The sequence below is a fragment of the Parasteatoda tepidariorum genome, chromosome 5, assembly GCF_982258835.1.
Source record: "Parasteatoda tepidariorum strain Cologne lab strain chromosome 5, Ptep-v5.0, whole genome shotgun sequence".
Taxonomy (NCBI): domain Eukaryota; kingdom Metazoa; phylum Arthropoda; class Arachnida; order Araneae; family Theridiidae; genus Parasteatoda; species Parasteatoda tepidariorum.
In genome coordinates, this window is record NC_141759.1 from 53,343,519 (window position 1) to 53,449,283 (window position 105,765).

At 28.5% G+C, this 105,765-nt stretch overlaps 3 protein-coding genes across 3 annotated transcripts; 2 read left to right on the forward strand and 1 right to left on the reverse strand.

The window, feature by feature from the left end:
• Positions 1-360: 360 nt before the first annotated feature.
• On the reverse strand, positions 361-15,796 carry LOC107452840 (protein O-glucosyltransferase 1). Its single transcript, XM_016069454.5, has 9 exons — positions 15,294-15,796; positions 15,112-15,208; positions 11,929-12,069; positions 11,182-11,314; positions 9,801-9,919; positions 8,370-8,529; positions 2,485-2,711; positions 2,334-2,390; positions 361-1,363 (listed from the first exon to the last, which is right to left on the reverse strand). The coding sequence occupies exons 1-9, from the start codon at positions 15,427-15,429 to the stop codon at positions 1,225-1,227; spliced, it is 1,209 nt and encodes a 402-aa protein (XP_015924940.4). The 5' UTR covers positions 15,430-15,796; the 3' UTR covers positions 361-1,224.
• A 7,530-nt stretch (positions 15,797-23,326) lies between these two features.
• On the forward strand, positions 23,327-54,453 carry LOC107452805 (tubulin polyglutamylase TTLL6). Its single transcript, XM_087162780.1, has 10 exons — positions 23,327-23,421; positions 28,816-28,856; positions 31,976-32,094; positions 33,819-33,949; positions 34,877-35,036; positions 36,694-36,837; positions 40,923-41,011; positions 43,063-43,288; positions 46,460-46,632; positions 54,239-54,453. Exons 1-10 carry the CDS (start codon positions 23,327-23,329, stop codon positions 54,384-54,386), a joined length of 1,326 nt encoding a protein of 441 aa, XP_087018906.1. The 3' UTR covers positions 54,387-54,453.
• A 1,825-nt stretch (positions 54,454-56,278) lies between these two features.
• Positions 56,279-103,162, forward strand: LOC107438454 (inhibin beta chain). Its single transcript, XM_087163937.1, has 2 exons — positions 56,279-56,656; positions 99,686-103,162. The coding sequence occupies exons 1-2, from the start codon at positions 56,338-56,340 to the stop codon at positions 100,540-100,542; spliced, it is 1,176 nt and encodes a 391-aa protein (XP_087020063.1). The 5' UTR covers positions 56,279-56,337; the 3' UTR covers positions 100,543-103,162.
• Positions 103,163-105,765: the final 2,603 nt, after the last annotated feature.

A 105,765-nucleotide genomic window follows, 5' to 3' on the forward strand; every position in this document is an offset into this window, starting at 1 on the left:
CTAAAAACCTTATTGATGATTTTTATATTATTTTTTTTTACTAAGAATATGAAATCTTAATAACATGTTCAATATAGGATAGCAACAATTTTGTTAATGATTTTTTATACTTAATTTTTGTTATACAGAAAAATATTTGCACACTAATTACTTCATTTAATTACTGTGATCCTTCATCCACAATTTTAAATTGTAATTTCCAATTATAAGTATGTATGTAATAATATGTATGTTAGTATTAGGCAATTTGTTTTATTTCCATTTATGAACAAAACTATCAGGAATAATGTTAATTAATTTTATCAAGCATTTTAGTAATAATATTAATTTTAGCAAAAAGTTAAAAAAAACATACATATCTTAGTTATTCAAAAGATTTTGTTTTTTAATTGCCACCTTTACACATACACACAAACCAAATACAATGGAGATTGATAATACCTAGTTTACATGAATAACTTGATGAACATAAAACTGTGTTTAAAAACTTTTAATGGAATGTAAAATTACCAAAGAATGTTTCTCAATTTCAATAAAACCATGCTTTGTAAGACAGAAAATCACACTTTTTAACATACATATACATGCATGGAATTCATATTTTCCCCGTACAAATGAGTTGGTTCAGCAACAATAATTCAATATATTAATGAAGTGAATTTTGGCAAAAATTAGCCCAAAATATTATAATATCACAATCATAGTGCTTAGTGATGCACTTAGAAGCACAATAAATAATAGTACACTGTCTAAAGTAAGAACTCTCCTAGCCCCATGGCGGTGACTATGGTTATGAGGTATAACTATTTCAAGTAGGGGTGTGAGGTCACTGTTTAGGACAAGTTTTTGCTCGGTAATGTACAGAAAAGGCGAGAGAATAGTAATCTTTTTCTCCGGTCTATTGTGTTGGTAGCCCCAGATTGAAGAGAAGCTACCCTCGAAATTCTTGTTTCCATAGCAGCAGATGGTCTCAGACTTTGTGACAGGGAGAGTTCTTACCGTAGACAAACTATAGTTTTATTTTATGAAAACATAGACTCAATTTGACTGTGTGCATCAAATGAAGTAATTAAAATAATAAATAAATAAAGCTTTCCAAGGATGAAAATGTTCTATACACTTTGGTCCATTTGACATAACTAGCAATGAATAGAAGTTACATAAATATGGTATGATGAAATCTAGATATGTCACACTTTAAATCATTTATTAATTTAAAATAATTCACCTAGATTTTATTTTGATGAGTTGAGGATTTCTCTTTGGCTTGTATCGTAACAACTTGGCATATTCTAGCAACAAGTTTTCCCAATAACAAAGAATGTCTTCCATTTTTAAATGATTCCATATGAAATTGAAACCCCTAAAACCACAAAGAACAAACAGTGAAATTACATAGAAGCATTAAATAAATTTTAAATAATAAAGCAAGCATAACTAAAAATCTTGAACTATGTTTTCAATCACTTACTAAACTTATTTTAAAAGAAAATTAAAAATTCTTATAAAAATCAACTAGCTCATTAATTGTTGCAGTTTTTTAATCAATAAAATTTGATGCTCAAAATTGCCAGATTATTATGGATATTGCAGGCTTGGAAATGTATAAAAAAGGTAAGAAAAAGTGTGTTTGAGCAAAAGATTTACGATTTAAAAACTTATCAAGTAATAAACAAGAAAACATCAAACTTGTTGCACTTGAAAACTACACATGTACTTACACAATTTGATTATATATATGCAGACCAGTTTAGATTTATCAGGGAGTGTAGCCAGATTTTTCTACAAAAAATAAGCACCTTTTAAGTACTTTTTAAGCACTCAAAAAATATTTTTAATCACTTTCCAAAAAAAAAATTCATAATTAGGATCTGTGCAGTTATAAGATTAATTTTTTCTATTGTTCAAAATTCTTAATTTATAAACATTAAATGAATGAAATTTAAAATCGTTTTCAAAAAAAAGTAATAAGAATTATTTTTTTTCTATTGTTTGAAATTCTTAATTTACAATTAAATGAATGAAATTTAAAATCGTTTTCAAAAACTTTACATAGCTAGTTTCTGATAAATATTGCAGAGAAAATTGTGAAAATCGTACATTTCTTGCAATTTAAAACAGCAATCGCAAAAAGTCTCTTTTTAAAAGATAGAAAATCAAGCACTTTTTACAAACCCTGAATAAAAAAAACACCTTTAAGGGCTTTTTAAAAAAGTAAATCAAAATAAGCACCTTTAAGCACTTTTTAAAAATGCTATGCACCCTGTTTATATATATATATATATATATATATAATATAAAAATTTATAACAATGAATGTGTTATTTACTAACCTTTCTGCAATTGACTTCGCAATTCCGTCATTTTCAGTTGCAAAGTTTAATAAATCACTGAAAGTGTAGAGAAAAAACAGCAATATAAATACTAAAATATTCATTCTCAATTTTTATACATTTTTAACAGTTAAAATACTTTTTAACATACCTAACACTTGATAAGTCTGTTCCAAGAGGAATGTAATGAACCCATGGTTTCATTTCTTCATAGAAGAATTCCAACCATTCATCACCTACATGGAAGACTAGAGATCTACATAAAAACAAATGCTTGAGCCTGAAACTTGCTGCCACTCCTCTGAAGTTAAAAAGATATTTGTAAAGGCAATGATCTTCTAGAGAGATTTCAGAAGCTGGTGGTGCACCAAGTGTATCCTAGGTATAAAAAAAGGTAAATTTTGAGTAAATAACATTTAGAAGAATCATTTGACTTATTGTATTCTTTATGTCAAAAAGGGAAAGCTTTCACTCAGCTTCAGATTGATAAGTATCGGTTTTGACAAGGAAGTAAAAGTCAGCATGCACACAAAGTTGATCATATTGCCACAATCATGCTGTGAGTCATAAAATTATGGAGCCTCAACCTTGATGACCCTCCTGACCTACAATAGGCTTTTGCATGAATGCTTTACTAAATAGGAAAATAATAGTTAAATGGCACTGTGAATATTCTGTGTTTACAGTCTGCATTTGAAAGAAATCAGGATTGCTAATTTTTGCTGACAAACTAATGGATTTCCAGTTATATTTATGTATAAATAAATAAATAATAATAATACCAGACAACACTGCAAGTTAAAAATTTATTTTTCTGTATGTTTTGTTGCCAAGCATGGGAGAAAGGGAGGTCAAATATATATATATATATATATATATATATATATATATACACAAGGGGTGATCAAATGAAAAGGTACGAAACGACACGGTGGGTACAAATGTAGACTTTATTCAAAATATACACCATAGGCCTGTGCACAGCGATCCCACTGATGAACAAGCCGCAGGATTCCTTGCTCCCAGAATTCCTGTGGTCTTGACGAGACCCAGTCCTTCACAGCGTCCTTGAGTATGTCGTCCGAGTTGAAGAGCTTCCCTTTCAGGTGGACCAAACACATGGAAATCGCAGGGCGACTAGTCCGGATTGTAGGGCGGATGGTCCAATGTCTCCCACTTGAACTTGGCCAGTTCCATGTGTGTGAGTCTGGAGACGTGTGGACGCACTTTATCATGGAGCAGAACCACACCCTCCGTGAGCAACCCCGGTCTTTTGTTCTTGATGGACCTGCGTAGGAGTCAGAGTGTCTCACAGTACACATCGGAGTTAATGGTTTTTCTGTGTTCGAGGAAATCGGATAACACCTCGCTGCTCCTCAATCGTCGAATTTTGCAACGCGAACGCCATCCAGTCCTCATACGGACTGACGCATCATTTGGACGCCGCTTTTGATAAGAGCCTCTGCTCTCTCCTGCTCATGCGGGCACCAGCGCATGCTCCGATCCCAGTCAGAGACTCCAATCACATCCCGAGATGTCTCTCTACGTTCTCCCATAGCGGAATATGCTAATATTTAACTGTTACGTATTTACGTCGTTTCGTACCTTTTCATTTGATCACCCCTTGTATATATATATAATAACAGGGCTACATCCCTGGTATCATTGTTGTATTCAGCTTCAATAATTCAGTCCTAAGCCATAATACTTTATCAAAAGGTTTATTTAAAGGTAGGCTGGTGGTTATGACAGTTCACATCCCCACTCCACAAGGGAGGGGGTGTGGACAAAATTCCGGATGGTTCTGGCAGATTTTTTATGGAACTCGTTATTCAGCAAGAGACATGTAAAACAATCGCTCCCGCATTAAATACAAACAGAGAATGATGTAAACAGGCTCAAGTCGTACACATGAGGAGTACCTTTGTAACTCGATGCATTATGAAAAATCATTTAATGCTTCCTAATATGGAAGTGAAAGAGGAACAAGATTCTAAAAATAACTCCTCCTTTGAAACATAAATCTAATTACGATTCAATGGTATGTTTTCAGCCTTGAAGTCCCAAAATAGAATTTCTACACCTATTCTTTACCAAAGACATTTTATGAAAACGAAAGAGTTTTAATGTTTTATTAATACAAAAGTATTTATAATTTTTTGTATTACATATATGCATATATATATATTAAATATACATATTTTTTTCTTTTTTTCCCCCCTTGATCTCCCTTTCTTCCATGCTTGGCAGCAAAAACACACAGAAAAATAAATTTTCAACCTGCAGTGTTACCTGGTATTATTATTATTTATATATAAATCTAAAAAGTGCCCCAACATCATAATAGAATATATTAAGCACTGTTTCAGCAACAATATTTTGCATTCTCTTTCTTGAACCACTACAGTACAATGTAGATAACACTAGAAAAAAAAAAATTTGCATGAGATTTTTAAACAGATCTGAGATACTTTTGTATTGCTGATTTTAAATCTGCAGTCAGCTTCTTGCTCCAAGCTGCAGTTTTTTTTTAATTACACTTTTAGTCCATTTTTTGTTGAAATATATGAGTATAAAAACTTTATATATAACGGGGGAGGTCACGTAAATATTGCAACAAGCTCCTTCCTAGGAGTTAGTGTGTATCATCAGTATTAAAATTGCATAGGAACCCATGCCCAAAATTGTCCCCATATGCTGCTGAGAGTGCTTCCCTATTATGAACTATTTCTTTATGTGCCTTTAAACAGTTCATAATAGGGAAATGTCCCTAGTCATGCACAATATTTCTGGGCATGGATTTCTATTAAATTTTAATCTTGATGATATTCTGTAACTCCCCCAGAAGTTTGTCATAACATTAAACATGAACTCCTGCTATATGTAACGTAATTAAACTTGTACATTTTGACAAAAAAGAGACTAAAAATGTCATTAAAAAAAAATCTGTAGCATTAGGAGTAAAACTAATTTCAGATTAAAAAAAATGTGTGTGTCTGCGCTTTTATAACAGTCATATGCGAAAAAGTTAAGCCTTTTTTTTCTGCTACAGTAGACGCCGCTTAATGTGATCACATCGGGACGAACATGATTTGATAACAATAACCGATTGATTACAATAAACAAAAAAAAATTTAAGCTAAAAAATGATTTTTTTACATACGTATTAAAATAAAAATTCTTTTAAATTAGGAGTTGTTGCTGTAAGACTCTAAAGTATTTAATAGAAATTAATGTACACTAAAGAAAAAGAATTAGTATACTTACATATTTAATGATGAACTGCAGAAAACAATACAAAATACAAAAGGTTAATTATTAACTGAAAAAGAAATCATCAATTGTCGATTGTTTAGCATTCTTTCGAAGCAAGTCATTTACGAATCGCTCATAATCATAATGTTTATGAAAGTGTTCTGCGTTGGCTTTGTTTTGCACACCTAGCCGTAAGACTCGAAGTGCCTCCCTCATCTGAGCAGGCGTCGGAATTTTGTCCTCGATAGCACTTTCAGGTTCATCATCGGCACCAGAACCTTGTGACGAAGCTGGATCTTTGACACATACGGCTTCGCAAATGTCCTCATCAGTTAACGAAGTAGAAGTCTCAACCTTCTCGTCGATCTCCATCCATGCTTCAAAATCCTCAGCATTCATATCGGGCGGGGGATTGAAAACGTCTTCCATTTCTTTCATAACAGCAGCATTGTTGTCCTCTGGTTGACAAAATCCTCCATGACTAAAACAATTTCGAATTGTTTTTTCCGAGACATTATTCCATGACATTGTTAACAAATGTATGGCATCCAAAACATTTGTTTTTTTTGGCTAGAGCGTTCGCATTAAGATCTTCAGCGTCTTGGTCTTCCATATTTTCTAAGATCCTTGAACGCATTTCCTTTCTGTAATATGCCTTCAAGGTGCGGATAATTCCCTGGTCACACGGTTGAATTGAAGAAGTGGTGTTTGGTGGTAAGAACACGATATTTATCTTCCTTAATGAAACAGTTACATCATGCGCACTGCAGTTGTCTATGAGCAGGAGTATGTTCCGTTTTAGTCGCTTGTCCCATTTCAACAGCCATCCGTTAAAGATGGTGGTAGTCATCCACGCCGTTTTGTTGGCAAAATAATCGACGGGCAGATTTTTCACACCTTTGAAACAGCGGGGCTTCTTACTTTTTCCAATCACTAAAAGTTTTTCTTTAGTGCCGGTCATACTAGCGCAACATAGCACAGTTAGGCGTTCCTTGGAGGTTTCCTTCTGAAACATGAAGGTGTGTTCAGGCAACGCACGAAAATATAGGCCAGGTTCATCAGCGTTATATACATCTTCATGTGAATATATGGCAATAAGTTTAGGCCATTCTTCTTTAATCCACTGATCTGCGGCTACATTATCGGCATCTTTTTGTTCACCATGTGTCCTTCGGAAGAGTATGTTCTGCCTGTTTTTCCAGCTGTGGAACCATCCTTCTGTGGCTACGAAGTTTCCTTTACCCAATTTTGCAGCTAAATCTTCAGCTTTTTGGCGCAAAATTGGACAATTAACACGAGCGTCCCTCTCACGAACGTTTGTGAACCAGAGTTTTAATGCAGATTCAACCTCTTTGTCTTTTCCATCTCGATTTCTTTAACAATTCAGATTTTCGTTCAAAGTGCACTTTTTTTCGATATCTTCACGATTATTTAAAATTTTGCACAAAAGCGGCTGCGAAACTTTCAATTGAACAGCAGCATTCCTTTGGCTCATTTTTGGCAATTTATCGTAACGATTTAAAATGTCAACCTTTTCTTTCACAGTAAGATCTCTCCGTTTCCTTTCCATTATAAAAAACAAATCAGGTTACAAACCGTATGAACTATGGTAAAGTGAAAATTTATGCTGATCTTCTTTCGTATTCGTCTTTTAAACACTTAGGTATGGCAGTTCCTCTATCCCCCCCCCCAATTTTATTGTTTGACCAATAGTGACTCGGTAAGCGACCTGCCAATAGCGACCTACCAAGATCAAATGGCATACCCGAAACAATGTTCTCTTTTGAAGGTTACCCCTTAAACCCTTCCCATAGTGGCTGGGACACATCATCTGTCACATTGTTTAGTTCTTCTAAAAAGGGGCTCGTGACAAACATTGACTCGTTACTGGCAGGTCTTCTTTTCTCTTTATTTAGGATTTCCGGGAATTTGAAATCGCACAGTGCTACGAAATTTTACAATGCTTGACCGAAAATGGCAAAATACCCCCCTCGCTCATAATAACAGGTGTTTAAAAGATAATATACGAGCCCCGTTTGGACTTTTGGTAAGTTTCAGGAAACACTTCACAAAACACAAAAAAAAAGTTTTCCTTCTTGTTTTTATTGATTTCAGGAAAATAAAATTTACCTATAAACTGATAACAATAAACGAACATTTGATTACAATAAACGAGGATTTTTCAATGTATTTTGATCTAAGCGGACGGGACTAAGCGATTTTGATAACATTAAACGTTTGATAACATTAACCGTGATCACATTAAGCGGCGTCTACTGTATGTTCTTCACATGGTGCACACGTAATCAAATTTGCCAAAGAAATTAAAGACGAAAATAATTTGAGTAATAAAAAACTATAGTAATAAAAAATAATGAATTAAAATAGATTTTACTATAGCAACATTTAAATAAAATAATTCACATCTGCACTGTTTGGCTCTTATAAGCCAGTGTATATAATACAAAAAATTGTAGTTGGCAATGAGAAGTAAGGTTAATAATTTCAAGACAAACAGCTTGAATGATGATGATGTGGTCATCATTAAATACTGGTCACCTTTGCTTATAATACTACCTGGTACTACCTATCAATCTGAAACTAGGTGGACTTTAAAATGCCATTAAAGACAGAGCCCTGGTCATTTTACGATGAAACACTGCCATCATGGCCATAAAAATTATGTAATTATCTTATAACTAAATTACATGTAAATTTTAAAAAAAATCAATAATAAATACTGTCAATATTTTTAATGAATATTTAAAATAAAATAAATACTTCATCTGATTTCCAAGCTTGATTTTTTGTGTATTGAGCATCAATGAAATCTGGATTTTTACGAGACATGAGAATCAGTTTGTCTCTTTCTGCACTGGTACGAGATCCCCGAAAAAATGCAACAGTTTTTTTCTTGTGCCACGGCCATTTCTCGACTGTCCTAATTAATATAAATACTAATTTATATTAGAGTTTGCATGAAATGCAGCGTAAATTATTAAGTACTAAATTATGTTAAATACAATGCATACCAAACGACTAGTTTAGATGACTAACAAATAAAATAAGACCTTAGAAAAACAAGCAAATGAATAAATGAAGAAGAAAAATGTTTATATAAGTACAGAAACATAGTAAAAATTGCAAGATATATAATATTTTTTCTAATAAAATAAAGTATTATATTTAATAATTTAAAATATATAATATTTTTTTCTAATTGTTCATTTAATGACAGGCAAATAAAAATGAGACATTACAAAAATAAAAAAATACAAATATTTATATCAGAACTCCAATAGATTCAGAATTCATTTATATAATAAAGAAATTGTTGATCTTAAAATCATTTATCTTTTGACATGACACACAGTTAAAAATTTGGCTGGAAAAAAATGCCTAATATACAACTTAATATAGGTATATAGTATATTGAGACCTACTATTATCAAGGGTCTGTCCAGACATTTTGTAAAAGGTCCGTTTTTGTAAAATTGTGAAAAAAAATTACTCATAATTTGTGAATATAGAATAAACGTTAAGTCACATTCTTTCAACCAGGGTCCGCTTTTGTGAATTTGTGCAAATAGGGTCCGTTATTGCAACAAAAAAAAATTTCAAGGAGTTTTTAAATTGTAAAGACATACAAGATTATGCTCAACACTGTAAAATTATAATTAAAAGAATAATTATAGAAATTTAAAAAATAAACAGCAATTGCAGCTACTAAATTAGCGATGCAACATACAAATAATTGGTATTTACCCTATACTGCTGAACGCAGAATGTTCATTTCGGACGAATGAAGAAAGAAGCGTCTGCCGAAGACAAAATTTAGTTCGTTTACATCTGTCTTTCTCCCCCCTTCCTCCTGGGAAGGGTTTATTCGATTAACAAAACAATAATGAAGATAAACAAATTTGTGAAAGGTCCGATTAAAAGATAAATTATTTAGTGAAGGGTCCGTTTTTAAGTTAAAATATTTTGTGAAGGGTCCGATTTTACGAAAAGATATTTTGTGAAGGGTCCGTTAACGGACCCAAATTTCTTCTAAACAGAACCCTGATTATGTACTTAAGCACTATGAATGACATCATATTAAAGAAGTTTTTATGAGCTAAAAACTAGTTTGGTTTATTATTTAAGTCAAAATATACATTAAAAAACTTCGAAAATTCAGAAAATTGTTCAGAACAAGGCGAAAGTAAAAACCTGTTTATGGTTTTTCTTTGTAGATCCCATCTTCCAATTCCTGTAGGATAAAGGCTTATGGCAGGTCCACCTTCCCAAAATGTCCATGCAGGATACATTATATCCCAATACTGATTAGTCTACAGCCAGAAATAATAGAATACAGTTGAATTTAAAAAATAGTTTAAAGAAATTATAAAACATCACTATCAAAAACAATTTTTTAACAAATGAAGGCAATGATTACCAAATTTCTCTTAATTCTCAAATGAGAATAATAAAAAAAAATTCCCCTCGAAAGAGGCATCTTTTGATTATAATTCTGCAGAAGAAAAAAATCTTTCCAAAATTTTTGCAGAAAAGAAAACCTAATTTTTTTTTTTACTTCCCAAAGGAAAAAATCTTTCTGCAAGAACTTCGTAACGTTCTGCGACAATGTTCCCATGATTCTGCCATGGGACATGTATTCATCAGCCAAGGAGGTTGATTAGTTTTTGATTGATTTTTGTTGATTAATTTTTGTGACTTTCAATTTAAAAAAATACATTTACAGATGTAAAATGGGGAAATAATAAACTTTCACACTATTTTAAACTTAAATTACACAATAAGTTACTAAATAATAATTTTATAATACATTTTAAACAATGCATGTTACTTACTCAAATTGCTGAATTATTTGTCAAAAGCAGTCCTATTGCTTGTGAGTTTATTTTTCCCTCCCCCCTATCGCTACAATCTTATAATATTTTCATACAGAATAAAAATTGAAAATTTCATGACTGAACTGCATTGATTCATATTAAACAAGAGGCTTCATGCGGCCTGGATAGCCCGCTTGGCAGTGCGCTGGACTCATGTTCATGAGAACGGGAGTTCGAATCCAGCTGGACGAAGACTCCCCGTGTGGTAAATGGTGACTGATGCACGTTAAATCTGTCGGGTCACCAAGTCTTCAATGTCTCCATAACAAATCAATACCTCTGGGGGTACTGAATTGAAGATTGATTGTTCTCTCGTTCAATTCAAACTTATGATCTGTGGACAAATGAATGAATGTATAAATCTGTTCGTCCTATAAATGGATGTGTCTTATTGGGTGTAGCAGAGGTCGAATTCTTGAAAACAAGATTATTCCATTCGATCCCCTTAGCCTTAATGGCCGACAACAACAAGAGGCTTCATGCAGCCTGCAGACTGGGTAGGCCAGATCTTGAAGTTGAATTACGTAAAATAGGTATGGTCTCAATTAATCAATCAGCATAAGTAGAGTTTACAATATTTCAAAATCAAAATAGAAAAATCGTTGAAAAGAACTTCCTATTGAAAGCAAAACAAATTAATAATTTTACTTAGTATAATATCAATTTAATAAGTGGTATTTTCTTTTCTTTTTACAAACCTTACTAAATGAGAATACTGGTAATGGTTTTCCATATCTGATGACTTGAGGATAATCTCTGGTATTGAGAATCAATTCCATGTCAGGAAGTTTAGTTAGCAACTTGAGAATGAAATGCTCAACACCACTGCATCTAATAAGTAATCAAAATAAGTTTGATAAAAATTTCTCTGCTAAACAAATAAAACAGAACTTTGCAATGATTGAGAAAAATTGATTCAATGAGATATTTTTATAAATAAATAACTATTAATAATTCAAATAAAATACTTTAAAGTAAAAAAATAATTTTAATTTCTCGAAGATTTTCCTTAGCAAGTCACAAATGCATCAAACATTATCAAAATTATTATTATTACTGGTTAAAAATATGATTAATGACACCTTTTTCAAGCACTATTTAAATTTTTTCATCCTTTTTTCTTTTGTTTGTACAGTTTTACTTTTTACAAACATTTTTTAAACACATGAATGATAAACAGCTTTTTTTTGGCTTTTTAGTGATATGGAATTCACCAGGTGAGACAACCGAGTGGTTGAGTTGTTTGGATTTTTTTTTAAAAATTGTGCTATCCAGCACTTTGCTGGCAGGAAAAACTAACTGCTTAGCAATTAGGAAGCCACAGTGAAGTAAATAAAAGTTAATTTTACGAAACTAAAAATGCAATCCTCAATAGCTTTTTTCAATAATTTTGTTACAAACAACAAAAGTATTTTTGTCTCTGCATGAATAATTTTTATACTTACCTAAATGGAAACATGCAGTCCTTATCACGATATAACGTATGGTTTATAATTTGATAATGAGTTCCTTTCTGTTTGCTTTCTAACATATCTTCTTCTGTGATGCCAGTTAGATGCCACGGGTTTAAATCTTTGTTCACAGCGCTGTGAAAAAAAGTTTTTATTTTTCATTTGAGACAAATCAAAAATGATGTTATTAACAATATGAAATAAAAATCCCTCTAAAGAAAGATTATTCAAGATGTTTCTAAAATTATGATGTTTAAATTATGACCACAAGTAAGAAGGTAAATAAAATAAGTCATTTTTAGACTAAGCCAGTTGTCTATGAAACACAAACTGTAACTTTCTAAGGATGGTTGACAAAATATTAACAAGTTTCCTAAATCCAGAACAGGCTATAAAAAACTTTTGGAGTACCCATCCATTGATGTTATGCTTACGAGGTAAAGTGTGAGTAGGCTTCATATTTTTTAAAGTTTCGATCGTTACTTTTTTTTTTTATCCAACATCGTCGTTCATAAGATTTTTCCAAGTTCTATAGCCTTAATCAGATCAGGAGTTTTAAGTTGAACTAAAATTATCAGAAACAATGAAAAAATAAAATGACTGAATTGCTGTCTTTTGAGAAATAACATTAGAGGCTAATTATTTTCTTCAACATTGAACTGTTTTCTTATGTCCCCCTATTATCTTTTCTATTTGATATCCTTTTAGTTTTTAAAAAAGTGAAGCAAACTATCAAACCATTGAGAAAAGAAGAAATTTTAATGAACTATCCAAAGTTTCTTTCAAATAAAATTTCTAAAAAAAAAACACAAATTGAAGAAAAAGTAGCAGTAATAATAGTGTTTGCTTTAGAGTTACAACACACATAAATGATTCTAAAAGAATCACTCCTTTTTGCCATATTGACAAATTAAAAAATCTACCTTTTCTTTTTTTTCTTTCTTTTTATAGGCATCATTCATTATTAAAATAGCAGTTTATAGTAAAAGAAATATGATACAATAAGTAAACAAATGGCACAATAAATAAAACAGTAAAACCTACAAAAACAATACATTTTTCTAACAGATCAGTATTTTTTTTAACAAAAAAAAAAATAAATAAATAAAAGAGACTTTTCTGTTGAGTAAAATTAATTTTTTAAAAATTAATATTTAAGATTGTTCAGAGGCAACATCATGAAATTTTGGGACCACTTTTGGCTGACGACCACAGGTTGTGCACCTCAGGTCTTAGATATGAGCACAGCTTAATCTTTATATCCCACATAAATATAAGATAGCGGTAGCGCTTCGCGCTGTCGTGCCACAGGTCCCTGGTTTGATTCTCGGGCCGGGCAAGGTTGACTCAGCCTTTCATACCTTTAGTGGGTCGATATATGAGTACCAAGCATGCTTGGGAACTAAACACTGGGGGTTCCGCGTTCGGCTGACCACCTGACCGGAACATCTGCTCCTGCACTCCAGAGCCCAAGGTCAAGAAAACTGAGATGGGCACAGTAGGCCTTGGCCCTCTTGGGCTGTCGGGCCGCTGAGTTTAGAGTTTTAAATATAAGATAAATGATTAGAATTTTCTTTTACAGAAATTCAATGTTTTTCTGTAAATTGCTTGACAGATTTCAAGTAGTTAATTCATTTTTAATATTGTTTTAAAAACACAATTGTAGGTGAATAATGTACCTTTCAGAGAAATGGTATTAGTAGTACTTTATTTATGGCTGCACAGTGGGGTATTGGCCCCAAGAGAAACATCCCTCATGATGATTCAAAGAAAATTTCAATTCTCTGCCAGATTAGATGGCATTACAGCTTTAGTAGCCGACGACCACCTGCATGCAAAGTTAAGTTCTTCATGATATAACAGTTAAACGAGGACTGATATTGTACACCCTCAGGCATACAGTCATCAAAGTGGTCAATCACCTGCTCAATGACTGCTGCCAGTGATGCTGGAAACTTACTGAAAAGCTTGATTTTAGAATCAGTCCTATATGGGACCTCACAAAAGTTGTATGATAGATGTTGGTATTGTTCTGTTAGATAGGCTCTATAAACATTGTAAAGTAGTGATGAAGAAATTCAGGATCACAAAAGCAAGTATAGGAAGCAATGGCACTTAACCTTAAAAAAATCAGTGTTGGGTATACTGGGCGAACATATACTGGGTAGTGGCATTTAACCTTAATATACCAGGCAATGTAGGGTAAACTGGACAATGACACTCACATCCTTTGATTAATCAGATTAATAAAAGCAATACACAACAATTATTATAATAGGTGTTTGTTAGGTGAAAAATTTTAACCATCACCAATCGCCCCCATTAACTTAAAAGTTCCTAGATGTTTTCCTAAAAATATTTTATCAGCAAAAATAAGCAGACCTTGAATCTTTCTGCAAATGCTTACTTTCAATTACCCTTAACTGAACAAAACTATACACGAAACATAAAATAAACTATAATTCAAGACAACGAAAAATAGCAGGGGTCTGTCTAGGTTTTTCTTAGAGGTACCTATTTTGTGAAAATTTAGACATAATTTACATAATTTAAAAATTTTTTTAAAAAATCAAAGCAAAAATATGGTAAAATAAGTAAATATTTTCAAAAATATGTTAAAAGTATTTTGTGAAACTACCATTTTTCTTAAAATTGAATTTGTGAAACTACTGTTTTTCCAAAAATTGAATTTGTGAAACTACCGCTTAACGGCAGTAAATTTGCCCTGGACAGACCCCTGAATAGGGAAATAAACTATTATTATATTTTAACACACTATATATGTTATTGCCTATAGCAATACTCATGTGGGTTCTAATGTAAAACTTGCTGAAAATTAAATATAAATGCATATATATCCTAGTGCTTTGGATATTTACCTATTGTGATTTGTTGCAACAACTATAATTGCCAAGGAGAAAAATCCATTTTTAACTTTCAAAATTAAACAAAAAAAAAACATGTGGAAGTTTGCACGGGCGCGGATTCAAGTTATACTCTTTGAGTTGACCCCCGTTCTGAAATATTGTTTCTTAGTTTCTCGAGGGCAGCTGCCCGTAAGTTGAGAAGACTCGTAACTTGAGAAGTTTATTCTGCCACAAATCTCGATACAAAAATATTCCCTAGTAGTTTCTCATTATTAGTACAAACAAACATTATTTTGAAAATATTACTAACTTCTGATAACAGGAGCAATTGTTAAAACTGCAGTCTTCATATCGTGAATTTGCATCATCAATGAGGCGCATTATCCTATTCCATTTTTCAGAATAAACTGCAAAAAAAAATATATATATTTGTTAATTCAATATATTAAAAATAATGCATAACAAAAAGAGTGGGAAGTAAATGATACCAACTAGACTTATGCGGAGAATCATCCCTTGATTCATCACATCCATTTCCTAATGAGCCACAAACATTACTATTACAATTAACTAGTTTCAAACAAAACAAACAAAAAAATATGATATAATTCAAGCACAAAATATCCATTTTGACAGTTAAAATACGGAATTTAAAAGAGAAGTATGAAGAAATGACACAAAGAGAAAGAAAAAAAACGGAGTTGGTGTGAAAATTTGATAGATTGATTGTTTACTAGTTGATATGATGTATACTGGCATATAGTCACTTATGAACCATGTAATTACTGAGGGGAATAAGGGAGTATTCTCACTGCATGTAATTTGCATTGGCGATCGCACACGAATAGCAATCGAATGGCTTCTGAAGGACCAATCTCACTGGATGAGAGTGGCAGTTGCACGCAATCGAAGTCTGGTTGACATTTTCCACCAATCATATTCTCGCTCGCTGAGATTAATATCAAAGTTCTCACTCGCACTTAAAAATTAATAAATTAATGAAGTGTCCCCGAGTTCAACCTTTAAATGCAGCAACTAATAATATTATGTAAAATTGAAAATGCTCCAACTTATCATTGGCCAGGAGCATAATTTCCTAATTTGCCTTATATACATACAGTGCAGGGCCGTAACTACGCCGGGGCACCGCCCCGGGGCCCCGACGGTCAAGGGGGCCCCATATGAAGGGACCACGCGAAATTTTTTAAAATAGTTTATATATATATATATATATATATATATATATATATATATATATATATATATATATATATATATATATATATATATATATATATATATATATATAAAAGAGATTGTGTGAAGATTTGCTAAAATCTTCTTTTTCGTAGTTACATATCGACTTTAACATAGGGTGAAAGACTTTTTCCGAGAATTATATCCCTTCCTCAAAAGAACAAAAACGCTTCACAGAAAAGAGGAAAGGCATTTTTGAAGCTATACCCCTAATAAGAAACTTTATGTTGTTCTGAAATTAACTTGAATGGGCAAATAAGGTGCCTTTTGAAATTTGGGAAAGTAAAGTGAAAGAAAGTGGAAAAATATCTTAATTTTCACTCTATTTATTGAGCGTCGAAAACTTTATTTTGTTTCAAAATTGTAAAGGAGTGCTTCACCCCTTCTGAAATTTAGACATTCTCAAAAGTAAGTTCTAGTAGAATTAGTAAATTCAGAAAGAGAAAAAAGCTATTTTTTTCAACATTTAAGTTATTTTCCAAATAGAAAACTTAATTTTCATCCAAATAAAAAAAGAGAAATCTGCTTAAATTTTTTTTAAAGGAAAAGCAAATTTAAAGATATTTTCCTCTTAAATTAAAACGAGGGAGCTAAGAAAGTACTTTGCTTCTTCTGTAATTCAGACATTCACGAAAATAAAGTAAAATTAGTATTTAACTCATTTTTTTCTACTTTTAAGCTATTTTTCAAGTAGCAATATTTATTTTCCTCGTAAATTTAATTAATGAGCGTCATTCCTTCTGAAACATTGACATTCACTACAATAAAGTAATTTTTGCTTATAAAATAGAATTAGCAATTTCAGAAAAAGAAACTACTATTTTTTTCACCTTTTGACGCCATTTTTCAAATAAAAAAAAAATAAAATAAAACTCCCCCCTCCCCAACCGAGACAAATACGTCTGTTTTGTTTGAATTTTCTTCTACATATGACAATTTCTAATTTATTAAGAAAAAATTTTAAAATTTAAATTTAACCAAAAGAAGAGCTCAGCATAAAAAAATAAAACAAGTGTTTAGTAAACTAAAATAATTGCCTCTCTTTTCCCCTTCCCTGGTGTAATAAAATGCATCTTTCACTGACATATATTTTAAAGCATTCCTTGACTCTCAACACCTTCAGATCACCAATCGAGGCAGTTATCTGACCCCTCAAAATATAGCCATCTCCTTTTACACCATGGGAAAATGTCCTTCCTTTGACTTCTTTAAATTGCCCTGGGCTTTACGACCCTAGGCTTTTTGTCCTAAAATATATATTTCCAGAACCATGCATTTGTCGGTTAGTCACAGTTGTCTTAAACAAGCAATTATCTAGATGTTCTAGGAAAACAGATGCAAGATTTTAAGGGATCGAAGGGGATTACTTTTGTTGACATATTTTTTCTGAAAGAAACGCGGGAATCACTCCCTGTTGAACTTTTTAGCTCCTTTAATTGCTTTATTTAAATTAACTATTTTTTATTCAAATATAGATTTTTTGTTAACTTTTATTTTGCTCAATCTTTCAAATTAAAATGTAACTTTAATTGATACTAATTAAAATTATTTGCAACTTTTTTTTAAATATAAATGTCATTATTTTGGATTACAACAAAACGAAAAGGAAATTGATTTCTAAGGAGGTAAGCAATTGTTTACATTAAATTATTTAATACATTCAAAACTGCGTATTAATGTACTGTTGGAATTTTGCTATAATTTATTATATAATTTTTATTAATTGATAATGGATTAGCAAATTTAGTGGACTGTGTTTCAAATTATGGATGGATTTATATTTTGTATAATAATTATAAATATAAATTTTATGACTTTTTTTATTTTATAAATTTTTTTTTCTTTACACCTATTTAAAAAAAATTTATTACTATGAAATCTATTTTACAATTTACTTTAAATATTTTTCAAAAACTGAAACTAATCTAAAATTTTAAATATGAAATCTTTATTCTAGACATTTATTTTAATGCAAACTGATGTATAATCAACAAACTTAAGTGTATAAATCTATCTACCTAGAACCATTAAATACATTTAAAATCTGTATTTAGTATGTGTTTTGTAATTATTTTTAGATGTCTTATTTGTGTTTTGTAATTAAAAATTAATTTTTTTAAATACAACATTTTACACTCTAGTGTTAAATTTACAACTTGCAATATTTTGTAATCCCATTTCTATGTGAACAAGTGACTTATTTTCATGAATATATTAATCAACATAATACATAAGTAGCTAAAATGACGTTTAGAGATGGAGTACACAAAGTTTTACAAAGGGCCCCGGCAAAAATTTGAGCCCCAGGGCCCCGAAGGGTGAAGTTACGGCACTGATACAGTAGGTGGACAAAATAATGGAAACACTTCTATACTAATAAATTCTATACTAATTTTTTTCATATTTCTCAAGAAATGCTTAAAGAATCATTTTATAACTTCAGAAGTGTTTAGATCATGCGATTTCTCATACTAATAATGAAGTTCAAAGTATGGACAAGAATACGACATATTATCAATGAATTTGAGGGACTGACAATAAATTACAAACGGGAAATAGTGTTTTTGTATAACCAATGCTGAAAAATATAACAATAGGTTTGTAACCTGTTAAGTTTTTTTGGTTATTATATACAATAATTGCACAAAGCTTCTTTGTAAGCCTAGCTTAAATATTTATGAAAATAAGTACATTTGTATAAAAAAAAATCTAATTTTTTTGTCTTACGATTTTTTGCTATAAATATAAAAATTTTCAATGAAACGAAACATATTTTCTAGAGCAATTTAAACTTAATTATAAAATTTTTGCTCTAAAATTTGAAAAAAAATCGATGAAAACTGTGCAATATATAAGTAATTAAAGTAGTTCTTACATGCTGCACAAGAGCGGAAAAATTAAAAAAAGTTCTTTTTTCATAATTTTGTAGTAAATCGTGTTTGACAACTAATAAAAATAATCCGATTTAAATATCTTAAAAATTCAAAAAGTTTTAAGAAATTTTCTAAGTAGTTTTTATATTTTTTAAAAGAAAACTATAAAGATAAGGGGTATTCAACAAATATTATTTTGCATTAAGACAAAATTTAATAACAAATGAATATACCTTATAATAACGTTCGTACACTAAAATGTGATTGAATAAGGTAGGAAAATACTCAAAAGAAGAAATACTTTTTATGGAGGGATAATCCCCAACAATGCCGGTACCATTTTTAATAAATCTTGCTTAATAGTGGAAAATAAAATTTGAGGAAAAACCCATATTATTCTGAGCTTTCCTTTTAAAAGTACGAAAACTACTTTTTGCTTGAAACTTTTTAAATTTATAAGATACTGAAATAGGGCTTTTTTATCAATTGCCAAATGCGATTCACTTCAAAATTAAGAAGAAAAAAATTTAATTTTTTCCCGCGCATGAACAGTATAACAGAACTACTTTAATTACTCATATCTTGCACAGTTTTAAACGAATTTTAGTCCGGAATATCTTGATTGGTAGGGCGTTGGGTCCATGTCCTAGAGGTCATGAGTTCGATTTCCGCCCGTCGAAGGTAAGTAAATGATGACTGGTGCATCTGTTGGGTCACAAAGCGCTCCATGTTCCCATAACAAATTATACCTCTGGAGGTACTGGATTAGAGATCGATCGTTCTCTGATTCAGGTCAAAATTACGATCTGTGGATGAATGGATGTATGAATAGGTTCGTCTTATAAACGGGCTGTGATGAGTGCGTGGCTGAAGTCATTTTCTTAGTCATAGATGAAGCCTCTGAAAAACAAGGAATGCACCATCTGCCTAAAATTCGCTTGGTTTCACTTAACAGGCTTGCTGATATTGGACAGTTGCGTTAGAAACAACAATAAACGAATTTTTCTCAGATTTTAAACCAGTATTTTTTTAAATAATTTTAAATTGCTAAAAAAAAAAGAAAGACAAGATTAGTTTAAAAAAAAAAATCATAACATAAAATTCATAACTAGGTTTACGAAATTTTATGCAATAACTGCTCAAAATCACTAAAATAACTGTCACAAGTTACAAATCTATTGTTACATTTTTGGCATTGAATGTTCAAAAGCACTATTTTCCTTTTGTAATTTATTTTTGGTCCCTCAAATCTCTAAAATCTTTAAATTTCATTGTTATGAATGATAAATCGCATAACCTAAACACTTCTAAATTTATAAAATGATTTTCTAAGTATTTTTTGAAGGAAAAAAAAATCAAAAAATGTGTTAGTATAGAAGTGTTTCCAATATTTTGTCCAACCACTGTACTTTCCAGTATGGTATGAGAGTTATAAGTAGCTAAAAGTTTTTTCATTTTTTCATATTTTTGAAACTCAAAGTTGTAATTTTTTTTCTTCTTGTGATTTGTAATTGGGTATAATATAGCCTACGTCACAGGTTGTGTTGTTCCTACTAAATTTAACCCATGAACGGCATTTTCTGCGAGCCTAACTTCAAGCCACAAATAAACAAACGAAGTGTTCGATCGTTTAAATAGCTACTCGCCAGATTTTATTGCATTATAAAGAAAAGTTATTGAAACTAAATACAACTAAATAAACAACAGCAACTAAAACAAATAACAACAACTACTAATAACAATAACTAAATAAACAACAACTAAATTCCATTCGTTTAGCATTGCGTCATATGTTGTTCCTACTAAATCGAAGTAGTTGTGTTTTTTTCATATTATACCCAATTGGGTATAATATAATCTACGTCACAGGTTGTGTTGTTCCTACTAAATTTAACCCATGAACAGCATTTTCTGCGAGCTTAACTTCAAGCCACAAATAAAGAAACGAAGTGTTCGATCGTTTAAATAGCTGCTCGCCAGATTTTATTGCATTATAAAGAAAAGTTATTGAAACTAAATACAACTAAATAAACAACAACAACTAAAACAAATAACAACAACTACTAATAAGAATAACTAAATAAACAACAACTAAATTCCATTCGTTTAGCATTGCGTCATATGTTGTTCCTACTAAATCGAAGTAGTTGTGTTTTTTTCATATTATACCCAATTGCTTTACAAAAAAAGAGATTATTTATTTACTAAAAAGCTCGTTAAAACTGGTTATCATAAGCAAATAAATATAAGTCCTCTATATACTTATTTAGTGTTTAAAATAAATTTAAAAACATAAGTAAGAGGTTACAATATATATTTCAAGAAAATCATTAAGTTTTGAATTATGATCTGAAATTTAAATTGTTATTTTAGATTTAAGTGTGAATTTTTATGAATCGATAAATGCTAAATTAAGTGTATTTCTAGGATTAATTATTTATTTATGGCGCGTTGCGAATTTCCAGAAACTAGAAATACGAATTCAAGTAAGCTAAATATTTGATTTACACATTTAGATTTTACTCATTTATTTATTATTGTTTTTGTTAAATGGGTACTTGGGATATCCTTTAAAATATAAAACAATAAATTTGCAATTTGTATTGCAAATAAAAGTAAATGTTGATAATTAAAACTGTTGAATCTGTTGTTACCAAAAGATTCATTTTTTTTCTTATTAATATTATATGTTGAAACTTTGAATACTTTATTAATTTCTAAAGTACATATATTAGTATGCCAAGCAACTATATTTGTATATTAAGTTACCATATTTGTGTATTAAGTATAGTATATTCTTGTTTTATTTTATAACCATCGTTGAACATCCGACCCAATTGTTTAGTTTATGACTTCAAATGCTGAACTCCGTAGCATTATAATTTTAAACCAGATTCAGAAGACAAGGGAACTCTTGGATCAAGACCTGGAACAAAGTGACCTCAGGGGTGAGGACTATTTGTTGGAACTATTCTGCATTTGAACACCTGAAGGTGAAAACTCCGAAAAACTCCTTTGACTAGCCCGACGACAAGGGGTCTCTAACCCATGATCCGTCTACCACTAACGATATTCTACATCAGCACTGTGGTTAGTGCCAGCCAAATTTATATTGCCCCGTCATTACTGGAATTCGAACCTGGGTTACCTCATTGGGAGGTGAGCCCAATAATAATTAGTGTTGGGAGGAGAGCCTAATAATAATAACTAAATAGTTATTACCACATTACCCGTAGTATCTATTACCACAATACCAATAGTAGGAAGTCCTCGGCGAAAGGAAATTTCTCCCTATACTTGATCCAGGAGTTCCCTTGTCTTCTTGATTTGGTTCAAAATTACAAGGCTATGCAGTTGAACATTGGTAGTCGTAAACTCAAATTTGGGTCGACTGTTCAACGTCGATTATTAATTAAATAAAACAAAATATCTACAAGTATAATAGAGCCTTGGTGGCTCAGGATGACTCAGGCGTTCGCCTTTCAATGAGGTGAACCAGGTTCGAAACCCAGCAATTTCTGGTCAATTTGAATTCCACATCGGCTCGCACCAACCACAGGGCTAACGTAAAAATATCCTCAGAGGTAGATGGATCAAGGGTTAGAGTCCCCTTGCTAAAACATTCTAAAGAAATTAATAAATGGAAGATCTATATTTTCTTTTCCTAAAAAAATAGCACTATTATAGTCAGTTAAATGAAATAAAATTAGCAGCATTCAAAATTGTCTGAGTAATTTGTGCCAGAAGTTCGATTATAAAATTAACACTAGTTGCGTGAAACAAAATGAAAAGTAGCTTCATTTTAATGCTCCTCATGAAATGATATATAAAGTTTGATTCCTCGACTATATTCTACACTGCATGCTTGATAAAACATACTAATTAAAAAATAATAAGTGGAGGAACTATAATTTCTTTTCTTAATTAGCACTATTATAGTAAGTTCAATGAAATAAAAGTGGTCGCATTCATATCGATTCACAATTGTCTGAGTAATTTGCGCCAGAAGTTCGATTATAAAATTAACACTAGCTGCGTGAAACAAAATGAAAAGTAGCTTCCTTAATGCACTTCACGAAATAATATATAAAATTTGATTTCTCAACTATCTTCTACACTGCATGCTAGTTAAAACATATTAAAGAAATTAATAAATGGGAGAACTATGTACATTTTTTTAATAAATAGCACTATTATAGTCAGTCCAAGGAAATAAATCAAATCCACCTGCACACACGTGTACTCTCATGTATTTGATGTACAAGATTTGCATTTTTGTCTAGAAGCAGGTGGTTCTAGGATTATGATTACATTCAGTTCAGTTCTTTTCATGAAATTCGATAAAATATGAAAATTCTCTTAATTTATTTGACCAGTGTATATAGAAATTATATTATGATAATTATTTTAGTATCTATTGAAAGTCACTCAACTGTCAAAGACCTCTTATTAATTCAACTTCAATCACCTGAATTGAAGAGGAAGAAAAGGTTAGTCATGAAATTCTTACTTATAATTTAGAGAATAATAAAAAGAATTGACTAAAAAATATGTATACACAATGAGTAAGAAAAAAGAATGTTATAAAATAAAATTAGACAGAAAAATAATTATTATTAATATTTTATTCATTTATTTATTTTTTATTTTCTTAAATGTCCAATCGTAATGATTCAAATAGTGCAAATGACATAAACTGGTACAGTACAATAGACAAGCATAAACAGTAAAATAGTTGATAATTTTTTGACATGACTTTAAAAACGACATGATAAAATCATTTTTGAATTTCAATGCTTTAATATGTGCAAATTGTAGAAAATTGTTTACATTTTGACAAAAATAAGAAAATTTTAATTTTTGAATAGTTTTAAAAGCGGTAAAAACGTATCTTGCGAAAGTTTTTGGTTTTCAGAATGATTCAAATTTTAAAATATTTTTAAAGTTATTTCATAATTGTTAATTATCCTTGGACTACATAATTATAAAATATGTATCACCTTTTAGAATTTATATTAAGGAGTTTTTTGGTTTAAAAAAAAATCACGTGTAAAAGGCTCATTATTCATTACTTATTGACTAGTATAAAAATAAAGCATTCCCACAACAGCCCTTTGCGTGTCTGGGGGTTCATGAAGGTTAAGGATCCACAATGTGATAATCACTGATTACTGCAATGTTGTCAGCATTGCGCACAGACAGCCTTTACTTCTCAGACAAACCGATACCCATCGATCTGAAACTGGGAGGGCTTCAAGCCCCTACTGGGGATCAAACCCCGGTTCTTCACAACAGTTCACTAATTAACCCATCGCAGTTCACGGAATAGATTAATTAAATATGAAGTCGTTTAATCAGCAATATATATTGGTGGAAAAAATTTACATATTGTGAAAGTATTAGCAACAAAATAATTTTTTTTTATTGAAGCTAATGAATTTAATACTTATTAACGATTCAATCATGAATTTAATACTTATTAACGATCAAATTCGAGATTTCATTTGGCTAAACATATAAGTTCAAGGAGCTCCTGAGAACTTTCTAAAAGTTTATTTATATAATGAATAAAACATTTGTAATTCTAAATAGTGATAAATTAACTTACCTGTTGAATGTATAAGATCCTCTTTTAACAAATTTTTTGTGCCAATAAATGCGGCATAATAAATCAATATATTTTAAAATTTCTGGATTTATAATTTCAGCATGGAATTTCTTCCATTGAAATAATAAGGGAGAAACAAAGGTTGCAAATACTCTCTCTCGATTCACTCAACAGTAACGTTGTTATTATAAGGACAAAAATTATCATTATTTTGCGAACTCTAATTTATTTAAACTCTATGATTTCAACGGATTAATCTATAACAACGTTCAACTATTTATGTTCATTTATCATTTACCTGCCAATTACGCGTCATTTAAATAAGGGATTAGTTTAAGCGCTCTAGTTTAAACAAAATCGTTTTTTTTTTATTATTTTATTTTTTTATGTATCTGGATCTGAGTTTTTCAGAGAAATGAAAAATTTTAATTGTGCTCTTATTTCGAGGAATGGAAAAATCTGTCATCTAAAAACTTATAATACGACTAAAAAGAGTTTTAAACTAATTGCTTACTTGGATTGAATTTCAATAAATATACTTGTCTTTTAAAGTTAATTTTTAAGTTCTTTGGATCCATTATATTTTATTTATTGCTTTAACGAATAGTTTTCTTAAAAAATATAAAATACTATTGCGTTTTATCATTAACCATATTAAAATATTTGTTGATTAAAGAAGATAAATTTGCCATCGAATAATACAATAGCCCTTTTGTAAAGAGACGGAAAATTTTATGACGGGAATCTCTACATCTATATATATAAAAGAAAGTCGTGTTAGTTACTTCACTTATAACTCAAGAACGGCTGAACCGATTTAGCTGAAAATTGGCAGGGAGGTAGTTTAGAGCCAGGAGAAGGACATAGGATACTTTTTATCCCGTGCGATAAACCGTTCCAGCGATATCAGTGAAAGTCGAAATGGAATTTTCTGATTGGTTAAAAGCTAGCCATTGTTTTAAATTTTGCTATAAACGATTCAATTTTCAAATATCTTGAAGATAACAACAGTGATATTTTCTATCTTATAACTCTATTCATTTAGAAAAGTAAATTAAAGTAAATTGCATATACTTTAATTTTTAATTCGCGCTTTTCTTTATGTCAGGTGAGCACAAGCAAGTAAAATCAACGAGAATAGATTTCTTAATTGTTGGTCGTATCACGGATTCAGTACTGTGAAAACTGTTTAATAAATATAAAGACAAGACAAAAGCAAATTTCATTCAAATTGCACGTTTTCAGAAATATTTATATTTAGTACGTAATTTTAGGTTAGCAAAATTAAATATACTTTTCGAAGATTTCAGTGCTGTGACAGTTGTCATTTGAAAACTATTAGTTTGTTTGTTTATTTATGCAAAGTTTTCGAATTCATCCATTTTATTTCTTTCATTTATAAAATTGATTTTTGTTTTAAATCTTATAATTTTCATATTTCTTATTCATCTCATTTTTATTGCTCTTTTTATTATTTAAAATATGTATGTGATATTTCGATTTAGCAAATTTGCGACCACTGCCAACTTTTACATTTCTTTTTCGTTGTCAGAAAGAATATTTGCAAAAATATGCCGCCTAAGCAAATCGCTCTTAGTCGGTCGACATCTCAAGCGCGCAAAAAGAGAACTACCCGTGTTTCAGAAACATCGGAGCAACGGGAAAAAGACTTGAAACTAATCGAGAACAGAATGCTTTTGCCCGTTCCTTAGAAACGTCTGAGCAACAGGAAAGAAGACTGTCAACAAATCAACTACGAACTACACAAGCCCGTTCGTCGGAAACATCAGAGCAACGGGAAGCAAGAATGAAAACCGACCGAGAACGCATTTCGCTATTCAGACGCTGCCAATACTCTGATTTGAATTTCAGTGCATTTCACTATGATCCGACAACAAACTATAGTCTTCCCCCAAGTGTCATCATCGGAGAAATATATCAATTATGTATGTTTTGTAATGCTCTCAAATTTAAAAATGAAACAGCTGAAATTTGCTGTTCTAGAAGCATACAGAAACTACAAGATTTTACGTCGCCTGCCGAGACATTATCAACCTTCGTATCAGGTCAAACAAACCAATCGAAACATTTTTTGGCGCATATACGCAGGTACAATTCGTGTTTCTAAATGACTTTATTCGGTGCTACACGTATCCTGAACGAGAATTACATCCCAACATTCAAAGTGCAAGGCCAAATTTATCATCGTGCAAGGATCACTTCTTTCAATGCCTAACGCAGATCATAAATTTCTACAAATTTATTTCATGGATAACACAAATGATCAAGTCAATCAACGTTGTCAGGTAAACAATGGCACTAAACGAAAAATTGTTACCGTATTACAAAAATTTTTCGATCAACATAATCAGTTAATTAGGCTGTTCACAATTGCCCTAGACTAAATGTCATCCGATATTTACAAAGTTGTTATTAGAGCTGAAAAAACACCTGTAGGCCACCACAAAGAAAAATACAATGCGCCAACATTGGATGAAGTGGCTATTGTTATAGTTGGCGAAGAATTTACCTCCCGCGATACAGTTCTTCATCGCAGAAATCGTGACGTTCAAAGAGTTCTCAGAAACGTATCGATCATATGATGCATTGCAATATCCTATTTTATTTTGGTGAGGAGAGGAGGGATATTATTTTAACATAAAATTAAGAAGTCCGCAAACAGGCGAGAAAACCAATAAGAAAGCAAGTGCAATAAGTTTTTATGCATATAGATTAATGATTGCCAAAACGCTGATAATCATACTTTAAAATGTCGACAATTAGTTCATCAATACATTGTCGATATGTATGCGAAAATTGAAACTGAACGCCTACTGTATATTAAATTAAATCAAACCAAATTACGTTCAGAAGAATGCATTCATTTACGGGATGCAATAATTAATGATGGTAACGTTAATCCTAATGATGTGGGGAAAATGATTATATTGCCGACTACATTTGCAGGGAGAAAAACTTGGACTCCCTGCAAATGTAGTATTCATACATGTCTGAGTATTCATACATGTGCCTTGGACTCCAAGGCACATGTATGAATACTCACAGGATGCAATGACATATGTTCTCGCATATGGGCTCCTAGATTTATTTATTACATTTACGTGCAATTCTGCTTGGGTTGAAATTAGAGATATTTTGTTACCAGGACAATCATCATCGGATCGTCATGATATTACAGCACGTGTGTTCAAACAAAAATGATAATCTTTACTTGATTTCATTGTGAAGCGTCATGTTTTTAGAGAGACACGGTGTTGGGTGTACTCTATTGAATGGCAAAAACGAGGATTGCCTCAGGCACACATTCTAATTTGGCTTATTGAAAAAAAACCACCTTCTAAAACTGATCAGATATCAGCAGAAATTCTTGATGTCACCATAGATCCAGTCTTATTTCAGATCATTGTCCAAAATATGTTTCATGCTCCGTGTGCATCACCATACATGTCTGTTGGAAAATGCACTAATGATATCCTAGAGAATTAACTGCTTTTTTTCACCATTAAATAAAATTTGCATTTCAAATCATAATCGCAAATGTCATTTACACACTTAAATACAAAATTCAAATTCAAATTGAAAGCGTTGCAACGCACGCAGGGTACAGCTAGTATGCTAATAAATTGTGCACGATATAGGAAGCAAAATAAAGCAGATAGAGCAAAATAAACGGTCGACAAATAAGCATTTAACAATTTAATTCAAAAATAAACATTTAACTATATCTAAAGAAGTAGTTCCCAATTTTTTTTTTCAGATGTGGAACCCTAAAAGATCAACCTTCTTTTAGCGGAACCTCCAGGATTTAATAATTCAATTTCATTAGTAAATGTGAGCATAGACTCGTAAATATATTAATCACTTAAAACTATTAATCATTTGAGAAGAAACCAATTAATCATTTTGAAAAGAATTGACAGGAAAAAAGATAGAAATTTTATTAATTATTTTGAAAACATTTAGTGAAGGAATGAAGAATATATATATATTTTTTTTTTTGAAGAATAAAATATCGTTTAATCAATAGTCTTAAAATTGTATTTTATGTCAAACAGTGGAATTCACAGATCTTGAGCGTCATCTGGTCTAGTTCTTAGTTTGATTTTCTTGTCTGGATCTTAATTTGATGAAAAATGAAATATGGTGTCAGTGCTATAACTTATTCTGTGTTTTGTCGTGTAGATTTAGGGATTCATAAAGATTGATATATTCTAATTTTTACGTGTTTGAACTTATGTAATATATTTTTTTATAGAAGATTTAAGACTTTTCTAAAAGAATGTCGATTTAATCTAGGTGAGCATACTTCATTTCAAGTTCTAGAAACCTTTTTTTTTTTCCGTTTAAGTTTACTTTCCAGCTCTCAAAAGTGTAACTGCAATATTGTACAAAAACTGAGTTCCATAAAAAAAAAATCTTTTTTTTTAAATTTTACTTATTCTCTACTATACTTATTCTCTACTACAGAATTACGTATCTTTGAAAGAATGCGTAGGAGACGTGCAGTCATACATATTGTTTTTATAAAAGCGTACTTATTTTTTTGTTTCAGCAAGTTTTTCTTTATTACATGTAATTTATTTTAATTTAAAAGGTTTTATTCCGTTAACTTGTTTTTGACTAAAAAATTTGATTTTTTAGAGCGGAATAAGTTTTAAAAATTTTAATATTTGATTTTAATTTTCAAGATATCACGCTTGATCACATTTCAGAAGGAAGAACACATTTACTCTAGAACACATTTTAACTTAGTAGCGAGCGAGGCAAGCGTACTATGCATTGAAGAGTAAATCATATAAGATTGCATAGCAATCTTCAAACATGCTGTGCTTTGAAAGGCAAACATGCTATGCTTTGAGAAGCAAATCATATAAGATTGCATAATGCATAGCAATCTTCAGGGGTTCGGGGTTTCAACGAACAGGTGGCAGAGCCCACAAATATTTGATGAGATTCTTGAGAGTAAGCCAAGATTATTTTAATACACATGTCGATTAAGACCCAATGTACTACTTCAAAAAAATAAATTTATTTTTTAGCTTACTGTGCGACGATATGCAAAGATATAGATAGAAAATTTGAAATTACAATTTAAAAATATAAAATCTAACTCTTTTATTTCTTTTTCTTAATTTTAATGTCAACGCACAGTTAAATAAGTAGTTGAAGAGGCGTTACCGTCGTCATTCATTGATGATTTAACTCTTTATAATCATCGAGCATTTTTTATTTTGTATAAATTTACAATTAATTTTCATTTTATTTTTCATTCATTTTCATTACTATTATTTTACTACTAATTTTCCTTTACTATTAATTTTCCTTAACTATTAATTCTTATTTCGAAAAAGAGTGATTTTATATTATAATAAAAAGAGAAATTTCATAACCAAACCAGTGTATAAGGCGAGATGAGATAGAGCCATTGTGTTCCATGTGTAGATAATCGATTAAAGACCCAAATTAATTGAAAATTTAAAAAAAAAAACCTTAAAAAATCATTTTATGTATGTAGTAAGTATTTAAATTTCATATGAGTTTAATGTTTTTGCAGAAGAATGTACGGTTTCAAAGATTGAAAAAAAAAACGAAACTTTTTAAATACTTCAAAAATGCTTAAGAATCACTGAAATAAAAAATTAGAAATTAAACTCTATGTAAAGGAAAGTGCTAAAAGTGTTCTTCGTGAAAGGGCTGAATATAAAAACATTTTTTTTTTTTATTATTATTATTATTTTTTTTATAAATAACTTGGTACAATTTTCACTTTGACTGAATCGTTTTCCTTTTGCGTATCCTTAAAAGTTTCCTTAAAAGTTTATCCCTTTGGAGGGCAGAAAATTGTAATCGAAAAATTTTGTCAAGAAAAGCCGTAAGAATTATGGTCATTTTATGATATTAACACAAAGAAGTTATTTGCTTTATCTTAACAAATTTCAAAACAAAAAGTAGTTGATTAAAAATCGTATTGTATAAGAGATAAAAACTATTACGATTTTAGTGGTTCATATTCCTTACCAAAAATAAGTGTGAAAGTGGGACAGAGTTTATCCTACCGCCCCTGAAAGAGTCTTAGCATTCCACAGACGAAAAACATTGCCGGTTGTAAAAAGTTTACTATACTTTAATTCTTTCCCACTTTATCGGATTTTACCATATTCTTATAGTTTTGACAATACTTTTATCTCAGTGTACCAAGATTTGTACCTGAAAACGGAGAGGAGCATTGTTAGCTACGACTCTTTTTAATCAGTAACTTCAATATTTGTGTTTTAAAAGGCTGAAACTGAAAGATAAAAGTTAACAGTAAATTTTTTTAAAAAAAAACTGCATATTTTTTAGTTTTATAGGTATTTTTTTACAGCAATTTATTTGCTAAATTAAAGGACTAGCGAGAATTCGTTTAAAATTAATTTCTGTTCGTTTAAAACTAATTAGTATTCGTTATTCAGCATTAGTGGAAATTTTCTGCAACTTTTCGCAAATCCCTCCCCCCAAAAAACTTGCATTTTCAATAATTTTTAATCAAAGCGAAATAGCAGTATTTTTCTCGGTATTATTTTCTGACCAAAAATTTAAATATGTGTAAGACATCAGCTTAATTGCAATATATATATATATATATATATATATATATATATATATATATATATATATATATATATATATATATATATATATATATATATATATATATATATATATATATATATATATATATATATATATATATATATATATATATATATATATATATATTAAAAGATTAAAAAAAATTAAATAAAGAAAAAATTTCCTAAAGATCATACGCATAGGACACGAAGAGCATAATGTTATTTAAAAAGCTTCAAAGCTGTATACAAGTGTATAAACGCGTAAAATAAAATCTTGTTTTATGTTTTGCTTACTTACTTGTTTATTTAGAAATGATTTCATTTATTTGAATTATTATTTTTTATACCCTATAAATTATTTCTTATTCATGAGTTAAGTGAAACAGCATCTAGCAATGCCTTTTGAATAATTTTGATGGTTAAGACAAACAGATCGCTGACTGCGGCAGTTTCAAACAAGTCGTTATAATAACGGTAGAGTTTTGACACTAAAATATATTCACTCTTAGTTTTTAGTTTTTTTTTAAATAAATCTTTTAAACACGAATGCTTCAAAACTAAGAGTTAAATGACTTAAGAACATATTTAAAAAATGTGAGTTCAAAAAACATTGCTGAATCACGTAGTTGTGTCTACTTAATTTAAGTGATTTACGCAAAGCTTTACTTCATCCAATAGAGCATTCATTTCTATAATTATATAATTCTTTTATTTAAGGAATTACAGTTATTTTACTTTTTAAATTTGAATTACAAGCTTTTTTTAAAGATAGTTACACTAACACCCATCCACAATTTATAGTAAAAGACATTTTTCTCGAGTATGGTGCAAAAGATGTGAATATTACAGATGACTGGATTTTATCATGGACCGATGGAACTTTAGCTTTAAAAGATTATTCAGCACTCAAATCGTATCAGGTTTGTAAAATTAAAATCAATTCAAGATTTCAAATTTATTAACATTTTTAATTATTCATAAATGATTCGCTCAAAAAAGGTGGTATTTAATGTAAGTATCGTAAATATTATGGCAGGTCTTCACAATAGTTACATAGCTGAATAAAGTTAACCAATACGAGTAAAACACAAGTAATAGTTCTAAAAAATTAAAAAAAATGATAATAACTTTTCCACGATTTTGCATGAAAATGTAAGACAATTTGTGCTTTTTTTCATGAGTTGCAACCTATACCCTTTCTTTATTGCTCATAAAGCATTAAAATGTTGCTACATTTTTTAAATGTCGCGACATTTTTTAAATGTCGAATGAAAGCACGAAAAATATAAGCAATTAAAATGAAGTTTATAAGATTAAAAAGTACTTTCCACGTCTTTCTTTAATTATTAAACATATTAATTTAAAGGGAGAGAAGTCAGGCACATTTTTTTAACAAATCATAACATATATGGAGTATTTTTGAAATCTTTTTGTAATTTATAATAGTATGTTTTTATTTTTAAATTAAATTGTTTTGGAAGTTATAAAATATCTTACAAACTGATTCTAAATTATGCAACATCATAAGTCTATTTTAACATACAAAAATGTGAAGCTGAAGTTTGTTTATAATTAAACTTAAAAGTAAAACTCCCTCATTAATAAAATGTATTAAAATGCAGAACTTTATGATAAATAGTTAAGGAATTTAAGGTATGATTTTTTAAAACAATGGCAAATAATTTGAGCTATGCACCATTTTGAGACATTTTATTTACTGACTATATATATATATATATATATATATATATATATATATATATATATATATATATATATATATATATATATATATATATATATATATATATATATATATATATATATATATATATATATATATATATATATATATATATATATATATATATATATATATATATATATTTGAAAGCAAATAAATAATGGGTCTTTCTTACTTTATCAAGTTTAAAATTTTTTTAGTTAAGTAATATAAAATATGTTAAAACATTCGTTAATTTACAAATTATTCTATAACACTGGAGCACAAAATGTTATAAAATGTTAAAGTGATTTTCCCTATTATGATGAAAAATAAATTAAATATTTTTCTTTTTAATTTTTTAAGATTTTTAACATGTTTTATTTAATTTTTGTCACATTATCAAACTTATTGGGCATGAAAAATGTAAGCATCTATATTAATATGTAAAATATTGACTCAAATTAAGCATGTTCTTCTTTTTAATGAGTATTATTTTGTCTCCTAATGTTGCATCTTAAATTTACTTAAATATTTATACTTAATATTTTACATATTTATACTTAATATCTTAAATATTTATACTTAATATCTTAAATATTTATACTTAATATCTTGAATATTTATACTTTATATCTTAAATATTTATACTTATTATCTTAAATTTTCATATTTAATATCTTAAATATTTATACATACTTAACATCTTAAATATTAATACTTAATATCTTGAAAATTTATACTTAATATCGTAAATATTTACACCACGATTATTCATAATGGTTGTATCTATATATTTGCATTTAAAACTAAATTAAACTTTAACAATAATAAAAGGAAAAGGAGTGAATAGAATTTCGAATATTAAATTCGCTGCATATAAGCGTTATATTATACTAACACATTATTATTATTTTGTAGAAAATAAATCATTTTCCTGGTATGAGTATGATCTGTCAGAAAGATTTGTTGTCACGTCACTTGAAGTTAATGAAGCGGAATCTTCCCCGAGATTACAATTTCTTTCCACTGACATTTTGTCTTCCAGAAGAGTATGTATATATATATATATATTTTAATAGAAGGAAAAACATAGTTAGCTTCTAAAATAATTCACCAGTAATATTTAAAAAAATTATAAATAGATAGAGGAAGAAACAGATAAAATTTAATAGACGTAATTAGAATTTTAATATCAAATTTTAATTTTAAATTCTATTTTTAATTTAAAAATTTACTTTAATTTTAAATTTTATTTTTAATTTTTGAATCCATTTTTTTAAAATTTATTTTTAATTTAAAATTTTGTTTTAACTATCTGTCAAACCAAAGGTCACTAATGAAATGAGCATGATATTTTAGTAAAATTCGATGGTTTTCTTGCATTACGTTGGAAGGATTTCACACCCGCGTGAGTAAACTATTTTAATTAGCTGAAAAATGAAGTTTTCGTACGGAATAAAAATAGTGGTAAATAATCAATAAATCCATATAATTTAACACTCTTCCGTCATGCATAAAAAAACTGTAACATTATACAGTACATTATACATTAACATTATTGCAGATACTGTAACATTAATTTAATAATTTTTTCATTGTTATTTGCTCCCCTTCTGGGTGACTTCACATTTTTAAATTTATCAAAACGCTTTAAATTGTATCAATAATAATTCTAAAAAAGAATAGATTAATTATAAAATGACACGTTTTTACACAGTATTATGTGTAAATTCATTCCCATTTCAATAAAATGACTGTTGGAAATCTTCATTTTAAAATGTTTTAAAAATTTACTGCTGATAATGTTTAGATAATAATAAAAACTCTCATAATGTTATGTTTGTTAAATACTAAATTTTTAATTTTAAAAATATGACATTTTTGTAATAATTTTGAAAACAATATGGTAAGAAATAAATTTAAAATTGTTGAAATACGTTTACATTTTACAATGATGTTTCCAATTAACGGTTTAGATTGAGGAATTTAACTGACTATTGTGAACGCAGAAAGTATCAAGATGTCTTCATTATAAAGCCAGACGCCAACAGCCAAGGCGTTGGAATAGAAGTGATTAAAGATGTAAAAAACTTTAAGAAGTATCGGAATGTTATTTGCCAAAAGTATGTGCGTAAGGTAAGTTGGAAATTTCTGTTATGTCTACATAATGCTATGCATAATTGCAAGTTATTTCAGTTAATACGTAATTTTATTTCTCTCTCCAGTACTTTATCTCACTTTCAAACTTGAACTTTTATACATACGTTATCCATTTATCGACTTCAGAGTAATTTTGAACCAAAATTTCGAGGAAAACACATTTAAAATTTGAAAAATGTTAATATTTTTTAAGAACATCAGGAAACATTTTAAAGAACATATAGAAACTATTGTAAATACTTCAAAAAAAATTTAAAATATTTCAAAAGCGGTTTTTACTCATGTCCATTAAACAAATAACTGTTGACTCATCGACGCCAGCCATGTTATTTATACCAATAAATATAGATCTAAGTACACAAAAAGTTAAGCTTATCGTTAAAAGTAATAGTAGTAATTTTGAATTATTAAGCAAATATAATTTTATATATATTTTGAAACTTGAAGTCGATCAGATAAGTTTTAGAGTCTTCATAAAACATTTCTGCCATATAAAAGCCATATCTGTAAAAGACATATTTGCAAAAAACGAATAAATTAATAAATAGTTTTAATTGACCAATATTAACCCATAAATACATATTTTAATAAAATGGATGATAAACAATACCATGACTAAAAAAACTTGATGCGCTTGTAGCATTTTGAATTTGAAAAAACACAGTTTGCAAAACAGTTTTAAAGGGATATCCAATTACAATTGATTTAATTAGCGGATTTTTTTTGTATATTTCCTAAATTTTACTTAAAAAAATTTTTTTTCCATCAAAAATTTCTTTTTTTTTTTTAAACGAAAAATATTCCTGAAAAAAAAACATGAACATGAAACCCTTTCTGAAAAAAATCTAAATGATTCCTGCGACTCGGTTACTTTTTATGTTTCTTTATAATTTTATTTGCCACAACGTACACGGAGAAATAAAATATTGGAAAATTATCGCAGTATATGGTATTGACATTTCTGATTTTAACATATACATTTACACATCTTATACATAATTCTGGTTACTAAAACCGAAATATATGGCATGTTTCATTTGGTAATTTTTTCATATGGCAACGGTCTATCGGAAATCCTGATTTTCGAAATTATAGCTCTTTTTACCACTTATTAAGTAAAAAAAAGTACAGAACTGAAGAGTAAATTTAACCGAATAAATGCTTTTAATGCCATTTTCTAAGGTATCATGATAAAATTACCAACGCTACCACATTTAGCAAAATTTTATCATGTATTTTAAAATCTTCTTGTTAATTTTATCAAAATCATTGCCAAAGCGTTTCGGTAAAAACTACCGAGCTTTTTTGTGTTCGCATAAAGCCAGAAACACCGTACATTTTACCATAGTCTGATAGTTTTGACCATATTTTTTTCTCAGTGTATTAGCAAGTCTTTTGGTTTATAAAGTTCTTATTTTTATAATAAAATATTTTTGCTGTGGTTTTATTAAAAAAAATATATACTGACACCCAAAAAAATTCGATTTAAGGCAATTATAATGCAAATTGTTAATTTTTTTAAAAAGTTTTACTGATTTGAGAATCATCGAGTTTATTAATAATGTATGAAGTTTACGTAACGATTTTAAACGTAAATCGAAGAAAGTGTTTACATGTTCGATTTTTTTAACAGCCATTTTTAATAGATGGTTTCAAAATGGATCTTCGTTTGTATGTGCTAATTACATCTGTCACACCATTGCGAATATACTTATATAAAGAAGGATTGATTCGGTTGGCGACTATATTGTATAAGAAACCTAGTTTTACCAATTTAGTAAGTAGAAAATTTATTTGTTTTAACCTTTTCATAAGTTTTTAAGTTGCACTTTTAGGAATTTATCCTGGAAGTAAATGCTTACATTATTTATTACATAATATGTGCAAAGATTAACTGTTTAGTGCATGAAACAGAATTGATTATTGAATAACCTATTCTGCATGAAACGAAACGTAGCAATATCCTATTAGCAATATTTATGTAGAAATTTGAAGTACCATTTCTGAGACAAAATACAGTTCCGATTATCCGAGTTTCCGCTTTAACCGAGCTATCAAATATTTCAAGGATTTTTTTTGTTCTAATTTATTTTTTAATTTTAAAACTACCGCTGAAAAAAAATTCTGAATTTCATCTTCCAAACACTCAGGAAAACGAAATCAAACAACTTGACCCGATGAAATGATCGTTAATATCGTCAATAATAAAAATAAATCTAACGAAGATGATGAAGACAGTGACGATGAAAATCAACATGTAAAAATCTCGCATACAAATGAACTAAAAGCTATCGAAAGTGCTTTTGATTATATAGAACAACAAAAAGAGGCGACACCAGCCTTCCTGTTATCCCTAAAATAATGGCAAAATATTGCCGCAAAAAAGCGCCAAAGTAATGTAAAATAAAAAAAACGATGAAAGTAAAAACTTTTAAGTAAAAACTCTTTCGTTCTCGTAAAGTATGCTCTTCGAGTGTTTTCGAGTAAGTTTTTTAATTATAATATGAATTATATGTGGTGTACTCGTAGAAATTTTGTACATTTGTTAAGTATAATGCATTTATACCTACTCTTTTTCTTTCCTTTCTAAAACTCTTCGCTTCAACCGAGTTTTTCAGTTATTCGAGTTAATCGTGGTCCACATTAACTAAGATAATCGGAGCCCTACTGTATATACTTTGGAAAGGAAGCTCAAACGTCTTTAGTTAAGTAGTAATACACTAAATAGTCAAAATGAATATCAATAAAAAGTATTGTTAAAATAAATAAAGATACTTGCAATTTAAATAACAAAAAAACGCTATCTATCTTATTCGTTCGTTTAAAAAATGAATTTAGAACAAAAGAAATTTTCGAGATTACAAACAATATTAGGCTGATATTTTGCTATTTCAACTGACACATGTAAAATGTCAGAAATTAAAATTCAGGACACAGGGCAAAATGAATGGATTTTGTCAATAAATCTATACTAAATATCAGCTTGATACTAATGATTTGCACTTGCCGTTTATTCCCAAGCTTTTTTTTTTTCGTAAATATTACTTGTTGAGTATGCAAATATTTTCACATTTTAAACTGGTAAAGTTCCGAATAAAAAAAATATGCTTCTTTTTTTACTTTTTAATTTAAAATATAAGTTTTAAACTAAATATTGAATGTTATAAGAAATATGACCCGTCTATACTACTCGATAATTACATATATATTTCGATTATATATATTTCAACTATATATATTTCAATTGCCTGTAATTTCCTTGGTTGCTGTTTGAATAAAAGGTAAAAATATTACAATCCATTTAAATTTTTAAAAAAATTATTCAAATATTGTCGAAAAGTGCTGAGCACTAAATTATTCTTTCATCCCGTGATTTAATCTTTGATCTTTATTCATGGAATGATTATTGCATAGTGCTTTTATTTTTGAGTGATCCAAATTTTCGTTCATTAAAGAAAAGGTGCCATTGCTGTTGCCAACGAAAAGGAACAAATTAAGCCCTTTTACTGGGGTTACACTTGACATTTATACACAGTCATTCAGAAACGAGATCAAACGAGATTTTCCAAAAATTTTAATTTATAGAAAAGAATTGAGTTTGTATTCTAAAAGTATGAATTGTGAAAAAAAATTTCTCATTTTTTTCTGAGTAATTAATGATTAAGTGTTAGTTAAAATCCCAACTGTTATTTTTTTTACTCAATGGGGGCAAGGTTGATGCCATAACTCTAAGTGTCTCTTATTGTTATTCTCATTCATAATTTTAATTACTATATAACAGAGTCTTCAGATTTGCAGTGATTGGGCATATACTAAAGTGACCACATTTTCATTGAGACAAAGCGGGACAAATGGGATGAAATGAGAATTACAATTTAGTTATATATATTTTATTGTATGCATTCGTATACTTGTATAAAAATGTACTTATTATTAATTATAGGTAACTATAAAAATATTTGTAAAAAATAATAATTTGAACATCATGATTTTTAATCAAATTAAATTTTTTATTAAAAAAAAATTATGATTTTCTTTCACAGTCATATTTTTGATCTGAGTGAATACTTAGCAATAGATTCGGATCATTTATTAAAATGTCGTGAAATATTTCACATGAATTTGTCAAATTATATTTTACACTTAAAATAGATTTTTAAAGTTTTAATGTTCAACCGCGTTTTTTCAGTTGTCCATATTTTATTGATACTAGAAAAAACACGTTCTGTTGCTACATTTGTTCCTGGAAGGGAGAGCGCGAATTCTACAATTTTCAAAATATTTTGATAAGGAATATTATTCTGTTTAAAATGAAGTCCTCGGTCCATTTTTTGTCTGTTTCCACATTTGCAGATAACCAACATTAAATTTTTTCATCTGTAACATTTCATATGTTCAAATTATTCTTTTTTAAAATAGTACTTACTGAATCAAAAATTATTTGTGAAGTTTCACTCGGCAATGAAACAAAATCTAATATTCTATATTTAATTCCTGTTTCTGGATCAAAAAATCTAACAATTGTGGGAAATAATTTTAAATCTTTGTGGTTGGAAGCATCAGAATTCATGGATATAAATGAGCATTTTCCTAATTCTTTCTGCACGAAATGAAAACGAATATGGTGAAAAAATATTACAAATAATTATTCGGTTTTTGTCCTTGCACATGCATATTTTTTGTCGTATAATGTTTTGATCATTTGCGACGTAGAATTCATTGATATGAAACTTTGATTTCGAGATCAAGGTTTATGGTGTGGAAAGCAAATAGCCCTTCCGCTAATGCTAGCTGTTTTTCCGTGTTGCCAAAGCTAGCAGTGCGAAAAAACTGTTCCATTTCAGACGAAGAAGCAGCATTATTCAAAAATCTTTTGTGCCTCTTTGTCGCTAGATGTTTAATAATATCGTTTTTTCCACCATGTGAGACCAAAAATTCAGCATTGCATTTATCACACCGTACCATATAGTCTATTTTGGTTTTTTTAATAAATTGAAATTCTCTGTTTAGCTCTTCATTAAATTTGCATTCTCTTTTTTTACTCATCTTTTATTCTGTGGGTAAATACTAGAAATGAATAAAAAATTTACTACAAAGGCTAAAAAAGAGTATTAAATTTTGCCTTATTGACCGTTACGTTGTGGCGACTATTGCTCTTCGTCAATCAATATCATTCTTCGTCTTCATTATCTTCGTCAATCAAATAATGAGACAAACCGAACGTCAAATTGAAAACAACGAACTGCACTGTCTGCACTTATCTGAATTAAGTCGAGACGTAACGACAATGATCGAACACCACCGAGTAAATCTAACTCGGTACATTGCCTAATTTAGTTTACTCTGCATGCATTTTACGTGCTTTTTTAAATGTATTTTTTATTTCTTTATATTCACCATAATACTTAATAAATAATAGGTAATATATTTTTACAGTACATTTAAAATAAGAAATGCAGATATTTTCTAAAAAGCAGGACATTTTTAAAAATCGGTGGGACGCGGGACAGTCCACTAAAAAGCGGGACTGTCCCGCCAAAATCGGGACGTGTGGTCACTTTAGCATATACGCAAGATTTTGCGACTATGCTTTTCTTTTTTTCTCATATTTTGATTATTAAAAACTTACTAAAGAAGATAGACTATATGAACGGTAAAAACTGCTTCAAAAACAAAGATCAACTTGCGTTTCTTTTCATTTCTTTTTTTTTTTCAATTACTAAGAAAGTTCAAATTTAAAATAAAGATTAAAAATGATTTAAATATTTGTTGAGCGTTCAATTTCCAATTTAAAGATTTTTAAAATGTAAAAAGCGATACACTGAAATATTAAACATGCTAATTTATTCTTTTTGTTTACAGAATGAAAAGCGAATGCATTTAACTAATTATGCTATCAACAGGAATTCAGAAAAAAGTTTCCATGAAAAACCAGCAGAAAATTGCAAAAAGTAGCATAGATATTTTTTCTTAATTTTGCAAAATTATTTAAATTTAAATCAGTATTTTTGAAACACAAAAGTTATGCTAATTAATCTTATAGTACGTAGTTTTAAGATTTTAAAATATTTAATACAATTATTTAACATTTTAAAATCTTAAAGTAAAGTTGTGGCGATATAAACTGATATTATCTCAAATATCCCGAAAAATTTCAAAGAGATATCAGGAGAAGTTTCTTAGAAAAGGTACATCGAAAAAGGTTAGTTTTAGTATTATCTATATTATATAAAACGCTAATACGTACGTATGTATGTATGTATGTATCAATAAAACCGATGATATTTCTTTTCTCGCGCTGGCAACAGTTTTCATTTTTAATTGATTGGATTCGGCGCGCAAGAGCACGTAGTGAGCAACCAGATAACAATAACCAGAGTGAGCATTATCAGGTTGTTCAATTCAGATTCATGCACTAAAAACATGAAAATATTTAATTTAAACTCACTTAGGAATTAATTAATTAATTGAAGTGAGAATGCTTTAAAAGGCAGCTGTTGAATTGATATTTTTCTACTGGGAGCTACCTAAACGTCTAAAAAACGTTTAAGTGTTTGTATTGAATGCATTGAATTTTTTTTATATTTCGCGTTTATTTATGCATTGAATTTTCACGCTTTAAAATGTAGAATATTAGTGAAGCAATATTTGATAATTTATTTTGCTAATATGTTTCTTATTTAGCTAATGTTTTGATTTTTTCACCATGTACAATCTAAATAGCTAATATACTTTTTTAAAAGCCAATAAGAACATTGGTAGAATTCTTCTACATAAGTACAATACTGTGTCTTTGATGATAAAATACTATGTCTTTGATGATAATATATTATGTCTTTGTGCTAGAACATTGTGTTCATTGGCGAGCGAGCGCAGCGAGCCATGGTTCACGGCGTGAACCACATAGGATTGCGTAGCAATTCTCGGGGGTTGGCGAGCGTTAGCGAGCAGGGGGCGGAGCCTCCTAGTTGATATATATTCTACCAATTCCACTTAAAATCTTTTAATTGTATTTTTTCATACAAGTTTGTTTTGTATTATTCAAAATGCTGAGTTATAATATGAAAAATAAAGAACTATTAACTAGCTTTTTTATGTACCAGTTTATCTGAAAATAATTCATATGAACACTCTAAAACTGAAAAGTAGCTCCAAAGTATGTTATAATAATGTATTTAATATTGAGTTCAATGCAAAATCTTATAAATAGTCCATATGATAAACATCAGATCGATTAACACCAGATCATCGGGAAGTAAAGACGGTCGGTGCACAATACTGATCCCATTATAGCATCGTGATGGCTCAGGGGATAGAGCGTTCGCCTCCCAATGAGGTGTACTGGGTTCGAATTCCAGCGATGGCTGCTCGATACGAATTTCGCACCCGGCTCTCATCGATCAAAGTTCTGACGTGAAATATCCTCAGTGGTAGATGGATCATGGGTTAGAGTTCCCTTGCCGTGAGAAGTTCGCGTGGTCTTCCTCTCCATGTAACTCAAATGCGGGTTAGTTCCATCAAAAAAGTCCACGAAGGCAAATTTCTCTCAGCCCAGGAGTTCCCTTGTCTTCTGGATTGGGTTCAAAATTACAAGGCTACGGAGTTGGAACATTAGTAGTCGTCAACCCAAAATTGGGTCGTCTGTGTAACGATGGTTATAAATATATAAATAAATAAATAGCATCATGCCTGAACAAATTAATACCGAAATTGTGAAGCATTAATCCACATAACATGCTTGTCGGACAACTGGCTGTATTGAAAGTGCTTTACTCTTATATAAGGAGATGCTATTTTCAAAATACCATTTTAAATGAAATTCTTCGCCACATTATAGTTGACTTATAACCAAATTACAGTCTTTGTTTTTGCAGAATTAAAACTTTTCTAATATTCAAAAGTAATTAAACGTGCTCCATTATTTTATATGCATATCTTAAAACTTACTCTTACTTATTATTTCTGCTTTTTAACATTCATTTTTGTTTCGTCACACGACCAGATTATTGTCCGATTTAGAAAATTATTTTAGTGGCATGGGGCTATCAGTATCTGACACGTGGTTAGTTATTGAAGAGATTATTGTGAAGACAATCTTGTCAGTTATTCCAGAACTTCAACACATCTACAGGACAACTTTTCCCTGCACATCGGCTATTTCTTCCTGCTACGAAGTCTTGGGTTTTGATATACTTCTGGACGACAAAACAAAGCCCTATCTTTTAGAAGTAAGTCACTAGTGCAATAGAATAAAATACTATTTTTGAATGCAATGATTTATATTAACACGAAGCCATTTGCCATATTCTTATTGTATATGCGAAATTTTTCTTAAACTTTTAGTTCGACAATTTGCTTATTTTCAAAGACTGTTGGTGTTTAAGAATATGTTTATAATTTTATTACTACATTCATTATTAATTAGCATAAACCACCCAATATTGTTTAAATATTTAAGTTATGCGAAAAAAAAGAAAAACATATAATTAAATTAAACGAGACTGATCATTACAAAATTAAAAACGTTTGAGGATAAATTTAGCTCACCTGTTTTAAGATCAGATTTCAAATAACGTCTTAACATTTTTTTCTCCATTACAATTCTATTTTTGGTAAGAATAAATAAGCAAATAATAATTTTAAAAAGTTTAATGGATAAAAAATATTAAATTTCCGTGGAATTTACTTAAGTTTTCTTGCGTGTACTTAAAATTTTAATTAAACAAAGCAACCTATCCCATATATGCTTAATTTTTAAATAATCAACTACAATAATTGTTTAAAAAAGCCATTTTATAAAGAATTTTGTTTTTAAGAAAATGAAATTCGTACAGTTACGTCAAAATTACGAAAATTATCTTCAAATATCATTTTTGAAATCTTCAGCGAGTAGTTCATAAACAAGCACATAATAGAAATGAAATTTATAGTTTTTGATCATCAGTCATGTCTAATTATTTGTTCTACAAAATGCAACAACTACAAGAGCTATGTCCGGTAAATCTTGAGGATCGTGTTTTTCTCCCTATTGTTTAAAAAAGCCATTTTATAAAGAATTTCGTTTTCAAAAAAAAAAAAAAAAAAAAAAAAAAAAAAAAAAAATATATATATATATATATATATATATATATGTGTGTGTGTGTGTGTTATATTCGTGTACAGTTACGTCTAAATTACGAAAATTATCTTCAAATATCATATTTTAAATCTTCAGCGAGTAGTTCATAAACAAGCATATAATAGAAATGAAATTTATAGTTCTTGATCATCAGTCATGTTTAATTATTTGTTCTACAAAATGCAACAAGTACAAGAGCTATTTCCGGTAAATCTTGAGAATCGTGTTTTTCTCCCTTAACAGTTTCAGAAACATTCTTAAAACTATTTAGAAATGGATTGCATACTGTTACGAAATGTTCCTTAGACATCTATAAAATGAGCTTTATCTCATATATCGTGTATTCCTCCATTAAGGTTTATCTCTCAGACAGAAATAATGTTCTAAAATCTACCATAAACAAATAACATGTTGTTTACCAATGTAAATCTCCCAATGACCTGGAGATCTTACTAACCATCTACCGTAATTCTTCAAATTTGCTTTTAAGAAAACGAGCCTAAAATATAAATGTATGCAATAGGATCTATTTTTTACCAAAACCACAAACACGTCTGCGATTGTGGTTAAGATATAAAATAAAAACAATTTCAATGTAGATCTTAGTCAGAAAACTTTTAAGGCAAGGGAAAAAGGGTGTAAATTTAACTTATTAACGTTTCCTATAAGTCAAGGTTAAAATATTTATTTACGTTGTCTTATATTTTCATTTATGACGAAGATTTTTGAAAAATAAGAATTTTTGTTGGCAACGGCGGCTAATTGTCGCGACATAGCACTTGTTTTCTTCCCCTTTTACAACCTCACCATCGTCTTTCTTGTTAGTTTTCTCAGCAAAATGACAGAGCCTAACGCGTTCAGTTATTGTTTAATTAAATTGCTTTTGGGAAAGTGCAATTAATCATCTTGGAAGCCCACGCCTAACTGCATAAATTTCGATGTCTTCATTAGACTAAAAGCTCAAAAGTTCTCTCTCTCTTTTTTAGGATATTTTATTTTATACAGAAAAAATTTAATTTCACTCGGCAAGCTAGTACAGCGCATGTTTTTCTTTTGCTATTTTATGACATGTATTTGATTATTGATTGCGATATTGTTCACATAAATTTGGAACTTGACAATTTCATCATGGAAGAACATTATAATAAATTCGATTTAGGATATTTTTTTAAATTCGTAATTTCCATTACGATAACTAACCATTTCTGCTGATGAAATTGGAACTGGAATGATTCATTATAGGAAAAAAAACATTGTAAAGAGTTAATTAAAAATAATTTAATTAGCAGAGTTATTTAATTTAAAAAATGTACGGATAAAGTTTGGACTTGGAATTTTGTCTTGCAAGAACATTTTTGAAGACCATATAAAAATTCATTTAAAGCTGATATTAAACTGATTTATTTAATTCATAATTTCCATCGCAATAATTTTTGAAGGCTTCAAAACCATAAAGTTTTAATAAATAATTATATTCAATGATTTAGAAGAGTGCACATTTTAGGCAGAGTTATTGGGTTGACCCCAATAAATCTTTAAAAAAAAAAAAAAAAAAAAAAAAACACTTGAAAATCATGCAATATTGTTCATATTCATATTTTTTCAATATATATATATATATATATTAGTTATAAAACTGCTATGGTAAAAGATTTTATGACAAATTAGCAATTTTTAAAGTAGGATTTCTTTCAAAATAAAGCCTTTTCTGTAAATGAAATCTGTTGTGAATGTTAAACTTTGTTTTCATAATTTAATTGATTATAATTTTTCATTGTAGAAATATTTTTATTCACTATCATCATTTTTTATAGTAGAAATTTTCACGCTGCAAGTTGAATGGGATCTTTATTAAAGAATTTTTAAAAAATCGAATTTTTAAGGACGTATAAATTATTTTTATTAAAAAATATGGTTGAAATTTTGTTCCTTTATAAAACTTATCGTATTCAAAAATGTTGTTTACAACTTTTATACATAATAATTTAATATATATTTTATAAAGGAATGACACAAAAGTTATGTGCCTATAGGTAAAACTATATAAATTTATACACTAATAAATTTGACTACTGAATGATAAATTGTAATATTTTTTGAAAAAATCCAAATTATTTCTGAAAAATCTGAATTTTACTGAATAGCAGTTTCATCCCGAAATTTTTTAGGGTTTTTTTTTGAAAAAGAGAAACGGTTGAGGGATGAAATTTTTTTTTAAAAAATCTGATTTTACACCGATTTTTTAAAATTGAAGAACTTAGTAATACCTTCTAATTTGCAGGTTAACCGCACTCCTAGCTTTGGTGCTTCTACGGCAGTTGATCGAGAATTGAAAGAAAATTTAATAAGAAACGTGCTGGACATGATTCTTCTCACACCGAAGCAAATCAAATTTATTAAAGATGAAGAACGCCTAAAATCTTTTCGAAGACTCACTAACTTAAATATGATAAGGTAACATGCTTTAAAAACATGTTTTTGTTTCAATTCAAATCATTCATTTCCTTCTTCAATCAACTTTTAAATTTAAAAAAATTGTGATTTGTTTAGAACCATATATTTTGATAAGTTTCGGGTAGAGAATAATTTTTTCAATTTCATAAAAGAATTTTGTTTGCAAAACATTTATAAGAGAGTAAATAATAAAATTTAAAAGAATTACATCAAAAAATTTAACAACTAATAAAAGAAATGTCATTCCTTTTACTATAAAACCTTTTCATTATTATCAGTTGTTGAAAAGTATTAAAAACTATATTTTCATCCATTATATTAGAAGCATAATGTTTATACAGGGTGTCTCAGTTAAGCGTTTCAGAACTTCTAAGAGGGGTAGGGGGTATCCTGACGACTCGAAATCATATAGCAATGTGGGGTCGGAAATGCTTTCCTGAAGCGGTGACGTACACAGAAGCACCATAACGAAAGGAGACCCGTAAGTGAAAAATCGCTATTGTAATACATTGAAAAAATTATATGGCCTCCTCGGTCACCCGACCTATCATGTTTTGACTTCTGGTGTCATATGAAAACACTGGTTTATGACACCCCTGTTGATAATGCTGGTTGCAAGAATCGCAGTAGCTGCCTGCGAGATATGCCTGGAGTATTGCAGAATGTTCAAATGTCCATGCGCCGGAGATGTGAGGTGTACATTGTAGCCGGGGGCAGAAACTTCGAACACTTACTTTGGCCCATGTACCATATAATTTTTTCAATGTATTATTATAGCGATTTTTTACTTACGGTCTCTTTTTTTATGGTGCGTCTGTGTACGTCACCGCTTCAGGAAAGCATTTCCGACCCCACATTGCTATATGATTTCGAGTCGTCAGGATGCCCCCTACCCCTCTTAGAAGTTCTGAAACGCTTAACAGAGACACCCTGTATTAGAGGCACATTTTGAAAATTTTTTAAATTTTTTAAATTGGTCTTCAATAAATTATAAAAATTTTATAAACTGCAAACTGCTGTGGTTAGTCTAAAAAATTATGAGTGTAAGAAATACATTTGATAGCGTTTTATACACAAGATCTACAACTCATAGTATAAAATTTTTTCACCATAACTTTTCCTTTAAAGAAACGTTTTCATTATCTCTGTTTCTGTGTTTTGAAAATAAGATATATTACATATTTTCCACATTTTCTCTTTTACATAGTTCTTGTTGTTATTCTCTTAGTTAAGATATTATTTAATAGTTTAGAAACGTTTCATTAAAAAAATAGGAAATCAAATCGCTCATAAGACTAAGTTTCTATATGCCAAATATAAATAATACTTCATATACTTTCTCTCATTAATTAAGGATATTCTATATAGTGGTAGTATTTCATTCTTCCAACTATGTTAAAAATGCTAAACGTAAAAGTAAAAAATATTCCATATTTGTTTGCCTTCTGATAAATAAATAAATACTATTTCCGATTTACAATTATTCACGAAAATTATTGTATGTGTAGATGTTTAAAATTTTTTAAGAAGAACTACAAATTCGTTTTACTAAACGACTTACGAATCTAACGAAATGTTTAGGGAGAAATATTTTTAGAAATTACATAATTAAATCACTACAATTAAGGATAATTCGAAAAGTAATTCATTAAAAGACTACAATCATAGTAATTTTTTGACATACGAATGTATTAATTTTTAAAAATAACTTGGCTTTCAACAGTCAAAATGTTAAAATAATTAAAATTTTATATTTTAGATTCAATATTTAAGGAAGTTTAAAATTATATCAAAATTTATGTACAGTGGGTGGCCAAAATAATGAAGACACTTCTATACTAATACATTTTTTTGGTATTTCTCAGGAAATAGTTAAAAAATCCTTTTATAACTTCAAAAGTGTTTAGATCATGCGATTACTTATACATATGAATGAAGTTTAAAGCTTTTAGAGGTTTGAGAGATCGACAATAAATTACAAACGGAAAATAGAGTTTTTGAACATCCGATACAAAACAAAAGTAGCAATCAATTTGTAACTTGTAGCAATAATTTTTGTTATTATATGCAATAATTGCACAAATTTTTATAAGACTAGTTTAAATATTTATGAAGATATAGACATTTTTTAATAAGAAACTAATTTTTTTATCTTTCTTTTTTTGCTATAACTTTGAAAATATTCATTAAAATAAAACAAAATTTTGAGAGCAATTTAAAATTAATTTCAAAATTTGAGCTCTAAAATTTGAAAACAATTCGTGGAAAACTGTGCAATATATAAATAATTAAAGTAGTTCTTTCATACTGCGCATGTGCGGAAAAAATTTAAATTTTTTTCTTCTTAATTTTGTAGTGAATCGTATTTAGAAACTAATGAAAAAAACCGATGTGATTATTTTAGAAATTTAAAAATTTTCGAACAATTTTCTAAACAGTTTTTGTACTTTCTAATAGAAACTCAAAATGATAAGGGGTTTTCTACAAATACTATTTTGTATCATAAGACAAAATTAAATAACAAAGGACGATACCTCACGATAATCATTCATGCACCGAAATATGTATAAGGAATATATGTATAAGGAGCAAAAACATGCAAAATGGAAGATACTTTTAGAGGAGATGATCCCCAACAATGCCAGTGACATTTTTGATAAATCTTGTATAATTGTATAAAATGAAATTTGTGGAAAATCCCTTATTTTGATCATTTTTATTAAAAACCACGAAAACTACTTAGAAAACTGTTTGAAACTTCTTAAATTTTAAAGATATTCAAATCGAATTTTTTTAATTAGTGGACAAATACGATTCACTACAAAATTTTAAAGAAGCATTTTTTTAAACTTTTTCCCGTGCAAGCGTATTATGAAACAACAACTTTAATTACTCATATCTTGTTCAGTTTTAAACAAATTTTTCTTCAATTTTAAAGCAATAATTTTGTTATTAATTTTGAACTGCTCCAGAAATTTTGTTTAATTTTATTTAATATTTTGAAAGATAACAAAAAAAAAACATAAGATTAAAAAATTAGTTTTTTTTGTAAAAATGTTCATATTTTCACAAATATTTAAGCTAGATTTATGAAATTTGATGCTACTATCGGATATAACAACTAAAATAATTGTTACAAGTTAAACGTTTATTGCTACATGTCTTGGCATAGAGTGTTCAAAAGCACTAATTTTCGTTTGCACTTTATAGCCGTTCCTCAAAGCTCTAAAAGCTTTAAATTTCATTGATAAGTATTAGGAAACGCATGACCTAAACATTTCTACACTTATAAAATTATTCTCAAAGTAATTTCTGAGAAAGATCAAAAAAAGTGTTTGCATAGAAGTGTTTCCATAATTTTGTCTAGCCCCGGTAAATGTATAGCATAATTGGCTATAACAGCTTTTTCTTGTTCACACAAATATTAATTTACCTTATGTTGCTGCTATAAATTAATAATCTAAGAATGAAATTGGTATTTCAAGAATCTCCTTATTTCTATATTTTATACTATTAATTAATTATTCAAGGTTTGTATAAACTAATGTAGATTGTTATACCTACGTTAGTCGAAGGAAAGAAAATATGGATTAAAGCTATTTAAAACAGTCATCTTTGTCTTATATTTTAATATCGCATCTTTATAGAAAACGTTTCTAGAAATGATTCTTGCTTAGCTAAAGAAAAAAAAACAAGAAATGAAAGGAAGGGAATCAATGAATCATCAAGTCAAAAATTGGCTAATGGGTGAAACAGCAAATAAGAGAATCAACTTGTTAGTAAATAAAAAGCATATAAACCTTAAAAACTATAATTAGTGATATAACAGACGACAATGATTTGTGTAAGCATTTACATACCCTGACTTACAAGTTGGTTATAGATATTTGTACATAATTTTGAGTTTGAACAAATTAACATACTTCGAATCTGCTTTTAAAAAAAGTTGCAGCCGCAAATAAAGAGTGACTTGATCCTAATTATTATGTACTAATATATCCAATATATTTTAATAAATTTTTCCAATTCAGTTAAAAGATGTTATTGTTCTCAAAGACAACCTAACTCAATTTCAATCAAATTTTAACTGAAAACCTAAATTAATCGTTGCAATCGAATGTTTCACTTCAATTTAACTCCATAAAATACTAAGAAGAAACAGCTTTTATACGTTTCAAAAATTTCATTAATGAACCTTTTAATAAAATGTTTTATCAGTAAGTGATTTTAATCTTTATTATTTCTAAGTATATTATAAAAGTAACAAGTTATGACTTAACAAAAAGCTTTGATACTGAAATAAGTAAAATATTTCAAAAAGTGGAGAAAATCGATTAGTGCAGTGAATTGTTCTGTTCATTGCCCATAAATATAATTATTTAACAACATACTATTTGTGGATCTACAATACTTATAAAACTAATGCCTGCATTGTTTAGTTTAATAATTATTTTTATTGTAGTTCAGTTATTAAAAATTTATTAATTTAAAAACTATTAGTTTAATAATGACAATTTATGTAGTTTAATACAAGACAGTGATTTTTAAATTCTACATACCATTCCAAAATTGATATTTCATTGCTTTCAATTATTCACAGACTGTTACAAATGCAATGTTCTTTTATTTATTATGTTATAAATATTTTGTTTCTATATTCATTATATCGCATTCATTATCTAAATGATTCATAGTCGTAAAAAGAAATGTTATTTCTGAAAACATACATCAAAAGTATTGTTAATATACCTCATTTATACAACAAACAAATATTTCAAGTTAGATGACTGCCAATTTTTCTTTCAAAAAAGTTTTTCTTCCCTGTTAAGTTTGGAAATTTGATTTCATTTCTGAGAAATTTCCCAAAAACTCATTTTATTTATTTATTTTCTTATTATTTTTACATAATTTGACAGTACGTACATTTGAAAACACTCAGTAAGGGTCCTGCAAGCACTAATAGTCTTTCGATGATATTTTAATATACTGCGGAATTTTCTTAATGAGTTTAAAATAATATTTTCATAAGAAGATGAAAGAAGCCGAAGAATGACTATTACTTCAGATGATAAGGGCAAGAAGAAGGGCAAAAATGACTAAAGCATATAAAAAAAAGAATAATGAATTAGTCTGTTTGATATTTTATTAACACCGAAATAATAAAACAGTAAACATATTAATACGGTTCAAAACTCCACTAAGTACAAGTTGACATATCAGCTTTTGAAAGATACTTAGAAATGGCAATTTTTCATATTTTTACTACTTTATTTAATCTAAAATAATCTCTAACTTCAGATTAAGTATGAACTGATATTTAAAATGTAAGTAGTAAAATCTCTTCCCCTCTGTTATAAGTATGTTTATCATAGTACAATTTTGTCTGTTTCAAGCTGTAATAAAATCTCTAAAATAAACTGATTATAATCTAATTTTATTTCAAGTTTTATCAAATACCAGCATGGAAGAAATCATTAAATTTAGTAACATACGCTAAAATTAAATTCGATCTTCCTCCTGATAATGAATTTATTTCACTTTATCATATAATGTGTGGCCTCTTGTATTTCTCGATTGATGCACAGACTTAAAGATAACTTTTCGCACATTCTGATATTTATAAGAAAAAAACTGTGCATATTTATAAGACAGTTCACTAGTTTCAACTAATTTAACTAGTATTTTAACAGCATGTATAAAACTAATATAGTTCCCGTTAGACGCAAAATATAATTGAGTTTTTTCATTAAAAAATGATTAGCTCTCGAGATGTGCATTAGCTCAATAATTAGATTTTTATCATTTAATTATCCAAAAACTTTCAAAAAATTCCATAGAATTTACATCTGTAATGTATACTGTTAAAGTTCAAATCAAATCAATTGAAAATTAAAGAAGTCGTGTCTTGAGAGAATGTGAAAAATGTTATTTTAAGAAAAGAATCAGTAAAGTTTTCGTATTTAGCCTACACACGCGTCAATTTAATACAAAATCAATTGCATTTTTTTCATTTATGCGTTTCAACATTTTGCATTTAGGACAATGTGCAGCAAACTATCAAATTATGCATAAATGAAAAAATATGCTTCATTTTTTTAAGACTTTATTTATTTATTTTCTTAATTTTACAATGGCTTCCCATTAACATCGTTATTGTCGTATTGAATATAACAGATAACACTTTTATATTCTAAGCACAAATAATTACAAAAAAAAGCAACTCAAGTATTTAATTTTTCTTTTACGTTTTGAAACATCTAAATAATTCAAAAAGTTTCAGAAACTTTTCATCATATGATTATAATTATTTATGTAAACCTTTAAAATATTTGGTAAAAATGAAAGGTTTTCTTTGAGGGAAATTGAGTTGATGACATTCGTCAAGAATCCTGCTTGAAAAATATCGAATCTTAAGAATGTGGTTCCATTATAAGAGCAGTGGAATGCTTCGTTTCCTGCCTGTTATCGCTCACAAAACCCCCCAGAAATCTTTTCACTAATACGAATCTGTTAGTGGGTCTGTTAGTAAATCCGATGTTTATTGCTAATGTTTTCTTACTATGTAATTTTCAACTCTAAGTGTTCCATTTTTTAGATAAATACGAGCCTCACGTTTCAAAGGTTTCGTGTAGTTAAAAACCTTTTTTCAATTCCTACTATTAATTCACACTCTCCTATATATATTTATATATCTTGTTCAAATTTTCAATTCTTAATAAAATACTTTTTATTCATCCACCCAAGTTCAAATACATTTTTTTAAACTCGTAGTGGATGACACTTGATGTTAATACAGTTTTTTCCAAATATTAATTCATTGATTAAATTTAATTGATTAATTTTAGTTTCATACGGGAGGAAAAAAATTTCTCTTATATAAGATATTTCGCAGGATATAAATTTAGGAATAAATACCGTCAGTGGTGATGCGTGCAGATCGTTGGAAAAAAAATTTCTTTTCCAGATTCTTTTTTCATTCTGGGTTCTCGTTTGAGTCAAGGATGGGACAAAATGAAACATGTGAACAAATTATGTTACTATGCACTACAATAATCATGGGCATCAATAGTACGTAAGATGCAAGGTAGCACTGTAGATTATGCAGAAATATATCTAGGACCCAAACTCTTCGCAGCAGGTCAAGCAAATGTCGCCTTGAGTCGTGGTGTTAAATCATTAGATGGACTATTATTTGAAGAACTGGACTGCTCGAAATGAGAGATGGGTAGAATGAGAAATTTTTGACCACCATCATCTTCATAAATTAGAAACAGAAAAAAAAAATAGAAAGCGATTAAATAGTACTAACAAACAAAAATAGTAGTCCAACACCATATATAGAAAGGAAAATGGAAAATTGCAAGAAATTAGCTTTCTATTTTGCTACTTAACATTGTGGTTCTGTCATATGTATATACATACTTATATTAATTGTAATTATTTAATAAAAAATAACTAAAATAAAATTTTTCTTTGTTCACCTAAATAGGAATTGACTTTAAAAAATATTTTATATTACTTTTTTTAAAGAAATATATACACAGATTTTTTAAAACTTCCTCATAACTTGTTCATCGATAAATTAAATTATTTTTCAATTTTCCAGGAGTCTAACACCCAAAGAACAAGCATTGTATGAGTATCAAGAGCGTAAAGAGAATCGGATGTGTGGTAACTTCAAGAAGATTTATCCAGTGCAAGACAGAAAATATGATAATATATATGAAACTGCATTCAGAGTTTCAAAGTATTAAGGCAGAGAAACATATGTCTTAAGTTTTGAAAACTGTTTAAAATAAAATAAAATCATTGACAATTGAAGTGCTTAATTTGTGCGAAATAAAATAAAATCATTGACAATTGAAGTGCTTAATTTGTGAGAAATAAAATAAAATCATTGACAATTGAAGTACTTAATTCGCGAGAAATAAAAAAAGGAATCGCGAATTAAGTACACTTATGTTAGTATGACAATCGAAAAAAAAAATTTAGGACAAAACAATCGATTAAAAAAATACAAAATATTTCAAAATCTTAATTTTTTTTTAAAAATTATTTAAGATTTTACAGTGAAATAAACTGAAAGTTTACTAAATTATTATTGTCTATGATGCTTTTTTAAGAGTAAAATACTATGAAAAACGAACTTTGAAAAAGCGATTCTATAAAATTCTATTCCATAAAATAATTCTAGAAAAAAGGGAAATTATTATCTCTTATTTATATCAGAGTTCGAGTACAAACGAAATTACCCAGAAGGTTTCAATTTTAAAATTTATTTAACTGTACCCTCAATAATATTAGCTCTTTAATGGTAAACTATTTCATCAAACGCTTTTTCTGAAAATAATGCACAAATATAAAGAAGAAGAGTCTATCTATAATATTTTTGTTAGTTAGACACTAGTAAAATGTATGCTACTGAGGTGTATTATAGAAAAAGATTTTTCAAATTTCATCAAATTTCAAAAAGAAGGGAAAAGAAAAAGATGTCACTGTTTAATTTGACTGAAATTTAATTTAATTAAAAATATTTTTTGTAAATATGTGACCAGAGTGACTGTTTATCAATTTGAAATTTTGCATTTGAAATTTTTTTTCTTCCAATTAACCTTACAAACTTAAAAATATTTTACATTTACCAGACTGTTCATACTGAATATTAACTAACAGACTATTTACTAAGAGTTTAAACTAATTTTAGTGATAGGGAAGAAGTTTTAAGTTTAAAAAAAGGTTTTCTTTGTTTGTTAAATAAAAGAAATAGGGCACAATATTAGTAAGTGAATAAAATCTAAAGCAACACTGATTTTTTGTAAAAGAACTTGTTTGCTAGTTAACTTGAAGTAATTAACACCAAAAGTTCTGGTTATCAAACACATAATTCAATTCAAAAAGTTCGAATACAAATATTTAGGCTCTAATATTTTGGTAAAACTAAGTTTCAGTTTGAATGTTTGATGTATTTTATATAAAATATTGAGAAATCGCATTTTAAAAGAAATTGTTGTGATGTGCATAATTACGAAGTGTATAATGTATTAAAAAAATTAAGGCTTATCTTCAATTCAATTTTCGCATTAACCGGTATTTAAAAGGCGTGATTTACGTAATAAAACTTGTTTCTTACATTATACTGCAGTGCCGTGTCTTTTTAAGAAAAGCAGAAAATATTAAAATGCATGTATTTGTCTGTTACTATAATATAAATGTTATAAATATGATACTGTAGTTGCTGTTGATATTTATCGTTTCAGCAACAGCTACTATACACTGAATAAATTTTTACTAAGGAGGATATAGAGCATACCAGAACAATAAGTATTTATTTATTTATTTATTATGATTCATTCCATAATCATACAGAAAATTTATGATTCTGAAGTAAAGAGGAAAGAAAAAAAATAAGATGAGGGGAAATATTTTTTTATGCTTTTTATCTTATCGACATTTTTCATTATCATTGTCACTTTCATAACTAATGAATGCTTAAAAATGTTTCCCACCGACATGGTGACATAGTTTTTAAAAGCAATTAAAGGTTTTTGTCGATAAGGCGGGCGGAGTTTTAGGCAATAGAAACACCCTATAATTTATTCTAACGCCGCCAGCTGGTGCGGCGATCGCAAGAGCCGGAGAAAATCTCATATAATAGAGATGATCCTCCTCTCTAAAGATTCATGAAACACGTCCAGTACGTCCGCGATGATTCTCGCTTTCATAATCATGTTTCTCATGTGGCGAAGAATACTGACCACATGTCCAGAGTGCGCGGTGAATGACCAGCAACAGGCAGCGAGATTGAAATTAGAAGCTATCAAACAACAAATATTATCAAAACTGCATTTGCAAGAGAAACCTAATATTACGACCCCCCTTGCGAGGGAGGTTGCTTTGGAGGCTTTGAGAAGGACACAAGGTGGGATACCGGACGAGGCCGGACGTCCTCCGGAGGAAAACGAAACCGGCATCAGGGACGATTATTACGCCCGCACCTCCGAAATCATCGCTTTCGCAGAGCCTGGTGAGTAGATAATTGAATCTTCTCCCCACGTGGCTTTATAGTGATGCAATACTTTTAATTACATACGTGAATTTTAAATGACTGTATTGTGTGCTCATTAGGAAGTCCGAGGAACTGTAAAAATAGTTCAGGTAAGTAAAACAATTTTAAGGTTTTATAGAATCATTTATTTTTGGTCTGATAAAATTAAATCGAAATTAATGGCAACTGCATGGATTTTAAGTAAATAAAAATATTTTTTACAAAGGAAAAAAGAATAGGTTATTTGGATAATTTCACCATTTGTGTGTACAGCGCATAATGAGTGCAAATTATTTTATATTGTCGTCAAATATCATTTTGAGTGAAATTTCTTTATACCAAGTGTGTATAAAAATAGCATTATTGATAATTATAATATAGCATACAACAAATAAATTTGTAATTCTAAAAATTAATAATTATAATTAAATATAATTCCTAAATGTCTTACATGTGAATTGCCTGTAATCACAATTGTTCAAAAGTAGGATCACAGATAAAATGTAAAGAGATCAAAATTAAAAAGCGATTACCTTGAATAACTTGTAATTTAATGGGCAAATTTTCACAAACTAGTGATTCGAGAGCCTAACTTTAAACTTGCGAATTTATTTGTGTAGAGGGAAAAGTTAACGAAATCAAACACAAAAACGTACTTTTTCTAAATTTTTCGACCTTTTTCTTAAATCCCTTTTCTTTATTTCGTTTAGATAGAGACTATTACCATTTTGAAACATCTCATTAAGTTTCTAGACAGAAACCTATTTTGAAAAAAGATTTTTAAAAAACTTTTGATAAATAACGTTTCGTAAATGTATAAAGAAAAATTTTGATTGTGTCTTAAAATTGTTAACGTTATATATAAATTCTTTGGGGCAATATAGTGATATGCCACACTTTTTAAGAAGGTGACCTTTTTGCATAATACTGTTTTCTAGTTCTAGTAACGCACTTTACAAGTTTTAGGAATTTCTCCAAAATAATAGCACAATACACAGAAAAATAATTATTTCTAAGAAGAATTTACAATGCTAGTTAAAAAGTAGAATGCATTTATTAAAAGTATCTATTCAAATTGTTTTTTTATTTAGATTTGTCAATTTTTTAACTGCTTCTGTTTAAAAAATACAAAGTGAAAGCATTTTGAATGCAAAAGCGTAGCGTCGTTAATAATTTTAAAAGAGATCATTGAAGAAATAGTAAAGATGTAAAACTCTTATCAGTTAGCAACTGTGAAAATTGTTCTTGAATCCTCAAAAAATTAAGAATAAGAACTAAAAAATTAACGACAGAAATCCTCTCATTTAAGAAGATTAAGAAATTTCGAAGGATATCACACAAAAATAAATTGCATGCAAATTTTTAAAAACTTCAATTTTGAGATAATATCAATTGCATGTTTAAATATCATTTGCATAGTTTTACTAGTTAATTTTTTTCAGTAAATTAAACTATATCTAAAAATCATCTGAAACTTCAAATCGTAAAATAAAATTTTAAATTTAATCAATTCATTAACTTAACTTTTGTGATTCAGAATAAGTTTGCTAAAATGCACAAGAGTGATTTGAATTTTTATTTTTGAACTTCTATTTTTAAATTTCCAAGGTAAATCTTTAAGTTTTATGTGGGATAAATTTAAAAATTTAACTATGTGATGGTAATATAGTCCAGATTAAAAATTTAAACATTTAACAGTCAGTTTACTCATAATTTGTTAAACATTAATTTACGCACATAAATGATTCGAAGGTAAAAATAATCAGCTAAATATTTATAAATATTATTTGTCTATTGATAACAAGATGCCGGGATAAATCAAACTGATTAAAAGTGAAATCTTTAACGTTCCCAAAGTTAGAACATAATAATTCCAAATCAGTAAATATCTTCATTTCTGTAAAACTATCAAAAATTTAAATTCTTGACGCATTAAAGATATAAAATAACGCTAAGTAAGTTAACGACCTCGAAGCCAAACGCAAGTATGCAACGCACAATAACTACAGTTTTTAGTCCCAATAATCTAAATTATTTGTCACTGAAAAATATAAAAGATCTTAATTTGACCACATTTGAGAGTTTTTCAAAATGCAACAAAGATCAATAAATAGCAAATCGTACAATAGCTATTATGGTGTTATTTGATTCTTAATTTTTTATTTTGTACCAACATTTACATTACCATTTTACTTTATATAAACACATTTATTAAAGTTTAAATTTAAATCAATTCAAATATCTTTGTTCAGAGAATGTGCTTACAAGGAGCTCGTATTTAACTATTTAAAAACCTTTACTGATTTTAAAACGTTCGTTTCCTTTTTTTTTAACACTCCTGGGAGTTTTCATTATTAATACATAATTAAATATTGAAGGAGAAGATGCCAAGAAGAAAATTTCTAAATAATTGTCGTTAAATTCTTTCTCATTATATTTACCTGCTCTACAACACTATTATCTTGGCTGATTTAACTTCTAAAGCGATTCTTTCATTGTTTTTTGGCAGAATCAACGGGTATCTCTTTCATAAATAGCAAAGACTTTTTTTTTGTCAAGTAATAAATCGATTTTTTGAAACCTTAATTAACTCTTTTTTTTCATTGCCTTTTTAATTTTGAGTTATGAAATACAGAAACATTTAGACAAATTGTAAATGCAAGGTTGTCTTTTTGGGGGGCATTTTTCTGGATTTTTCATCATTAATTCATAATTTTAATTTTGAGAAGAGATGTTTTGACAAAACATCATTAGTTCATGTTTTTCATTCATAGAAAATAGATTTAAACAAAATTTATAGTATATCATAAACAGTGTACGAACGCTAAAAAACGGACTACCCTTAACTTTTGATCTAATGATCGTATCTTCACTTCCTCGAACTCCTTCTTAATGGATTTTAAATCACGAAATTAGACACAAAAATGTACTTTCTCTGAATAAACATAATTTTTTTTCAAGGGATTTAGATTTCTGACCCCCAAAATATAACGAGTAGCGTCAATCAAGGAAATATGGTCCCCATAGTTTAGTTTGGAGAGTGATCCAAAGCTTGAACCCCTTATTTAAATAATTGTTCATTTTACTTTTTGTCTATTTCGCCATATCTCGAAAAAATTTTAAGCGAATGGAAAAATTTTACACCCAGATATAAAATTCGTTCCATGCAAAAAATTTATTTTAGTAAATATTTATTATTTTTTATTATTTTATTTAATAACAGTCGAAAAGATTTTGAATCATAAGGTATACAATTTTTTACTTCGTTTTAAAGTATGTCGTAAGGTACATGGTAAAATACAAAATTGAAGCAAAATCGAGCAAATAGTTCTTGAGAAATCAAATTCTAAGGAAATCGTGTATTTGAAATTTTATTTCTCAGAAATTACTCAACCGATTCATGTAGAATTACATACTTTGAAACAATGTAAAAAATTGTGTACCTTACAGTTCAAAAAGTTTTCGACTGTTATTAAATAAAATAATAAATATTTACTGAAATAAATTTTTTCCAAGGAATTTTATCATTGGGTGCAAAATTTTTTAATTCGCGTAAAAAACTCTCGAGATATGGAGATATACGCAAAAAGTAAAATTAACGTTAAGGGATCCAAACTTTGGAATGCTCTTCTGACCAAACTATGGGCATCACATTTTCCAGATTACGGCTACTCCTTATATTTTGGGGGTTAGAAATCCAAATCCGTTGAAAAAAAAAGGTATGTTTTTCCAGAGAAAGTGTAGTTTTTTTGCCTAATTTCTTAACTAAAAATACAATCTGAATTCAATAATTTGAGGTCACCTACTCTAACTATTACGGAATGAATCCTAGAACATGAAGATCCAATCACTAGATCAAAAGTTATTCAGAGTTGTCAGTTTTTTTTTTATTTGCATCCTGTACATTTAAAAAACATTATTTTTTTAAAAGGAAAATAGCATTCCTTGCTTTGAAACATCAGGTGAGCACTGACAGCTGAAAAATTACTAAAATCAAATCACGTAATTTTCGCTCATTGGTATTTTCAGGTGTTTTTAAAATCCAGCAATAAAGTAAACAGGCTAGGAAAACATTCAAAAACGATTTTTTTTTTTATGTATAAATAGCTTCCCGCAGTGAAATCAATTTAAATTTATTATTACTTTTTTTAATTCTCATAAATTATTTCAAATGTCAATATATTGGAGAGAAATTTTCATATAATACCAATATTTTTTTCCCAATGCCCGCCTGGGAAATGACCTTTCGTCATACAGGCACCTGAAGGGCAGATTTGTTGGCCACTTTTGCTCCCGCAGTAAGGACAGACAGTACAGAGAATGAAAGAACATCCATGGCTTGCTCGGGATTTGAACCCAGAACCTTTCTAATGCAAGGCCAGTTCCCTGACCCCTAGACGTGCCGGTTGGCTAATACCAATATGATAAGGCACAGAGCATTGTCGTTAGACAAATCGAATTATCTGAAATTGAGTGGACATGCAAAAATTTGTACAGATTTTCTTATAGTCCTTAATTACGAAGAAAACCTAATTTCAGATTATTCAATTAGATACAGATTTTATTCATATTATCAAAACTCGAAATATAGTCACTGTGTCCAAAGAGGCTGTTGTGTACCAGTGTTCCGTATTATTTAAACGAAGAAATACACAGAGAATTTCATAGCTGAAAATTTTGTAAAATCTTACATCCTTGATGATATTTGAATGAGAATTTTTGAACTAGATAGTGATAACTAATAGTTAGCATTTAACATTAGCATTTGATATTTTTTCAATATTTAATCAATCACCAAACAAAATGAAGAAATTCGTTCAAAAAAATATTTTGAATGTAATGAAAATAAAAGAATGAGGTTCCTTAAACAATTTTGGATGAATTCGCCCGAACTTTGCTATTTAACCTTAAGAATACGTACTGCATCTTGGGAAATAGATTATAATAAGCATTTTCCCAGCTAACTTTTTATTGTCATTGAGACTGAAGATTATTTTGGATCAAAATATATAAAACCTTCATATGATAAGAAATGTGATTTTGATTACTGTTACTTAAAAATTAATTAAAGACGGTCTAATGAAATCTGTGTTTTTTATATTCTTTTGATTATATGTGATTGATAAATAGAGTTTATTTTCTAAACATTATAAGTTTTATAAATAAAATTAAAGTGGCGTGGAGAAGGGCGTTTGTACAGTCCACAGAAAGATAGCAAATAATGAATAATCATAAAATCTTCTTACATGGACAAGTTTTATTTTTGATGTCATTTTTTTAAATTTTATTTATAAGCCTCGCTAATTTCGAAGATTAACAGTACGAGGCTTAAACTTTAGACAGCTCTCTTGCCTTAACTATTGGGATAATATTTTCTAGATAGCGGCTATTCCCTCCCTATTTTGAGGATCAAGAATCGAAAAAAGAGTAAAAAAAAATTGTTTATCCAGAGAAAGTACATTTTTATATCGTCTTCACTAATTAATTATCAAATTTAATATTAAGACCTCGAAATCAATTTTAAGATTGAGTTCCAGTACGTGGAAATTCGATCATTAGATCGAAAGTTATTCAAACTGTTCGGGTTTTTTTTTACTATATCTAATTAGAAACATGTTGTTGTCACACTTGTTATGACGCGTTGTCATGGTGTTGTCACACCTGTTGTCGCATGAAAAATAATATCAGAAGGTATTGATACCAATAGTACCATCAAATCTTAGATTCGAATCTTCTCAATGCTAAAGCAACAAAATACCTATACTTTGTGATATCATTACAATTAGCTGCATTTCTAATACAATTGTATAAATAATCATAATAATTATTATTAAAGCAATCGTGCATATTGATATTAGTTATTAGTTCTATATGTAATAAAAATAGTTTCATATTGTATTCAGACCGTTTCGTAGATTTGAAAATCACATGATGGGATCCAATTTTCTTCAGCTTACATATTTTTATGATTTTATCAAAATAAAATTAACAAAAATATTATTTTTTTACAAGATATTTTGTATCCCTAATTCAAAGGTAATACCTATAATATTTATTTTGTTAATTTTACTCTGCTGTCATTAAGTTTTTGATTTTGATTGTTTTCTAAATTAAGAGTTTAAAACTAAATAAGTTACTTTTTACGTAATTCTATGACATTACCTTATTACGCTACATTTTAAGATAAACTTACTTGAATTGGTGTTAAAATTTATTAATCGTTTTACAACTGTTGTTATTTTTTAATTAAATTACATTAATTTGGTAATATATAATATAGCTGACGAATTCGTTAATGATTTAGAACTTAGCTGAGCTTCATGGAAAATGTGATGATGCAAGCATAGTTGCAGTTAATATATCAGCCTGTTTGGTAAGCAAAAATATTAAGTAACGGATATGAACTAACCAAATTTTTTACAACAATAAACCTTTAATTTTAAATATTATTTTTTAAAAATGATTAATGAGCAAAATTATGTTCAATGTAACCAGAATTACTGACAGTAAGAAATAACAATTATTGTGAAGCAATCATGGGTTTGTTGAGCGGCAGTGAACAGTAGTGTCTCAACCCCGGATTATTTATGTTCACTAATAGATCTTAATAGAATCCTAAGGAAAATGTCTGGACTTAAAAACCGTAAGCAAACACAATTCTATTTAGTACATAAATACAAGCTTCAACTTTCGCAGAAAAACTATTTTACGCCTACACTGTAAAAGATTCCGGATAAAATTGCGATACAATAATTTATTGCGAAGCAAAGAAAAATCATTGAATAGCAATTATTGGGGGTTGAAGAATGATAGTGAGCAGTGGGCTTCTAGTCAGTATATATTAATGTATTTTGTTTTAGGTTTTTTCTTTACCGCTTGTAACCGCAATTAATCACTTGTATGCAAATAAGCATAGTTCATGTTCATTACATAATTAAATAATATGAATTATAAGTTTCATACGGGCAGTGACGTGTGTGTTGCTGAAGTCATAGTCTTAGCCATAGATGGCGCCACAGAAAAACAAGAAACGCCCCCTATGTCTTAAATTCGCAAACTGACATGTTTGACGCAAGTGACATTAGAAACAACAAACATAAGTTTCATTATTACAATTTTTTTTAAAATTTAACTATCAGTTATTTCGTAAAAAAAAAAATTAATTTTCTTAAGATGGGCAAAACGATATAAAGACACTTAATAATGATAAAATAAATTTTATAAGCATTTTTCAAAATATCATTTTTCAAAATCAGTAGCAAGTAAAACTCAAAAACTTATCGTTTAATATGATGTTACGCTGTAAGGATAGTTGAAGAGATTTGATGTTAGATTCTGAGATATGCGAACCTGATTCGAAATCCTGCAATGGCTGGTTGATTCTTATTTATATTTCATAACACTGTGCTAGAGATTTTCTCCAGTTGTATCGTAAATTACAGTCTCATGTCATTGTAATGGAACTAAGCGAAAACTAAGCGATTACCTATAAATTATATTTTATATTTTTAGTTTATCTTTGGATAACAGGGTTTTTGTATTTGGTTCGAATTTTTTTTAAAAAACTAATGTGAATTTAGGGTATGATTTATTCACGGGATGCATACTAAATTTTTTTTTTTTCATTTTGCTGTGAAAAAGGAGTTGGGCTGATTTTTCCACTGAGTATAACCAAAAATATCGTAAGTTTCTCAATTGTTAAGTAAAAATGAAGGGAAAAGTTATCAAAAGTTTTTTAGTATTTAACATTATTATTTGAGAAGAATTATCTACTAAATTTGAAGTACCCCAACCCGTGTCTTAATTTTCCCCAAAAATTTTCAGTTCACTGAAATCTTATCAATCTTTGAAAAGAACGATCAACGTTTAGTTACAAACTTCTATTAATTCATTCATTTTAGTGAAAAGTACAAACAGTAATAATAATAATACATTCTCAGAAAAATCAGTTCAACGTGGAACCAAAATATTAATACCTCCAACTAAAATACTGCGTAATCTTGCTGAAATCCAAATAAGGCGTTAAATTTAACCATAATTTCGTTGAAGTTAATCAACATATAGTGTAATCAAGTTTTGAGAAAATCAAAACTTTCTAACAGTTTAATATGATAACAACTCAAGTTATCGGTAGCATAAATATAAATATTATTTTTTGACGAAAAAGTTTTTAGCTGCACATACGTAGATGGAGTATAGTTTAAATTTAATGCATTCACACAAAAAATTTTTGAACTTTAAAACAAAAATGTCAGTTATTTCTATAATTTTGATGATTTGCAAACATAAAAATAAGATTTGCGTAGCGTAAATCTACTTAAATAGTAGTAAACTTCAAATAATATGAGCAATAAAAATTTATTGAAAATTTTAATTGAAAAAATTAATTTTAATAAATTAATAAATCTGTTTGATGTTATCGAAAAACTATAAATACCACTAAAAAGAAACTTCAGTGCCATTGTACAGAAGTATCTATTAATAATGGGTTGGAAACTAAGCAAAATAGAAATTAATAAAATTACAATAGTATTGATATTTTTTGTGTGTCACTACACCTAATATGAAATCATTGTAATGACAGAATAGTAGTAGATGAAAAAATACAATATTTTAGGTTAAATGATCAACAAATTAACCGCTGCATTTGGCGAAAAACTTAATTGCTCTTTCATCACATCGAACACGCGAGCTTTACCAATACCTCCTAGAAAAGAGAAGGCCTCACCACCACTGCGCAGCTTAGTAGCCCGATCGTAGTGACATCTTTCTTATTTTTATCCACTGTGCAGTTCGTTACGTCGAACTACTAAATTGATTCGTGTTGGCTTTAAAAGGCAATTTGAATCAGTTTATGAGTCACTTTAAGTTTCAATTATTTATTTATTTAAAAAAAATCTATAACGATACTGCGCATTTGTGTGCGTGTTTCTTTCCTACAACGCCAGAACCATTTTTATTAGAGCCCTAAAATTCAGGCAAAGTGCAAGTTTAGTTCCCTGTTCTAAAAAGTTTTCAAACATTTTTGTTCATTCGTGGGGAAAAACATGTTTACACATTAAACGACTAGCATTGCACTTTGAAAAAAAATTTATGTTTGCAAAATAAACTTCAGATTAATATGTTGTTTTAATTAATTTAACGAAAATAGCACTGATGTATGCTAGCTCACAGTTCTATTCAATCAAAAACAAGTTTCACCAGGATATAACACATTTTTTAATAATTATTCATTTTTGATTTGTTAAGTAAGGAATGTTCACGTAAAATCAGAGTGAATTGAATTGAGATGGCGTAGTCACTAAACTAGTATTTTTAAAAAGTAATTTGAAATCACGTGTTTCTTTTTATTATAATTTCGGTTGTGAAAAGAGTTTCTGTAAATCTAGTATATTTAAATAATGTAAAGTCAACGATAATTGAAGCAAAAAGAAATTGATTTATGTACTAAAGTGGGAACTCTCCAAGAAAATTGCTTGATTGCGGGACATTGTAACTATCATGAGTTTGTCGTGAATTATCAATTTCGTAACCGGATGATACTGAGTATAGCTAATATTTATTTTGATGAGTTGAACGTCTAAAAACGTGTTATGCTAAATCTAATGACGTAAAGTCACAGAAAAAGCAACAAATAATAATAAAAAAATTGAAATTATTTCAACTTCCTAAATTGTGTCAAGCCTTACATTAAGAAAAAAAATTGTGATCAATACAACCCGAAAAAAGTAAAATTCATCGTATTTTCTGGGTCTCAAGTAACTTTTACCATGTAACTTTGGTAATAACTTTATTGTAAAATTACCTATTTGAAAAATAATTTCGAAATAATAAGTGAAACATCCTTGCAAAAAAACTATGATAACAACTAGTTCAAACACCTTAGTCTTCAGCATCTAAGCCTATCTCGGTAACTAACCCGTCACGCGATATGTATTGTCAATGCCAGAGAGTTTCCACTAAACACTATTACGAGCTCTTCGGAAACGCTTTCATTGCGGAAACTGTTTTTGTTATTTTACCCATTTTCGAATTATTTCTACCAACTACTTTCAAACACGTGGAAACTAGATCCCGTGAGCTATATCTGGTACAAATATCTCTCGCATTAATTCAAGGTGAGTAGTGTTCTGTAGGTGACCGAAGTGATCGCTGAAGATTCCACATTTTACATATTTCTTCACTTCAGTGAAAGGAATTAAAATATATCTATATGTATTGAAACTACTTATAATGCTCAACTAATGTGATGGAAGAAAGCCTTTCTTTCATTTTTTTGAAATAGTAAGAAGTTTTCAGTAATGTTTAAGAAATTTTCATAACTTTGAAGTTAGCATAATAAACTGAAAATGACATTTCTTCAAATGCCAATATTTATTGCCCTTTCCAGCAATTTAAAAATTTTTCTATCCTTGTTAACAGAAATACCGTTCAGTTCATTTTTATCAATATTTGTACAGTGACATGTTTATGTTAATTAGATATACCACATTTATCTCATATAAATTTATTTCAATATTTTCTTAAAATAAGCATAAATCTTTTATATTTTATTAGTTTCATACAAATTAAATCTTTAATAAGAATGGTTGCGTTTCAGAATTTTAGGTAAATTGAAACTAATAGATCCTTCACAATGTTTAGTAAATGTGCAATGAGCAAAAAAAAAATTAACACCCTGAATAACATTTGATCTAATGATCGAATTTTCACTTACAAAGATTCAATCTTAATGTTTCGGGTGCCTAACCTTATATCTGATGTTTAATTGGTGTAGCTGATGTTTTAAGTTACGAAATCAGACACAGTAGATCTTTCTCTGCACAATCATAATTTTTTAAAACAGATTCGGTTTCCTTATCTCTCAAAACATGAGGGGTAGCCGCAATCTGCAAAATATGGTCCCAATAATTTTGTCCAGAAAGAGGTCGTGAGCTTGGACTCCTTAGTTTAAATTTTACTTTTTGCATATTTCGCCCTATCTCGTTTACTTTTTAATCGAAACGAAAGATTTTTGCGTACAATTATAAAGTTTGTAAAACCAAAGAAAATTCCACGCAAAAAAATTTCGAATGATCATTTATTATTTTATTTAATAATAGTAAAAAAATTACTTGTAAGTTTTAAATATTTTAAACTTCTTTTAACTAATGTAGTTTTAAATGGCAAAATACATAATTTAAACAAAATCGATCGAGTAGTTCTTGGATAATTAAATTTTAACAAAACAACTTTTTTGAAAATTTGATTATTTAGAAACTATTTAATCAATTTTGTTAAAATTTTGTATTTTACCACTTGAAATTACATTACTTAAAATGATAAAAGTATTTGTATACCTTACAATTCATTTCCTTCATTATTAAGTAAACTAACAAATGATTATTAAAAATTATTTTTTTGTATGGAATTTTCTTCGTGTGAACTAATTTTATAATTGTGTGCAAAAAGCTTTCCATTCTCTTAAAAAAATGTACGAGATAAGGCGAAATACGTAATAAGTAAAATTATCATCAAGGGGTCTAAACTTTAGACTGCTTTCTTGCTTAAATTACTAGACCAAATTTATTGGATAGCGACTAAACATTTAGAGGTTCAAAGAATCAGAATCCGAATCAGTTGAAACAAAGTTTTTTTTTCTCACGATTCTGATTTTGCACTAATGAATGAACATATTTTGGAAAACATACTTTATGTATATTTCTTATTAAGAACAGCATATGAAGCATATTTTATACATATTTCAAGTGAACATATTTTATCCTTTAAACCATTAAGATTGATTCCTGAACGTGAAAATACGACCATTAGATCAAAAGTTATTTAGTGTCTTCACTTTTTTTCATTTGCGCACTGTACTCTTTTACTTTTGAAAAAAATATTTCTAGCAGCTTAGATTGGACAATTTTCTGTTATAAATTATAAAATATTATAAATTCACCAACAAGAAGTTCTTTAATTATTAAACTAATTAAACATTTCACTGTTTTGCATTTTGAGGCAGGTGAATCTATCATCGCCTCAAATTTCAAAGTTGCAAAATAAACACATCCATTGATTAAATCAAAAAATATGCAATAAAAACTTGATACGAACAAATAAAATAAACAGAAGTAATTAACTATCAAATATAAAATAGTTAAAACATTACTAAAAATAAACATAAACTTTGATATTGTCGTTGAATTAAGTTCTGAAGAATCTAACTTGTAGTTAGATTCTTCAGAACTTAATTCAAAATCTTAAATCTTAATAACAAACTACAAGTCTGAATAACTTGTAGTTTGTTATTAAGATTTTAAGCGAATTATATTATCCATAGTTTTTTTCACTTAATAAATTAGCTGATTGAAGTTTGTTAAGGGAAATATAACCATCTTTTAATTTTTATTATTGAGTCAATGAAGTGCCATTTCATTACAGAATGTAGTTCTGACCGTAAGCCGAAGACTTGTATCGATTAAGTTTATTTAGATGAACAAAAAAGCGCGCCTTAAATTTTATTTTGTGCGCAAATTTTAAAATTCAAAAACTGCACATTATTCTTAGAACAGTATGAATTTTCTAATCGGTCGTGTTACTTCAGTGGCTTTTTATCTTATACTCGTTTGACCATTTCTTAAATATGGAAATGTCAACTCTTGTGAGATAAATCAAACGCATTTCCTCTTGAAAATATCTGTACCATTTTGTTCTTATAATCAAACATATCAAATTTTTTTCACTTCGATTCACAAAACATTTATTTCAAAAATAAGATTTTATAGACTATAAACACATTTATAACAAGATGTCCATTTCTATTCAAGTATTAAATGCTTAAACTCTACCAGATAAATTTAATTAAAAACTATATATTAGACTTCTGACAGAAGATCTGTAAAATAGCTTGATTTACCAACTAGGGCTCAATCTTAATGGTTTAAAGGGGTGACCTCAAATATGCTAATTAATTCGTGCAGACAATATTTTAAGTTCCGAAATTAGGCATAAAAATGAACTTTTCTCTGAATAAACATACCTTTTTATGGCGGATTTGGATTCTGCACCATCAAAATAAGGGGTCGACATAATCTCTGCTCCAATAGTTAAGTCAGGAGAGCGGTCAAAAGCTTGGACCCCTTAATGTTAATTTTGCTCTTTGCGTATTTCGTCATATCTCAAGAACTTTTAAAGCGAATCAAAAAAATTTTGCACACAATAATAAAATGTGTTTATCGAAAGATAATGCCCTATAAAATATATTTTTTTAAAGTTATGCATTGCATTTTATTTAATAGCAGTAAAAAAATGAATAGTAAGGTCGACAAGTTTTTACATCAATTGAAAGCATTTAATTTTCAAAGACAAATTCAAAATTTGTACAAAATTGGTCTAATAGTTCCTAAGAAATTAAATTTTAAGTATGAACTTATTTAAAATTTTATAACTCAGAAACTGAGTATGGTTACTTACCCACCTGAAACTGTGATTACGTACCCATTTACGTACCAACTTCTTTTAATTAATCATCATCATTCATTTTTGTAGCGCCAATATTTTTTTCATAAATATTCATTCCTAATATTTTTTTCAATAATATTCATAAATATTTCATATATACATTTTTTTCATATGATATGTAATAAATATTACATATAATTTATACTTTAATATTAAATCTTCATTAAAAATAATTGTGTATAAAAATTTAACACGCAAAAGACTTAAACAATATTTTTTTCAATAGACAATTTTGATATTTTTTTGTGCGTGTATTACTTTAATATAAAATTACAATGTCTCATAAGCCTAATTAATAAGCTTTTCGTAATCATTAAAAAGTCTGTATGTGTTATGGATTAATCAAACCTAAGAGTGAGTAGTTAAAAAAAGTCCTCAAAGTGGGTGTCGACGGTGTTAGTGTTCATCTATACAAGCTCATCACTTATAAAGCACTGAGCTCATTTCTGTCTTCATAGAGGATAAAACTATTAAAAAAGTTAAACAAAAATGCTTATCTAACAAATAAGTACATTTGAAACAGAACATAATAGAGAAATTTTATCAAACTCCTTTAGTTAAGAAACTGCGAAAATAATGATACATATTTTTAATTAAAACAGCAGTTGCTTCATTGGTATGCAGACAGAGTGAGAAAAGTTCTCCATGACATCAGGGTGTGTGTGGTCAGACAAAAGCGGCTAACTTTTTAACTTCCCGGGTGGTGGGCAATTTATACGGAAGTGAGAATCGGAATTTTCGGCACTATCGGGTGTGGCCTGATATTTTTCCTTTATACAGTTTTTCGTTTCTTCAATAAATTATCAATGTCTAAACATATATTTCATTTTCTATTATGAAATTGAAAGAAAAGAGAGTTTAACAGATGGTTAACTTTAATAATTTATTATTCCGATGTTCAAGGATTCTTTTGATTTTATAGTTCGATTTCGAAATCATTTTTGATACAAGTAATTTTATATACTTTGTAAAAGGATAACTCCGTTTAAAGGTAGAACACTACGTTTCTTTTCTAAGAAAAGCATATTTTTATCAGATAATTTTAAGCTTGCATACGGCGTAACAAATAAGAACATGGTTCGGTGAATCTTGAGCAAGTATGACAATCAAGAACTGTAAAACATGATTAATGAAGCATTTCTTTAAAATTATCAGTGATTAATAATATTAATCTATGCGCTTTTTGCTATCATGAAACATACTTCGGAGATAAATTAACACTTTGAATTATTGAGTCAATTAGAGCAAAGAAAAGTGTCTCAACTATCCCCTATAGATTTTCTTTTGATTGTATATTGGATAAATTACTTAAATACTTTCGGCAATGAAAAAACACTCAGCATATATTTTATTTTATGGTAGTTAATTTCAAAATATTCAAACATTCAAAATATTAGCACAAAAATGGCTTTTTCTGATTGACTATTTGAAATACTGTAACAAAATTTTACAACTCAAGCTGAAAAATCACTTATTTTAAAAATTTTATTAATTCATTTTATATATAATTCATACCATATTTTACATATTATATGCAGGAATTTTTCGCAAAATTTAAATGTGTTTCATACATAATAAATATGCTTTTAAATTTTTTTACTTTTCTATGATCAAGAGACAGTTAAGGGACAGGAGTAAAAATTAACTCAAACATCAACTAAATTTAACACATTTTGCCGGTTTCAGTTACACTACACATTAACGAAACAAAGTAAATTTTTATTTTCATAAAACAAATTGCCGTAATTGTTTCAAATTAGTCTATTTTTAAATGCCTAGTTGAGGCTGAGCTTGGTGATGCAATAAGTTTACATAAAACTTCCCTTCCAGGCATCTTTCGTTTGTCTGGATGAAATTAACTACCATAAAATAAAATATTGCGTTTTTCAATCTCTCTCCCATTCATTGCTTATTTACTCCTCAAATGTAAAGTTTTATTGATTTGAATTTACATTTTACAAAATGGTTTATATTTTGATTTGAAGTTTTCTATGAGAAAAAATGTATCATATAAAATTGTTAAGATTTGCTTTTGGCTAAGACTTCTGAAATTCGGCTAATACTTTTGATATTTAATATATTGGTTAATAACTACTGGTCCTCAGCACAGGCTCAGCATATACATACATAATTATGCATACATTCTTTATACAGCAAACTAAGTGTATTGGTTAAAGATCTAAGTATATAAGTAAATAAATTGCTCGACAATTTTACTGATTTCTTATTTATGTTATAGTTAAAAAGCATTTTTTTCAAAAACATCAGTAAAACTTTTCAATTAGTGCTTTGAAAAGATAAATTTAAAAACTAAGTTTTTATTAATTATCTCTCTATTCTAAAAAAAAGTTTTTGCAGTTAATTTTGTCCCCTGAAAAACTTTTTAACTACGTGATGAAAATCTAAGATTAAGGAATCAATTCATTCAGAATCTTTCAGGGAAGACATTTAGGGCATTCAAATCTTTTACATAATTTTAAATTTTTATTTATTTTAATTTTAAAGCACGATTTTGCAGTTAATAATGAAGAATAACCGCCGTTCACAACAGCCAATCACATGTCTGAAAACGGCAAGCTTAAAAAAGCGATTTACAAGTCTGAATTTTCTTTTTCAGAAATGCAACCAATCACAAAATAGTTAGAATTTCATTCTTCAGTTTTACAACATCTCAACTTATTTCGTATTGATATATTGATTAATCTGATTATTTGTTTTCTAAAATGTTAATTCGTAAGTTTAATCTGGTTTTAAATCTTAATTCGATTTGTTTATTTACAAGTAATGCCTAAAAAGAAAAGACCTAACATTACTAAAATGTCGCAACTTAATTCCGCAAAATTAATGTTTTCATTTATAGTTATTTTGCTGAATATTATTAAAATATTTTTTTAAAAATTACCCTGTTCTTAACAATATTGCTTATTAAAAAATATTATAGTGTTTGCATATATATATATATATATATATATATATATATATATATATATATATATATATATATATATATATATATATATATATATATATATATATATATATATATATATATATATATATATATATATATATATATATATATATATATATATATATATTGAATTAAATGTGTTCAAAATATATTCATTTCTTTGGGACAAAGTCTGTATTATTGTGATTATCATTTTTTTTAAACAAGTTTCATATTAAGATTATATCTGCACATTGATGTTAATTTCTGACAATTTTGGCTCATTTAGAGAACAAATAGGACATAGAAGGAACTGTAGTCAACGAAAAAAAGTGACATTGATATTGACACACTGCTTATTCTGCATTTAAGAAAATTAATTCTTTTCGATGATAACAGTTAATATTCAGTTTAATATTGAAATATATGAAATCAAAGCATTCTTGGTTTTGCGAAGCAAACCAAGCAAGAATTGCGAAGCAATTCTCCGGGGGTTGGCGAGCGTCAGCGAGCAGGGGGCGGAGCCCTCTAGTAAATAAAAAAAAACTTTTAAGTTCTTATAAATTACGTGCTAATTTATGCTTCACAGTTGTGACGCGATAGCTTATTATAATCTTGCCTGGAAATAATTTTACTTTCTTTACAAAAAACGAAAATAACAATAATAAGTATATACTTTTACCGGTATTTTCTTACTTCTATCTTCATACTTGTACTTCTCCTTTCTTTTTTTTTTCTTTCTTTTATTTTTCTTAACCTTTCATGTTTAATATTTTTATTTCATTATTTTATTTACGAAAAAAAAAACTTTACTAAGAATAAAAATATTAAAAAATATTATATTTTATTTCTCAAAATTTTCAACAAAATTTATGAAACCATAACATATCGGACTTTCTACTATAATTTTTACTACTTTTTTCGTACACTTCAGCTTTCTACTGTTACTAATTTGATTTTTTGTTGATATTCTTTCGTGCATTTGTGTAGCATTTGTTTTTTATTTTTTTCAAATCGCTTAACGAAAGAAGTAAACAAATTAAATTTAAAAAAAGACAGAGCAATATTTTTGTAATAATATTTTTGCCAAATTAAGTCACATCAAAGTTAAATGTGCAAGGCAAAATAGTTGTTTTCTCAAATGATTAATGTAATTGAAACTCACACTTCTAATTTTCCTGCAAAAATTATGCTTTTTTTAAACATTTTCAGTTTTCTCGTTTAAAACTTGCTAATACGTCATTGGTCAAAATTTGGAGGGCAGAAAAAAATTGAGAAAAGCAGATCACAAGGATATTGAAGAAGCATTACTGAAGTGGTTCAGCATTCAAAGCAGCAATCTTCCAGTGTCTGGACAAATGTCGATGAATTTGCTAAGCGATTTTAAGAGATTACTTTTATGTGCTCGAATGGCAGGTTAGACAGGTTTAAAAAGCGGAATAACGAAAATTCAGGAGAAATTATCTGAGAGTCAGGAAGTGTTTCCATATCTGATGTTAAGGATTGCTTATCAGCTAAAAATTACTAATTTTCTTTTTTGCGCGCAAGACGAAGAGTACTGAAAAATAATACATTTTTTGCTACTGCATAATATTTTTCAGTCATTTATTTGAATAATGTGTAATAAAAGGAAGGAGTTTGGGAACCATTAGTCAATTGTCCGCGTAACGGATATAGTGAACTCCCGGTTATAGTGAACCAAAATGTCGGTCCCTTGAAGGTTCACTATAGCGGGGTCTGACTGTATATACTTTTACTGGTATTTTCTTACTTGTATCTTCATACTTGTATTCATTTTTATTTCATTATTTTATTTACGAAAAAAAAACTTTACTAAGAATAAAAATATTAAAAAAATATTGTATTTTATTTCTCAAAATTTTCAACAAAATGTATGAAACCATAACAAATCGGACTTTCTACTATAATTTTTACTACTTTTTTCGTACAGTTCAGCTTTCTACTGTTACTATTTTGATTTTTTGTTAATATTCTTTCGTGCATTTGTGTAACATTTGTTTTTTATTTTTTTTCAAATCGCTTATCGAAAGTAAACAAATTAAGTTTAAAAAAAGACAGAGCAATATTTTTGTAATAATATTCTTGGCAAATTAAGTCACATCACAGTTAAATGTGCTAGGCAAAATAGTTGTTTTCTCTAATAAAGATATTGAAGATCAAATGATTTATGTAATTGAAACTCACACTTCTAATTTCCATGCAAAAATTATGCTTTTTTTAAACATTTTCAGTTTTCTCGTTTAAAACATGCTTATTCAAAATATTTTATGCATCTAATGCCAAAAGTTTGGTCTCTTGGGTGTTAGACCACGAGTCAAATCTCATAAGTAAAACTGAACAACTTCGTTTATTCAAAGATTTTTATGCATCAAATGCCAAAGGTTTGATCTCTTGGCCATTAGACCACGGGCCAAAACTCGTAAGTAAAACTAAAAAACTCGCTTATTCAAAGATTTTTATGCATCAACTGCCAAAAGTTTGTAATCTTGGCCATTAGACATCGGGATCACCAATATTTTTCTACTTAACTAGAGAAAGAAGATAATGTCGTCCAAATGCAAAGCAATCATATTCTGGCCAGTAATACAAAGAGAACGTCTAAGGGAGTCAACAATGTTTAAACGAAAAGAATGGGAACGAAGCCTTGTCAGGAGTCTAAAAGTTGCAAGTGCAGTCATGCGAAATGCGTTCTAAGAAAAAATACATTTCGCGATTCCTAACTCCGAAGATGGAAAGTCGTTTCACTGAGAAAACGCTTGGGAATCTTAGCAATTTCCAATTTAGCTGAATGGAATGATAAGTTCCCAAAAGGTTTCCGGATCTTCTTGGCAAGGCCTTCTCATTCGGTGCAATGCGATTATGGGAGAGATTTCACTGAAAGGACACTTCATTACCGAATTTCTCGAGCAAAGTTCTGCATCTCAGGACGCTGGAGTCCTTGACCACTTTTGATTAGAAAGTATCCAGGGCTAATTGGTCAAGTTTAGTAGTAGTTGGGGCTCACCATTGCATAATTTTGTTATTTTTTATGAAAATTACTTCAGGATTTCCTTGCATTCTTCTAAAAAATTAATCAGGTTAGTTGTCTACTGTTTCAACTTAAGATTCTTATAGATAGGTCTCTTCCAGGCTATGAGGAATTTTAGCTTTGGTTATTAAAAGTGGTAAGATGTGGTAAGCATTAAGTCAATCGTACAAGTAGTTTAAAAGTTGCAAGAGTTATGTGTAAAAAGTACTTTTTTTGACACGTACTTATGTATGAATTTTATATTACTATCCAGTGACTATCTGAACATGTAAGGTACATTTTTCGATGTAATTGTTTACTCCAAATTGAATTAAACTAATACCGAGACTATAAGACTAATAGTTTAGAAGCTACAAACGTTTTATGCACTAAAAGTTCAATTCAGTGCTTGTACTTTATTTACACCCTTTTACACTGCTATAGAGACCAGTGAGGTATCGCTTCCGATTTATTTTTTCACTTTCAATCGAATGAGACCAAACACGAATCAAAAAGGCTAATATATCAAGAGTTGAAATGACTTTTTTTTGTATAAAATAGTCTATTTATGTACAACTTAGTACTTTTTATGCATAAAAACCCTATGACTTCTTAACTATTATTCCAATCACTTGTCTCAATCAATTCAGTCTTAAGAAATACATCGGAAATAATGTCTCCCTCATCGGTTTAGAAAAATAAATAATGCTTTTCCTCAAATTCTCCTAAAAAATTAGGGAAGCGTGCAGAGGAGAGTTGAGCAGTTTTCAGGCATCATTTATAACAGCATAGCAAATATTTTTGTCAAAAAATATCTGGGGTATTGATTTTCCGAAGAACATTAAATTTCCTTTCTAAAATTACTAAACTAATAATTTTAAATAGAAAAATACAAAATCTGAACGAAATCATTCGGATTGCTGTTAAAATATTTAAATGTAAAAATACAACTTATTTTTTTAATTTATTACTAAAAAACTATTTAATCTATTCCATTTTATTATTTAATGAAACGAAATTTAAATTATTTAAAGTGGTAAATTATACAATTCAATTTTTTCTCATTATTAAATTAATTTATAAAAAAATAATATATATATATAAATATTTTTTGCATCTCTAGGTTAACGAACTTTATGATTTTCTGCCAAAAACTTCGCATCATTGTCTTGCACACACATTTTTCGTTTCAAATGTGATCAACATTTAAAGTAATATTTCGTTAGTCTATTTGAAAACGTAATTTTAGAAACTTACATTTACTTCATTTTCTTTATATTTTCGTATTCGTTAGATTACATTGAAATAATTGGCGATAATATATCTATTAATTCTGCTTGCAGTGATCAGGAAAATATGAAAAACTTTTATTGTAATCGAAAAAAAGCTCCAATCGAAATTTGAGCTTTCTCGATATCAGCGGCTCTCAAATGGTATTACGCGGGACCCTAGGTTTCCGTGGGAGATGCACAGAGGTTCCGAGAGTTGAAATTTTTAAAACAGCAATGATTTTTGACATCTGTCTTTATATTTACATCCAAACATCCAACCCTCATTTATTTCATATTTTTGTTATTTTTGTGAAATTATTCCCGTAAAATAAGAATAAAAAGAGAAGTAGCAAATTTTTAGAAAATATTTTTTTTCGTAACAATATATTGAATAAATTATGAAAAGAATAAATATTTATGAGAAAAAAATTATTTTTATTTCTCATCTAACTTTTAAATCCAATATAAATTAATAAAATACTAGAATAAAGAATTATATTTTTCTGATAACGTAGCTTGCGCATACACCAAAAACAAATTCAGAACTCGTCTAGATGCCATTCCAGCCATGCAAATTCAACTTTTTGACATAAATTTTATAATTTTAAGCCCATTATTGGTGAAACGATGACTGAATAAATTTCATCCTTCACTTTAAATATGATTAAAAAAATATATATAGTTCCTTTTTGATAGTATATTCACAGCTTACTAATATTATTTACTAACTTGGGGTTCCACCAAAAGATGCTCGATCACTTAAGGTTCCGTATCCGTAAAAAGTTGGGAACCGCTGCTTTAGATAGTAGTCGGAATATGATTGCAATTTCGTTAGTAAGAATTTTCCCTCTCAAACAAACGGAGAAGAAAGTAAGCCAAATAACTCGATGTAAAATGAAAGTTTTATACTTTTTGTAACTATTTTAATACTTCGTTTCTATTACTCCTAAAAAAGTCAATATAAAGGGTTTAATACAATAATTCTTAATCCTAATGAAACTCATATTTACCAGCAATCGTCGTTACAGAATAATTCAACTGATATTAAAGTATCCAACAAAAATTTCTACAAACATTAATCAAATTCTTTAATTATGATGATATTTAACATCTTCAATATTCTACTTTCATATCTAAGATAATAAAATTTTGTCAATTAATTTTTATTGAAAATAACTTTTTTTTTAAATAAATACTGCTTATTCAAATATTATTAGTAAAAAAAATATATAATGCATTATCAATATGTAATCATTCCCTACTATATATGATCGCCTGAAGGTTCAGACAGATTTATATCAATTACAAGGCTTGTTAAATGGAAAATGAACTGCTTTCCGATTAGTCGGAGTACTTTAATCTTAGTCATTAATTATCGAAGTAACACATCTCACATAAGACCAGAATGCTTCTTAATAGAGATGCATGAATATATTGTGCAACACCCCGTTGTCTACAGCTTAGGACTAAGTTTATTTTTCTTAAGGGTGCGGTGGCTTTATTTCTCGTTCCGTTCCATTTTAATAGCATATTGCGCTAGTTATTAAGCCGCACCATAGTCACACCGCCGAAATTATAATAGCTACTATTCTAACATCTTTGAGGTTACCGCCGCCCTTTGAAAAGCCGATAAATGAGTGTAATGAAAAGGGGTTGACGTGCCGACAAATAAATGACAGTTTAGTAAAGTTAAATTATTTTGTTACTTAATTAAATTCGGCATGTTTCAATTTAGAAAACTAATAGTTTTTCCTAAGCACAGAAATTAGATGTTATTGGATTCTTGAAACGACTTATAGCAAATTCTGCTTACAATAAAACTGGTGCAGTTTGAGATAATTTAAAAGTTTACTGTATTTAAAGTTTAATTACATTCTAAAAAGAGTTTAATGTGTAATTTACTAACATGGCATTCAACCTTCATGATTTTTAGATACAGAAATTGCAATCATTCACATAGACTTCATAAACTACTTTGGGCTTTAAAATCTTTTACTTACCTTGTAGGCCAGTTCCTAAATCACAAAAAGAAAACAAAACTCAAAATGGTAATAATTAGAGGAAAGTTGAATATTGTTTATAAGTTTGAGCTCATTATAGTTACATGAAGCTTGCCTTCTGAGATTTATACGCCTTTTTGAATTTAAAGTGGACTTAAATTTTACTATATAGAGATGAGTGAGATTGTTTTCTGTGTAACTTTTTTACTGTGAACCAAATAAAACCATAATCAAGTTGATAGGATTTATAGTTCAGAAGTTGTAAAGCATTTTGTAAATTTGAAGTATAAAATAGTACTATTTTTATTACATTATTTTGGCGTCCGAAATTCCTATCTATACAAATAAATGTTGCTTCGATTTTCAATGTATTTTTCACTCTGAATCAAATAAAAATAAGTCAAAGTCTATACGTCTAATAGTTCAACATTTAAGTTTTTGAGCATAAAAACATTTTGATAAATGAAGCCTATGTATTTTTACGCAAATCGGTGTATTTTATTTGAATAAAACAAAACCCAAGCCCATACGACTTGTTTAGAAGTTATACAAAAGTTTAGAAGCTACAGGAGTGTAAAATTATATTTTTCAAATATAAAAAGTTGCATTTTTGCACTTATATCTATTTATATGTCTAACATAGCTACTTAGACTAGTGAGATATTATTTCTTTGCGTGCATTCTTTTTTTTACTTTAAATTCAATGAAATTAAAAGTAAGTCGAAATAACTAATAGTTTCAAAGTTCTAAAAGCTTTATGAGTAAAAAAGTATAGGTGAAAAATTAGATTTTTAATACTTGAAACTCTCCTAACTTTTAAACTAAAGTCTATCGACTAGGTTTTTATTTCATTCAGTTTATCATCGAAAATACATAGGATGCAATATTTCGTCATACAGATATACGCAGTGTTCATACTGAATCTCAACCAACCCTCGCTATTTGTTTGAAAAAAACATTATCCAAATGAACAAATTTTTAGCAAAATTAATTCTCTCACCCTAACCAAATTTACTGCTTTAAATTCAGTATGGTTATACAAATCAATCAATCAATCGATTATAGAAACTTCAAAACGTATTCTGAAAAAAAAATCAAATCACAAATACACATAATAAGTAATAAGTAAGGGAGATTTTAAAAATCGGTGAAGAATACTTTAAAAATAAAATATATTTTTAAATATATTTTATTTTTAAAGCATTCTTCACCGATTTTCAAAGCCCACAATTCAAATTTTGTTGCAAAATCGTACAAATCCCTAGCGGGGCTCGTTTACACACATAGATACAATATTGTTCATATTTTTTTACATGCACTTGATTTCTCAGTTTTATTTTTGTAGTATTCATAACGCAAACCCCCAAATAAGACCTGGTGTCGCAATTTGGCGTAATGGCGATCGGCAATGAGAACCCTAGATATACATGTAACATTTTCTATACATAAAAATTTAAATAACTGTTGAATTGTTAGTCCTATCGGCTTGGTTTTGGTTTTATTCAATTAAGCGTAAAAAAGGCTGGGAAATAATATTTTGTCAGACGTGTAAATAGGTGAAATCCTAAGTAAATCCCATATAACTTCTGAGCTAATTCAGCATTCTATTCAGCATTAAAAAAATTTCTAGAAAAAAATATCTCACTCGTTTATATGGTAAAATTTAAATTTCCCCTCTAGAATATCTCTCTCCATCAGTAAGTAAGTTCAACACGTTGGTAAGCTCACCTCGGGAGAGAGAGTGAATTTCAAGTATCCATATTGGGCCCAACCCACAACTTTTAAAGATTTCATCTAATTATTTCCGTATTTAATTACCTAAGAACTTACCTAATGCGGAGAAGACTGAAACGAGTTGTCATAAAAAAAGTGTATCTGTATTTGCAACCATTTACATATTCACACTACTGATGATAATTATTCCATTTATTAAATAATTTATTAAATTTTTATTACACAATTTATTATATTTTTATTAAATATTACATAATTAAATTTCAATCAAATTAGCCGCCTTTGGTGACCACCTTGCTCACCTCTCAAAATTATCTTGTACAACATATAAGCTTTAATGTTAACCAAGCCGAATACACAGCGCAACTATATTTAAATATCCTAATTCTCCAACCTCTCCTCCAATTTTAACACCTTCGTTAATTTTTTAAAAAAAATATTACCTAAATTTTTTCATCGTCTAGCTGCTGCCCGCGTGGAAATACTTTGATTTCAATTTTAACTTTTTTCAAGAGATATCCGTGATATTGAGTTCTTATGTATAGAATTTTGGTACTCATTTAGAATCTTCCCATCAGCCATTAAATCTCACAAACCATTGTACGTATGAATTCGAGACATTTCAGCATAGTAGGCAGAGATATTAAGATTATTTCCATCTCTGACGTGAGATAAGATACATAACTCTAATGTTCCATAACATACTGTGCTATCCCCTCGCCCACCTCTCGAGCTATCAAGCAGATATATATATATTATGCTTGAGTATCGTATAATATCTACATGGTATTGTTCGGAAATATCAAGTTTCGTCACCAATAATTGGTATGACAGTAAACGGCAACATAATACCGATTATGTTTAAAACTTTTACTGCCATTTTAAAAAGGATCAAAAATAAATCTATATAGTTACTTCTAAGTTTTTATTTCTATAAAAAATGCAAAATTATTCTAAGTAAGTACTTAACATATAACTAACTATTCAACACTCCTTAGATTATTACTTAAGACAACTTAACAAAATGAATCTAAATAAATAATTAACGTATGACTAATTCAACTATATATATATTTATATTCCTGCCATTTGTTTTCCAAAAATTATCAACCTTTTTATGCATAAAATGTTTCAACTTTTATTTAAGATAAATTTTAAATTATTAAGAACTCTTATTTTTTTCAGGTAATCTTTTTGATGAACAAGCAGTCGTATAGTAAAAATATCGACTGATTGTAAGTAGAAAAGGATTGCCTGAAACTATAATGAAAGGTACATTCAGATTTGTCTATTATTTAAAGTAAGATAAATTTTCCGTACAAATTTTTTGTATAGGTTATTCTCAGAAAAAAAGAAATGCAATTATCGAATTTTCTTTTTAATTCTTGAATTATGTTTATAGTTTTTAAGTGAGATCTGATCTTTACAATGTTATAGTGATTCAAATCGTATACAAAAATTATTTTAGCACAAAATCGCAAAATAAATTATGCTCACAGACGTGAAACAGTGTTTTACATGTGTGTAATAAAAAAAGTTACAACTTGTTGCTCGAACAATCATGAATTGCTTTAGATTTGCATAGGTTTAGAAATATTAATGAAAAGAATCGCACAATTAAAAATTTGTTTTTAGAATGAGCACAAAAAAATTTTAGTTGAAATTTAAAAATATTTAATAAAAATTAATAATTTATAATAAAATGAAATAATATTTTTTAAAACTATGATTTTTAAGACAGCTAAAGAGCAGAAAATTGTTCTATATTTGTCTCACAAAATGTGCCCCCCCCCCCACTAATTAAAAATGTTGAATACATCGCTTCCAACAACGTGAGGTGAGTGATCGAAGTTTATTGCAAGAGTAATGCGTCCTACATCTTTTTTGTTTTACATGTGAAAAAATATAAATATTTTCTTCTTTTTAGTTAACTGGAGTCCCATCGTGTCAGGCTAACCGTGTGAGGTTTTTGTGATTTTCCTCTTCATGCAGCGTAAAAGGGTTAGTTCCATCAAAAAAGAGCCTTCCAGGAAGGCGAATTTCTCCCAATACTTGATACCGAAATTCCCTTGTCTTCTGGATTGGGTTTAAAATTACAAGGCTACGGAGTTGAATATTAATAGTCATAAACCCAAAATTGGGTCGACTGTTCAACGACGGTTATAAAATAGTACAGTGAAAATAGCATTATTAATTCAACTAAAGAGACGTTGGATCAAAAATCCAAATCTTTTGATACTGAAATTTGATTATTAAATCTAGAATAACAAAAAGCTAAAAAAATCATTACAAGTAGGGACGAAATATTTTTTAATCAGGACTACAATAACGTCGATCATTAACTAGCACACTTGAGATAATGTCCTCGAACTATTAAGATAGGGTCTTAGTAAGTGAAAATCTGATCCAAGTTATTCAGAGTGTTCGCTTTTTTATGATTGAGATTGTTTAGTGCTCTTTTTTTATTATTATTATTGTTCGACATTAACTGTCTTCGCCAAAACTTGACAGGTGTGAAATTTGCTGGGGAAAAAAACTTAAGTATAACAGGCACAAAATCAAATCACAGATCTATGGTTACTGATTTAACTATTATATAATATGAGCCTAAACTTTGAAACCCGTTACTGAACGATTGGGTACAGAAATAGTTATGAGAAGGCTGTAAATTGTTTTAAAAATGTATCTTGGGTCCAATAAAGATATGTGAAATAAACACCTTCTCCTGAAATAAGTTTTAGTCTCTTTCTAGTATTTGCTGAAGGAGAGTGGGCAGACAGGACAAAACATATTTCTTGTTATATGCAAATTGAATAATGTTTCCGATGTAATTTTTTACGCTGATTGAATTGGATCACATAGTAATGGCTTTAACTGATAGTTAAGAAGTAATTTAACTTTTATATTAAAATAGAGTGAATTTTAACTCATACATATTTATGCGTCTGACATCAAAATCCAGACAAGTGAGGTATTGATTCTAATGTTTATAAGCAATCGATAGAAATACTTCAGTTTACTAAAAGCTTCAAAGTTAGATAAGTGCAAAAAAGTACGAAATCGTTCCAATAGTTCCTGACTTTTTATCTAACCGAAAATGTACCTCAGTTTTTCAAAATTTCGATTTTTCAGGAACTATTCGATCGATTTTGTTCAAATTTTTTACTCACAATAAAAAATTACTCTTTACATTCTTTAAAATAATGTAAACATTTATATACCCAGCAATTCAAGATTTTTTTCAACTCTTATTAAATAAAATAAAAATAAAGAATAAAGAATTATTAATAATTATTTTTGCATAAAATTATCTTTGAATAACCATATTTTACGATTGTAAGCATAATTTTTTTAATTCTCTTAAAAAGTATGGTATCGTAATAAAAGGAAAGAAAATACGTTTTTGTGTCTGATTTCGTAACTTGAAATATCGTCCACAATAATTGATTAGCCTATTTGAGGTCACCTCTTCAAACCATAAGGATTGAGGTCTAATGCGTGAAAATTTGATTATTAATTCAGAAGTTATTTAGGACATTTCGTAAAAGACATTAAGGAACATTACATGTTCCTTAATGTCTTTTACGTTCCTTTATGTGTTTTTTAAAAATATAATAATGGAAAAACTAAAAAGTTTCATTTCAATAGTTTGCAATTATTAGGATATTTTACTGTAGTCGGAGTAATTACCCTAATTGACAGCAATGCTTCACGAAACGTTTTTAAACGATAGAAGTTTCAAACTTAGACCTTGTGAACTTTACGAGATAAATGGAAAAACTAAATGATTTTCATTAAAATATTTGTAATTAACGGGGTTAATTGGGACAATTAAGGAATAATTGATGTAATTGGTAGGGAAAAAATTACAGGAGATTAGATAATATAAAAAAATATTTTTTAAATATAAAACAGCGCAGAAGCAAAAATTCTATTTATATTCGTTTCAGCAAAAGAAACTTGAAACGTCTGAAATATAATTCAGTCTTCTAAAATACAATATAGTGTTTCGTGAATAATTTAATATTTCTAATTTTTCATAGGTAAAATCATGCGAAAGTAAACAACAAAAAAAAACTCCATCTCAACCAACATCATACCCATGGAACTATCTTCGAACATATTAGAAGTTTTGCCCACTTTTTGAAGAGAAAAATTTTAATATTACAATGAAAACAAATGTTCTTTCATATATCAATTTGAAATATGAGTACAAAGCACCTCTAATAATGGCATCTCAATAGTTCGATTAAAAAATATCTCTGATGCATTGCTGCCAAGAATAAAGCATTAAAATTCTAATAATTAAATCTTTTAAAATATAATTATTTGCTCTTATACTCTGCATAAAATAATTATAAAATTGCGCAGAATATTTAATTAATGTACAGAATAATTTTTTTTTGCTTGCTTCTGAGTGATTTTATGTATAGAAAATTAGAAGTATCAAGGAATATAATTTTGTTTAGTGCAAGAAAGTTTAAAAGTTTTATAATTATTATTATTTCGGTGTAACTTAATACTAAAGACAAAATTGTAAGCAAAATTAACTGTATTCAGTACGAAGAAGTTAGAAGTTTTTTTTATTTACCGTTTTAAAAAAAATCATTTTAAAATACCATCATTTTCATTAATAATTAACAAATTAAATTATTTTACTTTAAAATATGGTTACTTTATATACATACTTTCTTAGCACTTACAGCTAAATAATGAACATTGCTTACTTTAAACTGTATTTTACAAATATCAATTCATTTTATTATAAAAACCAATTGTCGGTTAAATATCAATTTCAAATAAATTGTAAATTCATTTGACAGAAGCTACCAGTAAAGGTTTACTTATTAATTTTTTTTTTCAACGAAGAGAAAGACTATACTTGGGGTGAGTGGGCAGGAGGGAAACTCTGTCATCGCTCTAATCTATGAGCAGATAAAATGATTATCCACCTGGTAAAGGTTAGATCCACTGTTTGAAGTGAGAGTAGCTTGCTTGCCTACCAATCCCAAATGAAGAGAGTATTTCGGACCTTCTTCCTTAACAGATATTAAAATACTTATAAATTTTCCTTTTGATGTTTTGTTTTTATTGGGATAATAAAGCATAATTAGACTGAAATTGACTGTAATGCTAAATGACACATTGATTCATGGAAGTCTCAAATTTAGTCCCAAAGTTGTTTAGTCCATGGAAGTCCCAAATATTTTTCATGAGACAAATAGAAAAAATAAAAAAAATCTTCATTTCGATATTTTATAACTATCGGGGTAATTTAACTACTTGACAGTTATGCTAAATAATATGTTCCCACAAATTATGATCATGTGTTAGGTACAGCATAGCTGATACCAACTTTTGTACCATTAAACCATGAAGAGGTGAATTCATACGACGATTAGGTGGAATCGCGAAGTAGTAAGCTTTTTGGTCGGACCAACTGGCCATCGTAGGCAAGTCCGAGAAAGATTTCCTCTTCCGATTTACACCTAAAATACCGATGCCGAGGACCCAGAGCAATGCAGCCGCGAAGTGGAGAGTGCTGAATTCGTATAGGTGGACCTTCTGGTCACCGCAGTTGCCTGGATAATAAGACTTTGAAAATGTGTACTATGGGGTAAAAAGTTTGGCTTTCTTATCACGCTTTATTTCCGGATATATTTGTCGTTACCCTTTTTCATCTTTATTTTCAAAGTCTACTTTTTTTTTTATTTAAACCAGTAATTATTTTGATTATCATTGTCTTATGCATTGCATATGTCGACTCATTATTTAAATGCAAGCTTCAGGGACATTTTTAGGATGTATGTTAGGATGAATGAGAAGCAGGATTTGGATGAATGCGAGGCAACTTAAAGACAGGGTGGTCTGAATCGAAAACAGCTGGCCAGAAGTTGAAGCATTTTGATGACTTGTATATTACGTTACTCTAAGATGTTTGGAGTATTACTGATTGCTAAGATGAAGTCGTGTTTGAAAAATGATTGATCTTACAATTTAATATCGTAATACATTTATAACAATATCATTTATCCTCCGAATTCCTTACCGCTAATGTCGGTTTATAAAAGTTAAACTAATTTGGATGAAGGAGTTTTAATTGTTATAGAAAATGAATTTGAACTGACGTAAATTCAAGCTAGGAAAGTCTGAACTGTGAAAATAAAAGAGATTGGAAATCAAATGTTATTTTCGGAGAAATGGGTAAAAATCAGAAATATATTTACAGGATGTTAATACACTTATAAAAATTTATGAAATTTAAAATATATTCCAATACTACTTCAGTTGTACATTTTTAAAAACTATTCTTATTTGTCCTTTTTTTATTTTTTTGTTTGCGTAAGTAACTGTGAATATGATATAATTTCTTTAGCCAGTTATTGAAAAAAAATTTCAGAAACCGATTTTCATTGCTGTAAGTTTTCTACTATACATTGTTTAACTAGCAAATAAATTCATTATTTAGATTGATTCTGATTACAGACTTTCAAACTTACCTATCCGGAATTTGTTTTTTTTTAATAGTTTTTAAATTGCATCATTCGATCAGCATTTAATATACTCTGTCCGTTTACAAAATCATTAAAAACTTCACGTTTTGGAACAACTAAAAAAAGTTGCATACTTGCAATAAAATACTTATTTTTTTAAGATTAACTTTCAAAACTATTGTCTTCTACTGACATCAAAATTAATTGAATTAGACCCCGACACCACTGTTCTTGAAATGGTACAAAGTTTACAAGCATGATTGAAATGCTCGTGTAAAACTCACGATTTTTTGAGCAGAAATTTCTTGTTTTATTTTATTTTATTTTCTCTTTTTATTAATGTTTCTTCATAGGAGCGTTACACTTTTATAACGCGAAAAATCGAAGAAAAAAATTTTGAATACTATGAAGTTTTTTAAAAAAAAAAACAGAAATTTAAGTAATTGTTTTTAAAAATGTTATATGAGCTTGTAAAATAAATTTATATATTCTATTCGTATATTTGCATTCTTTAAACATTATAACAGGCTTAGTAGCGAGCCAAAAAAAAAAAACAGTATTCATAAATCTTTTGGAACAGTACACAAATATTATACTACTTTTAAGAAGGCATGAAACTTCTAACTAAAAATGTTCTACTTCAGAGTAAAGAAAAATAGCAAGAGTGAAAAAAAAGCAAATTTTTAAACTAAAATAAAAAGATATTGAATTAAAAATCAGAATCTTTCAATTCTTCAAATATATTTTTTAAAACCTGCATTTGCTATTCTTAGAAAATAGGATTTTTTAAACTCACGCAAAAATAAGTAATGTCAGGACAAAAAACTAAAAATCAAGGCAAATAACAGCAAAACATTTTTTATCAGAATATCCTGACATTAATGATTCGAAAATTCCGGGACAACTACAAATCCTGCATTATATTTCTAACGGGGAAAAAATAAATCTTGCTGTCAAAATCCTTAAACATTTTAAAATCTGAAAATTAAGATAAATGATTTGTAATTGTACTATTTATTATATAACAGTTACGACCAAAATAAAAAAAATATTTGAGACCCTTGGGCAAAATTGTACTGAAATTTTCCTAATACGTACAACTCCTTCACATGTGGGTAACCGAATTTTTGATGCAGGAAAATTTACATCTGAAAGTTCGGTAAAAAGCTGGAACTAGCACTCAGACGCGTTTTATTAACTCTTTTTAAACTTTTCGCAGTTTTTTTTTTAAAACAGAAATACAGAGATTTTCAACCGAAATACAGATATATATAGATATTTCGATTTTCTTATTGTGATAAGAATATTAATTTTTTTTATACATTGTCCATTCTGGTCTACCACCTGATGGTAGACCAGAATGGATGGATAACATCTCTCTATCAAAAACATAATTCCACGCTTTTAAAACTTTTGTTCTTTGCTGGCAAAAAAACTGATCTAGGTGATTTCCGACCTCCACATTTGAAATAAAGTTTTTATCGTCCACAAATTTGTGTAGAGGCCAAAACATTGTTACAGGCAACCCATTTCTCATGCCCAATAATAATGCGCTACATAAATAGATCATTTTCTTGATGTTAGAGAAGTGAAACAGAGAAGTTAACTTGACGAAATCAATTTACTCAAATTTCTCTTTGTAAGAACATGGGAAACTCATATGTCAAGTTTATTATTTATTTATTATTACTTTATTTATTATTAGTTTGTTTATTTATTTTTGCTTCATAATTGAAATTGGAGGAAAGTCGAATCGTTTCACTCGCATGAACACAACAGTATATGCAAAAATGGAGTCGTCTTAACGATGACGAGGAGTAACGAACTAATTTCAATATTAATATAGTTAATAATAATATAGAAGCCAGCTTCAGATCGATGGGTATCAACTTGAAAGTAAAGACTACCAGTGCGCAGTACTGAGCACTTTACCACACTCATGTCGTTGGCCACGAAATTGTGGAGCATTATCCTCCATGACCCCCCCCCCCCGTCTCACAACGGGCGATTGCAGACTTGCTTTTTTTAGTAATGCAGAAGAAGAATAATGAAGAAGAAAAATGTAATTAAAACTGGTAGTTGAAATAATAAGTAAAGGTACATTTATTATATAAGTATATAAAATAAGTAAAGATTTCATCAATTTTCCACTGAATTGATTTTTTCTTCTTCCAAATATTCAATTAAATGCCTAGATAATAAAATTCAGAAATTTGAAAACCGATTTTACGGTCAATTAACACTCAGTTTAAAATCCCTTGCAATAATTATGTAAAATGAATATAAATTTACAATATCAAGTAAACATTTGAGTTCTTCTATTTGCGTATTATTATCTGTCTAATGCAAAATCTCATAATTCACTCTCAACAAATCTGTCTTTATTACCTTTGTTTTTTATGACCGGATATAGTAAAGCACCTACCTTCTCGCGAGTATATATCTACGTGATTTTAGTTATAGGAAGAGTTGCTATTTTTTACTTCAAAAGTCCTTGGGCATACCAAATGAACTTCAAAAATATTATTATTTTTGAATAGCTCAATCACAAGTGGGAGAATGAATAAAAATAAGTAATTAAATTATTTTTTTTGCAGAACAAAGGAGAAAAATGAATGTTATTAAAATGTTGTAGAGAGCGTAAAATAAAAAAGAGAGCACCCTTAATGACTTTTGGTCTCATGATCAATTTTCAATTATTAAGGCACAATTTTGATTAAAGGGCCTTACCATACTTATTAATTAGTGCAGAAGATATTTTTAAGTTACGAAATCAGAAACAGAAACGTTCTTTCTCTGAAAAATTCATTCGACACCTTCAAATTGTAGGATAATTTACCCTCTATAGCTGCAATTTGGAAAATATGCGAGGAGAAAAAAATTCTGGCAAAATCATCATACTTGTATGGTTAAGAAATTTCTGGTGAGAGAAACTACAATTCTAAGAATTAAACCATACTGTATTTAAACCCTTCAGATGGTAATTTTATCGTTTCTTGTTATTACAGTTTACAGGAAATTCAAAATTATAGTTCCTATTACAATACATTTAGTAACAAATACAAATCTCAAAAGTAAATGTAGCCAAATAAATAGCTTTTATGTCATTCACTAAAGAATCATGATAAAAGTACCAAAATGATCTTCATAACTATTAATCATTTAACCATTCATTTGGTGGCTCTAATCTTCTGAAGTCTTTGCCTCTGACCAAATAGAATGGTAATAATCTGTTTACGCTTTTATGCTTTATTTTAAATGGCAGGTTATTTGAATTGTTGATAAGACTATTAAGTATTTCTTACTCTAATACAATTTCTCAATTATAACAAGGGTTTAAGAGACAAATATAATGGCTTCAAATATTTAAAGGGATTTTAAGATACTAAGTGACTGTACTACAGTGACTGTTTTATCCATATGAGGTTGTGGGATTTTTTTATTTATTTTTTATTTACGTATATGTGTGAGTTTCTCTGTAAGTTCAAGGAACGGCTTAAAAACTCTTTCCAGTTCGAAAAACAAATATCACTATTTTACGAAAGACAACAAGAATGTACATCGAATATTGGATTCGTACACTTTCGAGTGGTTCAGGAATCAAACTTCCGAGATTTTTTAGGATGTTATATTTTTTCCATCTGTGAGAGGAGTGTCTCGCGCAAGAGGTTTCACTAGCGATTTCTTCGTTGCTGCAGATGATTTTAAGAAGTCAACATCTATCCAGTTGCCATCTTTGAAGGAATTTGAATTCTTCGAAATTTTTAATCCCTCGTCCTCAATTATTCATTTTTTAAATGTTCTTATTTAAGTAAGATCAAGTCGGATAAAATGAATAATCTATCGGAATTTATTGTATTTACTGGTTATTATTGGCAATTACCTATAAAGTTTGATCAGTGTAATTATTTTCAACGCATTTGTTAGAGTTTCTTGTACACATGCATAATGGTTATTTCCCTCGCAACCAGCTAGACAAAATCAGTTTCTTTTTTACTTTAGATACGGACGTCCACCCTTTGTGTACGCTGTTCCTATGTTGTATGAATACTTTACGCTAGACGATTTTAATTCTGTTAAATTATTTTTACTTTTTTGTTTTTTAAAGCAATTAACGTAAAAAAATGCATTACTGCACGATGTATCGCGTCAATGTATATCCGGCATTGGCCCGGTATACATTGATCTGGTATACTTAAGAAAAACATCAGTGCAGGTATATAACAGGCAATGGCACATAACCTATAAAAACATCCGTGTATGGTATACTGGGAATTGGTTTTTAACCTTATAACATCAGTGAATGTTAAATCGGGCAATGGCAACTTTTATTAATCCGATTATTAACAATAGCCGTTTTTCATACACTAATATTTTCATTCATTTTTTGCAACGATATTAAAATTTATGAACTCAAGATTTAAAAATTATCAATCCTCAATAGATGATAAAAATTGAATTTTTAAAACTGTTATTCGATTTAAAACATAGGTAAAAAATCCGTATTTCCCGTAGTCTTCTTTTTTAACTCGACAAAGACAGATTTATTATGACAGCACATAGACACATAAAAATTACGTTAGAATTAAAGTTTCAACAAATTATGTATAATTCATTACATTTACCAAACTTTATTGACAATTATTAATAATAACAGCTTAGTGTAATTGATGGGAATAGTTGCAGGACCTTTTATCTTATAACCATCGTTGAACTGCCGACCCAATTTTTTATGGGTTTACGACTGCTAATCAGGGTTCGTTGATTTAAATCATCTTGATTTAAATCACGATTTAAATCATGATTTAAATCAAATGATTTTTTTAAAAAAATCATTGATTTAAATCAACAAATTATTTATATATATATATATATATATATATATATATATAATTATATAATATATTTATAATATATTTATATATATAATATATTTAAATAATTGTTAATTTTGTTATTTTCTTTTCTTAGTTTTAAAATTTATTTTAAATAAATTGCTGCATTAATTAATTTTAGTTAACGAAATTTCTTTCTTGGTGTGTGTTAAATTCCAACACATTTGAAATAACTTTTTTAAAAATATTTTGATTCTTGAGATTGAAAGTACAGATTAAAGTAAACATTTAATGCTGTCTTAATATAAACTTGCTTATCTGTAGAAAGTATTTAATAAACATGACTTTTTTTCAAGAAAGAAAGTGCAAATAATGTTAATTAAAATTCTACCGTTAGATTGAAAAAGCATGGAATTATAATCTAAATTATATTTTATTGGTAGAAAATGTATATTTCTAAAGCTTGAGGTTATATTAAAAAAAATTTCCTTATTAAGCCCAAAATAGAAAAAGAAAAAAAAAAAGACTGATGAATTCAGATATTTTTTTCCTGCTATAGTGTAATTCTTCCCTTTCAAAGTCTATTTGAAGCAGTAGGGTTATTAACTGGTATTTTTTTTTCTTATAATATGTTTACAGTATCTTTTTCTTCATCAGATTTTCTATAAAGAAATTTTGTGGAAAAAAAATTCCAATGAGCACGTAGATTTTTAAAAAAAATTTTTTATCTTAACTAATCTATTTTAATATAAGATTAAAGATGAATATTTTAATATAAAAATATATAGATTAAATATTTATTTTTCGATGAATGACTACATTTATAAACACAATCTGATACATTGATTTTGTCATTTTAAAAATCATAAAAAAAAAGAAATCACAATTTGAAATTAAAATTATGGTTTGCTAATTGAAACCTTGTTTTAAGTATAATTTATATTTTCTATTTCCTCTAATCTTTAAATTTCAATCATGAATTTGTTTCAAAATGGTTGCTATGCATTCAAAACTATGTATTTTAATGAAAAATTATTTTGGTAAGTCATAGCTTCTAAAATATTGTTATAATATAGTTTTAATATTAATTTAATTTTGACTAAACATTTATAAAGTTTTTTTAATCATAAATTAAAATTCTTACAATGTGTTCGAATAAAAATCAAAAAAATCTGATTTAAATCAAAAAAATCCGATTTAAATCAAAAAAATCGGATTGATTTGATTTTTTTTAAAAAAAATCAAAATAATCACGAACCCTGCTGCTAATGTTCAACTCCGTAACCTTGTAATTTTGAACCCAATCCAGAAGACAAGGCAACTCCTGGACCGAGTATTGGAAGAAATTTGCCTTCGTAGAGGACTTTTTGATGGAGCTAACCTGCATTTGCGTTACATGGAGAGGAAGACCACGAGAACCTCCCACGACTAGCTTGACGGCAAGGGGACTCTAACCCACGATCTGTCTACCACTGGGGATATTTCACGTCAGCACTGTGGTCGGTGCAAGCCGGATGCTGAATTCGTATCGACTGGGATTCGAACAAGGCTCGCCGCATTGGAAGGCGAACGCTCTGTCAAAAAAACTAGTTTATTAACAACAGTCGGTTATTATTCATAAACATATTCGTAACATTTATCTAAAAAGTTCGTTTATCTTTCGCCAAATAACATTTATCTTTCGCCGAAACATATGGTGAATACGTTGCTCTGTAATATTGAGGAACTTTTCTCAAAATTCACTCATATTAGGAAATTATTTAATTCGCGATACACTTGGAAAAAAATAATATTTTTGAGAAAAACCTAAAATTTTCAAATCAGCATGGGCTTAATTAAGTCGAAATGCTAGAGAAAGGAAGCGACAGATGAAAGAAAAAAAAGCAACGATGGGCCAGGCCAAGAAAGGGTAGCCAGGGTATATTGTTTCCCATCAGTCAGTTACTTACAATACAAAAATTATCTTAAATGCATTTTTCTACTGCTCGAAAAGGTCACTTTAAATAGAAATACGTTAAGTTTTTTATTTATTTATTTTTATTTTTTTAAATTGTATTTGGAGCTACGATATTTTCTGTCTGCAATTTTAAAATTTAATCGGAGTTACGCTGAAACAGAATTTCTAAAAAACTGATTTTTAAAAGGAAAAAAAAATTGCAATATGTAGCTATTCATGCAAAAATACCAAATATATAAAAATCTCTATTTCGAATTTTTTGTTGCTTACGCTGGGTTATTTCAATTGCACGGCAGTAAAGCAACCAAATGGAGTTTCAATTGCCGCGGGTCTTCTGCCAAACGCTCAAAAGCGGAGAGGTAGTAGGTTTAAAATTTTAGTGGAGTTTTTCTCATTTTTATGTTATCTGTTCTGAAATTTGGCAAGAGACAAGCAAATTTTTGCTTTATCTCAAACTTAAAATAACCAACTTTTACTTAAAGGTACCTAATTATACCACCTTCGCTACCAAACATCATAAGAATAGAACCTTATTTTATTGTTAATTTTACAAAAAATCATAACCAAAGTGCTTTTGTAAAATTGTTTTTTGATGTTCCCATGGGCCGATAACGCGTTAAATTTGACCATATTATGGTAGTTTTGACCATGCTATTTTTTCGCAGTATGTCCGAAATAGTTTGAAGGGTAAGCGATATAAAGTTTGTGCCCCTTTGTGTTAATTTCAATTTCTGTAAAATTACCATCTCAAAGAAGTCTTACTTTTGGATTTTTATTTTTTTACCAAATCCCTTTAAATTTTGGATTTTGTTATTTGAAATTACGTAAATGAAATTAATGTAAAAATTTGTATAGCAAAGAGGGAGTGAGTGTGAACATGAGGCTTTTATTGACCAATGGAATATATCTGTTAATGATATAATTCAAAATTTCTCTGTAAAAATTGTTAGATTAGCAAAACTGTGTTACTCATTCATTTATCGTAATTAAGAGACAAATCACTAGATTGTAAAATAGCAAACAAATTAACACATTTTTACTTCCTAATTTTTGTTTGAATTGTAGCTTTAGACTATTTTTATTTATCGTTTTGAATTGGTGAAATATTGGAAAAATTTAAAATATTTACAAATCACAAATTATTTTTATTTATGATAATTGTAAATTTTACAAGATTTTTATTATAACTTTCCGTCGTAAAGTTTACAAATTGCTTTGACTTATGAGGCAATTACAAAAAAATATTATAAAACCATCTACTTTAAAGTTTAGGTTTGAAATAATTTTGTAATTTGAAATTGAGCTTTGGTTCTGAAAGTTTCAGACTTAGATAAAACTTATCGAGATTTTACTGTAGTTTTTAGTTTTATAGTCAGAAATTTCGCAGAACTTAGACATGTCGGGAAAACGATATGCTTAAATTCATCAAAATTAAAAACAGTGAGGTGTTCGTGTCATTAATTCAATTGCATAGAATATCCCTATAGATTATGAAACATTTAGATCATTTGGTTAATCGTTAATAAAATATCATTAATAAAACAAATAGATTTGTTTCAAACATTCTATAGTTGAAATAAAAAAAATCGAAATCGGGTTATGATTTAAACTCGAAGCTATTCTAAATACGAATATGTATTTTTATAATTATTTACATTGTTTAGCTTATGGTAGTAATTTATATAAATTATTTTTAGTAACATTATTTTGACTAAAAATAATTTATATAACGAAATCTAACTTTTTTCATTTTGTCTTTATTTAAAGATATGATCTTGTTCAACATTTTACATTTAGTTTGTATATTTACCTCGTAATTTTTATTATCTTTAATAGTGTCGAACAATGCTAATTGATAATATTATTTGAGTTGCAACGAATCGATTTAAGTAATTAAGTGAAGTAATTAGTTGCAGATTATTAGAGAAGAAATGATGTAAATGAAGTGCATTTGCCTTGCTCAAATAATATTTTTATAAATAATTAGTTGCGATCAAAAACTAAATTATTAAAGTAAGGTGTTGATAATTATACCTTTAAAATAAAAACGTATCAAAATAAATAGTGTGATTTATCTAAAAAAGCAGTCATAAAATTATGTTATACCCAAAATTAGTTTTGAGCATTTATGTACAATACGTTAAACAACATTCATGTTTTTTTTTCCTTAAAAAAAACGACTTTTATTAAAAGAAATTAAACAATTCTTTTCAAATAAATGTTTCATTAATTTCTATTTTTTAATTAATTATTTAGCAATAATTAGTTAATTATTGCCGGATAATGAAGTGGCGACATCGAAAAACTATGAAGAAAGGAAGTGGCAGACAATTTCTTCAGCTTTAAAAATAAGCATAGTGTTTTGATAGAAGAGTAAAAATGAATTCAATTACTCATATCTTAATAACTTAAAAATAATAAAATATGTTCTAATTTTGTATTTTACGAAGCAATAAAAAAAAATTATTATTATTTTGTAATTGAATTATCCCACCATAAGAAAATTAAGACAACCCAATGAAAAGTAATATAATCAGTATTTATAAAACAAAAAAATCATGCATATAAAAATTAATGGAGCTGCGTTAGTTCGGCAAGATTTCAGGAATACTTAAACGTGATCAAAGTTTATCTTTATTTACATCGTTGAGTTGCTCTTGATTCCCTTGATAATTTTTTAGTATGTTAAGCAAGAATTTTGTGATTTATATAAAATCAATAAACATCAAAAGTTTGTAAGTTGTATAAAAATAATAATATTTACATGCTTAATTTTTAACGTGTATTTGTTAAATATGAGACCTAACTTTGTGACTTATTCCTTTTAAATAATGAAAATCTAAAGTTTGACTATATTTAAAAGTTAGTCATTAACAACCTTAAATAATAGGTTTGATATTCGTTGTGAAAACATATAGCATTAATTTCGAATTTTGCAGTGGGAAATAGTTCTTCGTTAGTATTCATATAGAAATTTGAAGTGTTCATTCCAGATTCAAATATCTAAATTTCTATTAGACGTAGTATTCTTTTCATATGGTACCTTGCTGACTCGGTGAGATTTTTTTGTGGTAAAACTTCATTCTAAATGGTCAGGAAAATATTTTTTTTTTTTTAAATCGTTTTTTGGGGGGGAGGCCGCACTAAGTAACCACCTTGAAGTTACTTTGTGTCACGTAATTTGCCCGTTTAACACCGACTAAAACCTTTTCCTGACATAATAGTAAACCTTTTTGCTATCGTGATATACCCATAATTTTTTTAAAATGTCTCTAACATTATTTCAAGTTTTAATGCATTTGGGAAAGACAGAAAATACAAAGTAAAAGTATTAAAATATTTACTATAATAATGAATAATTACATTTTCATTAATTTTATAACTTTCATTATCATTAGTTCAATCACTGTTGTTATAATTAGTTTTATTATTTTAATTACATTATTATAATTATATCGATATCATTCATAATAAAACATTCAACTCAACATCGAAACGTTAGTAGTGTCAAAATTTTCCTTACGCTTCGTAGAAAAAGAAAAGCGATGGTGACCGTCTAGGACCCGTAACTGGGAAGAGGAGAAAGGAAAGGAGGTTAAAGTGGCGAGTTGCTTAAATTGTTACACAGAGGACAAAAATCTGGTAAAATTACGGTACTGTATAAAAATGGCATTTCTGGTAAAGAAAAAAAATCCTAATTCTGGTTAATAAAACAAAATATGCGGTATTTAATCCATTCATTTGATAATTTTTCCTCTCATATGTAACGACTTATCGGAAATTCTAGTTTACAAAATTTACTACACATTTAATAAAAAATATAAAACTAAGATGTAACTGAAATGTATAAATTAAGATGTAAATTCCCCCGAATAAATGGTTTTTATGCTATGTTCGAAGGTATCATGATGTAATTACTAAATTTTACCTTTTTACCAAATTTTATCTCATAATATAAAACCATATTTTGCTAATTTTACCAAAATTATTACAAAAGAACTTCGATAAAATTTACCAAGCTTTTTGATGCTCCTAGAGCTAAAAACACTGTAAATTTTACTACATTCAGGTAGTTTTGACCACAGTTTTTTTCTCAGTTTATCACGATTTATGAAATATTGTTTCTTATGTATATAGTATATATTTACTCTAATTATAATTCGATGGAATTCTAGCCCGATAAGACTAATAGTTAATTATTTATTAAGGTTTTATTCATAAAAAGTAGTAGTAGCATCTACCACTGCTATATAGACAAGCGAGCTATTCGACTTTATGTATTGTTTTACGCTAGATATAATGAAATCGAAAATAAGTTTGTCGAATCAACCGTTTACTTAATTATAAAGATTTCTTTATGCGAACTACAATTTTCGAATCCTACCTATTTATTAGTTTCTGACATTGCTACACTGACAGATGATGCATTGTTTCTCTTGTACTTTTTAAAGCTAAAATCAATAAAATCAAAATTTAATCGAACTAAGAGATCGAATTAGAAGTTCAATAGAGTTGAATAATAATTTTGTTAGTTAAATAGAGTCTTTTTTTTTGTAAGAAAATTATAACTTTTGCGTATACTCTTTTATGCTTAAAACTCTTGCACCTTCAAAACTACATATTAGCTTTTCCGACTTAATTGTGATTTTATTTTGCTATTTATTATAACTTTTGACATATACCCTTTTATACATAAGACTCTTGTACCTTTGAAACTATGTATTATCTCTACCGATTTAATTGTAATTTTATTTGATTTAGGTAGGAAAAATTTAATGAGAAACAATACTAGTATATGCCGAAATGTCAAGTGTAATTAAGTATATGTACAAATCACTACTTTTTTTTTTACATAAAATCTTAATGTCTCTTAACTCTGACGACCCACTTGGGATTAATTTCATTTGATTTAGCGTAAAAAAATGCATTAAAAACTGTAAGTTATTTGTCAAGATGGCAGGCATTAAAGATCCTCCCTTTTAACCCCTTTTCTTCCCTTACCTGTCACGGTTTACCAAATTGTTATACGGCTATAATTTTATGTATGTTGTCGTATATGCTTTAATCAAATTTAGGAAATACTGTTTTTTAAAAAAAAAACTTTTAGAGTGGCTACTTTGCCTTGCATTTCCCTATATTTTATTCTATTTTCCTTCATGGCAAATTTTATACGCAATTTAAATTTCTTTTGAAATTGGATATAATATTTATAAAGCTTCATTTTATTTTGTTTTAGGTCAAAGTTTGAATGGGCACTTTTTGCTTGATTTTTATCCACATGAATATTTAAATAGCAAGTTGCGTGTCACTGCTGCTACTTTGTGGATACAACTTCGATATTCACCTACTTTGCCAGTTGAAGCTCGAGCTCAGTTGAGAAACAAGCATGTCACCTTATATGCTTTTCGAGTGGGAAATAGTACAGAACAACTATCCCATGTAACATCCTATCATCAAGGCACCGCACATGCTGGATGGCGTAGGCTTGATGTCGGAGAGGTTGTTCAACAATGGCTTTCAGGAAATGAAAGTCGTGAAAAATTAACATTACTCGTAGACTGCACGGGTTGCAATTCCAAGTTAGAAATGGTGCTTTTTAATGAGGAAGAATCCTCTAATTTTTCAAATTATGCGACAGCTACTGCAACTACTAGAAGAATAAGACATGGAGGACATGATCAACAACTCATAAGTTTAAGACCGTTTTTAGCTGTAGCGACAGAAGCTACTGAACAGAAACGTTCTAGAAGACATTCAAGGACTTGTGGTGAAACTCCGAGTAACTGTTGCAAGAAAAACTTATACGTCAGCTTTAAAGATTTGGGGTGGGGTGATTGGATTATTGCTCCTAAGGGATATTACGCAAATTTTTGCATGGGAAATTGTATTGGCAGAAGGACTTATTCCTCGCATCATAATTTTCATTCTCACATAATAGAGGAATACCGTAATCGCAATCCTTATGCTTCCATACAGCCGTGTTGTGCTCCAACAAAATTATCATCAATGTCTTTAATATATTTTGACGCAGATATGAACATTATAAAAACTGATTTACCAAAAATGATAGTAGATGAATGTGGGTGTATTTGAAATAGAAAAATTTGTAGTTTTTTCCTGAAGCGGGTCTTCGGATTGTATAAGCCATTAAAGAAATCACTGCCATAGATTACACGGAATATGAAAGAATAGCTTTTAAATATTTTATAAAATGATGCATTCAAAAACGTATAGCGACGATTGATTCGAATATTAAAAAGAAACTAAATTTAACTTAAATGTAAAATACTGGTAGTTATCGTTTTTCATTTTATTTTTATCTATACTAATTATATATCATTTAGTAATAGAAACAGAATAATTTACTTAAAAACAAACAAGTAAGTTTATTAGGCATGACAAGTTAAAATATAATCTATTTTAACCCATGGAAACAGCATTTCTGATCTCTGTAGCAACACTGAAATTTTCTCATATCAAATCTGTAAAAATTATATCAAGCATCGTGATCAATGCTATTGCTAATTGAAAGACCCATATGCGTATACAATACCGAAACTTTTAATTTCGTTCGCATCTAATTCAAGCTGTTTCAACAGCTTTCTCACAAAAAAGTCAGAGTTACAGTGATATTAGAAGCTGTTTTTATTAACACGCAAAAATTCGTTTAAATAAGCATTGCAGATCATTTTTAACTTAATTCCTTATTTTAAATTTTTTTTTATTTATTATAAATAATTGACAATCTTCTTAACAATGAAGTGCCAAAGTATTAAGAACGCTTTGCAAACATCAAGTATTAAACTTATTCGCGATCAGCATTAAAAATTTAGCACTGAAACAAACAACAACAATAACCAGCATTAAAAACAAACTAAAAATAAACTTCTTAAGTTTTCCATTTTCAGAATAAAGACTTTATTGTCTTTTCAAAAAGTTAAAATCAATGATATATTCAAGAAAATCATGCAAATATCAACGAAATTATGAGTAGAGATTATTGAGTATTAATAACGAAATAATAAATAGTAAATTTATCATTTATCTTATATACCATCAATAGGTGTAGCTTTGGCCTACGAAACATAAAAAAAGAATGTATGTGCTACATCTAGAAAGTGATTACCACTTATTTGTTGCACGGGCTGTCTCATTGAACACATTGATCTTTTGCCCCAAGGAGCATGTTCATTCCTTTTCGTTTGTTGGGTCAAAGTTGCCTACGAAGACCAAAGTTACCCCCATTTGATGGCAGTTTTCGTTTAAAAATGGAAATAACGCAAATATTAAAATACTTTATATTTTTCAATTTAAAGATAATATTTCTCAATAAAAATATGCAAAAAATTATAAATACTATTGAAATAATTCTGCATGTGAATGATTTTCGCTAAGATATTTTTAAAATAATGATAGTTAACAATGTCTCAAAGGAGTAATACTTAGTTTCAGGCATGGAGTGAAACTTCTTGGAATATGCTTTGTTTAGTTCGTTTTTAATTTTTTTGTAATTGTCTGCTTTTGCAATGATGATTTCGCAATTGTTCTGAAACCCGAAGGTTTAGTCAGCATAACAATAGATAGCTATTTACTTAATTTTATAATCATTAAATGTTTTTATAAAGCAAATATTGAAAATTCTCATTAATCAGTTAAACAAGTTTATTTAATTGAAATTAACAGCTTTACAATTATTTTATACCAAATTCATAAATAAACAAATTAATGGCGAAATGCAAAAATGTTCCTGTAAAAATGTAGAAATTGTGATTTCTAAAAGTCAGAATTTCGAAACAATCTAAGGAGTAGTAAGTGAAGACTTTGGAAGAATAACATGTTAAGTAAAATTTTTAAAGAACTCGTAATTTTGAGTATGAGAGCATATTAATATAGTCCGCTGTATGCGCAAATCAGTAGCTGTCCTCATAAGAAAAGAAAAACAGTATCTCTACAAATATTTATTTCGAAATAATGCAGATTTTGGTAAACAGACCTGAGCATCCATGAAAATATGAATATATTCTCGATTTCTTTAATTGTGTTGTAAAACTATGCAACAAGTATGAGGAACCCAATAAAGGAGAAAACTAAAAATAAAAAAAAACTGGGGACACGGCTATCTTACTTAAAACGGAGAAATTTATTTTCAGTCTTCAACTAAGTCTATAATTAAAGGGAAAATATACTTTATAAACTGCGTTTTCTGGTATATTTACGCATTTTAAATCTAATTTCTAATGTATATTAGAATTTAAATCTGAAATCTGATCAAATTCAAAAAATTTTCATTCTTTCACTTAACTCTTCAACAGGAAAGTATGTATTACGTTACTTCTACATTCCTATCATTCTAAAGTGTTCCGTCCTTCACAGCGAGTCATTTTTGTGATAACATTCACTTTTATTGCTATTTTCTGAGATTCATGCATTACTGTGGTATATTTTATTCATTCATGTTGATTGGGAGCAATTTCCCAAGCTTTATAGCTTGAAGCTTCTGCAAATGAATTAAATGTGATAAAAACTGTTCGTTCAGATGTAGGCGGTAGACTTGAGCTTAAGAAAAAAGCATTTATATTCCCCTACTTCTGTGGTATTTAATGACTGTGATGAAATGTTTTCTGTCCACGCCATGTGTGTCTATTGGGTACAGATTCGACATTTGTGTTATAATTGTAATAAAAAAGTTAATAAAATAAGTTCTGTAAAAAAATTTGTTCTCTATTTCTACTTACAATTGGAGCAGGTAAGGAATTCCAGCATGATTTTTTTAGACTGCTAAATGAATTTCCTATTTTTAATATACTACTTACTTATTTTTCACGGAACATAAATAATGAACACGCTTTTTGTAATTCTTATTTAGCAGAAAGAACTTATTTCCATTCATTTTAATCCCAAAAATAAATCGATTTCTTTTTAATTGGTAAGAAAAAGTCATGGGATTAAATTTTTAAAATAAGAAAAATGATGCAGGTAGTTATACAGATTTTGTTTATGCAAAAAGTTTAAAATAACTCACAACATACTCTACTCTAGTAAATTCGAAAGTTGATTTTAAACTATAAGAGAAATAAGTTGTGAAATATTCGTTATAGAATATTTTTTGGCTTAGTTCAAATTAATGTTATAAAATTACTAAAAGCTAAAAAAAAATTCTTATATTGAAGGCACATTTTCAAAACAAATAATTCTTTTTTAAGTTTCAGAGATAAAGCTCCTAAGATATAAGAGTGGTTTTTGCAAAATTGACATATAATTATCCAACGGAAGAAACAATGGAACTTTTATCAATGTCATTTTAACTCTAGTAATACAACATTGAAAATATTTAAAACTAATAACTTTTCAAAGGAGAGGCAATTTTAAAATTTCTAATTTTCTATAAAGAAGAATCAGACACACAATCATATTAACACTAAAAACTAGTTTTATTTTAACGTCCAGCTTGAGGGTAATTTCAACGAATTTTTGAATGTATAAAAATATTTTTAGTAAAATACAGTGTCAAAGGTACTTGTTAAAAAGTATTGCTATACGTTAGCACTTTTTATCTGTATATTTTTATTTATAATTTTTCTTACAATAACTGATACACACCGCCGCATAAAATAATAATTTATTGTGACCAATGCGTCTTATTTTAGTAAATAATGATAACAGTATTGATATATTAGAAGAAATATGAAGCTCATTTTTAAAAATATTGGACATCGTGCACTATAATATCATGCAAATTTGTAGAAAGATTTGCAAATTTGTAGATGCCACATTGAATCATATTCTCCCACTAGTTTATCTTTTATTAAACTTGATGGCCCGATATTTTGGTTTTACTAGGACGCATATGTTTCGCTACAGAAAGGATTTGCATCATAATATATCAAAGTAGCGATTCAACAAAAATTTAAATGAATGATTTTCTAAGAATAATTTTTAGAACGAGCAAGCGATTTTTTTAAATACAGCCTTTTTTGAAATCTTTATAAAATTTGAAAATTTAAACTTTTATTCCGAAATAAAATATTTAAACTAAAAGACTACTTGTGTTACATATTAGTTCTTAATTAGTAAGTTGCATAAAATTAGTAAGTTGATTTTATCTTATTCTTTAATGAATATATAAGCATGCATAAAGTTCTCTTATACTTAAACATTAGAAGAGAAGCATTTTAGCATCATGTAAATTATTCATAAGCTGGATAATGCCCGTTGATCGTCTGCTAAAGTTCCACACGAAAAATTTATTATTTAACTCAAACAGCTCGTTGATGATGGCATTCAATATTATGTCATGAGGATGGGATGGCGTGCTATAGCGAATTTTGTTTATCTTTTTTACTTAAGACTCAGGAGAGCAGCACCAATATTAAAATTTTATAGAATGCAATAGTCATCTCTGGAATGTTTTATGAGATTTTTAATGACCTTGTTGAGGTCGGCGTCATGGCAACGCGATCGATACCAGACAGAAAACGGTCATTTTAGTTGTCTCGGACATTTCAAATTCATATTTTTTTATTAAATTGAACCTTTTCATAACTTCCGTATCGTCTGTTATCGATCGTAAGACGGCGTCAAAAGTTTTCAAAAGCCTTGGTCAAAACTTTTTAAATCTCCTTTTCAATAAATATTCGCTCTCACTTGTATTTTGATATTACTTCGAAGAAGATATTTGTATTTTATACACTAGTTGGCTCCGCTGCCTGCTCGCCTTTAGATACCCGTAATTGCTCATCCCTTATCATTGTTTTTTTTTGTTTTTTTTTTTTCAAATCTATATTTTTCCAAAAATAATTAATTTGACAAATATATGGCTTAGTCCGAGTGGAATCGACCAATGACCACTGCTGTTATGTCACAGGTTTTCTTGAAAAATTTTGTAGAAATGGTCTTGCTAAAAAAACTACTAAAACAATTTTTTGAGAATTTTTCGGCCAAAACTATGATAAGGGGGCCATTTTGAAAATTTACTCAATTTCAGAAAATGGCATAACTATAGATGGCGACTAGTATGTTAAAAATGCCTATATCTTTTTTTTATGAGCCAATTTTCTTAATCATTTTCTTAATTTATTGTGTCATTAGGCACGGAAAAGATCAGCATTATGTAATTAAGCTGTTAAAATACTGAAAATATTCATCGAAGTTTTTTAAAATGTCTTCTTTTTTTAAAATAAATTCTGGAGGAATTTCAAGAATTGTTTACCGAGAAGTAAGAGATTTTGTCACCTCAATTTTTTCTCATATTGTTAAATATCATACTTTACAACACACAAAAAATATCAAAAGGTTAATTTTTGTCTTTAAAAAAGA

What these genes read in the sequence shown, in the direction of transcription:
- LOC107452840 (XM_016069454.5), bottom strand. Translation starts at nt 15,429, where the DNA reads ATGGATATTTTGTGCTTGAATTATATCATATTTTTTTGTTTGTTTTGT. An exon ending in CAAAGAAAAACCATAAACAG is followed by an intron (nt 8,530 to 9,800) that starts GTTTTTACTTTC and finishes TATATTAATTAG; the next exon opens with GACAGTCGAGAAATGGCCGT. An exon ending in AAGCTTGGAAATCAGATGAA is followed by an intron (nt 2,712 to 8,369) that starts GTATTTATTTTA and finishes TTTTATACCTAG; the next exon opens with GATACACTTGGTGCACCACC.
- LOC107452805 (XM_087162780.1), top strand. Translation starts at nt 23,327, where the DNA reads ATGATAATTATTTTAGTATCTATTGAAAGTCACTCAACTGTCAAAGAC. An exon ending in GAATTGAAGAGGAAGAAAAG is followed by an intron (nt 23,422 to 28,815) that starts GTTAGTCATGAA and finishes ATTTTTTTATAG; the next exon opens with AAGATTTAAGACTTTTCTAA. An exon ending in CCAGCAGAAAATTGCAAAAA is followed by an intron (nt 41,012 to 43,062) that starts GTAGCATAGATA and finishes TCACACGACCAG; the next exon opens with ATTATTGTCCGATTTAGAAA.
- LOC107438454 (XM_087163937.1), top strand. Translation starts at nt 56,338, where the DNA reads ATGATTCTCGCTTTCATAATCATGTTTCTCATGTGGCGAAGAATACTG. An exon ending in CATCGCTTTCGCAGAGCCTG is followed by an intron (nt 56,657 to 99,685) that starts GTGAGTAGATAA and finishes ATTTTGTTTTAG; the next exon opens with GTCAAAGTTTGAATGGGCAC.